The sequence below is a fragment of the Micrasema longulum genome, unplaced genomic scaffold (assembly GCF_059751315.1).
Source record: "Micrasema longulum isolate JH-2025_06_02 unplaced genomic scaffold, ASM5975131v1 h1tg002747l, whole genome shotgun sequence".
Classification (NCBI taxonomy): domain Eukaryota; kingdom Metazoa; phylum Arthropoda; class Insecta; order Trichoptera; family Brachycentridae; genus Micrasema; species Micrasema longulum.
The window spans coordinates 21,539-149,673 of NW_028279876.1; the positions used below are offsets into that span (position 1 = coordinate 21,539).

General features: G+C 32.3%; 4 protein-coding genes and 2 long non-coding RNA genes across 14 annotated transcripts; 4 read left to right on the forward strand and 2 right to left on the reverse strand.

The window, feature by feature from the left end:
* Positions 1-9,004: 9,004 nt before the first annotated feature.
* On the forward strand, positions 9,005-93,398 carry cyr (cypher). Its single transcript, XM_088241095.1, has 6 exons — positions 9,005-9,050; positions 81,285-81,538; positions 84,440-84,743; positions 88,273-88,442; positions 90,214-90,729; positions 92,314-93,398. The coding sequence occupies exons 2-6, from the start codon at positions 81,286-81,288 to the stop codon at positions 92,664-92,666; spliced, it is 1,596 nt and encodes a 531-aa protein (XP_088097221.1). The 5' UTR covers positions 9,005-9,050; position 81,285; the 3' UTR covers positions 92,667-93,398.
* Positions 93,216-98,279, reverse strand: Ykt6 (YKT6 v-SNARE homolog). 2 transcript variants are annotated; one of them, XM_088241099.1, is made up of 2 exons: positions 98,144-98,279; positions 93,216-94,219 (listed from the first exon to the last, which is right to left on the reverse strand). In XM_088241099.1, exon 2 carries the CDS (start codon positions 94,154-94,156, stop codon positions 93,557-93,559), a length of 600 nt encoding a protein of 199 aa, XP_088097225.1. In that variant the 5' UTR covers positions 94,157-94,219; positions 98,144-98,279; the 3' UTR covers positions 93,216-93,556. The 2 variants fall into 2 exon arrangements, with proteins under 2 accessions (XP_088097225.1, XP_088097226.1); XM_088241100.1 differs by having other exon boundaries at positions 98,136-98,279.
* An 8-nt stretch (positions 98,280-98,287) lies between these two features.
* LOC148271652 (uncharacterized) lies at positions 98,288-103,996 on the forward strand. The gene is made up of 4 exons (XR_015825048.1): positions 98,288-98,750; positions 99,266-99,328; positions 99,552-99,641; positions 103,734-103,996. It is a non-coding gene; the product is annotated as an uncharacterized LOC148271652 (long non-coding RNA).
* Positions 103,997-105,982: 1,986 nt separating this feature from the next.
* LOC148271653 (uncharacterized) lies at positions 105,983-108,680 on the forward strand. The gene is made up of 3 exons (XR_015825049.1): positions 105,983-106,149; positions 106,224-106,777; positions 108,484-108,680. It is a non-coding gene; the product is annotated as an uncharacterized LOC148271653 (long non-coding RNA).
* Positions 107,401-116,013, reverse strand: Taf8 (TBP-associated factor 8). 3 transcript variants are annotated; one of them, XR_015825047.1, is made up of 7 exons: positions 115,698-116,013; positions 115,504-115,602; positions 112,601-112,788; positions 111,889-112,039; positions 111,262-111,399; positions 108,452-110,044; positions 107,401-108,082 (listed from the first exon to the last, which is right to left on the reverse strand). XR_015825047.1 is itself a non-coding variant. In XM_088241098.1 (7 exons), exons 1-6 carry the CDS (start codon positions 115,831-115,833, stop codon positions 109,917-109,919), a joined length of 840 nt encoding a protein of 279 aa, XP_088097224.1. In that variant the 5' UTR covers positions 115,834-115,999; the 3' UTR covers positions 107,401-108,625; positions 109,895-109,916. The 3 variants fall into 3 exon arrangements, 2 of the variants coding, with proteins under 2 accessions (XP_088097224.1, XP_088097222.1); XM_088241098.1 differs by having other exon boundaries at positions 107,401-108,625; positions 109,895-110,044; positions 115,698-115,999; XM_088241096.1 differs by having other exon boundaries at positions 107,401-110,044.
* A 5,720-nt stretch (positions 116,014-121,733) lies between these two features.
* On the forward strand, positions 121,734-127,243 carry LOC148271655 (mitochondrial tRNA-specific 2-thiouridylase 1). Of its 6 annotated transcripts, XM_088241112.1 has the most exons (6): positions 121,773-121,832; positions 121,939-121,992; positions 122,077-122,427; positions 123,594-123,820; positions 124,051-124,218; positions 126,876-127,243. In XM_088241112.1, exons 2-6 carry the CDS (start codon positions 121,941-121,943, stop codon positions 127,182-127,184), a joined length of 1,107 nt encoding a protein of 368 aa, XP_088097238.1. In that variant the 5' UTR covers positions 121,773-121,832; positions 121,939-121,940; the 3' UTR covers positions 127,185-127,243. The 6 variants fall into 6 exon arrangements, 5 of the variants coding, with proteins under 5 accessions (XP_088097239.1, XP_088097240.1, XP_088097241.1 ...); XM_088241113.1 differs by lacking the exon at positions 121,939-121,992 and having other exon boundaries at positions 121,734-121,832; XR_015825050.1 differs by having other exon boundaries at positions 121,764-121,992; positions 122,077-122,423.
* Positions 127,244-128,135: the final 892 nt, after the last annotated feature.

The window sequence follows — 128,135 nt, forward strand, 5'->3', positions numbered from 1 at the left end:
ATCTATATTAATTCAAAAGATACAATTTATAAATTTAACTAAACTTAATATAATAGAGAATGGAAATACTTACAAATAACTCAAAGAATCTAATTTGCGTAATTTAACCGCGTTCGCTCTGCTTTCATGCTTTTTTTGGCAATTCCATGTTTTTCTTCCTAATATAAGTGTTGGAACAATTACTCCATTTTGCATTGCCAATCTTGCTTCGATTGACATATTTTTGTTTGCAAAAGTGCGTCGTTCATTTTATTTAAACGTAATTTCAATTTTTCATTGTCGGCGTGGTAATATAAATGATAATCATCGATTAGCTTCCACTGGCGTAAACAGTATTTTATATTTCTTATGTAGGTACAAAAATAATTATTTGAAAATCAACTGTACTTATTTCTTTAACTTTTATACTTTAGAAATTATTTAACATTAATTTTAACGTTGGGTTTCAAAGCACTTTTTCTTTTTTTTAATTGAGTTACATACGGCATTAAATATTAAACATACTCTGACCCGTGCCTAGGACACTTACCTATATACTTTTCTCCACGTGAGAATTTACATAGAAAAGATTATATACAGAGAGATACTTACAAACTTTTAAAATAGTGTTAATAACCACAGTTTTTAATTATATACATAGTATTTCATTTCGACGTGGATCTTTATATTATTTTTATTATAAAACGTACAAAAAATTCAAACATAAACTGAACACTGATTAACCGACAATATTAATGTTTCATGAATTTAATTTCATTTCATTAACCATATATATTTAATACATTGAAATAAAATAAAACCACTTATATTTTTTATAATTTGACAATCGACTAGTTTCGGTAATACTATGCCTTCTTCGGGGTTAATTACAAACTAACATAACATATATAATTTTTTCGCAGTGAAGGTAGAGTGGGCGTGGCTACAGGGGTAGAGAAGAAAGGGGGTTTGTGTGTGGATTTAGGAAAAAGGAACATATTTAAAATGGGACTATTACTAAGATTTATTTGATTATTGATAATATTACAATTTTTATTTACAGCCTTTCTAATCTCCAATATTTCAAAATAATCAAGTGCATATCCTTTTTTGTTTGTATGTAAAATTATGATGCCATCTTCAAAGTTGAATGAGTGACTATTTGTTAGGATATGGTCAGCAAACTCAGAAAAGTTATAGTTTTTAAGACATCTCATATGTTTTTTAAATCTAGTTTTAAAAGTACGTGATGTTTTTCCTATATAAAATGACATGCAGTCATGGCACATCAACTTGTAAATGCCTGATCCATCTAATTTATCAGTTTTTTTTAAAGTGTTTTTTAGTATACTTCCTATATTATTGGTTGTGTAAAATGCCGGTTGTATGTCAACATGTGGTACATAAAAACAAAGTTATTTTATTTTATTTTAATGTATTAAATAATAATGTTCCACAAAGTAAGTACTTTAAACATCAAAAATACAATATATTTATACATATAATGTAAATATATATATATTTTAAATATTTACTCGATAATCTTAAAATTAAAGTCCTGCTAAACTCTAAGCATACGTGAGGAACTTCAGCCCTACGGGAAATCGAATGCAAAAACTATTTTCTTGCGCGAGATAAAAATTTAAGCATTAAATTGTATCGCAAAGTTTCTTGAAAATGTACGAAAAAATAATAAAATAAATTAAAAATAAAAACGCATTTCTTTGAATGACGTCACTGGTTCATATGAATCAACCTATCATATGAGAGCTATGAAAGATTTCCGGTTGCTTGCCGTTTCTAGACCAATGGAAGGATCTGAATAAGAATAAGCGGAAACGAACCTATGACGTCACACGCGGAGTTATTACAGAAATTAAAAAAATTAAAAATCGTAGCTCTAATAATACGATGTATAAAAATTTAAAAAAAAATTTTTTGCTTCATTCAATAGTCTATTAACAAACATTTTTTTTAAAACCACTGAATTTCCTCATTCGTCAGCAGGTTCTTATATTTTTCTTTCAAAGTTTGAAACTTATATAACCTATATGAACAAAAATTATGTTTGAAAATATATTTTTTTTTATGTATAAATTAACGACTATCATCAATTCAAAAAACATGTTTTATATGCCATATTTTTTCATACCAATTTCATTTTAGTAAAATATATGAAAACTTGCCCTGAATACCTATATGTTATTAAAAAGGATGCCTAAACAAATAAACTAGCCAGAAACTAGTGGTCGACTACCAACATAAGCAAAAAAAAAATGAGAAGTACGAAGGCAAAGTAACAAAAAAATAATTTCGTCGCTTTTCAATTTCTGCCGGTACGTGAGTAAATAAATCTTAAATTTCTTGTAAATAAATGTCCACTCGGTCTAAAAGGGTAGTGTTCTTAGCTGTGTATTTTATTTGTAAAAAAAATCGTGCGGCAAAGACAAATGGCCTTAGATTTTTTAAAAGAACCGTGACGTCATGCGCGGCCCAAGACTTAGTAGTGAAACTTTGGTAATGAAGTCTTTGTTAGGTAGTTAGTGCCTAACTTTACCATTTGCGAGAAGACAATAAAGATGGTTCTAAGAGGAAGTTTTCACTTTAGTTTTCATTTTCCGCGCTACTGCATAAGAACTACATGTTACACAGAGGGGCCCATCACATCAGTACCAAATGATGTCTATTTTTTATAAAATATTTATGTCACTATGTCTTTCCGTACATAATGCTGCATGTGCATATCATTGATACATGATTTTTTTGTTAGAACATATTTTTTTTAAATTATATTCTTTTCAAAATAATATCATTAAAACTAGCAGACATTTAGTATTTTTTGTTACTGCAAAACCAATCTGCTAGTTACATTTATATATATATATATATGTAAATATTATACTAATAACATCTATGTATGTTCATTTACTTACATATAACTTTTTTCTACATAATTATTTATACTTATTAACATTATTTTCTATTGAACTATTAGTCAAAAACATATTTTACTATACTGCAACACTAATTGTATTTTAAGAAGGTTTTAATATGTTTACAAAATTCGTTTATACCTTTTTCTTCGTAGATATTCTTTGCCATCTTATTAAAAAGTTTAAAGACCACACTTGTAATTTTTCTGTCCCCGTAATAGTTTTACTGGCGTATATAATAAATATATATTTTTTTTTCAAAATAAAAACCTTTATTAGCATAAATAAACAATACATTCAGTAAAAAAAATGCAACACTTAAGGTTGAACTTGCCAAAAAAGAGCCTTGCTCTTGTGTTTGGCGAGTTTACAAAATAACATAAAAAAGAAAAAAAAATGAAAAACAATAAATAAAAAATTAAACATTTTTAAAAATTGTGAAAACATTACACTGAATTTTTTTTAATTAAAACACAAAATGTAAAAACACAATCTTTTTAAACACAGGCACATATTAAACAAACAATTCAAAATACAATAAATGTTAATTATGTCAAGGAGCTTTTCTTTAATTTATCCTTAAATTTTCTGTAATTTATTTCTTAACGTAGATTTTGTGGTAAATTATTGAAAAGCTTTTGTCCTATATAAGTATAATGATGTTTGGCCGTGGTAGTTTTAATTCTCTGTAGAGCGAGGCATCCTGTTCTTAACCTTCCCGTTATATGGTCCGATGAGAGGCTCTCCTTATGCACCTGGAGCATACAACACTATCCGTAGATATCCTCCACTCTTAAAACATTAAATTCTTTGAACAGTTCGGTAGTTGAGAACAAGGATGGTTTATATAGTATTATTTTAATATTTGTTTTCTGTTGAACTTTTAAGGGTCTAAGATGAGCGTTAGAAGCCCCTCCTCATCCAACTATTGCATATTGAATGATTGACTGTACTAGAGCATAATAATCTGTCTTCAATTGATCCGTCGATAAGATACGTCTAAGTTTTAAAAATATGTGGAAAAATTTTCTTAGTCTTTTACACATTGAATCTATTTGTTCTTTCCATTTAATATTTTGCTCGATTATTATTCGATATATACGCAAGACGCCTGACTCACGCACGGAAGGTTCCGGGTTCGATTCCCGGTGAAAACACAAAAATTAAAATGTGATTTTTCTCAAGCCTGGGTGCTCTGTGATGTAATTCACTACTGTAATTGGGCCTATTGGCCTGTTGTGGTGCAAAAATAAAATAAATACATATATAATAGAATCGCAGCGTATTTTTATCATGTTGGATACATGAAGGTAAAATAATCAGTCTTACGCTTCTTCTTCGCACCTGGATAAAGACTGATCTCGCTTCAGGTCCCCCCAAGGCACAACGAAATATTCTAGTGTAAAAACACATATTAAATAAATAATACATTATTATTTAAAATACAATTTTACCCAAATATTTTAAGTTTTGTTGCCATCCTGAAGCATCCACAGCATACGTCCACCCCCGTACTGTCAAGACGCTCGGCTGCTGCGTCCATTCTCGGACTTCAATATTGATAATAAAATCGAGCCACCTAACCATACCTAACCTCTCAAAACCTAGAAGATTGGCATTTTGAGTATTGGTAAGGTGACAAAAGAGCTGAGTTTTTCTATCTATTGATTGATTTGGTGTTTATTTTGTAGAACTCCATATTTAAACTTATAGTATTAGAAATCAAACACTGATTTGAGTCTACTGAACACTTAATTTTATTTTTGAAAATGCCCTAACAAGGCGAAACAATTGTCACGAAATTTTTGTTTTTATATTTTTTATATTTGTAAAAATAAAATCAAGTGTTCAGTAGACTCAAATCAGTGTTTGATTTCTTATATTATAAGTGTAAAGATAATATCCATCAACGGTGTGAGGACGCAACCTCGTTTCACTCTACGAAATCCGGAAAACCACTTCTTTCCGTCTGCTAGACGCTTTTCCTAAACTTGCGGTTTCTGTGCTGACCACTCGTTGATGTCTTTCAAATTTTCTAGTGCTTAGGTTTTATTTACTTTCCATTCTTTGAAATGACTTTTTAAAGTTATTTATCTTAAGCCCAATCATCCAAAGAAATATTGCAAACTTTATCTATTTTTATTGCTTTTAAACGTAAAAATTTTATATGGAGTGCCGCGTACTGTAGCGCAGCTGTACAATATGTTTCATATAAAACAATAAAAATAATATTTCGTGTTGCCGCGACGCTCCGCGCCGCCCTAGTGCGTTTTGACCTTTAAATTCGCTATTTTCACACAATTGACATAGCTTAGCTGTATACCGTATGGCGGCCTCCGTGGTGCAGTGGTCCAGACGCTTGACTTACACACGAAAAGTTCCGGGTTCGATTCCCGGTGAGAACACAAAAATCAAATTGTGATTTTTCTCAAGCCTGGGTGTTCTGTGATGTAATTCACCACTGTAAATGGGCCTCCTGGCCTGTTGTGGTGCAAAATTAATAAATAAATAAATACTATTATTTGATCTTCTTTGTTATTCTTTGCTACATGTATTTATGTTCTTTGTCAATGTTGTGATTGGCTTAGGCAGTAAATATAATAAATAAGTATGTGGGTTTTCGGACAAGGCACAATGCCCTTGAAAATATACTAAGGTACCTATATTATTTATGTATTATTATTTTTATTACTGCTGATATGTATACATGTTTATGTACTCGTGGAAAATGTGGTAAGCGGTGATGGCGGGGTGGACCGCTAACACTCGGGCGAATATAAAAATATTTTAGTTTATCATTGTGCATTGCCTTTCTCATACCCAACCAATACCATTCCATACACATACAACTTTCATCTATCTTGGTCGGGTTTACCTACATAGAAAGATGCAACATTAGAAAATATACATAGTACTTAGTATTGTACTATTAGAGATAATAGATAAATATTTTTTATAATGTATACGTTGTATATTATACTATTTTCTGCTATGTTCATATTATATTTTTTTAATTCCAAATAAAGATATTATTAAATAAATTTATATGTTTCCAAAATATGTACGAGTAAAAAAATACATAAAATTTGATTATCGTGTAATGGCCACCTGATGTATAACAACAATACCTGTATACCTCATAGTATAACTATTTGTAAGGCATACTAATCACTAATTGCTTTTGCCTGATGAATGGATGCCATACATCAGTAGAGGAAAAGAGTAGCAGAAAGAAACATCATAATTAATAACTTCTTTAGCAATTTGGTGTGTTTGACTTTTGACAGACTGATATTTTTGTATTTGTCTATTTATGAAAAACTTGTACATTTTCGACGCACGAATATCCATTGAAGAGTGTAGTAACTATTAATTATTATTCAATGTAAATTCTTTTTACTGTTTTGTTGCGTGCAGATAAAGACATACGTCACACAGGTACTGAACTATGTCCGAGTATATTGCTTAACGTGTTACTAAACTTGCCACTCTTGTCATCTTTAACTGGCATATTTCACTGCCTATAACGAAAAAATGTAAGAGTTAAATTAAGTCATTAGAAATAGCCATATTTAACAAGAGAACGTCTAGTTATTACACGAGGTGACAAAACACTGAATTAAATTAAAGAAATCCTACGTGTGAAACAACAGTACGCGTCTTTTGTAAAGCGCACTGTACGCTAAGCCTGCATGAAAATCGTCCCTGACACCATTCCTGCTAATTCTTGTGTAAAATGATCTCCTGAATCCAAAAATGACCTCGGTTTTCCTCCACTCACCCACCGTTTTCAATGGGAGCCCTCTTCACTTTTACTTTGAGCCACAACCTGGACTATCAAATGATACGTCCACCGATGATGAAGAAATTTCAGCTTATTCAGTTTTTGGACAAACTCACTTCTATTATTTTTTAAGGCTAAAATAATCCTTGTCAGCCCTCCAAATCAAATTCGTGGTCATAAAATTATAGTCAAAAAGTTTAAAATTTCGGATGTTTCCTCGAAAACAGCAGCCGATGGGGGAAAACGGGGGTTATGTTCGGATTCAGGAAGTAATTTTACATATGAATCTACAGGAATGGTGTCAGGGCTCTAATTATTATTTTTTTGCAGACCAACGTAGCATTAAACAGGTGTGTAGGTTTTCACGGTCACTGTTTTCAATATGTATCTTTTTTGGGTGATCTCGTGTATAAAACGAACAAATTTACATGGGATTATACAAAAAAAATACAAATCAATGCAGCATTTACTTGGAAATAACCGTAAAATGTGTTCTAATTAATCTGCCGAGTCTTTCAGGACGTCCATTTAATGCAGATTTAATTTGCGTCTTTAAAATACTTAATGGTTTGTATGATGTCTCAACTATTTTACTACAAATACCTCTTAATGTTTCTTCACCTTGACTTGGAAATAATCAAATTATGTTCCTCGGTCATTATAAGACTAATTATGGTTTATAGGCACCTCTACCCAAAATGATCAGATGAAAATCAAGAACTGAATTATTTTGATTATAAATTAAATAACTGTTAGACTTACCTATGTTTATGTTGATTGCAGACCCGCCGGTTGGGCCTGGTTGCGTACTGCGAACCAGATTGTTTATAAAATAATTCAACATGACATTAGCAAAAGCATACAATTTATTAGGCAAAGCCATTTTATTGAAAAAAAAAACTTTACTAGTTTGCTAAAAGATATTAATAAAACTCCAAAAATTCCTTATATATATAATTAACTCCTTATATATAAATTAAGATTCCATGATGATTGTTTAATTAATTTATTTGTTTTTTTATATATGTTGATGTACTAACTTTTTAGTTTGTTTTATGAACCACTTTTTATTGGCACAACCGACTAGTTTCGGCAACTACACGTTGCCCTCTTCACTTACCCCTACCCCACCATTAACACAACTACCCCTCCTTTATCCTTATCGACACCCACTTATCTGTTTATTGTTTCTTTTATATACATATGTTAAGTTATTATATAACCTTAAATAGAGCAACGCGTAGTTGCCAAAACTAGTCGGTCGAGTCAATAAAAAGTGGTTCATAAAACATGGTTAATTTATTTGGGAATATATCTTTAATACTTATTTGTCTTTGCTTTTTCTTTTTATTATTGCGTTTCTAGTTTTATGTTACTGCATACGATTGTTTTCGTTATAATTTATGTTTAAAATGGATTTTGTTTGTAAATCTTTTAAAACAAAAAAAATAATCTGAGTCCATCTTCTCTAGTAGAGTTTGTAAACGATAACTGACACCGCTTTGCACATTACATTAATTCATTACAATCTATAGAAAAATACATTGTCCTTCTCCCGCTAGCGATAATTAATTTTTCTGAGTTTCCCTTTCAGGGTTTTTGGTAATACACGAGTACTGAGAATTCTTTATAACTCGTTGGTGCGTAGTAGACTCGAGAGTGGCTCGATGATTTGGGGACCATGTGAGTTGAAGTACTCTCTTATGGTAGAGAGGGTTCAGAATAAATTTCTTCGGTTTCCCTACATAAGAAAGAGCGGATATTATCCATGGCTTTATATCTCTGAGTTCCTCCAGGGTATGCTTGCTTGAAGACCAGAAGGAATGTGTATTGAAGTACGCATTTCTTTCTATTGTTGCCCGCTATTATTGACAACCTTGAAATATAGGCGGAACATTAGTGTTTATGTTCCGGATAGTTACCTTAGACAGCGTCAGCATAGACTGTTTCACATTCCAATATGCAGGACCAACGTGCTAATGGTTATGTCTATTGGAAGGGCTAGCTCTATGTTGAACAATATTACTTTAGACATTGACATTTTTTTAAGGGAGTTTTTCGATACAAAATTCTCTTACTTTTTTAACATATCATTCTGTGTCATTTTTATATATACCTAATTTTACCTTTTCACTTTATTATTTTTATATGTACGAATTAAGATATTTCATTTTGTAATGTACATATATATGAATAAATAAAATTAAAAAATAATTTGTAGTTCTACGCTAATTTAACTACTTAATATGTTGTTAGAAAAGCAAAAGTGATTTATTATCTTTTATTAATTCTGTTTTTTTTTTTTCAGGCAACTGGCTTTGTGAACCAAGGACACATAATACAATCCCAAACTGGTAAGATTATTTATTTTTTTATTCTTTTTATCATATTCATATTTTTTTATTAAATTATTCTACCCTTGACTATTATTTTTTTTAGATCAATTAACAAAAAACACCTTCCCTAAAAAATTAACGAAGCAGTAATAGTACCAATTTTTAATAATACTCAATTAAGAATAATACTCGAAATTACCGTCCCATGTCGATTCTTTTAGAAATGATTTGAGCTCTTGGTTTATGACCACGTAAAATCCAAGATTGTACCTGTAACTGGAGTTCTGTATAGACTTAGGGGTTTACTTCCTAAACCTATTCTACTTTCAATTTATTATGCTTTGATTCACTCACACTTGATTTATCTATCATGTATTTGGGGTTTTGCAACACAAAAACTGATCTCAGAGATCCAGGTTCTCCAAAACAGAGCTTTGAGGAGTATTTTCGGTCTGCCTTGGGATACACATGTAAAAGATATATACAGGCAAACCAAAATACTTCCCTTTAAAGTCATACCTATGCATGATATCACCAGCACCATACTAAACATTTTAAATTTCTCAGCTCTTACAAATTTAAAACACCCCCTTAATAACGAGATACATAGCCACAATACGCGTAGCTCAAGAAATCTACATATACCGAAATTTAATTCAACGAAGTTTGGAAAAAAGTCTTTGGAGAATATCTCTCGAACTCTCTATAACAAGCTACCAAGTAAAATTAAAGAAAACAAAATTCGTAAAGTGCAAAGCGTGGCCCTTAAGAATTTCTTCCTAAACCTTTTTATAGAAAACAAATATAAAGGTTATTTTTGACTGGATATTAATTTGATGTTTTACTGTTTCTATTTATAAGAAATTGTGTTTGTTTTCCTTCTTTTTGATTGCTTGCTTTTTAATGGTTTGTTTTATTTAAGGTTTCTCTATATCTGATGTTTAATGCTTTTTAGCTAGGATGTATGTTTTTTTTATTTTATAATTGCATATTTGTAGGATAAAATAGTATTTTTCTTGTTTGTTCTTCATACTATGTACTTTTTGGTTAGGATGTATATTGTATATTTTATAATTGTATATTGTAGTATAAATTTATTAGTCTATCATATTATGTATTTTGTTATAATTGTTATACATTAAACTGGTCCATTTCTGGTTGATCTTTAAATGATGTACTTTTTGTATAATTGTTAGATTTTTCTTTTAAGGTAAGATGTTTGTTTGTAGTTAGGATGTATATTTTTAATTGTATAATTGTTACACTTTAAACTGGCATATCTCTATTGAAATTAATCTGATCTGGTTGATCTTCAAATTTCTATTTGTATGAACTGGTTTAAGATTAGCCAGAAATGCGATGTCTCTTGTAACTCTTTATATCATGTACTTTATAAAATTGTTATATTTTCCTCAGTCCCGGAATGAGTTCTAATAACTCCTGGGAGTATAATGTATATGCATTGTATGATTATATTAAATAAAAAAAAAAAAAAAAAAAATGATAAAATTTAGTTTTCAGCATGGTTTTCTGAAGAGGCGCTCTGTATTAACCGATACAGTAAATTTCACCGTTTACATTACTTCCCATGTGGATGACAAAATGCAAGTTGACGTCCTAAATTCAACCCAGATATAGTTATTTGCGAAATTTAACGAATTATCTGAAAATTAAAATAAAAAAAAATAATAAAATAATAAAAATAAACCGAATATTGGAACCTTATATATTGAAGACATGAGCTCTTAATAACCTTGAGGTGAACTTACCATTACTCGATTTCCTTTTTCGGGTGTTTCACCTGACTTAAACGACCTGGTTGGCATGAAATATTTATTTGAAAAGGTATTTTTATACTAAAATATTTCAATCTCTGAACTGGCACCTGAAGCGTAAAACTGATCACCTTACTGATGTAGATATCGGCGCCAAATAGTTCAATCAGCCACTCACCTGTGCGGCTAGGATATTTACTAAATGCCGTCTCAATCGAATGGCTAACAGACGCTTAGTCAAAATGTTTAAAGCAGCGTTTAACAAAAGGGCTGAACGTCACATAGCCTCTGTAATGTTTATACCACAATAATAATTGTTTTATCATTTGATTCATGTTGTTATGTGAAGTTAGGTTAGGTTACAATTGATTTGGTCAAATTAATTATAAAGAAAAAAAATATTTTTACTTAATATCCTTAACTCAACTTAAGATAATTTTTTTTGGTTATATTTTAACCGAACCTTCTTCTTCCTCTAGTGCCTTGCCAGGTCCCCCCGACGTTGGCGATCACTACAGTGAAAGCATATGTATCTGTTCTGCTCTACTTTTATATTTCGCAGCTAGGACGACTGCTAATTGATGTACTCGCCGTAGTGGTTCCTGGGAAAAGATGACCAGAGTGGTTTCCCGTTGCATTCTCTGGTGGATTTTTCTGTCGGGGCTACCTTCCCTTAGTTGGTTGGTTTTGGTTTTGAGGCGCCAAAAACTCGCCTTTCATCCTCTTGTTATCTGTTGTGATCACACCGCTATGAGTGTGATCCCATTGCCCAGGTTTCGCGACGTGGACGCTTACGAGTTGGACTTGTCAGTAGTGATGCCGATGGAATGCAACTGGGCGTTTGCAGCATTTTATAGAATCGCATCCTCCAGCAAGATGTAACTCACTGCAACCCTACTTACAGTTCGGACTCCTATCCTAACCTAACTCGTTTGCTTTTGTTTCGGCCGTTTTCAAAGAACAAGTTTTCAACTAGCTTACCTGTTGAACGTTGAGCTATCTTAATTCGTTCAACGAACAGCCTAGTTTCCCTAATAAATGGCTAATTCAACTATTTGGCGGTGACATAGATACCAATGTACGCCATTAGATGCGGGAATGGAATAATGATAAAGTAGCCATCGAGTAGAAAGCACTCGACTAGGATTCTGGTTCTATTTCACTCGCAAAACTGTGTTCCTTATTCCACCCGGACACGAGGAAAACTCAATTACTCGATTCCGAATGTTAAAAGTTAGTTCGAGTAAAGAAGCAATCACACGATCACAATGGCTGGGAACTTTCTTTTTATCCAAAATACTTTTACTATCCGTCGTATGTGAAACTGTGAAGACATTTCTCTATGGAAAAAAGTCACGGTGCAGATAATTATGTTATTTACAGAATGAAAGAGAATAATGCTCAGTTTAAAATGATATCAAGGTAGAGAAAATATTCCGCTAAGTATCTGGATGGCGGTTGCATCACAAAACTTCACACGTTCATTGATTGGCACCACATATTTATGCGAGTAATATGTCCTTAGATAAAAACTATAACCTTACCATATCCTTGTAAATCCTAATTTACAAAATGTAAGTTAACTTCCCGATTTAAATTATATTTGCAAACAACCGATTTCACCTTTAAAATAATAATAACTTAATAAATCAAATTTTCATTTTCATTCGTTTAGCAACACATTCGCGGAAAGCCAGGGCTGTAAAAATCTATGCATTTGTTGTAAAAAATAGCGCTTCTTTTAAAATCTATATTTCCACGCATACCAAACAGATCCCTCATTCTTCAGTTACCATAATATTGCGTTTAAATTTGTTAATATTTTTGAATTTTAGATAAATCGCAGTATTTTATATGTTATCAAAAATAAGAATCAATAATTGAACGTTGTTATGCAGAAAGCAGCCAGCCATAGAAAAGTTAAACTGAGATAATGGCACCTAAATGAAAAGAGTATATTATCAAATCTACACAACAGTTGGAATGTTTTTGACTTTGACAAATGATAAACAATAATGAATCCAGTAGTTTTTTTAGATTACAAACAAGAATCTTATTATGTATTTGACCAGTTTTAATGATTCATAAAGTACCGGCAGGTTTTTATAGTGCTGTGGGTATTTTTTGCAAATTGAAAAATGCCGTTTTTGTAGTCGACACTATTTTCAGAAGGTGATTATTACAGTTTTTTGTACGAATACTGTCTGGCTGTTTTTAGCAGAACAGAGAATTGACATTACAGTACACGATAACATCAATCAAATCAAATATCTCATTTTTCAAAATTGTAGACTGACTGCTTTCTGCATAACTACGTTTAATTAAAGTTACTTTTTATGGTGTTTAGATTCATGTATCTATAGTATTTATTTCGCAGTTCACTTTAGTTTGAATAGATATTATTTTTCTGTTTTAGCATTTTCTCTTTAGTTTTTCAAATTTCTTAGTAAATATAACAATAACCATAGTTTTTCTTGAGTTTAGTTTATTTGAGTCAAATATGTCAGTATGCATATGCAATGAACAAATTTACCAGGAGGGTATATTATAAGTTGTTTACTGATAGCTGTTAACTGTCAAAACTCGGAATACAACTCGGCTAGGTTACGAAATCGTATAAAGATACGAGTAACATTTCCTTATTCTTCTATATAGTACAAGCTCTTAACGAGTTAAATTGTATTTTGTTAATATGATACTAACTTAATTTAACATAAAATCTTGGATTCTCACCTAATTATTTCGATTATAAACGGTTTTCAACGCTATAAAAATTTGAGCAGATCTGTCATAACGATAACGTGGGCGACGCCATTTTAAATGTGCTTTAAACAGTGGAAATACCCCTAGTTAACTTTAACGACAATTTAAATGAGATATACATTTTTTTTGTGAAAATTAGAGATTGTGAAATAGATTTTTAAACTTAAATGCGATTTAGCGGGACCTATAAGCTAATCAGGATTCACAAGGAGATGGTAAAATACCCTCTCAGGCTCAAAGAGGATAATGTAGAAGTTTTTCGTGACATTTTGTAACTATATTCATTTATTTATTTGACAGTTATTGTCTGCATTACTTTGCGAGCTGTTTAACCCATCACGTAATGCGGACTGTAAAAATAAGTTAGAAATTAATGAATAGAAAGCAGATAGCTGCTAAACTGCCGATATGTACAGAAAAATAGATCCATATTATCCGCATTAGTCGTATTCAACAATTGAATTGCCCTAATAATGGGTGAATTCTGACTAGCGTTTGAACGTAGTTATGCAGAAAGCAGCAAGTCCACAATTTTGGAAAAATGAAATATTGGTGTTTTCGGATGCAGTATGGTCAATTATATGTTTTGCTAAAAACAACCAGACCGCTTTCATACAAACAACGGTAATAACCACCTTCTGAATAGTGTCGATAGCAAAAACGACATTTCTAAATTTGCAGAAAACCCCCACAGCGCTAGAAAAATCTGACGGTACTTTAAAAATCATTTAAACCGGTCAAATACATAATTAGATTCTAGTTGATATTGAATATTGAAAACAACTAATTTATTCATTGTTTATCATTTATCAAGGTCAAAAACACTCCAACTGTTGTGTAGATTTGATTATTCACTCTTTTCTTTCTGTATTTTCTGCATAACAACGTTCATTTGTACGGCTTCTGGGTGTGAAAAACAGTGCATGAGATCTCGCTCTATTATAATTATCGGGAACATACAAACTGGCCTCTTTCAGTATATTTGGATTATATATACTTCGGAAAATCAGCTTTTGAAATGTTTCCCAATGATAAATATATAAACTGCATTCATTACATACTATAGCATTTTTTTATACTATCTCAATAAAAAACTAGACGATCGAAATAATGTACCCCGTACGTACTTATATATAACATATACTTCACTCTGTTCTCACCATCTTCTTCCTGGCAACGCTTCCTGGCTTCTTCCGCATTCTTGCACCGAGTACCTACTGCGCACACTCACACTCACGAATCAGAATACTAAACAAGAAATTGGTCATAAATCTCAACAGAATTCTGGGCAAAAAATCTTGTATCAGATTCACTCCTCCCCCTCTCACAAGTAAGTTCTTCTTCATCGTCTTGCTCAATGCTGTGCCTCGAGGTGTCCTCAGGTCTTCATCGGGTGTATGATACGCTTCCATTCCTCCCGATCCTCGGTCAAGTTTGCAGTCTGAAAATAAAGAACGAAATCATACGATTTTAAAACGCTGTTCTTTCAAAATCGAGTGATTGAAAAATAATATAAATGAACATTCATTATCATCATTCTCTTCCCGCACCTAATGGTGCATAGGACACTGCATTGGTACACCAACCGCAGCGAATCTTGATATTTTTTTTGTTACATGAAGGTAAGATAGTCAGTCTTACGCTTCAGGTACTAGTCCAGGGATAATTTTTATAACATTTTTTAATGTATTTTTTTGCACCACAATAGGCCAGGAGACCCAATAACAGTGGTGAATTACAACACAGAACACCCAGGCTTGGGAAAAATCTATTTAATTTTTTGCGTTCTCACCGGGAATCGAACCCGGAACCTTTCGTGCTTAAGTCAAGTGTCTTAACCACTAAAACCACGGAGGCCGCCTTATAATGATGAAGCCGCCTTTGGAAGTGAACATTAGATGTAAATAAATTAAATTATATTTTGACCGGCAGAATTTGCCTCCTGAAATTATTCAGACTAAACTTAGGTAGGTACATTGGTACTCATAGAAATACGGCATACCAAAGTAAAATAGTTTGCAATAATTTAAAGATGCCATGTTTATTGTGACTTAATTTAAAGATGACATAATTTCCACATTACATGAAAAAGTTGGTAGATTAAAAATCTTTATTTTTCGTTTTTTATTTTTAAATACTGATGCAAATGTATAATTTCTATTGTACGTTTTTGACAAAATTTTAATGTTCACATGTGTGAGGGCAGAATCTAAGAAAAAAAATGGATCAACCTTAGGACGTGTTCTCAGATTTAGCATTCACTCGCAACATTTCAACCAATTTTATAATACAAGTCAAAAGCACTACGTGTCGCTTGCGTCTGCCAAAGTAAACTATAAAATTGTAAATAAATAATTCGATTTTTTTTTAAATATTGCGGTTTACTTCAAATGAATTAATTTTTATATTAATTTAATTTCATTTCATTTCATTTTTTTTTTTTTTTCATTTCATTTTTTTTTTTGCACCACAACAGGCCAGGGGGCCCAATTACAGTGGTGAATTACATTACAGAACAACCAGGCTTGAGAAAAATCACATTTTTTTTAATTTTTGTGTTCTCACCGGGAATCGAACCCGGAACCTTCCGTGCGTGAGTCAAGCGTCTTGACCACTACACCACGGAGGCCGCCGAATAACGGAATTACAAATACACGGTAAGTCATAAATCAAAACGCGTGACGTACTCGTTAGGTACTGGTCAAGTTCGCTGCTTTCCTCCGCTGTGATCCTCAACTAAATAGCTCCCGGCCACCAGTTCCGCGATCATTCCGGGAGTCAGATTCCATAGATTTTGTGTCAATTAAAGTCCATTTTCCCTCTTCCTCTAACGCCTGGTTGCCCATTATAATATCTTCGAGAGAGTTGAATGAACCAGGGTCACCTTGAGATCTCCACATTATGGGCCATCTAGAGTCTGAAATTATGTCTTTGTCTACCCTTTGTTCAAGAGCACACTTAATTGTTCATAGATTAAAGCAACAAATAAAATATAAACTGTTATTTTTTTCACCAATATTTTGAGTTTATAAAATATTTTGTAGACTAAATTTAACCCCCTGGGGTGTTATTAAGATTAATATATAATCGCGTACTTATCAATTTTATATCGATCGATAAGGTGGTGGATAGGATTCCTCATTATTATTATTTTTTTAAAACAGATAATTTTTTGTAATCATTGTTTTAAGTCCACTTACATTCACAGCACATTTCCACATACCTACAATACTCACACACCCATACACATATAACACACACCCTCACATAATATATATTTACTCTCCCTCACTAACATGTACAATAATAACACTGATTCACGAAAACAAGTACTTAGCATAAATATTATTATGTTATAAAAAAATTATCCTCATAATTTAATTGAGATATATTTTATATATATATATTTCTTCCAACATAATGAAACCATTGTATACATTCTATAATGTAATTTGTTTTTATGAAAAAAATAAAATAAAATATAAAAAATTTAAAATTTAATTACAACAGCGATAAACACTTTAGAGAAGACGATGCTGAGTACGAAGGTGTAATCATTTATTCAGATGAATCTCACCCGCATCAACAAAGGTTTCAGTTCTTCTTTACCTTCACGAAAACGAACAGATGGCATGATTGAATGTTACGCAGATGTTGAATGTTACGCAGTGTGTAAAGTGGCCACTTAAATCAGGCAATGACAGGTCGTTGTTTTTGTAAATACCCTTCCATTTTCCTTTTCTTAAATAATCTTCTCTGTTGCATATAAATATTTTTTAAAATGTTTTCACTAACTAATTTACTGGTTTTAAAAAACTACATAGTTACTTACAAAATTATATTGTGAATAATAACTTAATATATAAAATAGTAAAAAATTTATTCCAGGATGACATAGCATCGATGCTAATTATCGTTATTAAAGTAGTGAAATATTTATTTATGCTTTATTAAGTTAGTTCATAACATCTTAAGAAGTAATATAAACTTTTAATAATAGTACATTTTTTTATCAAAACTTCTCAAGAATATATTCTTTTAAAATTAATTTTAAATATATTTATTTATTTATTCATGTTTTTTCTCTTACAAACTATAATTAATAATAAAAATAATGTAACCTCACTGGAGTTACCCGTGCCGTGGAGACTAACAATATACTATTTTTCAATATTTTACATTTGAGAACAAACAAAGAAGACTAACTTAATAAATAGAGATAATTAACCAAATATTCTGACAGGTTTCAACACTACGTATTTATGTTTATAATTAATGTATGTACATCTATATTATTTATATTACAAAATGCACAATGAAAATAACAAAAACCTAACATAAGCTACCGTTTTACTGTAATCGATAAAGTGATTCCTGAAGCTGGCACTGATTACACTATGTTTCCAGTATACCTATTTATACCTGTTTATACATTATACGATCACCTGCACGACGACTGCGCACCGCGCACTGCGCACCATAGTCCTCACGCCGCAGTTTGATGTTTGATGTTTGATGGTTTCATTGTCTTGTCGCATAAAGGGGCCTTTACACAACCACATTATCATTGAGATTTGACGAAATAATGAAATTAATGATAAATAATGATTTATTACTGATTTATTTGCATTTATTGCATGCGTTCTTGATTTTCCAAAAATATTTTGGCCTTGAGGACGCTTTCAAAAAAGTATTTGCTAACATGGGAATCAAGAAAAAAGAGACATATTACTTTTAAAGTAAAAGTATTTATCTTTACATAATTAGATACCTTTTTACAAAAGGTGGAACTTTAAAAAAAAAGTAATCCTACTACATTATTTTAGATGAACAGTGATTTTAAAATTTTGTTACTAATTATTAAAAAGAAACATATTACAACAGAGATAAAGAACAATTTAGAAAAGGAAACATGGAAGTTTAGACATCTACAGGGCTTATGATCTGTTATTGGCTGGTTTAAGTGGCCACTTTACACACTGCGTAACACTCACCATTCTGCCCATATTTGAACATCTACATTCCTTCAATTCTTTCATTTGTTGATGTTTATGAAGTCAAAGAGCTGAAACCTTTATTTATGCAGGTGAGATTCATCTGATTAAATTATTTCACCTACATACTAGGCAACGCCTGAAAATTTCTTTTCAATTTCTATATTTCTCCTTGGGCCAGGTGGATTTATCTACAATATTTTGAGTTTGTCCAAATTTTTGTAGCCAAGGACTGGATACAATTCCCTAGGGAGCTGTGATTGCAACAGAGATGAAGAACAATTTAGAGAAGGAGAAGAAATATTTAAAAAGAGCTGACAAAAAAAATCAGAAAACCCATTGAAATAGTGAAAATCATAACTATTCACAGGACCCATGATAAGTGTTTTTTTAATCAGTAAATATATTTATAAAAATGTTTTTTACAAAAACATTTTTTAATACAAAAAACATTTGACACTTTTTTTTTGTTTATTTATGCAAGTTGCGACGAAGACAAACCATTCCTAACAAAACTCTTTTTTTATGTAACTCGTTACCAAAGCTACGACATTATTAATGTTTTCCACTTAATTATTGATTTATGATTATATAATCGGGCCAGGAAGCCCAATCACATTGGTGAATTACAGTACAGAAAACCCAGGCTTGAGAAAAATCACTTTTTTGTGTTCTCACTGGGAATTGAACCTTACCACCTTTAGGTGCGGAAAGGGAATGATGATGATGAAAGTAAGGATAAATATTAGTTTCTATCAGTGTTGCCAATTCAGCGACTTTGTCGCTAGATTAAGTTTTTTTTTAAGCGAGCTGTCAATAGTTAAAGTAAAAATGGAATCACTTGTGATGAAGAAATTTTTCTCCCTAAAATACAGAAAGGAATGGGAAGACAAACATTTCAAGTTTATTCCATTAAAATTAAATATTTTTGTCACTAATATGACATGTAATTACTTATAACAATATGATATTGTGTGACATTACTTACTTTTAACAAAAACAACTTTTGTTTTATTTTACACTGGTATTAAAACATATTATGTATTTATAACTTTTTGATAATGCACAAGGCTATGGAGACGCTCTTTCACTATTTTGCATAATAATAGCGTTCCGTATTTTTTTTTAAATTGGAAAAACAATTTTTTAAAATTTATTTTTTTATTTATAAATTTCAAAAAAGGTACCGTTTTTTTTTAAATTCTATACATATCTACACCCATCTAGTAAATGTTATCACTGTAACTCTCCAAACGAACTCTTGTGCCTTGAGAGTGGCTTACACTGTTGTAGTAGTTGTTTATTTATAAGAGTTTATATAATTTTAAATACGAGTACATAAAAAAAAAAAATTAGGATATATTAAAAAAAAACCGAAAACAATAATACATTCATACTAATTAAAATTTAATGTAGTTTTTACACGTGTTCAAAAAATTTCTTTAGATTTACTTTGAATTTATTTATTGATATATTATTTTTGATAGTTTTTAATTGATTGGGAAGATTATTATAATTTTTTACACCTTTAAAGACAAAGCTATTTTGACCATGACTAGGGTGGAATTTAGGAATTTTAATATTATGTTGGTATCTGAGTGACTTATTCATCTCAAATTCTTTTATTTTTTATAATATAGGGTCTGTTTTTTTTTAATTTAGAGTTATTTATCATAATTAAATATTTTTCTTATTAATATTAAGGTAATAATCATTTACTACTCAATATTTTTTTATCAGTAGCACCGAAAATATTTTTTTTATCGAATTTCCTTTACTTATGACATTACCAACTTTAATCTGTTTAATTTCTATTAAATAAAAACCCAAACATATTTATTTTTTAATTACTAAAACTGCCGCCAAAAAACCTTGCCCCCTCCCCTCCTATCACCAATCCCCCTCCCTGCCTTCGCCACCGCCCCTCCGTCATACATCTTAAGATTTAGCGACTTCTAGCGACTTTTGAACCTCTGTTTAGCGACATTTGCTCGTGACGAGTCGGCAACTCTGGTTTATATACTAATTGTAATATAAGTTAACTTGAGAAATAAATAAAAAAAAACGTCATCTTCTGTACCTACATAATACATTTGAAAAGGTATTTTTTAAAATTGAACTCTGGTGTAGACGCACTATAACAATGGTAAACTCTTCCCACAGCTAGTCTTCACAACGGGAAATGGTAAAACGGTTTAATTATCGCGCTAATAAGCAGGTGCATCAAATTGCAATAGGGAACTAATTAGGTACTAAATCAAATCATTCTTTATTGTATTGTGTACCTACAGTACCTAGCGTAGTGGAGCCTAACTAGAAAACAAGCGTAATTAATTCGTTCATAGTAAATAAGACACATTTCACGCTGTGAAGTTCCAGAATCGATTCCCATTTGGCCCATTTCGTTCGTATCGTCCAAATCCACGGAAGCAATGGGATCTTTTTATGATTTTTTTATTTTTCAACAAGTAAAAAATTACGACTGCAATGGTACTTTTTTATATTTTCTGAGATATGTTATTATTTTGGCTGTGATTTAATATCTTATTTTATTTAAAATTTGATTTGGGGTGCTCGTATCAAATTTTTTTTCGTGCGTCGCGCGTCAAATAAATTTATTAAAAGGTTTATAATACACGCATATTTTGAATTACCAGTTAAACGAAATGTTACGCGCCCTGTGGGACAAACAGCACGGATGACGTTTTGGCACCAAACTTGTAAGCAACGTTTATTAGAAGTGCTGTCGGCGGTCATAACGCGTGACGTCAAAATGACGTGATGCCAACTGAGAGCCGTTTTGTTTGTTCTCATTTTTAGATTCGAAAATTATAATTGAAATCTCGTTTTGAAAACATTGATAGTCATATCATTGGAATCGTAAAATCTGCTCTAAACATAGATTTTATTTTTAACGTTACTTCCGACTTGTGAAAATACCCTTTAAGGGTGGATTCTTGAATTGATATATTATTATTAAGTAATATAGTTACATAATAATATGGTAATGTTTTTTTATCTACTACAATCTTTTTTTTAAATAATTTATTTTGTTAATCATTAAACTGTAATTTATTAAATCCTTACAAAATGTTGTTGAATATTTGTATATAACCATTTACCGACTTTTCTATGTCTAACGGTTTCGAGACGTACCTGTCTCTTTGTCAGGACACCAATTAAACCAACATGCAAAACGGCGGTTATATGCAGTTTAATTCAAACATGTAGTTTAATTGGTGCCCTGACGGAGAGACGTTTACACATCGAAACCGGTAGACACAGAAAATTCGGTAAGTGGTTTTATACAAATATTAAATAACATTTAGTAAAATCTTTGACCACAAAGTTTAAAAATTAATAATATATTAAATCCTTTTTTATTATTTAGAAAGTGTGGATTTTTACGGGTTAAAAACAATAAATAAATTCGTCGGCCTCGTGGTGTAATGGTCAGCGCGTTTGCCTACCAAGCAAGAGGTCTCAGGTTCGATTTCCGACATGGTTAATTTGAAATATTTATTTAAACAGTGTTTTCACACAAGAATATTTAATAGTCCCTGGACTGGTACCTGAAGTGTAAGACTGATCATTTTATCTTTTTGTAACAAAAAAAATATCAAGATACGCTGCGATTGGTGTACGAATGCTGTGCCCTATGCACAAAGGAAATGATGACGATGATGATGAAATACATGAAAAATATTCCGAATTAAAAAAATACCAGTCATTTGATTATTTCTTTCGATTAATCTACCTTATTTTTATTTATGTACTTGTACGCTGATGATCTTAAAATACGAGTATATAATAAAACTGATAAAGTGGAGAATTGTGTTAAATTGCAGACTAATTTGCAAACTTTATTGAGTTGGTGCCATAAAAGCGATATGCAATTGAACATTAAAAAGTGCTACTCTATCAGTTTTACTCGTAAAATTAACCTAATAATTTTTGACTACTCTCTTGGTGACAAACCATTAAGTAGGGTTAACATTATTAAGGATTTCGGGGTTTATTTTGGCACAAAATTAAATTTTAAACATTATATAGATTACATAACTCGTAAGTCACTTAAGCTACTGGGGTTCCTAAAGAGAGTAACCAAACCCTTTAAAAAACCGGAAACTGTCATATGTCTATATGTGAGTTTGATTCGCAGTAATCTTGAGTATGCCTCGTGCGTATGGAGTCCGCAATACCAAAATCATATAAATTCAATAGAATCTGTTCAAAACAAGTTCTTAAAGTACCTTTTGTATAAGTTCCAAATTCCTAACCCACGTTCAAATTCAAATTACGAGCAACTTCTAACTCTTTTTCATTTTAATTCTCTGATAAAACGCCGCGTTGTTTTCGATATAAAATTTCTGTATAAAATATTAAACTACAAAGTAGATACTAACCTCCTTAATAAAATACAAATAAATGCGGGATTGAGAACACTCAGACATCGGGAAATATTTAAACTGCCTCTGTTTTCAAATAATGCTACATACCACACACCTATGGCCCGCATGTGTCGGGAATATAATATATGCCGAAACAATAAAATTGACATTTTTCAAGATACTCTCTCAGCTTTTGCGAATAATCTCTTAGGAATTAATCTTATTCAATAAGTACACACGTACAACTTATTTTTATTGCATTGTATCCTGTATAAAAAAAATAATTAAAAAAATATGTATTACAACTTAATGTATAAATCTATTTTGTGTAATTCTATAATTGAAGATATATATGCATGTAAAATTTTATCGACGAATGCTTTCAAATTGCATGTTTTCTAGTATGTATTTTTGTTGAATTACCTAATAAAATCAAATAAAATAATTATTAAAAATCCTAACTCGTTTACATTACACCATTACCAGTAGCAAATTATGCATGCATAACCGTGACAAACCGCAACCCATTTCTCATTACCGGAATTTACGGGAGATGATTACGATACAGCCTGGTCTAACATATATCATTATACAGCCTAGTCTAACATATAACATATTATGATGTTGCCTCAGGTTGGACAGTTTGATAGCGGGATTGTGACGTCAGTAATGGCAGTCCTTGACCCCCGTGTCAGAGCTGGAATAATGACCTACCGCGGCCGCCATGTAATCTACTGAATAATGGCTTCATATTAAGAGAAGGAGCGCCGGACGGTCTTTATATTATAGTCCCGAGAATCACGAATACGCTAAACATGAACTTTTTAAAAAATAATTTAACCGTCTTTGTATTTTTCTACAGATTTGTTAACACCGGAACCTCTTTTTACGCGGGGACACGTTCCACTCAGTACCAACAAGTACAAGTAGACAATACAAAATTGTTTCGTCCCAGGACTCGACCATTGTCCACGTGAAAGCAGAAAGAGAAAAAATCCCTTTTATTATTTAGTTTTTTTCTTGGTCTTGAGTCTTTATTCAATAAAATATACACACAAACAAAGTATTGAAACATATTTTGTCCCGATAAACTATTTAATTATATTCAAATATTTTTTATAGTGCTACTTTTTACAAGGTAATCTCTTCAAGTCAATTAGAAGGACTACTGAGGCCCTATTTGAAATCTTCTTTATCCCCCAGAGAGTGATTAGTTTCTTGGTTTTTATTTTTTGCATGCGTTTACACTTAGCTTTATGTATCAGGACTACTGAGGCCCTATTTGAAATCTTCTTTATCCCCCAGAGAGTGATTAGTTTCTTGGTTTTTATTTTTTGCATGCGTTTACACTTAGCTTTATGTATCACTTTACGTGAAATCAAACACGATGGTTTTCTTAATTTGTTGCAACAGAGAGGGACAACATTTTTGAGAAGGGCATATGGAAGTCTAGGCATTTACAGAGCTTATGGCCTGTCATTGGCTGGTTTAAGTGGCCACTTTACACGCTGTGTAACATTTACCATTCTGCCTATGTTTGAACATCCACATTTCCTCAACTCTTCCATCTGTTGACTTTTGTGAAGTAAAAGAGCTGAAACCTTTATCATGTGGGTGAGATTCATCCGAACTAAATCACCAAGTGATTTGGTTCAGCCAAGTAAAATTTACTTTTTTCAGTTACACAGTTGTACGTAGGATGTGTCGAAGTGGAGGCGCGATGCAAAATTCTAAATGAGGTTTTACACAATGTTCATGTAGTAATCAGTCATAAGGACTTGTCAAGAGAGGTAACATTATACAATGATAGATAAAGTTAAGGCAATAAAAGGTATCAATGATAGCAGGACACCAAATGCCGAACACTCTTCAAGTAGATCGAAAGGTTTGTTGACGAGTGCCAGCAGTCCGCCTTCTCCTGACGAGTTTTCTGTGGTTTCCTTGTCACTAGAGCAAATGCGGAGAAGCTTTGAAAACAGGCCACAGCCGGAACATCCCATCCGATCCTTACATATTACATATAACCATATTAAATGAATAAAGTTTTTCACTGAAGTAAATTAAATATAACATCCCCGTATATAAATAACAAGGTAAAAAAATGCAACTCTCATAAAAAATATTAAAAAAACAAACAGAAATTCATCTACATATTCTTTCTCCGCCCGATAACGGATGAAATAAAGCTTTGAAATCAAAAAATCAATGCTTTTTTTGTAATAAAAGTACCTAAACATGTATACTTAATTACACCTATCAAAAAATAAGGGTCATACAAAACATATCCATATTTTTCCTTTATCTCACGCTGAGATGGTGTAACAATTTTAATATGTTGGCCCAATTTAGTTAACTTGGTCGGATCTACATACTTGTAGGTCGTCATTAGTATACGAAGCCATTAAATTGGATCGATTTAAATTCTTTAAGAATAATCGATTTTTAGCCATGGATAATGACCCATTTCTGGTATAACGATATACTGAGGTGTTAGCCAGGGGGTCATAGAACCGCCCCCCGCCCTACGAATAATTTAACTGCGGGCCCTCGTAAATAAGGAACAAGATACAAAAATAATTTCTAAAGTATATTTTTCCATTTATTTGTCAATATATGCAATGTGTTTTATACACCCAAAAACAATATTTAGATGTTTATTTAACTTACCACAACAGATAAAGAAATATGGAAGTCTAGGTATTTAAAGCTTATATATTATTATAACCTGTCATTGGCCACTTTACTCACTGTGTTACATTTACCATTCTGCCTATGTTTGGACATCTGTATTTCTTCAATTCTTCATTTTTTTAATTTTATGTTGTGTCTCCATCTCTGTTGTCGTCCGTTAATCTTAATAACTCCCTAGAGGGTAAAATATACTCTTTGTTTACAAACATTTAGACGAACTCTAAATAGTGTAATATTGTTAAAAATACCAAGATTAGATATTTCAACTGAGACGTAGATCTTTTTGAGAAGGAAATACGGAAGTACTTATGTACTTCTTTTTTTTATGGCTATTTCTCCCTTGTTCAATGTCGCCTTTTTTTCTTTCTGTAACTATTGTTATTGTAACTTATGGCATGTCATTGGCTAATTTCAGTGGCCACTAAACACTCACACTTTAACATTTACCATTCTGCCTACGTTTAAAAACCATATTTTTTCAATTTATCCAACTGTAGAAAGTTAAAGAGCTAAAAATCGACAGTTCGAAGAATTGAAGAAATATGGATGTGCACACATAAGCAGAACGATGAATGTTACAATGTGTGTAATTGACCACTAAAACCAGCTAATGACAGCTCACAAGACCTTTAAATGCTTTGATTTCCATATTTCCTTCTCAGAAATCTTCTCCGTCTCTGCTGTAATATGTGAAAAAGTAATTGTTATTCGAGATATTTTATCGTTTGGTATTTTTTTTAAATTTAAATTTCATTGATAAACCCTTACGGGTTACATACATTTAACAAAATATTTTCTCTTTTAAAATTCACATTCTACTGTTAATAATAATATTTTTAACATCTTTTGTAAAGGTTGTCTGAGTGTTTTGTTCAGTTTTGTCTGGTAGTTTATTGTGTAATTTCAGTCCATGGTTTATTAGTCTCGATTGTGATTTTCTCGTTTTAAAAGATTGTATATGATATTTTTCTGATATTCTCGTATTGTGTTCATGTTTACTAGTTTTTTTCAAGTTTTAATTCTTCGTCTACAATTACATCAGTGACTTATTTATGAATAAATTTTGAAGATTCTAGTTTAAAGAGTTCGTTCAAAAAATTCTTTAGTTGCTGTTAGATAGGGTAGGTCTTATACTAAATTTAATATTTTATTTTGCTGTCTTTGTAGTCTGTTTATGTCATTTTGATTTCCTGTTCCCCATAGTAGTTGCATATAACATATTTTAGTTTTTACATAGACTTCATACATTACTTTTAGTTAATCTATCTATCTTAGAGTATTTTATATCAGTTTGTGTTTAAATAAACAATCAAAACGGCGAATAATTGAAAATAAAATACGCCTGAAGAGTTGTTCTTTAATTAAAAGTAAATATTTGCGTTATTGTTTATAATTTTGGACGTGTATTTTCAAAAAAATCGAGATGGTCAGTCAAAATGGCAAATAATTAAAAATCAAAATAATAATACACCTGAAGAGTTCCATAGCTTAATTAAAAGTAAATAATTAGCCAAATTGTTTATAATTATTATGATATATTTTAAAACGCATTGATTTCTTTAGTTTGAATAAAGAAATATCACATTCTACGAATACTGATAAAAATATATGAAATGGATTTAGAAAAATTAAATGTATTTTCAAAATAAATATGGATATTGTGGAGAAATTTTCCCATACATAGCCCTAAATATTAGATTATTAAAAAATCTGTCCATACAAAAACACGACATGTTTGGCCTTGATAATTGTGACGTCAAGATTCGTGACAACGTTCTGTTCAAATTTAAACGGTTGTAAATAAAGTTTAAAATTTAGCCGAATCGTGACGTATAAGGGGCGTGGCCAATCCAATGAACCGTTTTCACGGGAATTAAACAGTAAAAAAAAATTTTTTCACTCGACGGTATTTCATAAACCCTTGTTAATTTAAAATTGTAAAAAAAACGTAAAGTTTCCGCATTTAAAAGAACGGCAAAATAAACTTACATAAGACCCTTCCATTTGCTTTTTATTTTTTCGATAGATTTGATATACTTAAGAGTTGTAACTTGACTAATCACACAGGTTCTATCATTTAAGTACAGGGCAGACATAAAAATACATTCTTAAGTAAAGGGCAGAGATAAATATAGGCTATCGAGTTTGTAACCTGTCAGGTCCTAAGTCGGGAAGATCTACCTTCTGGCGCACATACCCGGTAATTTATTTTAATTTATTACGTACCTAGTATGATTTTGGGAGATTTACGAGCGATGCGTACACACATTTGGAAGTATGTATATTATACTTAAGTTACATAAAATCGTGAAATAAATTTGAGTTAACCCCGTCACGCGATCAATACCCTTTTTAACGTTAACCATTAATTTTACAAGCATACTTAATGCCTAACTCATTTTATTTTATTTTATTCACTAAAAGTATATTCATAAAAACGAGTATATTCATAAATTGTGTATATAATAAAAGAAAAATTTCTGTACGAAAAATTTAATATTTTAATTTAAAAATTATCATTATTTGAAGTATTTTTTTAAGCATATTTAATTTGATATATCTCGAAGTATCTTTATAAAGACTTGATGTATCTTTATAAAATAATTCGTTGTAATGTTGATTCTACATTTTGTTTAGAGAATGTATTCCTTAATGTCCCTAGTCGGATTATCGGAGTGAGTTTTATCTTCCGACCTTCAATAATAATTTGGTACACTTTAATGCATTATCACATATGTTAAGATTATATAATTATGGGGAAAACAATGCTGATATTGATATCTTTGACGAAATATTAAATAATTATAGGAGAACTGTAAAGCAATTCATAAAATCAAAATAGTCCGTTGTGTTAGATAGGTAATATAATTTGTAATAACCTGTTAGTATAATTTATTGATTTATTTATTTTCTTTTATTCAGGAAACAATCAGTATAATTAGATATTTTTATTGTTTACACAGTTAGACTTAACTCTAATGGACCAGTGAAGTTTCCATATTATATTATAATGATATTTAAGGTTTTCAATTAACTATTATTTTTCAGTACAAAAAGAGAAGTAAAAAAACACAAATGAAAGTAGTTTTTTAATCAAACTAAAAAAGTTATTTAAAAGTTTGTACTTGGTATTTACACATGGAAATAATATTAAAAATGAAGTAAAAAAAAAAGTAAAAGTAATTAATAGGTAAGAATTAAAAACATGCTCAGATGCAAAAAAAACATTTTTTAAAAGTAAAAACATACATATTTTAAGGGATTCAAAGAAACGATGAGAATAATCTTTAAATAAAATATATGACAATCATTTAAAATTAATTGAAAAATTATTTTTTTTAAATAGTGACATATTATAGTAATAATACATTATATAGAATAATAATATATTTATGATATCAATAGAATTTAATTAAGCTATTCAGTTGAAAAATACGTATATAAATATAAACTTTTTGAAAACTTATTTGTGCATGTGTGGTTCACATATAACTGATGAACAATATCTAAACATAACAAATAGTGATTATTATACCAATGTCATATTTATGTATTGTTTATTATTTGTGAACCATATAAATAAATTTTAATTAAAACTAAATTACACACACTTTAAGTTTTTAGTTAAACATATTCTTTTCATACAGAAAATTCGATTTTACCATATTTTATAGACAGTAAAGTTAAAGATAACTCAGATACTCAGGGCTCATCGATGTTTCAATTATAAGTTATTTTTAAAAATTATGTAATAATTAAATTGAATGCTGAAAAAAAAAGAAAACAAGTAATAAAAAACTTACTGACTACTAATCAAGACTAACTTACTACTCTTATTGTTAAGTTTCTAAAACGTAATTCGTCAATGTTCAAATGTTAAAAACTATCAAATTATTTCCGACTTAAAATGCATAAATAGAGTCAAGAATTCCAATCGTCTATGCTCTATGCACTCTGTATCTGCTGGATGTGTTTCAATCCAGCTCTATCTTGTAAACAATTTGGAAATGATAATTACAAACACAAACAAATCCATTTTTAAATATTGTAAATGGAAACAAGGTTGCATATTGTCCATGCGCTATGTAGCTGCAAGACGTGTTGGGACATTAATTGTACAGCTCCCTTGAGGTAATTTTCACAAAAATGGCGCTATGTAAATTATCAACAATAATAATAATACAGCAGTCATCATCGTTCGCTTTCCGCACTTATGATGCATAGGATACTACATAAATACACCAACCGCAGTGTATCTTGCGTTTTTGTAACATGAATTTAAGATGATCAGTAGCGCTTCAAAGCTGCGATTGTGAACGGCTTTCTTCACCAGTATATACAGATACGGTATAAACTAATATCGATATTTATGTACGAAAGTGTGTATATTTGTATGAAAATTCAAAGTATCTTCGCCGGTAACCGGTAATATGGGCCCGTGGGTTGTGTTCCAGATTTCGGATCAGGAGGTCTGAGGTTCGAACTCCGATCTATCACAACTCGTTTCTCATTTTCTAACACGTTAACTTACAGTTAAAAGAAAATGCCCCATCGAAGAAAAAAAAAGTTTTTTTTTTAATACGAATTAAATCATTCAATTCTAAAAGCATTAAAAACAGTATTGCTAACGTAATATTCTACATAACGCAGTAGAAGTAGATACATAATGAATTATAAAAATATCTATATTATTTGTTGGTTGGAAGATGTTTTCGTACAATTATGCAAACATAGCAGATTTTTGTCACTTTCAGTGTGTAGATGTGTACCGTGGGGTACAGATGCCCTCGATACTGATCTATGTAATTTCCAAAAACTCAAAAATAGAGGATCAATAGTGTATCTTCGTAATCGCTCGGAAGGATTTATATTCAAATATACCGCCATAGTGGAGATTTGGCTTCCGTATCTTCTATTGTAATCGCTCCCCAGGTGGTAGTCGTTTATTGTAAAAGAGTATTCAGGGATCTTTGTGCGTTGATCAACGTTTTTCGATACAAACAAAATGTATGATCATCCTCTATTATTTAAAAATCAATCTCATTTGTCCAGGGCGCATTTTTACAGGTGTGTTAATCAATAACTGTATCGACATAATTATTTTTAATGGTAATTATCTCACGGGGAGATTTAAGTACTCTTTTGTCGTCCGTGATATATAATCATGTGTAATTTGTTTCTTAAGAATTTCCACGACCCAATAACAGAGCAGATACAACTACCATCAAGTGTAATGGAATTTAATGGGATGGACATTCTTAGTCATGGCTCTAAGATTGAACGGGCATGGACATTTTGTATACCAACATAAATACATGACACAGACATCAAATCAAATAAATCTTTGTTCTTATTTCACCGTCTCTAGGGTCATTAGAAAATAATAACCTTCTGTGGTTTAATTGAATCAAATATAACACGAGTTTTCTAAGAAAGGTCGCCCGACAGTTTGACTTAGAAATGTGTGGACTCCCAAACTGAACCAATGAAATGTTGAAGTTCCATTAATCTGTGTCTGTGCGAATGAAAAATACAGTTATGTGTTGTTTAGTACTAAACAGCATTTATCTATATTATTACTGGCCGATTCCTGACCTTTCAATCACATCCATCCCTTGACCCATCCTTATGGTACCTACCTAACATCTAGATAGAAGATTTCCAAAAATTTAAATTTTGGATTTGGAATATTATAAACAAAATTTTGACATTACAACACATTGCATAAGAATTCTTAGAATCGACGCGCGTCTGTGTGAAAGTTTTTATCGTAAATCATTAAATATCATAATTTTAGTGAACTTTTATTATCCAGTGCACCAATATTGAATAACATCGTCATCGTATCGAAGGTAAGTCCATTCCCGTGCTCCTTTCCTTTATTAAAATACTCCAACTTTGTAAGAAATTAAATGATATTCGTTTCACATTATACCGTGCGCTTTTCGTTAACATTTATTTGAAATAGAACCAGAACCCTGAACGAGTGTTTTAGTGGTCACTATCAGGTAAAATCCGTAAAAAGAAAGTCGAGGAGAGTTAAGTCCGACTTATAATGTAGTGATTGGCGCGTTTATCAACCACGCTAAAGATCCTATGTTCGATTTCTGGCAAGATGGACGTAAAATATTTGTTTTAAATAAAGTTCTAAATTGCAATATTTCATTATTTCTCGACTGGTACCTGAAGTTTAAGACTGATTAATTACCTTACAATCCAGGCACGTTGCAATTGGGGTTGCATAACTGTTTATCTTGCTAACGTTTATAATATATTTACTTTAAAGCGATACTCTTTCTTTGTTTACTTAAAAAAATACATTTAAATCACTTCCAAAGGAAATCTTTATATTATAGTTATGTTGTATATGAGAGGAATCAGGTGAAATTTTTTGACTGTGGCCTGTTTTAGAAGCTTCTACGCATTTACTCCAATGACGAAGAATCCAAAACAAACTCGCCGGGAGATGGCGAGTTTGCTAATAATAGTAATTTTATGTATTCATTCAGATTGTTAAACTATTAAAAAAATATAAACAAATAATTATGCCTTATGCTAATACTAAATGTGAAATCTATAAAACAACTTTGAGTAAATGCTCTGTTACTTTACGCACATGAACATTATTGTCTACCTTCCGTTACAAATACAAGAGTTACTAGATACTCTACCCTGATGCTGCAAAAAAAAAAAAAAGTAATACAACCTTTGGTCAAAGAGGATTGACCTACTACTACTCGGTTAAAGTGTACAATCTACTTCCATTATCCATAAGGAAAATTAGTAAGTACTCAAAATATAAAATTGCTATTAAGAAATGGATAGTGGAGGTGGATTGAGCACGGATTGATGAGTGGATCAAGCCAAGTAGGTAAAATGTGTGTATTATTTATGAAATTCGGTCTAGCGGTCTGTATAAATTGGTTATGTTTTTTTATGATTAGTTTAGTTTTTATTGTTTATTATGTTTATGATAATTAGGTTTAGCAGATTAATTACTTTTTTTATTATTATTATTATTATGTTAAATTTGTTAAATAACTCATTTAAGGCATGTTTCACATGCTGTAAGATGTTTCCCTCGGCACGGGACACCCCAGTGAGGGAATATTATTCTGTATAAAAAAAAAATAATACTAACTTTGTCAAAGTACAAATAATTAAGTAGTACATGCAATAATTTTTTTTAATGACTTTAATTCAGACACATTTTGATGACAATCAAGCAGCCTATATGGAAGTTTATTCTAGAAGGTACATATTTAAAAATGCGAAGCTTACTAGTTCTGGGCTTTTGAGAATCGATTAATCACTAAGATAGACCAAATCTTTTCTTGAGTTAGTACTTATTATTTATGTTTTTGTCCTGGCTTTAATTTAGATAAGTTGTATTTTATTTTAGTTTTACGTGTATATGTTATTAAAAAATGTATACACCGTTGTTAAGTGGACTGAATAAGTCCGTTAATAAATAATTTAATATTTTAAACTACATTACAAGATCGGATACCTTTCGACGAACTTGTAGCGCAGACTATTAAATTAGTTTACATGTCTTCAAAAGTGTATTCATTCCTGTACAAACCTATCATCTACTCTTTTTTTTTAAAGCGATGTTATGTTTCTTAATGCGCCATGTCCTAGAATAACTTACGTTTTTTCGGCTACTGTAATGTAAAAGTAGGGTGTTTTATTAATAAATTTACCTAGATCTTAATAATAATAAGTTATTGCTTTAAATTCTTGTGAGTCTCAAATTGTATGTAACGGGTGTTTTTTTTGCTGTGATCGAAATATCGATTTATAATACCATCTCTTGTCAAACTATAAATTACAGTTTTTTTTTCATTTGTGCTCTGTAACAATACCCTAATAAATCATAGAACGCTTTTTACTCGAACAGCGTTTGGAAATCTAGGAAACTTAGTTTTCAATTCACCAAATGTTTAGGTCTGACTCTTCGAGAAACCACGAATTTACTGGGTGATATTTTTTAGGAATGGTCCTGTGAATTGACCTCCTCGGTTCTGTGATTTAATGCCGTTGGATTATTTCCGATGGGTTTACGTTAATTTCATGCTCTATGGAAACAACACAACAGCGTTTGAAACATTGGAAGCCAATTTAACATTCATTTATTTATTTATATATACGCCCAATGGGCATTTTTATGGACACATTTATACATAGAAAATTATTATAAAAAAAATAGAAAGACTCAATGGTTTATAGTAGACTTTGTGGGAAAAGAAGCGGGAGAGAGGTGTTCATAATTAAATTTGATTCAGTGGTCGTTTGAAAGAAGACAACTTGTTATCAAAGAAATCAAGACTGGTATGTTTGTTGGCAGACCTAAGAATTCTGGGCATAGGGGAATAAAAACCATTGTTAGTTCTATAGTTATCGGTATGAAAGAGTAAGTTTTGTCTGAAGTTTCTAGTTGGGATATTTAATTTTATTGATCTCAGTAGTTCAGGAGCATCAAAGAGTGAGTTGAGAATTTTAAATAGGACTAAAAGGTCGGATTTTTTTCGACATAATTCGACATTCGGATAACGTGCATCATTTTGGAAATAACGCCGGATCAGTTGAAAATGTAGATAAAACTTGACCGACATGTGATACAATGCATTTTATAACTGATAGTCGCGGGGGATGTTTATCAGTGATAGTTTTCAAAAAAATCATTTTTACTTTCGTTCTGCGAACACAATAGGGAAATATCACATGCTACGAATACCGATAAAAATATATTAAATGGGTTGAGAATAAATAATTGTATTTTCAAAATCAATATGAATAATGTGGATAAAATGTTTTCATACATAACTTAACTTAAAATAATAAAAAAATATATCAATAGAAAAATGCGACATGTTTGGTATTGATAATTGTGACGTCAAGATTCGTGACAATGTTTTATTAAAAATTTAACGGTTAGGAACAATTTTAAAAATTAACATGAATCGTGACGTATAAGGGGCGTGGCCAACGCAATGACCATTTTTGCGGGAATTCAAAAATCATATTTTTAATAGTTACATTAAATTAACAATTAGAGTACTTTTTAAGCTACTAACAAGTAGCATAAAGAAATTTACGCGACAGTATTTCATAGACCCTTCTTCTTGCGGTGCCTTGTCAGGTCCCCCCGACATTGGCGATCACTACAACGAAATCATCTCGGTCCTGCGCTACTCCCAGGCCAGGACAACTGTTTGTTGGGTGTACTCGTCATAGTGATTCCTGAGAAAAGATGACCAGAGTGGTTTCCCGTTGCCTTCTTTGCTAGATTTTTCTGTAGAGGTTACCTTCCCTTAGCTGGTTGGTTCTGGTTTGGAGGCGCCAGAAACTCGCCTTTCATCCTCTCGTTATCTGCTGTAATCACACCGTTATGAGTGTGATCCCATTGCCCAGGGTTCACGACGTGGACGCTAACGAGTAGGACTAGTCAGTAGTGTTATTACTTTAAAATTGTTTTTAAAAAGTGATATTTCCCTATTAAAACAATTCATTCTAGTAATCATTATAAATATTAGTATGTTTATTTATTTTACAGAAACAAACAGTCGACAATGATATAATAACATAAAAAAATACGATTTAAAGACAGACCACCGAAGTTTATAAATAAAAAGTATACATATTAAATTGTGGTACAACAAAAGGGTGTGTTTATGTGTATGAGAGTAAGTGTAGAGGTGTGTTTGTGTGTAATTGTGTGGGATTAAGTGTTCAGGTGTGTTTAAGTGAGCGCATCATTAAATAGCAAGTGGGATCGTATTGCAGCCAGAAAGAATAAGTCTTTAATTTATTTTTAAATAAATTGAGGGGCGTGTTAAATATATCAATAGATGAAAAAAAAGCATTATGGTAAGAGCAAGAACGATAGAGGAAAGAGTGTTGTGCATAGTTAGTTCTACAGATTGGCAGATGGAATAAATACTTATTTCAGTTGAAAGTCATGTCACGCTTAAAAAAACACCCGTTGCATACATAAAAACAATCCTAGCAATAAAGCGCTGGGATGAATCCCAATTTTTATGTTCTGATTTGTCTCCATTTCGAGACCTGTATCGAATCAATCTGATCATAAAATACCTTTACATCCGTGCACTTGGGTCACCAATAAATCATTCCGAGAAATCTGAACCAAAGTAACTGGAAATTGAACTATTAACCACGGTTTAACTGACAGTTTAAATCTCTGCAGTGCGCACAGGTTGCAATAAGGTTCAGCGTTGTTTAAATCCAACTAAACGTTATTTATTTAATTCGAAACATGAGCATTCATATTTTTTTTGGATATGTCTACATGTAGCGGCGCAGCGCACGGCTAGGATTACCATTATTGAAATTGTAATTATTTTTTTTTAATAGTTCACAAACAATAAACGATTCCTAAGACATCACACTAATAATCACAATTTGTTACGTTTAGATCATAGAATTAAAAATAGTCCAGAAGGACCGTAGAATCATATTTGAATTCATCAAACTGTATCCAAAAAACCCGCCACTGCCCTACTGACGCCACGGGCATGCGTGAAGTCGCCGCGTAATGTTGCCAGATCCCGAAAAATATAATCATAACACAAATGTAAGATAATTGACTGACATCCCTTCCGATCGTTCACTATTAAAATCTATTTTACAGTCTTTTAGCACCTGGTGCTCATCCAATAATCTACATCTCAACTTAAGTAAATGCAAGGTTGTAAAATTTAGACTGAACTAATGGTTTAGTACCTTAGTTAAGTCTAAATTTCATAAGGCGTAATCGCCCGGTCAAAAAGTAATTATATTTTAGTTACATAAACAAATTATGTACATTTTTTTTATCAGACGAAAGAAGTAGATATAACCAATAGAAATATTGGTTTTATCTACTGTTTATTTACTTTAGGCTTTACTTATAAACTTGGTATAAAGTTACGCCGAGGCATAGTGCTAAATAAATTTTATTTATTTTATTTTAATAGTATAATTATACATTTTAACAATTTTAAAAAAAATAACTTTTTATATTTTTACTAAAACTAAAATCCCACCAAGCCACTTTCTGTAGCTTGTTGGTGAAGATTATATTTAGATTAACTTAATAATATTATTTACATTTATAAAAAAATGAATAAAAGATAAAAATCAACAGCCGGAAATATCAGAATATACATGTATATAGTACAAGTAATAGTATAAAAAAATATTTTTAATTTCATTTACAAGAAAATATATGAAAAATTAAAATTTTTACACATAAGCTACTAATTTATAAAGTTTTGATCGAGTAGCCACTCTCTTATTTTGCTCTTGTTACAATGTGAGTTAATTTAAGTTCTTTCGGCAATAAATAAAAAATGCTAGGTACTAAATATTTGAGAGTTCTATTTCCATAATTATTACATACTTTTGGTACTACCAAACCATCATTATACGTGAAGCGTGTATTATAGTTATGTTTGAGAGGAAACTTGAATGTATTACTTTTAAATTGTTCCAAAATGATGCAAAGCCACATTAGTCCTCGAACAGGCAGAGTTTTGATTGTTTTGTACAGGAGATCATTATTACTCCTTTGTTCGCAAATCTCAGCTGGTACAATTCGCTTAACTATAGAGTACTGTAGATCCTGGATCATTTTAGTCCCCACGACTTTATACTATATCTTATTATTGATTCTACTAAAGAAAAATAAATTATAATTTTAAGAGTGATTTTAGGCAAAATAAAAGATAACTTATAAAAAGTACTTACAAGAGTCCGCAATCGATCACAAAGTTTAAATATATGGACAATCCCATTTAAAATTAAGATCAATAAAAATACCCAAATACTTATACTATGATGGAATTATGGGAATATAATCCTTATTCTACCGCTATAATAAGGATAGTAATTCCATTTTTACTATACCACTATGCCTGAGCTTAGCTTTATACCAGATTTATAAGTAAGGCCCAAATTTTTTCAGTGACGCGATTTAGAAAGAACGGCGTTTTAAAACGGCAACATCGTATGATTTACTTACTTTTGATCAGAATACAGCCTTAACCTTCCTTATTGAGTAGGTGCGGGTTGGTTTGAGCTTAAGATTAGAGGTAAACCATGCACGGAAATAACGCGGATGGAACTCATTAATAGCAGACATTATTGTACACTGTACGGTGAAGTTTATAGGCAGGTTTAATATACGGTACTGTAAGCGTAACGTAAGGTAACGTGACCGTAACTAAACCGCTGTGACACGATCTTAACCGCTCAATTGACAGAAGTCCTATTATTATCCCGCTACCCGCGGACTGAGGACCAGAGTCGGCAGAGGGTAACGAGAAACGAGATTGAAGCAAAAAACACGGACTGTTTCCTAGTGGTTTTTTTACTTACTTATAATGTTGAAAGTAAAGTAGATACTAACCTCCTCAATAAAATACAAATAAATGCGGGATTGAGAACACTCCGACATCGGGACATGTCACTAAACCCCTTACAGGGTACTGCCGATTGAACTTACCCGAACCTTACTAACATGAACCTTTCCGAAACTTCTAGATGTAGGTTCTGCAGTGCAGATGAGGAAACACCTATCCACATTCTATGTGAATAGGATGTTTTACATTGTAAAAGGAGCCTTATTCTCAGGGGAAATTAAAGAGCTCGCCCCCTATCTAATAGCTCGATACTTTACAGATTTGGGCTTGGGTTGGGAGATTTAACAAAATGTAAACTTTTGCCTTTCACACAATAGCGAGGCTCTTTATAGACCTGGGCTTGGAGGGAGGAAGAACTATTTACGGGGACCCGTCACAATAGGTCTTCACAAGTTGCAATGACGTCAGGAGCTTACATAGCACTAACCCCCAGGACTAAGAATAAAAAGAAGTAAAAAATGATTCTATCCCATAATGTGAAGAATGTATCAAAATTACAAAAATATTTTTCTGCCGAATTCTTTCAATAATTTACATTTGTATTTGCTTTCCCCCGGGCAAAAAGCAAACAACTATTCATTGCTTTACAGTTAAATCATCTTTGATATGCTGGTCAGTTCGCACGTATGCTTTTGCTATTTGGGCGCATATTTCCAGTCATAACCACAACAATCCGGATTTCGCGCTTTAGATTTTACATGCATTCTCCCTCCCTACTCCTCGCTATACCGACCCGCTTACGCAATCGTGGCTTTATATCAGAGCTGTTCAACGTGTCACAGCGAGAGCAGTGAGATGTCATATTACATCTTCTCGCAACAGTATTTTATGAAAAAATTTAAGAATTTCACAGAAAACCCGAAACATGATTATCATAAAAACATGTTTTTTTTTAAATCCTTTTTATGGCATTTAAGCTGGAGTATTCCTGAGATCCCACTTTCAGAAACTCGCGGATGTATTTCACGTTGCTCGAAATAGTAAATGTTGATTTTAAATTTGTCTTCAACATAATTTTTCAAGTAGTCTGGTAAATCATTGTAGATTGTAGTGTTTTAGTTAAAGTCCGTATGTCCAAGATGAGTAGCTTGTAACTAAAAACCCCAGATTTGGTAAATTTACTTATTGCTGGGAAAAACTGTTAATTGTGGAATGAGCTTACCATGATAAGTGGATTAGTTTAAGTAAGGTTATATATTACCCAGCAGTAAATAAAGTACTTTGGACTTAATAAAGAGACTGCCGACTTTGTTGAGCGGCGTCTCTGTAGCACGAGCCCGGTATCTTTATGAATGACAAAGACGACGCTCTACAAAGCCGATTAGGCCGGCAGTCTCTTTCTTAAGCCGCTATTGGAACGCTATTGTACTATGCTGTAGAACGAAAAGGCATATCTACAACAGGCGCGTTCCGCCCATACCTATATACTGTGGATGCGGCGCATCCTTTGAATATTCAAAAATAATAATATGTATTTTTTTAATAAAAATTAAAAATTGAAAAAAAAATAATACTCTATAAATATTCCTAAAATTTTCGCAGAAAATCTTCAAGCTCACGCGATTTACAAATTCAACAAATTCGTACAAATTTCCCATATCAATGTACCTTGGTATTGATAGTATTCTTTATATACGTTGAAATCTGGATACTACTCTTCATTTTGAGTCCAGTCCTATAATGAATATTCGAATTTTTGCACACTCGTATTAAGGTGCATAACTCTGTCGTATTGTGTTATGGGACTCGTAGAGATAAGAGCATTCAACTCGTGAAACATAAATAAAAAAAATACTCTAATAACGTGTTGCATAAAGTTTTAAATGGCGTATTATTGTAATTTGGCTAAAATTTAAGAACATCTCGAGTTTTAGGTACTGTCCAAATATTTACAACTTCACCATTAGACGCCCTTACTCCTGTGCTCCATTAATTTACAGAAGATCAACCATCAATTATAATTGTCATAATGAAAAACTTATGTAGCACAATATTCGTAATATAATACCTCAAGCGCACTTTGCAAAGGTGATTCTATCCAATGTAAGAACATGATTATTTTTGTCAGCATCCCTACTGATAATATTCACCGCACGCGCCTGCCTATAAGCGGGAGAAAATTATTACTCTGAGGTTTAGAAATACTCAAAAAATCTTAATTCAAATACTAATTACTGGGTTTTTAAATATTTGTTTACTATGTTTTTTAACATTTTTTACTATGTTAGTCCTTCATTTTTAACAATGTTTTTCCTACATTTTCCTATGTTTTTAATACATTTTTTTGTTTTTGTTTTTCACTTTGTCCACTACCTTTATAATTGTTTCTATATATTGATTACTGTTTTCTATATATTTTTTGACTGTCTTGGAACGGGATAAAAAACCCTATTTCGATAGTCAAAGCAACTTTGTATAAATGATAATTTTGTGTATGTAATATAATATTATAACAAATAAAAATAAATAAATAAATTTAATGGTTTGTTTTTACATTACTGAATGTTTTAAATACCTGGTTCCGGTTCTGTTAAGTCGCTCGGGTTCTTTGTTCCCTATTCCCATGGACAAAATGTACACATTATATTATATATAACGGTTATGCCAGACGAAAGGGTGTTTGATTGAGTATTGTATTCCTGAAATTCTGACTCACGATAAGTTAAAAGCCTCTCTTTGTAACCCCTCGTAATTGAAACGTCTGTTACAGAAATAAAAAATATCGAAGCTTCGAAGATAGATTGTTTACAAAACTCTTGTTCAAAGGGGCAATAAATCTAAATAGATAAAAATAAAACAAAAAGTGCCTAATTTATATTAAATAGCGTAATATCCGAACCTTAGAATTGAAATATTTTAGTAAATAATAAGAATCCATTTTTTTTTATACATAACTATTAATATTACGTACTTACTACATGGGTGTAACACAAGTTGTCTCCTTTTTTTTCCAAATTAGTTTTTTTTTTCAATTTGCCAAATTTTCCAAAAGTGTTTTTTTTAAATTAATTCAGATACATAAAAAAGAAATACACCAAATAAATACAAAAACCTCACCAAGCCACTTTTTGTAGCTTGTTGGTGAAGTTTACCTGGATAAAAATTTATCCGACTTAAAAAGAAATATTTCAACATATTACCAAATTACAACCTGGGATGGAGAATACCTTAAATAAGAAAATAAGGAAGTCTAGGCATTTACAGGGCTTATGACCTGTCATTTGCTGGTTTTAGTGGCTTCTTTACACACAGTGTCACATTCACCATTTTGCCAATGTTTAAACATCCATATTTCTTCAATTCTTCCGTTTGTTGATTTTAGTAAAGTTAAAGAGCTGAAACCTTTATTGTTGTGAAGAGGTTTATCTGACTGAATTAATAAACATACTAGGCAACGCCTGAAATCGGAAACTTGTTTTCAGGCGTTGCCTAGTATGTGAATGTTACACAGTGTGTAAAGTGGCCACTTAAACCAGTCAATGACAGGCATAATCCCTGTAAATTCCTAGGCTTCCATATTCCCTAATTTAAGGTATTCTCTATTCGTGTTGTAATCTGTTAATCTTAATGACTCCCGAGGGGGTGAAATCCAGTCTTTTGTCTACAAACATTTGGACAAACTCAAATATTGTAATAAACAATTATAATCAAAATAATGAGCAGAAGTTAGACCGTATCCGCTCAATAAAAAAAACAAGTTAGATAAACTAATTTATCATGAAAAAACACATTATTTATAGAACATTAATATATAAACTGTTGATTAAGAAGCCAATTTATATATTTTTCTAATTAGATTTATTATTAAATCAAAGGTCAGTAAATTAAATTTAAAATGTAAGGTACAATATAATTCAATGTTCTACTGACATATTTATTACTAATTTTAGGAATCAAATCATTATAAGTAAAGCGAGTGTGGTGATTATGATTACGATAAATTTTAAAAATAAAAGAATGATACTTCATTATTTTGAAAATAAAACTTTGTTATTAGTGTTACTCAATTTTTATTCTTTTACTAGAACACTACTACAGTTTCGGGAGAGCACTCCTTCCTTCGACGGGTGATATAAAACTACATAGTAAACACAGAATATTGTTCACAATGTCATCGAATTTAAACAAATAATAAACAAATCAATCAGTGTAACTTAGAGCAGGGGTGTTTTTTTCCACTTATCTAAGGTGTTAGCATATAAATGGATAGTTATCTAAAGTACAGATATGAAAACATGACTTTTCCTCGTTGATCATTACGTTTTGTTTGTATGAACGCAGTTCAACTACTTTTTTTATCAAAATTAGGCAGCGAAGGGTTGAAATATTTTAAATTATTTTTTTCATACATTTTCGGGAGACTTCGCTGCATAATTATATAATATTGATGTTTTTTGTTGATATTTCTTGATAAAACTCCATAGTTAATGATTATGATAAAATTATAAATGAACTTATCAATGAAACTCCTTGGTTTTGTTTTACTTTTTATTATTTTGACTAACGAGCGCTTTCGCCTAAGCAGGCATCTTCAAGACTGGTGAATTGTTTACAACGTTTACAGCTTTTATACTATTCTTAACATATTTTGGAGATAAGATCTTATAAGTATTTTAATAGGGGACAGAAAACATAAATATTTATAACTAGTTTGTTAAACAGTTCATTTTTAGGAGTTTTTGGACCAAAATTGGGATTAAGCTTTTATTATTTAAAAGGTAGGAAAATAACACATGGCGAAATACAGCAGAGTGGAAATGCACATTTTAACAGATAAAGTTAGCACAAAACTTTGATGATTTTTTGACAGGGAAGTTAACATGCCTATAGATGAATGACGAAATATTTTAAGATACATACTTAGATAATACATTTGTTAATAGAATGAAGATATTCATTTCGATGGTTAATTTTATCTTAAATATATTATTTTAGTATTGAATAATTCAATCAAACAGAGCGTAGTTATATATTAAATTAACGGTTTAAGTATAGGAGATTTTGATAATTCCAATTGCTGGTTAATTATTACTGTATCAAGTTTAATTCTATAAATTTCTAATGATTCTAATTTATCTTTTTTTTTTCCTTTGTTTTCAAAATGTAGTAATTTAATATTGTTTTCGCTGTCAAAAGTATGGTTGAGCGAGTTTAAGTGAGTTGCAAAATTAGATTTGTCATTTTTTAATCTATAGGAGGCAATATTGTACACGTTGTAAACAATTCACCAGTCTTGAAGATGCCTACTTAGGCGAAAGCGCTCGTCGGTCAAAATAATAAAAAGTAAAACTAAACCAAGAAGTTTCATTGATAAGTATAATTAAATGTTTTAGTTTTAAGCGCGCGTAAGAAAACAGTTTTTGTATTCAATTTTCCCGTAGCACTGAACTTCTCCATTATAACTGCATCGTCGGCATACTCAAGATCGTACAGTTTTTAGGATGAGATAAAAAATTGTCGCTTCTTTAGGATGACTTCCTAAGGATGAAGTCCACAGAGGTACTCGGATATAATGAAAGCACCCACCCCTTTCTCGAAACTGTTCATAAAGACTTGTGTCTTTCTTCAGTTTCGCATATTCACTACCAATTTTTCAAAACTAATAAAGTGAATAGTTCATATTCCTTTACAATCAATCCCTGGAAATCAACAAAACAAAGAAGCTTTAAAAGCTTTCATTGTAACCCTCACTAAAGTTTTGTCAATTTGTGGTCAATCAAATACACACAGTCAGTACAACCACCCTTTTATAATTTCCCAGTATGACAGTGAAAGAATACAGTTTTAGTTTCAAATTGAGACCGCGGCCGCATGCTCCAGATCCTGCTTCGGAAAGGAAGAAGAACGTAGTAATACAAACAATGACACAAAACCCAAATACGTATAGGAAACATAAGAATTTGCCGAATACAACATGCACTCAAGAACAGAAGAAAAACCAATACCAAGCCCATAAATACATCAAATTATCAAGACACTACTGGCAAAGTCCTAACACAGATCCTAACATGATCCTTATCGAACTCAGGTGGAATTACATCTCGTCAAAACACTGATCTCTCAAAAAAAAAACCTAATTGTCTCAATACTAACAGTAGGAACAATCCTGTGCAAAGACACTAATCATCCTAACAACCTTTCAGACCTTAGAGCAGACGAGACGGGTCCTTTTTTTATATGGGAGTTGCTTTATTATTTACCTTGCTTATAATATACAAGGTTTATAGTAAAAAAGTGGATTTTACTGCAATTACATTTCTATAAATTTAACTAAACTGTTGAGATCAGGAGTGATATACTTATGTGGGCTAATCAGGAACTTTTCAGCATTTGCTCATGTGGAAACCACTTAAAACTCTTCAGAAGAAGCCGGCCTGCTGGCAGTAGTCAACAGGCCTTCCGTTCCATTAGAGAAGTGTTCAGCATTTGGTTCCCTACTTTGGTTTATTTACCAATTGCCTGCACTATATTGACCATGTATGCTACTACCTCTCGTGTGAGTTCTTTGTTACCTATCACCGATGGGATGTTGCATAAATCTTCACCCAGGCTTTTGCATCGTGCCTCCAGCTGTTATCTTTGAAAGCTGAAAAAGGGACAATGCATCAGACATCTTGAGGAGTTTCATCGTTGTATGGGCAGCTGTCAATCTCGAAGAGTTTGAAGCAATGCAGGTAGCTCATGAACCTACCATGACCCGTCAGCATCTGGGTGAACTCGTAGCCAGAATTCTGCATTCTCCTGAAATCATAGACATGGAAAATGGTAGGAAAAACATTTTAGTTATACTTCCGGTAGTTTTGCTCAAATAACCATCGTTCCAGAGTTGAGGGGTCCTGCTTTTATTTTCCTTTTGGCAAAACTGAGCAGGAAATCGGTGAAATCAGGAGCTGTTTTCTTGAGCGTAGCTACCCGAGCCTTTTCGTCAGCCTTTTTGTTGCCAAGGATTCTAGAGCATGAGTCAGCGTGCGGTTCTCTCGAGTTAGTCTATGATTTCGATTTGTAATACACCACTTCCCATCTATGGGACAAGAGTTCAGTTCAGACAACAGGTACTCGGATACTAAAATTTGTGGAAAAAAACCGTGTACATTATTACCAAGGTCCACGATACATACTGTAACTGCCATGTAAAAAAAAGTTAAAAGGCATTCTCCATTCATATCAAATTGTAGACATTTTTCCGTTATCATTCGGCCAAGTGCAAAGCAGTAAATTCCGCTTGTGTTAGTTCTTGTAAGACGCTGATTAACAGTTCTATATTTACAGTAACATTTCGCTTCAATACCTCTCCAACTATTTAACTCCAGTCGACTACCAACCACTAACACTGACAATGTATAATAACTAGACTTGTGATCACTGACATAAGCGTCTCACAATCTCTGCAAATGGCATATCCGAATTCTCACTCGTTATTTATTAGAAAAATAATGGATTTATTTTAAAATGTATTATTAATTTTACTTGAATACGTGATTTTTTATTAATTTATTTAACATGTTAGACATAATTTAAATTGTACATTGGTGGATTTATTGCCAAATGGCAACTTCTTCCAACCAACTGATGACAATGATTTCACTAAATAAAAGTATTATTTAGTTAATTTAAGTTTTTTTTTAAATTATTTTATTGCTCAAAAAAACAGTTCTCGGTAAGCGCTTAAAATAATAAAAAAAGAAATAATAACCTCCTAATATCATAACATATACATACATTGCTAATAATCATAAATAAATGTAATGTTATCAAAACAAAAAAAATCAACGGTAACGGTACCTAATTACATAGTTTTTTAATCATGAATAATAAATTGTTAAACAGACTTCAATATTGTATTATTAAAATATTTTCCTTGGTGTTGTCATAACGGAGATTTTTTATTTAATGAGCGTTCGCAGAATACAGAATCGATAATTATAATCAATCATTAAATTAGGTGCCCATTTATAAAATTATGTCACACAGTACTTTCTTGTTTGTATTATAATAAGTATACAAACATTACAGTACCTATTGGGCGTTAACATAAGTTGTGTCCATTTTATCCAAATAAAGAGAACAAGAGGACATAACACAAATAAGTTATAATAAATTAGTCAATAATGTCGTTATTTTACAACAACAATTAACTCTTAAAAGACTGTGGTAAATAATCCCTTTGCGCGCGGTGATGTAACATCGTGTTACCACTAGTAAAAGACGGTATATTCTAAAGTTCAGACATTTGAAAAAAAATAAAAACATGGAGACATACTGCTTAATAATTCCTTTTCCATAATTAATGCGAATAAACATATAATTAAGCCCTGTTTTAGCAAAATTAATTAAAAATCACAAATACGCCGCTCTCTATCAAAACAATTATTTACAAAATGGCAAACACAATGAAAAATAACAATATGAAAAGATCAATCACTCTCGCCAAGGAAAATTCAGTTCAAGAAAATACACTAATAAAATGAAAAAAAAACTCTAATATTAACGACTAAAAATAAACTATGCTTAAAACGTCGAAATATAACTTTTTTTATTATTTTAAAGCAATAAGAGGATATGAAATACTGTTAAGTAGAAAAAATTGACTCGCTTATTAGTGCATAAAAAATGTTGTTTAATTTTTAATTTTTAGCTCCCACGAAAACGGTCATTGCATTGGCCACACCCCTAATACGTCACGATTCATGTTAATTTTTAACTTTGTAACCGTTTAAATTTTTCTAGAACCTCGTCACGAATCTTGACGTTATAATTATCAATGTCAAATATGTATGTCTCGTTTTTCTAGGGACTAATTATTTTTAAGTTATGTACAAAAACATTTCTCTAAAATATCCATATTGACTTTAAAAATACAATTAATTTTCTAATTCGGATCTTGTCTTGGGGTAGTAATTTTTTATTTTTTTTTGTCCTAGCTTTTATTTAGTTGTATTTTATTTTATTAGCGCCTGTATTTATTGTAGGAAATAGTATTTAACATCGTAAGAATAGACTGCATAAGTCCGTCAAATAAATAAATCCATTTCATATATTTTTATCGGTATTCGTAGTATGTGATTCCCTCGAGAAATCGATTGTACAACAATATTATTTAATGCGAGGGTCAAAGTGATTGACCTACACGCCATCTTTGTGTGTTAAAGGAACGTTATCTGTGGCTGCTAACAAACTGCTTTACAATATCGCTAAGTCCATCTGACAGGTATTAGTCGGAACTACGAGAGATATTTTTGTTAGGAACCAACTAATCCGGATACCAATGGAGCATGGTATAGCAGTCGGCAACTGCGGTCAAACCCTGTCTTGAAAACAATTTTATTTTTGCGCGTAATTTGGGGGATTTAAATTATTCCTTGAGTGTAGTGGAAGACTTGATTTTAAACGTTTTTTTAAACTTTATTTTGAGCAAATCACAAAAAACTTATACAATACTTAACTTCAACTTTTTTTTTAAACGTCATTTTTTCATTATAATCTGTGAATATTTTATATGTAAGCAGTGATGACATGTATGATTGATTATGTCAAGAAACAGAAGTGAAATGATAAATTTAATTTTATACATTCCAACTTTACAATACTCAAGCAGAAGTTGCCATGTTTGCAATAAACCCGATAATTTAAAAGTCAAGTTCTTACAAATAAAGCCGTATTTTTAACTGACAATGATATAATTATTGTAAAAAATTGTATTCTGAATATGTTTCAATTAATATCTTATTTTAAAGTAGTACTCTCATTTGTTAATATTTTTGGTTTTATCTATTTAACACTCAATAAATATATGTCTTATAAATTGCGCACAAACTGCCCAGTAATAATAGCAAATGTTTGCAGGTTTTTATTAACTCAAATATATATTTTTTAAATCTTGAAATAGGGCACACATAAACATACTCTTATGTGTGCTCTAATAATAACAATATACATATATATATATTTCATTTATAAGCGGTTTAACACATATTTCTTAACCTTCTGTTTGAATTTTGATATTTATTTTAAACTTTATTAAATGCACATTGACTTTTTCTATAGTTTTTATATTTTTATTTAGTTTTATTCCACTTTTATTTATAAATTTTTATTTATGACCTCGGGCCTGGGGGACTTAGCTGTCGATGGAATTATCAACCAGCAGCCCCTGTTATAGTTTTAATTAAATTCAAATACATATAATTCAAATACGTTTTCATTATAAAACTTTATAAAATTACATGATTTATACAAGTTTTTATTATGTACATTCAAACAAAACTTAAACTCATACAAATGTTATTACCTTATAATTAAATGATTTTAATTAAAACTCTTTTATTTCCATAATTATAAAAACCATGATTTACAACCCCTGCTTGCACTTGTATATAACATAGAAATTTGTTTAGTCTCCCACCAGTCTGACGATGTCGGTCACGACGAAACCCGATCACTGGTAAAAATTTATAAATAATAGTGCAATAAAACTATAGAGTATTTTTATTATTATGCTGGGTGTTCTTTAAACCCTGTCACATCTGAAACCACGATGATCAGTATGGGCAAAAAGACATATTAGCATATTTAAAAAAATATTTAGAATGAAGAAAATTTTTTAAATAAAACATTAAAAAAAAAAAAATGTTGCTGACTTCTGCAGGGCAGAAGCGAGAGGGGGGTTGGCCGCACAGTTGACAGTGTATCACACTCCCCCTCCCCCCTCCCTCCTCCTCGTTTCTCCACTGCAGAAGTAAGCAACCAGTTGTTTTATTCGATATTTTATTTTTGTAAATTTTATTCGTTCTTAAAAAAAAAATTTAATGTGCTAATATGTCTTCTTGCTCATAACGATCATCGTGGTTTAGGATGTGACAGGGTTTAAAGAACACCATGTATATTAAATGTGTTGTTTAGTGGGTGAAATGCGCGATAAGACTTTGCTTATGAAGAATCGTGTTCAGTTCTCGGTGGTATAACAATAATTATTATCTTTTTTTTAGGCATGGGTGTTCAGTGCTTTAATTCACTATTGTTATTGAGATTCTTGGCCTGTTAAGCTAATAATAATTGAAAAACAATATGTGTTTTATTTACTATGGGCCTTATTTATAAACTCGGCGTAAAATTACATATTGGTATAATTCGGATGGGAATACCATTTTAATTTTAGCACTATACTTAAGTGTAACTTTACGCCGAGTTTATAAGTAAGGCCCTATGAAAATTAATTATCAATTCCTAATGCTATGTATGTAGTGTTGATTTAGGCAATTATATAACTACTGGCCAGTGCAAGACCGTATTTCTCTGACCACGCGCGAAACTCGGTCATACCGAGGCGTGAGGTGCAAATGGCGGCCAATGGCGGCCAAACCCGTCTTCAGTGGCCCACAAATTATGCGGTCCACGGCTTCCTTCACGTTTGCGTAACCATTACCCAATGCCGGGTCACCACACACCGGAATAATGGGTCACAATCGTGAAAAATGCCGGTTCGTTTCGTAATAGAGATGCTTATCCGAGTATTCGTACGTAACTGTATCCGCCGCGGTCTCGCCAATGGTAGAAGGAAGGAAACATCCCGTTATGCACCGCCATGCTAAACTCTTCGGCCCAGATACGAATCGTGCTCTTGTTATTCTCTATAGAGTACCCACAGTACTAGAGTACTGTCGGGAATTTACTGGACGCTGATGTACGCCTACTCCATACAGTAAAATAATTCAGAATTCCATAGGGATTTACAAAGATTATTACCCGACATTAGCTGGTTTAAGTAACCAGATCCCAGAACACACTATTAAATTATTTATTTTGACTACGACTAGAAAACGTTTTTTTATATTAAAATTAACAGAGGCATTGAGGACATCCGAGAGGTGGCGATGTGTTGGCCTTTATTAATACACCCTCTCCTCCCCTATTAATCTGCATGGTCTTGGTATGATAGTTAACATACTTCTTTAGCTTACAAAGAGTTCCATTGGATTGCAGTTGCAGGTGGATAGTGGGTTTAAGATCCTCTCATAAAAAAACAACTTATATAATATAAGATATGACATATTTCTACATTACTATCGATTGGAGCTTTGAGACTGTTTGAATTTGATTAAATCATCACCGTCTCCGCAAAATCTTTAGCAAAAAACATAAATCAGTGATTTAAAGTAGTATTTGAATAACCACATTTCTAATTTTCTTAGGTAACTGTAATGGCTCAAAATTAGACAGCGGAGAGACTATCACTCCCTCTCACTTCTGTTCACTGTACATATATCTCCATGAAAAATTTCAACGCTTGTCAGTTCGTGGATTACCTCTTCATTCTCATTCTACAACCACCCTCTCAATACCAATCCAAAATTCCCATTTCTTTTCTAACTCGTATGAAATCATCTCTTATCTACTATCAAATATGTTTTAACAGTATCTCTGTGTAAATCACGTCTGAAGAAACATCTCCTTTTTCTTTTTTTTATCTATCCTCCTTTTCTCTTTCCTTTTTTGTAGTTTTTATTCAAATATTATTATGTACCTTTAGTTTTTTTTTCTATCGAATACGAATTGGTTGGTTGGAAGAAATTGCCATCTGGCAATAAGCCCTCCAATGTACAATTTATATAATGTACAAAAAGTGAAATAAATTTTTTAAAAACTGGTATAAAATAATGAATTGCCAGCCTTACGAGTTGCATTATAATTTCGGCGTGTTGTGTTAAATACTTGCGATTTTCGCCTCGCGATTAAATGATATTATCTTTTTAATCAACCAACCGGGACTATTTTTCGAAAGATGTACAGACCTATCTTTTGAGGCAGATAATTACAAAATTAATGTCGTTTTAAGGTTTTGACAGGTATTAAATCTAATGAGGTAAAATATCTAGTATCTAGTAGTAAAATATATAATAAATATCTAGGAGTAAAGTATCTAGTAAAATATTTCGGTAAAATATCACTAAAACGTGAATCAAACACGCACTAGTAGAGTACTACTTATTTGCTTTTAGATTATTAATTCACTATGAATAGTTGTAATAATTATATAAATAAGTGATAGTTGTTGTTTTGTATCCATAACTATGTTAAATCGTAAAGTTATTTCATTAGTATCCTACGGGGTAAGGTTAATATTTTAGACTCCCAAAAACACGAATCAAAGAATAATCTTTATTATAAAGGACTAAAGCCGAAAGAGATTAAAGATGCTGAGTCTATTGCATCGTTTTATGGGATAGCGATGAATTTCGTTAAAAACATACATCCATATAGAGAGTCATCATAAAGAGTCTGCATTTACAAATAAACAAATTGAAATAATTGTTGTATTAGTTAAGTAATTACTAGTTGTATTTTTTAAACAGCTACCTGAATAAATATAATAAATTACATTAAATGTTGAATGTTTTGAAACAGCAAAAGACAAAGGTTCCAGGGAGTTTGATTATGATTAATTAAAAAATATAAACGTACTTTTAAAATATTTTTGATTTTTTTGATGTCTAAAGAACTCACTTAGTGTTACATTATTATATAATATATAAAAATAAAATAAAATCACTTTGTTTTTATGTACCACTTATATTTTTTATAATTTGACAACCAACTAGTTTCGGCAATACAACGCCTTTTTTAGGGTTAATTATAAACTAACATAACACATATAAAATTTTCACAGTGACGGTAGCTACAGGGGTAGAGAAGAAAGGGGGTTTGTATGTGGATTTAAGGAGAGGGAACATATTTAAAATGGGACTATTACTAAGATTTATTTGATTATTAATAATATTTAAATTTTTATATACAGCTTTTCTAATATCCAATATTTAAAAATAATCAATGCATATCCTTTTTTGTTTGAATGTAGAATTTCGATGTCATCTTCAAAGTTGAATGAGTGACTATTTGTTAGGATATGATCAGCAAACTCTTATTGTTTTTAAGACATCTCATATGTTCTTTAACTCTAGTTTTAAAAGTACTTGATGTTTTTCCTATATAAAATGACTTGCGGTCACATCAACTTGTAAATGCCTGATCGATCTAATTTATCAGTTCTTTGTTTAGTGTTTTTTAGTATACTTCCTATATTATTGGTTGTGTAAAATGCTGGTTTTATGTCATCCGGTAAATCTTATTGTATTGTTTATGTATAAAAATATTCTCCACCGTCTATTAATAATTAAATGAATTGATTTTGAATAATTTGTTTTAAAGCTTAAGAAAAGTACGTTCTCGGAATAACCAGTATTCAATTTGATTGTTTACATGTACAATTGTACAGTAGACCAGAAAATATGATCGCACTTATGGTTAATTGAACGCGTGACCAAGTATGCATAATGATACGATAAATATGCGAATATTAATGGCACGAAACCGATTAACAGAGCGGTTATTCAACGCTAGAAAAACGAATGAATGATGTTTGCTTAATGGTCAAGAACCCGCCTATTTAAAAAGTACTATCTCTTATTAAATCGACTAATTTATTGTTCTAACCCGGGATAAGCGAATAATAGCTAAGGGTACGCGAAAAATCTGTTTGAAAAGGGTCATGTACCTTAAAACAATTGGAATAAACATTAGGCAATAAATTGTTTATTTATTTATTTATTAACGGCTGTAGCTAATTTGTACAAATTGAATGAAATACTCGTAGTTAAAAAGTAATAAAATATAAGATTCATATTAAGTTTATAAATCTGACATACATATTGTGATGTACACAAGAGCACATTATGTATGTTATACAGGTTAAAAAAAAGAAAGTAAATTGAGTTTTAAATAAAATAAAATAAATAAACCACTAATTTTTATATATTTTTTACCGACCGGTTTCGTATGCCTTTAAGTATACCAGTTAAGTATACCTTGATAAAGAAGCTTCTATAGCTTTAAAACCGGTCTGCATAAAAAAAAGTGGTTAGAAACAAAGTTGTTTTTATGTATTTCATTATAATGAATAACCACAAAGTTAGTGTTTTAAATATGTGTATAATAAAAAAAATATTTTAAATATTAATTTTTGGTTAATTAATTCATCATCATCACCATTCCCTTTCTGCACCTAATGATGCATAGGACACTGCATTAACATACAAATCGCAGCGTATCTTGATCATGTTTGTTCATGAAGGTAAGATGATCAGTCTTACGTTTCAGGTACCAGTCCGGGGACTAGGAAATATTCTAGTGTAAAAACACGTTTTTAAATTAATATTTCAGTCAACCATGTCGGGAGTCAAACCCGAGACCTCTTGCATGGTAGGCAAATGCGATGACCACCACTACACCACGAGGCAGACTTAATTAATTAATTATTACTAATATTCTGTGTCCGAGCGGATAAACAGACAATTTTAAACTTTTTTTTACCCCTGAAGTACTATTTTGAATCTTTTCACAAAGGTAGAGAGTGGTTAAATTGTGGATTTTTATTTTTTGCATGCGACTACACTTTGCGTATAATTACGTAAACAAACAGTTTCATAATAAATTGATATTTCATAATTTGACATTAAAAAACTGTTTAAAAAACAGAAAAAGTTACGGTTTGATCAATTCAACCAAGTTAAGTGTTTTTGGTGGTCGCAATAATGTTCTAAATGAAAATCATCATTTTTTATTTCACGTATCCGTATTTATTTTTCGTAATTTTACTTTTAATCATCAGTGTAGCCATATATAAAGCAAAGTGTGATCGCATGCAAAAAAATAAAATTCACAAATCAGAATATCACCCCTAGGAGTACAATGTTTTTATTAATAAATAAAAAAAGTTATCATTAATAATTTTCGGGTTTAAAAACGAGAACTTCGACTATGGAAAGGTAAAAGTTCCTAAGCGACATAAATATGGCAACTTTACAGAAAAGCAAATTATTTATTTTTGTGTTTTTTTTTCAATAAAAAATAAAATATCACACTTACCTATTATTTTGGCGTGATTTATATACATAACTTAAAATATGAGATTTTTTATTGATTATGTAAAGTTGAGTACACGTCGCTTAGGAGTTTTCGCCTTTCCTCTGTCGACTTTACAAAACAGACAGCAGTTGACGTCGCGTCACTCACAAATAATTTTGATCGAGAAGTGGAGACGCTTCCAGTTTCCCTGAGAATTTCTGGCATCTCATTTTCAAACCTTTAGCACCAAAGCATAGGATATTTTGAGTTCCAGTCAGTCTCACCTTGGGAAACTTGAAATCGCATCCACTTTTCGTCCTATACTTGAGAAAATGCTTATTATATTTAATACCTTCCAACATGTATCCATCCAGGAAACAGTCCGTATTTTAACTTATAATTAAATTGAAAGTATTTAACAATATCTTGGAGGTCAAAAAGTCTTCGAGGCCACAGTCTCAGGCTGGAGAAAACGAGATTTAATCTAAATCCACGGAAGCATTTCCTGAGCAATAGGGTTGTTGATGGTTGGAATAAGCTGCCACAAGAGCTGATATCAATGTGTAGTCTCAATGGGTTCAAAAATGGACTAGATTTGTTTCGAAAAGGTTAAAGTGCGCCAACAACTAACTTTCTTGTAAATAGATTTAAGCATATCAGCTTTATTTAAGCTGCTCGCTTAAAGTTAATTGTAATAATAATAATTAATTCTTTGAAATTATAGACAAATATTAAATCTAGCTCTCAAGCGGGTTTATTTAGATTTATAACTGCCTCCACCTACCATGGAATCACTTATCTACAATACCGCAGAGTGTGTGCAGACCAACTACTGCTTTACAAAATTATGTCAGGAAAAGTTGACTGTACAGAACTACTTAATTTAATAACAATACATGTGCCAGCCAGGATTTGTAGAGGGTACCACCTGTTTCATGTACCAATAAGTAAAACATCGTATGTTAAAAATGCTTTTTTTCGTAGGACTTTTTCAGTGCACAATACAAAATTTAAAGATATAGATTTTACAAACATCACTCTGTCAGATTTAAAATTTACACTAAAATTTCATTATGTAACTTAATAGATATTATAATAATAAATATGTATATCTCCCTTCCCCTCCTTATCCTCTCTTCAAGCATTCTTGTCCTAATCCCGCCCAATTTACAATAACTTACTGTTCTTAAAAAAATATTTGATAATTGAAAAATATTTACGAGTACATGAAAATAACAGTTTTATATGTATAAACTTATATGTATTTATTTAATATGTAATATATTTTCTTTACTAACTTTGTATACTTTGTGGAAATCTGTTATTAGTTCTGAGTTTATACACTTTATCTGTTTGTTTACTATAAATATGTACCTTTGTAGAATTGTTGATTTTCCAAATAAAATAAAATAGATATTTCAAAACAGATGAAGAACGTTTGGAAGTAAATATCACCCAGGCATGAACTTGAATGATAAATATTTTTCACCTTGAAAAGTAATAATCAAAGGAGGTAATAAATAAACCTTCGATATATTCATAGACGCAATATAACATGAGATAATAATAAATTATTAACGTTTTCAATTTTATTTGAACACGATATGGAAGTCCTTTATTTGTTATGAGTTATAAGTTTACTGGTGTGTTGAAAGAAACCACTGTTCCATTAAAATCACATTAAACACCATAAACAAAGTAACGTCCTGCACCGTTCCCACCATAACATCATATTACAAATTATGTTAACCCATTCAGCATCATGAATCCATAAATTTATTTAATTATTTATTCATTCCAAATTACACTCGTTTAAATATTGATAAACTTATTTTGGCCTTTTGATCTGCGCCCGTGTCAAGTCATAATAATTAACAATAAAAAAATAGATAGTAAAATTAATTCAATTCAATTATAATGACATGTGATGCAATAGAATAACAATCCAAAAACACAAAGTAAAATTAATAAAATTACAAAAAGACCATTTCGAAAAACTAATTCGATATAAATATTAAAATACAAATTTAATCAATTTAGATTTATACATAATCAACTATACGAAATAATAGTATCATTGAAATCAATAGAAAAAAATATATAAAAACATAATTGAAATGATAATTGAGATATGGTTTTTAGAAACTCACTCTAACTATTGTAAGAAATGATAGTAATAATTAATATGATAAATAACAGTGAGTACTTGATCAAATAATACAGAAGTACATAGTGGAAAATTTGAAAATATCAAGATATATGAAAAGCAAATAAAAGTATGGAAGGAAAGCAGATTAGTCAACTTCCGCTAATCTCAAACTTTGAGAAGATAAAATATTAATTAAATAAATAATATTAGTCGAACGCTGTTCAGGGATAATCTCAGATGAATTTTCCAAATGACATCATACGCTTAGGTAAACTATTAACGTCTGCAGCAAAAAGAAAAGTCATTAAACCTTGTGGTTTATATTGCACATCTTCAGGGAAGTTTGTCGGTTCTCATCATATTTTTTAGCTGATTTTGATTTTCTGTGTAGTCGCTGGTTTTTTATTGTGAGGCAAATCAGTTTACATTTTTAGTCCATTGTTTATACGTCGGAGTTGGCTTATTCTTGTTTTTTCTCTTTGTATGTGGTGAAGGGTTCGATTCCTGGTGAGACGACAAAAAATAAATGTGATTTTACTCAAGCCTGGGTGTTCTGTAGTGCAATTTACCATTGTAATTGGGACACTGCCTGTTGGTGCGAAAAAAAAATACAAAATTAAACGGATCCAAAACAAAATATTTTATTCAACGCTGCAAAACAAAAAAAACAGTGTTCACGTATGAATACTAATCAGTATAAAGGTCAGTACATATCGACCCAAGTCTTTTACAACGTTTGAACCTTTCTACTTCGTTGTTTTATATTACTACCCTCGGTTTTACTAGCGTCAAATCCCGGAGCAGTAAGAAAACCGTGGTGTAAGTAAATGAAAGTAAACACAGGAAGAATTCTTACAAAAATGGACCTTTTGAATACACCATTTATTGTGGTCTCCGTCAAATACGACAATATTATAGTATATTTTATTTTGGTAACTGCATTGATATACGTATATGTATATACTTGGTGCAGTACTAAGCATCCGTCTTGTGTTCCATTCAACCTAAGTTCTGAAACCTGACTTGTAGTCAGTAAACGTGAAGCAGCGTAAAAAGTCGCCACGTACAGCTTTGAATTTACAGTTAACTGGTATAGACAGTTATAGCCGTATGCAGAGACAAAATTTAAGGTTGAGGAAAGTACATTCTAATCTCATATGCAGAGAATAACCCGAAAGTGAAGACAATAGAATGTACTTTCCTCACCTCAAGTTTTGTCTCTGCATACGGGTATTAGTCTTTTTTACTCTAATACGCGTTTTGCACTGCAATGTTCACGCGACAACGCTCATTTTTCAGATCGTAATATTTATATTTTGTGGACTACCATGATTATATTTTTTTAAATACAACTTTGTTAAAGGTTCTTTAAACCGTTGATAAATAACTAATACTATAATATAACCCAAAAACTTTTTTTTTATTAAGTGTAAATAAATATTTGAGTTATATAACAATAACAAAGTAAAGGAGTCTAAAGGGTATAGACCGTAAGACCTCCACCCTTGCCTGCCGCCCACACTAGAACAGCGGGAATCCATTACCCACAAGATAGGTTATATTGTTATCCTCGGAACAAAGAACTTTGTTTATTGCTAAAGCTATCGGGGTGTATAATGAGATTATTATGTTTACGACCAAACCCTCGGAATCTATACAACAAATCAAATAATCTACTATTATTGAAAGCTAAATCGTGATCGCGCGAATGGTTGGGATATAAACGTAATTAATTCCTTTGATCGATTCACGTGTACTTAATTTATACTTTTAAATAATTTCCAATTAATTACAACCTGTTATTTGGCACAAGAAGCACGAAAAATTAATTAACAAAATTAAACGCATTATAACAGAAATGGAGAACATCTATACAAGTTTTAACGTTTGCGGACTTGGGACCTTTCATTGACTGTTTTTTTTTTTTATTTAAAATTAATTTATAGCCCCTTACGTATTATTACATTCGTTTTACGATTATTTCTTCTATTCATACTTTGTTGTTGATGATAATATTTTTTACATCTTTTGAAACGGTTGTCTGAGACTTTTGTTCAGTTTTGTCTGGTAGTTTATAATATAATTTCAGTCCCTAGTTTTTTAGTCTTGATTGTTCTTGTCACATTTTTGAATGTTGTATGTGATATTGTTCTGATATTCTTGTATCGCGTCCGTGTTCATTACAATGTTTAGTTATTTGTTTACAATGACAATGTCTATGTGCCCACTCAACGCACTAAGTTATATTCACCATTTTGCGTGTGTTTGAACATGCGTGTTTTAAAGTCTTTTTAGATATTTGTGTATATTAATATGAAAATAACCATATAAATAATTCAGTCGGGTGAATCTCACCCACGTCAATAAATATATCAGCTCTTTCTGAAAAAGCTGCTTTATACCAATTTTCCTAATAATGAGTTATTAACAACTCATTAAAAGTGGGCCGGATATCGAAAGGATTGAATCAATCATAAAAACGCAAATATTCATATTTTTAATTATACAAAAATACAGGAAATGATATTCAGATATGATGTAAACAAAGTTTTTGTAGAAACATCTTTGATAGTGAATGGGAGATGACTCCACAGTCGAACCGTATGGACACTATTATATGAGTTTGTAAAGAAGGAAGAATACGGAAATATCGCTTTTTTTACAATCTTTAATAATTAAGGGTCTTTGAAATACGGTCGAGTAAAATTTTTTTTTTTTACTTGTACTTATTAGAAGCTTAAAACATATTTTTTAATTGCCGCGAAAACGGTTCATTGCATTGGCCGCGCCCCTAATAATTCACGATTCGAATAAATTTTGAACTTTGTGGCCGTTCGTTAACGAAAAGGCAGACTGTAAATGAAAATCGAATTTCATTCAGTTTTGTGATTTGGAAATATTTGAGAAAGGATAGGAATATGGAGTGGATACCTACTTTTAATACACAATCTGAATGTTCTTCAATTTCTGGCACTGGATCACAAAATGAACTATAAAATGAGACAATGTTTTCCACGACGCGCGACGATTCCAACCACTTTTTTATCCCATTTTATGTCAAGTCAAAAATGTTGTATTGTTTTTGTTCTAAATCCGAATCTTCTAATTTTGAATATCTTCTATCTTGATGTTAGGTAGGTACCATAAGGATGGGTCAAAGGAAGGATGGGAATGAAAGGTAATCGGCCAGGAATAGTATCGATAAATGCTGTTATTTACTTAACATACTCTCCCGGCCTTGAAGAACTATGAAAGTTTCTTAAAATTAATGAACAAACAATAAAACGAAACTATCGAGGACCAGTTAATCAAACAACGATACCAATACCTAATAAAATGAAACAATACGAAACACGATATTTTAGATTCCTTGAATTTATTGCAATTTTATTAAGAACAAATTATTGATTTATAGACAATTATGAAATACAATTTAAGTGAAATGTTTTACTATATACACGCTATTATTCAAAAATTTCACGAATAATCACAGGTCCATTAGAACGATTTTTTTTTTAAATTTGTACTTGCAGTTGAATAAAAAACGAAGACACCAAACCATAAGATGTTGAAATTTATTAAACGATGAAAGCTTCTTAATAAAATAACTAATATTAATATTTGAAAGGAACAGCGAACTAACAAGATATTTTTTTCAGTTTCCGTTCAAGTATGCATTCAATCACTTCTGTTACTTTCAGAGGCGAATCCTCCAAAGGCAATGAAACGAATGCTGGATCATGCCACCACAAGACTAATTTAACTAATTGAGGCGGTGACAATCCACGAGAAACAAAATCAGCATTATTTTGTGTTGATTTCACATGAAACGAAACGGCTGATGAACTACTTTTTAAAATTTGTGTAGCTTTATTTGCGACACATGTGTATAAACTATATGATGAAGTACTATAATATTCTTGCTTGAGAATATCTTCACAACGACTTAGTTCAGGATTAACAGAAATCTTACTTGGCGACACCTCTTTAATTTCAAAACTGCGATTAAGGATATCTTCAGCATTTTCTGATAAAGCGATAAAAGAATTTAAAGGAACATACAAAGAATCACAACCAACCTTGCAAATTAAAATCCAGCCGAAAATAGTTTCCATCGCAAATGGCTGATTTGGATTGCCAGAGATTCTTCCTGACTTCAACAATGTGGGAAAAACTCCTGCACCCAACAAAACATCAATCGGACCTGGAATGTTGAATCCAGGGTCCGCTAAATGTAAATTCGAAATGTATTTCCAATTTTGACTAGGAAACTCAATAGTTGGCATGTTATTGCAAAGATCATTTAAAACTATAAATTCATATTCAATAGGAAAATCGGATGAACTAAATGGTCTCAAAAGACATTTGACTTTGCCTGCGGTGGCTCCAGAATTCATTTTACCTTTTTCACTAATAGGTATGTTGCACTTGGTATATTCGAGGCCCAATCGTTCTACACATTTTCGAGTAATAAAATTTCCCTGACTTCCACTATCTAAAAGAATCCTGATTCTACTAGATTTACCAATATGCGTGTTTTTTTAATTGGTGTCCTGACAAAGAGACGGGTACGTCTCGAAACCGGTAGACATAGAAAAGTCGGTAAGTGGTTAGATACAAATATTTAATAACATTTATTAAACTAAGTAAATTGAGGCAGTCGGTAATGCCATTTAAAAACTTAAATAGAAACATTAAGTCAGCAATCTGTCGTCTATTATCCAAATAGTTGATTTTAAAATGTACTCTCGCTTCATTTTAATTATTGAATTGGTAATTATTTCTGTATGATATACATTTTAATAATTTATTTTGGAGTTTTCCTATTTTATATTAGTAACTTTTATAAAATGGGGACCAGATTAAATTCGCATGTTCAAGCCAACTTTTAACAAATGCGTAATACAAAATTTTCTGGGTATTTATATAAATATTTAAACAGTTTAGTGACTCTAGTGACAAAATTAAACATTTTGAATGCATCACCCGTAAAATGCCACACGCAAATGACACACTTTTGTACTTAGTAAATAGTTTTAAACCGCTCTGATGTAAAGTTGAAAAAAATCACATGCGTCATCGTTCTACGGTCAAGACGATATGTTTGGTTGAAGGGAAAATTAGTTACGTATAATGTTATTTTAACATGAATTAAAACAGTGATATAAAAACCATATCATCAGTAGATACCTAACCTGAGCTATTAATTACTGTTTTCTCCTTTAAGATTTCAGAGTCTTCTTGCATCTCTGCACTTGAGATGTTATCACGTTATTTCTGAACAATGGCGATGTTTTGTTACAATAAACCGTATATTTCAAAGTCCGACCACTTGAATGAAATGGAAATCCGCAAATATGTACATGTCACGTACGAGTACATATTCACAAAACACACGCACCTATAAATGTTTTATCGCCAGGCTGACGTAAATGCCGTAAATTTAGATTTTTGCAAAAATCTGTTTTTTTTTTAAGAATTATAGATATTTCAGTCTGTATTGAACCCCGCAGCGCAACATTAATCAATTTTATGTAGGAAATATTCGTTGATATTTTTTATAGTCCTACTTTTTACAAGGTAATTTCTTCAAGTCAATCCGAAGGACTACTGAGGCCCTATTCGGAATCTTCTTTATCCCCCAGAGAGTGATTAGTTTCTTGATTTTTATTTTTTTGCCTGCGTTTACACTTTGCTTCATGTATCACTTTACGTGAAATCAAACACGATGGTTTTCTAAATTTGTTGCAACATAGAGGAAATCATTTTGAAAATGGAATATGTAAGTCTAGGCATTTACAGAGCTTATGACCTGTCATTGGCTGGTTTAAGTGTCTACTTTACACACTGTGTTACATTCAGCATTCTGCCTATGTTTAAACATCCACATTTTCTCAACTCTTCTATCTGTAGACTTTTGTGATGTAAAAGAGCTAAAACCTGAATTATGTAGGTGAAGTTCATCCGGATGAACGAATTTACTAGGCAACGCCTGAAAACATTTCAATTTTGTACCTCTTCTTATACCGGTTAGTTCAATCAACAATGTTTTGATTGTGTCCAAATGTTTGTAGAATGGGTGGATTTTTTCAACAAGATTTAAAAAACTCCATAGAGAGAAAATCCAGCCTGTCTACAAACATTTGGACACATTTAAAACATTGTTGATTATGGATTTCATTTGGAACATTATTGTGACCTTATTTGCTTTTTACCAGATTGTTTTATATACAACCCCCTAAATAATGAAGATGACATATGGTATAAGTTAAAGAGCTGAAACCATTATTTATGCGGGTGAGATTCGTCTGATTGAATTATTTCACCTAGTTCACAAACATCAACGGATTAAAAAATTGAAGGAATATTGATGTTTAAATATAGGCAGAATGGTGAATATTACACAGTGTGTAAAGTGGCCACTTAAACTAGCCAACGACCGGTCATAAGCCCTGTAGATGCCTTCTATGTTCCCTTTCCTAAAATATTATAATATAGTCATAGTTATAAACAATACATAAAGAATAACAACAATTAACAAGACCTTGTACGGGTTTCATAAAGGAATAAAAATATTTAAAAAAAAAAACAAAACGTATAGTTCGCTAGAGGTGAAAGGAAGTGGGATGGGAAAATAGGGAAGGAAGAGAAGAAGCAGAAATAGTAAGTAAACATAAAAAAATGAAAAAAGAAATACAAATGTATATAAATGTACACACGCAACATATTTATTTTATTTATTTATTTGACACTTTATATACATATACAATATATATACATATAAGGGCGGGCATATTGCCTTAAAGCAATTTCTTCCTACCTACCCAAACCGTTCAGTTTGAAAAAATTATAAATACGTGGACATATTGAATCTTACAATTTTATACGAAAAATAAAAGCAAAGATTAACAAAAATAAATATACATTAAAAAAAATTCACACTATACTATGAAGAGGGGAGAGGGGATGAGAAGGAAGGAAGAAGGATAAAGGAACAATTTAAATATTTAGATAGTGACATTTCAATCTTGACTTAAATGTAAATAAAGAAGGGGCGTCTCTAACATTAGTGGGTAGATTATTCCACAATCGAGCGGCTACTACTGTGAAAGAGGAGGCAAGAAAATTAGAGCGATGACAGGATATTAAAAGGGTTCTCTCGTTACTAGAACGAAGAGATAATCCGTGTTGTGAAAGAGGTTGGATGAGTTCTCTCAGGTAAACAGGCGAAGTGGGATTATTTAAAATATTGTGAAGAATTGATAGAATGTGAATGCAAACATACATATACAAACACACACATCCATATATATCAACAGCTCTCTGGGGAGTTGAATCCAGTCCTTGTCTATAAAAGTTTGGACAAACTCAAAATATTGTCGACATACTCGTATATTTTTTTATATCTTCTATAAGTAGCACGATTACCGTTACTCGAAAGTTTTATTGTTACTTTTTCGCAAAAGTCAGCAAGGTGCAATGTCACTGTTATTGTTGAATAGACCGCAGTTGGCAGTTCAATGAACCGAAAAGAACACAAGTAGATTGCAGAAACCACGTGGTGAATGGTAAGGTACATCATCTTGCTTGATTATTCAACCATATTAACCTTGGGGGACACGAAGAGGAAAAAGGGGCAAACATAAATATTGCATTTATTTAATTTAAGAACCAAAATTTATTTACAAGTAATTCAAATAGATCAATTCAAAGAAGGAATCGTGTGTTAGAAATACCACATTGTAAAACGAGGCTTGCACAGAGACATGCATATTTTATAGGCCCAAAAATGTTTAATTCTTTTTTTACTGATAATATTTCATTGATTCCAAACTTTCAAAATTTTAAGGAATATTTTTGGAGTTTTTTTAAATAGTTTATATTTCCTTTTTGAATTACTATATTTAAAAAATACCATATTATCTTTTACAGAATATTTTGTTTTTTCTTTCTTATGCTATACAAAAATGTTATAACTGTCCATTATTTATTATAGGATCAAAAATTCATTAACATTTTCTTTTATACCCAGAACAGGCCATGCCTTTGTGGGATTTTTTGTTTACTTTTAATATGTATTTCATTGGTATGTAATTATGCTTTATTTTTTTAATACTCTGTTTTATTATTATGTTTATTGTAAAAAAACAAAAAAAATAAATTTAAAAAAATTTAAAAAATCTAACACAGAAAATAATAATATTCCTTTTTTTTCATACAATTCGCCACTAGTGGTCAAACCGCTCAACGGCGCCTAAATAAACTATTTTGTTTTTTTTTTTTCATTCAAAATTACACTCGTTTAAATATTAATGAACTTATTAAGGCTTTTTAGGCTGTGCCCGTGTCAAGCCATAATAATTTACAATAAAAAATATATGGTAATATTAATTAGATTAAATTATAATGACATGTGATGCAAAATAATAACAATTCAGAAAAACAAGGTATAAGTAACAAATAATAAAATTCCAAAGAAAACAATGTAAAAAAGTCAGATATAAATATTAAAATATAAATTATACTTATTTAGATTCATACATAATCAAATATACGAAATAATAGTGTCATTGAAATCAACAAAATAGTAGTAAAATATAGCAGTATTGAAAAAAAAACAAAATAATAGTATCATTGAAATCAATACAAAAAGAATATATCATATATAAAAACATAATTGAAATGATAATTGAGATGTGGTTTCTAGAAACTGACTCTATACTATAGTAAGAAATAGGAGTAATAAATACTATTCTTAACAAGAGTATATACTAAATTAAATAAAACATAATGGAAAAACATAAAAATATCAAGACTTATAAAAAGCAAATAAAAGTAAAAGTATGTAAGGAAAGCAGATTTGTCAATTTTTGCTAATTGCTAATCTTGAACATTAAAAAAATTGACGACCTCGTCCCTATCGATGTGCAACAACCAATTGCAAACATTTCTCTTAATTACATTGGCACTTGTGGAGTTCTTTATGGCTGCCGAAAGTTGATTAAAACAAATCGAAGCTATGAAGGTAAAGTTTCTTTGAGCTAGATTTGAGTGAGTGGTAGGGCCAAGGTAATTAATCCTTCCCGCGGATCGCGTCTGAATATTTTGCTATGTCCTGACTTTATCTACAGATTTCCAGAAGTTCACAAGTGCCTCTTTAACAAATAGCTGCCGCACATCTAGAACTTTACAACTTGCATACAGTCATTTTGAAGGATAGCGAAAAGGAATTTTTTTCATTGTTCTACGCACGAGTTTTTGTGCTTTGAAAACAGGGTCCAATACGCTAGCCGCTCTACCCCCCCATCCAATAATTCTATAATAAAATATACAAAAGTAAAAAAAAAATATGTAATTTTTTTTAATTCATGAACGTAGAAAAAATAAAGGTCTTCGTGTAAAAGTACATTGGTGAGGCATTTTATCTTATCTGAACTGCTTCCACACAGAAACGAAGTGACGTTTTTTCTAAAATTATTTTTTATAGAAATGTTAGCGTTCTTGTAATTTACTATATCTACATTGTTACATATTTTTTTAAGCCAGTTTCAAATAATAGTCCTGAATAACAGAGACATCCTGGGAAAAGATGACCAGAGTGGTTTCCCGTTGCTTTCTCTAGTGAATTTTTCTGTCGGGGTTACCTTCCCTTAGCTAGTTGGTTCTGGTTTGTAGGCGCTAGAAACTCGCCTTTTATCCTCTCGTTATCTGCTGTGATCACACCGTTATGAGTGTGATCCTTATTCCATTGGTTCGTGAGGTAGACGCTAACGAGTTGGACTAGTCAGAAGTGTTGCCGGTGGAGTGCAACTGGGCAATCGCAGCATTTAATAGAATCACATCCTCAAGTAAGATGTGATTCACTGCAACCCTACTGACGGTTCAAACCCTAAGTACATTTTTGTAAGCCTAAATTTGTCTGTTTTGAGTTATAACTACATTTATTTCTCTTTCTTAGGAGAACATTTGCTTATCTCAGATATTTTTTTGAGCCCGTTATACTACAAACTCTAGTATTCTTTGAAATCAATTGAGTTAAATATCGAGAAGAACATTCTAGTTATTATAATACTGCAGCTGTATTTCTTACATTTTAACATGCAAATCGTCATGATCGTAGAACAATGACCCATGTGATTTTCTTCAACTCTATATGAGAGCGGTTTAAATTTTAGAGTATAAAAATATATCGTTTGATACTTGGGTTATTTATATGCATATATTTTGTTTTCTTCAAACCTGAAATATATTGTATTCCAACTCAACACAGCTCTTGACCTCGTAGAGTTAGGGATGCGTGATTCTTTTTTATAATATTTGCGTTTGAATAAATAAATAAAAAAGCCTTTATACTCGTATACTCTTTTCATGATCAAATATAAAAAAAGTCTATGTCGTATTTTTCGCACACCCATCATTGTTCACAGTCACGACGAAGTGAGCAAATAACACGAAAAATTTTGGGAATTATAATGTCAATAAATATTAAATTAGGAGCATTATTAAATTTTTTAAAGTTTGTTTTTGCTCCTGCAAAATGACGGTTGTAGACATACCACTGGTTACTTCTGGGCGTATAATCTGTGGATTTTAAAAGTTTTTATTGAAGGTTAAGTTTTTTTATTAAATAACATGTTTGCCTGTGCGCCATTTTGCCCCACCCGTCCTTGTGATATGTTATGCAGCGCTGACTTACCTCGTGCCCTAGAACCCGAACCCGTAACCGACTGCTCCGGGCGTACCGTAATACAACCAACCAGCCGTCCTCTATTCTACGTCACTCGTTTCCTCCAACCAACCAACGCGCAACGGTTTTTTGTATATGTAGGTACTAGATACTACACTCAGACCACAAGAAATTAGCCAAGTACATAAGAAATTAACTGGGTTTTATAATGACCATCCATTTATGGTCAATATCCCCATTTATTTCTTGGACCACAATCCTTCATCAGTCTGCCAAAAAATGTTTATGGCCGATCGCGATCCCGTGAATGTAAGTTGGATTTGTTCTGACGTTTCGTACTATCACAGAAGCCATCTTCAGGGTAAACTTACAGTAACTTAATGTTCTTAAAATTAATATTTAAAAAATCTTTGATTATTGAGTACATGAAAATAACATTTTTACATGTATAAATTGTATGTATTTAATTTATATGTAATATATTTTCTTTACTAACTTTGTATACTATGTGGAAATCTGTTATTAGTTCTGAGTTTATACACTATATCTGTTTGTTTACTAAAAATATGTATGTAGAACTGTTGATTTCCCTTATAAAATAAAATAAATAAATAAACCTTGTGTGAAATGGGTAAACCATATGAAAATTAAATACACAGACACCCGAATACCATGAACTGAGACAACGGGCTTACATTAAATTCAACATGATTCCCGGCACCAAATACGACAAACAACAAAATGACATTGAATGTACCGTACCTACTGTCGACTGCGGCGCGGTACAAACTACTAGTACATAAAAACATATTTGTCTCTAAACAACACATACTTTACCCTGAAGATGGCTCTTGCTACTGTCGACCGAATCCAACCTACATACATGTGATCATCCAATAAAGACTAATTAGTATACGAGTACAATACGCCTCGATAGATATTAACAAAGAAACAGAAAATTTCGTAGATAATATGGAAAGTTTTTAAACTGTCTTTGGCTTTTGTGATGACTTTTCAAAATGAGTAACATTCGCCATTTTGATTAAGTGAAACAGCCAATTACAGGTTTTAAGACCTGTCAATGCTTAAAATTCTAATTTCCTTCCAAAAGAGGTTCACCATATCTGTTGTATATAAAAAGTAGAATAATCTAAGCCCGTATCACAATGGGAAGATAATATAGTTATCTTTGATTGACTCTAGAGTAAAATTGAATTTTCTTTATTAAATATTTTATTATTAATTTTAAGTAAAATGTTCACGTTTCTTAAAATTACAATGGCGATGGTATTATTATTATTTTCTAAGGTTCTCTATGTCTGCCTGGACATGGATTTAATATAGTCAAATTGTAATTATTTGTAGATTCAATATTTTTTCAATATATTATAATATCGGAAGCAAATAGTCAGAGTTCTTGTTGGTTGGCAAATCAAGAATAAAGTTTTTACATGGACACAAACTATTAATTTTGCGATTTAGTACGCTGTTGATTTTAAGTTTTTTTTGCTTTACATAGTACATGATAGTGTTTTAATTTTGCCAATGTTTAATGTAGCAGAAATTCACCGACTGATTTGGTAAATTTTGGAAACAAAAGTAAGATTTTTTTTCAGTAAAAGATACGACCCAGCAATAAAACTAAGTATAAAAATCGCAAAATTGGTCTTTGCCAGTTTTCGTTGTACGCTCACAATGCATTGTTTATTATTTGTTAACCTTAATAATATAATTAAATCAAATAATATCTTATATTCAGTGGATAAAACACGGGAGTCCACTTTTTGCCGTTTTGAAGGTAAAAATGCAGAAATTATCGCAATAAGGTATTTTATACGTGAATAAAACACCGAAGTCCACTTTCGTCACAAAAATGATTTTTTAAGTTAAAATAAAAATCTCAATTAAAAAAGTCAATTAGTTGTATTGAAAAAATATCAGTAGTTCGAAATATGCTATTTTGAATTGTACTATTATTATCAAAATAATAATTATTTTACATTTAAATTATATCGCACAATCACAAAATCTTGTTTCTTAAACCATTCAAAAAATATTCAAAAAAAATCGTAAAGTTCATGTGTTTCCGGTTGAAACTTGAGTTTAAATCCGATCAATATATTAGTATATGTAAAAAACATCACCTATTACCTCTGCAAAAACGTCTTGAAATAGCGGATATAATTTATCTACTAAAAATTGTGCTAAACTAAAAACCAAAGGTGGTTCAATCGACTGTCCTGAACTAGCATGCAAACTTTCTATTAATGTTTCTTCCAAAGCTCTAAGAAATAACCTTCTTCTTCATATACCTCTTGTTTCATCTAATTATAGGCAAAATTCATATTTATTGCGAACTTTCAATAATTTTCATGTAATAACTAAATCACTAAACATAGATTTATTAGCAAATAATCATAATCATAATAATTATAATAAATTGTATCGTAGCATTGGCAAATACGCATTTCATATATACATATTTTTATTTCTTCCTTTTTCGCGATAGTATATGCTTGCTTGTTTATTAATTTAAATTAAATGTGTCTTTCTTGCTTACCGTAACACTTTATTTACTGTGTTTGCTTTACAGAATTTATTTCATAAGCTTTGCATTTTTGTTTATATGCTTACTGTTTTTTCTTACATACCTTTGTTATTATTGTTTTTTTTTTTACTTTGTAAAACTTTTTATTATATCCTTTCTAACTAAATACACATATTTTTTCTGTATTTATTATTTAGTAAGATTTTTTTTTCGTATGTTAGCATGTATTTTATTTTTATTTTTTGTAAATGCCTTTTGGGCGTTAATGAACAAAATAAATAAATAACGACGTACGGCGTTTGCTTTCGAAATAATTCGTAGTATTTTTTATTTTCTTTTGGATTTACATTAAATTACTGTTCATATTATGTTCGAGAACCTTTTTTAAATTACTGTGATGCTACTTGTGAAAACCTGTGATTGGCTTATTTGTCATTTGTTTTGTTTTATATTTAAGATAAATATAGCTGTTGGTTATCTAAATATTTTTTAAATCGTTCGATGTAACTCCCGGGGTTTATTATTTAAGGTGCGGATTATTCAAACGGTATGCTTTCTAAATGGTAGAATTAAAATGAATCTATTTATATTCATAAAAAATATATATTGCGGTTTGTTAACATACAATGTACAGCTCATACAGCGGGGATTAACGAAATCTCTTTACTTTCTTGTATTCAGACTTTCTCACGAGTTTTGCTTAAATTCCACGATTAAAGATTCATAACAAGTGACAGCTAACAACAACCCACCATATATGTCATTAATTTGTCACTATTCATGTCACTGAGCATTACCTATTATGTGTAGGTATCAAATAACAACAAATTTAATTTTACCTCATGTGTAAGTATGATCTCACATAATTCTACATATTAAAAAAAATGTAGTTGTATTTTGCCATAACACGCCTTTGTTATATGATTATTTTTAAAAATTGGGTAAATAAAAAAATTTATAAATATGTTTTTTTTTTAATACCTGTATTTCAAAATACGTAAATGGAAGAGTTGAGGAAATGTGGTGTTAAACATGGGCAGCATGTGAATGTTCCACAGTGTGTAAAATGGTTACCTAAACAATACATCGCATACAAATAATATAATCTCTAGATCCTCAACACAAAGACAACTTAAACAAATACAAAATAATACCAGTTTCGGACAAAGGGAGTTTTAGTTCAGTTAAAATTTATAAGCTACTTCCACTTTCTATCAAAATAATTAGTAACGAGAAAATGTTCAAAAAGGCTATAAAAAATGGAAAGTAGAGCTAGGTAGAAGTGAAATGAATTGTCTCATTCGCCCAAACCAATATTGAATAAACTGCTCCACAAATGTATAGCTTATATTATGTTTTTGTTCTTTCATTTTGCGTTTTGTAATATAAATAATAAAGATGTACATAAATTAATTATAAACATAAATACTTAGTGTTTAAAACTGTCTGAACATTTTGTTAATTATCACTGTTTTTTAAATGAGTCTTCTTTGTTTATTCTCAAATATAAAAATATTTTTAAAAATGTATATTGTTAGGTATCCTCGGCACGGGTACCCCACCAGTGAGGTCACATTATTTTTATTATTAATTATAGTTTATAATGGAAAAAATATGAATAAATAAATAAACCAGCCAATAACAGGCCATAAGCCCTGTAAGGCCTGGACCTTTGCTTTCACATTCAATTTCAATTTCTTTATAAATATTTAAAACATTAACTTCGTGGTCTAATATTTTACTAAATGTTGATATATAAGCACTTACCGACTTTTCTATATCTACCGGTTTCGAGATGTACCCGTCTCTTCGTCAGGACACCAATTAAACCATCACGCAAAGCCCACTTTACGCCTTCACAATAGTCGTTACACAAAAATATAAAAGCAATATATGTGTACAAATATTAAATAATAGTTTTTTTTTTTTTAAGAAAAAAGAAATAGTTGCTTTCTTATGATTTATCCAAATGTTTAATTTTGAGGGCCATTTTCAACGAGTTGTAAATAACTCACTATTAGAAAATGGAAATCAAGATGGGGTACAGTGGGATTCGAACCACAGACCTTTGGTACGTGAGTCCGAGACACTAGCCACAGGATCACAACCCGATTTAGTTCAATTTCTTTATTTATTTATCATACGGCACCAGCACCTATGGTTTTATTTTTACCTTTTGTAGCTGTTGAGTTAAAAACACTCGTCCAGGATTCTGGTTCTATTTCACACACAGAAAAAATATAAATTAGAAATTTAAAGACAAGTAATTACTCAACATCTTTAGTGATTACACAACATTCTATAGACCAGTGTTCTTCAACCTTTTTGAATACGCGACCCTTCTACTAAAACCCGACCATATATTATATTACGTTGAAAGTTCTTTATATATATTGAAATTATCTCATTTGGTTTAAAAGTTGCGATGTTTTCGAAATAGCACAATCTTGTTTCTTCGTTCAATAATACTCGACTCCTGTGTTTATTTAAGGTACACATACCTATCCATCTCATTCACACAATAAAAATGGTATTTTTATTCAATAAAAAAAAGTATAAGCGTCCTTATAATTTACCAAAATAATTCAATTTCCCACGAGTTCTAAATAACTCTATATTAGAACATGGAAACCAAGTTGAAGTTGAGTGGGATTCGAACCTCGTACCTCTGATCGAACCCGATTGAATTTCGCACTCATTCTCACTCATACGTTACGAAGTACAGCCTTTTTAACTGAAATTATTTTATTGGGTTTTAATTTAAGTTGTGTCCTTTTTTCAAATGAAAAGAACAAGAGAACATTCCAGAAAAATACAGCAAATGAATCAACAATGTATTCTTCTTCGTTATTATACGACAAATTATTCAATAATTTATAGCATCTTCACCGTACATGGCGCAAATATTGCCAGAAGCTTTGGCATCTTTTTCCCTCGATTGATTGCAAACAGAAGAACGTGCTGAAAATGCTCACTTTCGTCAACTTGATATTCCATTTCAAAGGCTTGTAATAAAATAAAATAATATAATTATAATAAATAATATAGCACCTTTGTGAAAAGAGTGAATAATCAAATCAACTGTCGGAGTGTTTTTGACTGACAAATGATAAACAATGAATGCAAGAATATACATCTAATGATGTATTTGTCCAGTTTTAATGATTTTTATAGTACTGTAAGATTTTTCAAGTGCTGTGGGTGTTTTCTGCGAATTGAGAAATGCCGTTTTGTGATCGACACTTTTTTTCAGAAAGTGATTATTACAGTTTTTTGTATGAAAGGCTGTTTAAGGCAGAACATAGAATTGACCTTACTAAACCCGATAACACCAATATCTCATATTTTCAAAATTGTGGACTGGCTGCTTTCTGCATAACTACATACATACAATCATTTGGTACTCATTTTTAAATTTGTAAAAAACCCGACACAACTTAGAATAGGACCATTTGAGATTTACTGCGGGGCCTAAAGCTCTTGTTTTTTCCTTTGCCTTGTTTGCGACCGCGACCCTCCAAGCAAGACAGGTTGAAAAACACTGCTACAGACAGAAGACACGTATTGAAATTCCTTTGTCCGTTTTCCTTTGACAGTCCGACAGACTTCCGAAGTTAGTGGGAAGTCGCTTTACAATAAAAAATTGAAAGTGCAATCCAGAATAAAGAAAAGCTGTAAATATACGTAATCTTTACACAGTCAATAACTCAGTTAATTACTGTGGCAATTATCCGCTCATGCGATACACTTGGTGTGTATTATCATCGTTGGAATTAACACTTAATGAAGCAAATGTAAGGAACGGACCTCGGAGTAACAAATTATTCATATTTTTAAAGCTTTAAAAATTTATAAAACGAAATCATCAAATCGCTTTGACAAAAAGATGTAAATCGCCAGAAATAAAACATTTCAATATCATTTCAATCTAAAAATAAACATATCAGTTAGGGCTCTACTTTGGTATAAATTAATTTGTTAGCATGCATCGCACTCCGAGTATAAACACAAACTATTACATTTTTAAAATACCTTGTTTACTAGTATGGAAGGGCTAGATGGTCATAATATTGTTATCAAAATGGCAAAACCACACTGCAATACAGTATACCTAAAATATGTGACAAACAAACAAACAAACAAACAAACAAACAAACAAACAAACAAACAAACAAACAAACAAACAAACAAACAAAATAACAAACAAACAAACAAACAAACAAACAAACAAATAAACAAACAAATAACAAATAAAAACATCTTCTCATACACGCACGCCGATTATTCCTTCTTTTGACATGTCCATCTTCAAGTATTTGATGGACTTGATCGTGCCATGTCTTTCTCGGTCTTCCTCGTTTTCTGCATCCATCTACATTTGCAACATAGATCCTTTTAGCCGTTCTTTCGCTGTCCATGCGTTCTACATGTCCAAACCAACGCAGCACCGCTTTCTTGATTCTGTCAATAATGCATGTCTCAGCCTTACACACTTCACGGATCTCGACATTTGTGCACCATACATCGTTTTACCACACATTCGCCTGAGGGATCGCATTTCGACAGCATTCAACCTACTTTCATCATCATTTTTCCAATTCCATACTTCGCTCCCATACATTAGAGTTGGCACTAAAACTCCGTTGTGAACTGCTAGTTTAGCCTCCTGCGATAAAAATTTGTTTGCCAAAGTAGATTTTGGATGGCGGTCCAAAACCCGTAAGATACAGGCGCCTTCTAGAGTAAAATTACCAAACAATGTTAAGAATAATGAGTTGAATACAGAAGTGAGACGTATGCTCGAGTTAAGGCTGATAGATTTAAAAATACATTATTGATAATATTAATTTTTGATAAAATATGCCATGATATTTAATGTTTTCAAATAAAACCATTGTAAATATTGAAAACATATGTAAGTACCTGCTGACGAATTGCACGCTTGCAATTCAGCGGGACTTTCAATTTTTAGATTATTGTACAAGTATTTTTTAATAAATATGTTTTAAAATTTCAATACGACTCATCACAATCAGCCCATGTTGGTCCAATGGCGGACCAGGGGCGAACCGTGTATAGAAGCGATTATGCGCAGCTTACCATTATATTTGACTAACCATAATAATGTTTTACTGTAACTTTATTTACAGAAAAATAAATAAATAATTACTATTTACTCTAAATCATTTCCACCGTTTGTATTTTTATCCTAATATAAATATTGATAAAGCGCGCCCAGCGCCTTCGGTGAGCCAAGAAACTAGCCGATTATTCCAGCTTATTTTTTCATTCAAATAAGTGTACTATATTTTGAATGTCTTAACCCCAGTGCGAGTTTTTTTTCTAGATTAAACTTGCAGATTACACAAATTATTTGAAGATTCTTGATTTGGAAATCCGTATTTCAAACATTGTTTCTTAAGGGCTATTTTTCTTTGAGATGATACTTTTGACATAAGACCATAATTACTTTCATGCGTCATATTGCAGGACATTTGGCGCTCGACGCGGCCGTTTGTAGCGTTATTAATTTCTAGAACAATTCGGCCAGTTGGCATTTCAATTGAATGACTAATATCGACCGAATTCATAGTACTATTTTTTATAAATTTTTTAATGAGTTATGTATTAAAGTAATGGATAATATACCTATATAATATAATATATCACTAAGTTACATCGTTTGAGTTGTTTTCATGGATGAGAGTTGTTGTATCACATAGAACCACGGGAAAATATCAATTTATAGTATATATTACTTTCATTATCTTCTATGTAGGAACAAATATATGATATTTGTTTATAGCTTACCTGTAAATAAAATTACCATTCGCCACTGTGGCGGACATGGGTATCCCTTTGTCTCCTCCACTTCTAATGGTTCTGCTTGGTCCTCGTTTACCGTCTTCCTGCAAACCTCCGAATATCACCCGATCATCTCATTGGTGGGCGTCCTTGGGGCCTCATAATTCTCGGTCTCCACTAGAGAAAAAGCTTTGTCCTATTATCAGAATTCGAGTGACGTGGCCTGCACATTTCCACTTTAACCAACCGATCCTTTCCACCACATACCATATTTTAGTTTGACTGTGAATCCAATCGTTTCTTGTCTTTTAATACGTGAAGCATAACGCGTTTTTATACTTATCTGGGACTGCTGGGTAGGACATATTAAGTAAATACTCTAGACTCTAGGCAATAGTTTTGGATATGTTCTCATCATCACTGCATGGCAACATCATCTGCATGGCATGTGATGTTAATGACCTTATCTCCCTTAGTAGATTCACTACTTTTTTTTATTCTGAGAAGCGGTTTTTATATTTATTCTGCTTGTGTAAGAAAAGGTTTTTGGCGTAAATATTGTTGTACTATATTTAGTTATAAAGGTGCTAAACTTCCTTTGTTTCTTTGTTGTTCTCAATATGAGTTATTTTTTTAATATAAATATTATTTATGTCCCGAATTGAGTTTTTGTAACTCCTGGGAATGTAATTCAACGTTTTATACTTGTAAAATACTTTGTGTTATATGATTTATAAATAAAATAAAAATATTTTAATAAATATATAAAACAGAACATTGAAATACATCACAGCCATATTAAAAATACATACATATTTTTTGAGAAATGAAAATTGACTAAATATCTACAATATACTATGAAGAGAGGATGGAGTAAAGAGGGAAGGGAAAGGGGAAGAGAAGGGAAAAACTAGAATATACTAAGGAAGTGACGTGTCGTACATGATTTTATTGTAAATAAAGATGGACGTCTCTGATATTAGTGGGTAGATTATTCCATGATCGAACAGCTAATACAGTGAAAGAGGAGGCAAACAAATTAGAGTGGTGAGGGTATTGAAAGGGTTCTCCGTCACTAGAACGAAGACGAATTCCAAGCTGTGATAGAGGTTGGAAGAACTCAGAGTCTTACAAGTCACATACTAAATTATACAATGAATAAAACAAATCAGTGAATTTATAAGCCGTGTAAACAGAAATTACAAAATAAGTTACAAATATTACATAAAAATAAAACAACGACACATTCAGTAGACGGTTTTTTTTTCATTTATTTATGTTTTTTTACCCTCCTGTGGTTATATAATATTCACAAATATTAAAAGGGAGCAAAACAATATTATATCAAACAAAACGAATAGAACAGAAAATTCAAATAAAACCATGGGTATACAAAAAAAGACGATAAAAAGTGGAAAAGAAATCCAGATTTATTTATTTTTGGAATGAATAATTGTAATATTTTTTATGTATTACCGAGTACTTACTTATTAAATAATAAAATAAAAAGACGGGTGTTTATTTATACCTTACAAACATTCATAAATAATTATTTAGCGGATTCAAATGCTTTTCTCTAACTCTTTCAACTTGTGATGATTAACGATCAAAGATTAACTTTGACACTAAATTTATATTTAGGTATCTTTCCATTAACATTAAGGAAAAGTTAATTCCCTTTAAAGCCATGGAATTTTCGAGTAAATAGGTATCTCTATTGAAAATCTAAATGGTTTAGAATTTAAAGCCTTAGAATCCACAATATGAATACCTACAACTATTATGCATGTACGAGTATATATTGGTATTAAAGACTACACTAGTAAAGATAGAGACTAAATTTTAGAAATCTACTCTTTAGTTCACGCATTGAACGAATTTCTTGCTTTGCTGAATTTAATAACATTGTTTTAATAACTTAACTGTTAAATAATATATATTTTATTACGTGAAGTTTGTGACAGAAAATAGCAACACTTTAGGCGAAAGTGCTATTGTAGCAAAAATTAAGAAAATGTTTTTGAATCATAAATATATAATAAGTACATGATGTATGATATTAACCTTTCCCTGCCAAAAACAGGTCATAAGTCATGTAAATGCCCAGACTTCCATTTTCCTGTCTTAAAAATGTTTTCTCTCTCAGTTGTAACAAATTTAAAATATAGATAATGAAAAACGATATCAAACCAATGTCAGATAAATAAATCGTTTGATATTTTGCGAAATGAAAGATTTGGCCCTGGTATAAGGAACAATACAGTCGTTGGGAAACAGAAAATACGAGACAATATGCAGTAGGTACTCATAATAGTATATACAGTCGGTAGTGCACGCTTTCACACGCGATACTATGAAAACCACGCACTTATGGAGGAAAGTAAAAACAAAACTTCGTTTTTAACTGAACCGTGGCGTCATGAGCGCGTTGCGTCTTCACTTTTAGGTGTTTTCTTTTATTTTAGTCTCAAAAAATACAGAGATTATTCACTAAAATTGAGCACAACCTGCTTCATATTTATCTCTACATGGCATTTTTCTTTTTTTTATTAGTTACACAGTAATCTTAAAATTAAAGTTCTGCCGAATGAGGAAGTTCAGAAGGTTTGTTTATTTTTTTTATTTGTTAACAGACTATTAAACTAAGCAAAAATCACATTAAACATTGCCTTACTTCTTCCACCCGACCCAATCAGTACCGAAGTACTAATCTGTTTATATATTTTAGTTTAGTTTATATTTACACCGAATGATGGGTAATTCAGAATACCCGAAACTAGTTGTGTTATAATATATTAAACTCTTCTTCTTTAGCCTTCTGTCCTCCACTGCTGGATATAGGCCTCTTCCATATTCTTCCATTTTTCTCGGTCGATTGCCACTTGCAGCCAAATTTTACCCCCTACAGCAGCTATGTCGTCGGACCATCTTTTTTTAGGTCTTCCAACGCCTCGCTTATTCTCCCAAGGTCTCCATCTTAAAATTTTAGGGGTCCATCTTGTAGGGTCTTGTCTCGCAACATGTCCTGCCCATTGCCACTTCAGTCCTGCGACGCGATCCATAATATCCGTTATTCTGGTTCTGTTTCTAATTTCTTCATTTCTTTTTTTATCTTTTAGGCTTATATCAAGCATGAATCTTTCATTTCTTCGAGTGAGGGCTATAGTCTTTAATGTATATGTAGTCAATGGCAATATACATGATTCGTAAGTTTTCCTTTTCAGACTAAATTAGATTAAACTTGTAGGTGGTAAAAATTACAAAGTGTTTCATTTTAAATAAATATTAAAGTGATAGATTTTTTTTTTAAATATATGTAACGTTTTACAACAGAGATGAAGAACATTTAAGAGAAGGTAATATAGAAGTCTAGACATCTACAGGGCTTACGACCAGTCAATGGCTGGTTTAAGTGGCCACTTTACACACTGTGTAACATTCACCATTCTGCCTATATTTGAACATCTATATTCCTTCAATTCTTTCATCTGTTGATGTTTGTGAAGTTAATAATAATATTTTCAGGCGTTGCCTAGTATGTAGGTGAAATAATTCAATTAGATGAATCTCACCCGCATAAATAAAGGTTTCAGCTCTTTAAGTGTGTAAAGTGGCCACTTAAACCAGCCATTGACAGGTCATAAGCCCTGTAGATGCCTAGACTTCTATATTACATTCTCTTAAATGTTCTTCAGATCTGTTGTAATATGTTAATATAAACAGTTCCCCAGGGAGTTGAATCCAGTTCTAAATATATTTATTTAAAAATCAACATAATTTTACGATATGATTTTTAATTTGTCGTAGAAATAAAATATTAACACTTTGTATCCCGGAGCCGTGTAAACACGTGATTATATAACCACGCGTTGTGTCCCGGTCCCGTGTTTTCACGTGATTTACTAGCTGTCTAAAAAAAGTGCATTTTATTTACATCTAGGGATTTTTAGTGGTACTTTTTCGCTGCTGGTAAAATACGTGAAAACACGGGACCGGGACACAACGCGTGGTTATTATAATCACGCGTTTACACGGCTCCAGGATACAAAGGACAAAAAAGGAGTGAGACCCTGTATATGTGCGAATATTGCATTATGGCTCTCCATAAAGGCCAATGTTGGCAAACTATCATACAAAAATGACTATTTAAATTGTTTCAAACAAATATGATAAGTTTCAATTGATTCAATCCGGTATTTTCATAATTATGACACTTTAAGAAACCCTTCACAAAGCATGAAATTTCACAAAAATAGGCCGGGCACAGGGTAAATTCTATGTGTATTCGGCCGGTGCTCAAAGTGTTAATGAAATTGTTTTTACAATATCTTCCTCAAAAAATTAATTTATAAAATAATACTCTAATTATAATACGAGTAATTTGATCTGACCATGAATTCGCCAAATATAGCTATTGTAGGATTATTACTCCAAGCTACCAAAGCATGGAAATGAATAATGCATTTTCTTTTGTTACGTATTTTCTAAAATTTCATATTTGTATGACTGCTTCATTTATTTATTGCAAGTATCAACGTATGTTTACACAAGGCCAGTAAAAAAACACCAAATTGTATTTTACAAATTTAAGATCTTTGTTTAAACATTTATAAGCAAATTCTGGAATGTTTTTTGGTATGGATATTTCAACAGAAACATTAAGACATAATGCTGAATTTTTCCAATGAGGACGTTCAGTGCTACGGGAAACTGGGTATAAAAAATGTTTTATTAGAACATTTAATTGTGTGGCGAAGTTTCTCGAAAATGTATGAAAAAAAAACAAATTAACTGCTTTGAACCGTCACAGGTTCTTGTAAATAATAACCAATTATATGGTTATTATAGTGTTATGTGTTGCAATGGATTTCCGATTTCCGGGTTTCCATTTTTTTCAACGTTTAGTGTATTTTGAAAGCTAAGAGGTTATACTTTTAAATGTTTACACAACTCACGGACGACGCGACATCAGGGGAGGAGTAATATCAAAATTATAAAAATTTAAAATTATAGGGATGATAATCCGATACATAAAAATATTTTATGAAAAAATTTGAAAAAATCTACTTACAAAGAGTAAAAAAATAATCACTGAACTTCCTCATTGTGTTTGAAAAAAAAAAGAAAGTTTATTAGGCGTCAGTGATCTATACTATACCCTCCCATCTTTAAATTTTCTCAATTTCTATTTTAATATAGTTACATATTATGTAAAAAAAAGCACTAATACCTTCATTAGAACAAATAAAACATTGCGTCATTATTTACCTAGATGAAAACCATACTAATAACTTAATGAATATATGACGCTGAATAATTTTATTATTAATATATTAATGCTATATGTGAAGTCCCTTCTCTGTTAAGATCAATTTCTTTTCATGTTCCCAACCATGTCACCAGAAGTCAAAATCTGCGTTTTATTAAATTTTCCCCAATGTCCAGAATGTGTAGATTAGTCAATTCATCATACTAATTTGAATTCTTTGGGATAGATCTTCCGGCTTTTCGTAGAGCTTTTCGCAATTAAAACAGTGTGGTATGAAAATGGATTAGTATGAAGCTCGAAGTCTTATATGTTTATCGTGTTTTTCAATATATTGTATACCATTATTTTACTGCCTCTGATTGTCTTCGCTACATCGTTTTGTGTTCTTTTTGTTCAGTTTCCTGTCGGTTGTTTACTATTAATGTGGATGAAGAACTGTTGGATTTCCAAATAAAGTCAAATAAATAAAGAAATATGTTTCCTCGTATAACATTTGTAATTGGCTTAGGCCGTATATAAAATAAACAAATATCAAAAGCATTTTAGTAAAGTATTTAACCGCCAAAATAATACTAAATTCATATCTAAAATCTGACCGTGATCACGAAGGTAACAATACGCAATATCGTACCGAGTAGATACAATCAAATATATCAAAAATTTCAAAACAATTTTGTATGCATTCAAATAGAAACTTGGGAAGCAATATTTGGATGGTTTCTTATTAACGGAAACTGACTCACAATCTCCACATTGTTGGTGATTTTGCTTCCGGTAGATTTCACTTCTCGATTAGTGTGGAAGGTTGCATTAACAATAAAAGTGATTTACGGTGCTTTTTGTTTTTGTTTCAAGGATGGTGGAAGCGGTGATGGCTCCAAGATGGTTCTTGCTGATGCTGCTGTTGATCACGATGGAGATTCTGTGCTCCGAAGGCCAGCTGATCTTCCCAGATAGTGTCTCGAGGAAGCCGAGGAAGAATACAAACAAAATTACAGATATAGACACGAGTTGTACCAGGGATTCTCTGGACATCACCGTGAAGATGGAGAGGCCTTTCAAAGGAGTCATCTTCACTAAAGACTTCTCCAGAGAATGCAGGTCACAAGGTTAGAAACTTTTTTGTTATAAAATAAAACGCTTTACAAGTAGATACATAATCAATTAAAGGAATTGTTATTAAAACCCCCCGTGAAACGCATCATTTATTGTTGTAAACGGTACAAGTCTGAGCAGGCAGGCTCGTATTGGATGCACGGTTAGTGAAATATGGAATTGCAGTCAAGAATTTTAATGCCACATTGAACAAGCGCGAGGAATTTTCATGAGAATGTAAGACACCCTGACCAATAAGGACTTCTCCGTAGATTTAAAAATGCGTATTGTCTGATGTTATGTGTTTTCAGTGTTATTATATGGTATGGAAGCCTGCACACTGAATTATGTGACAGAAAATAAAATACAATCTTTTGAATTCTGGATATGAAGAAAAGTGCTCACGATCACTTGGAGCGACAGAGTTCGCAATAAAATTGTTCTAAAACGTATGAAAAGGGATCTCGAGTTACCTAGCAATGTAAAAACTAGGAAGTTACAATGATTCGATCGAGTAATGAGAGGAGAAAAATACCAGCTCTTACAATTAATAATACAGGAAATAATACAAAGCAGAAGAGGACCGAGTCGCGAAGGGTTTCCTGGATCCAAAATTTGAGGCAGTGGTGCGGAAAGAGTGTCACATCACTGTTTAGGGCTGCAGTAAACAAGGTGAAGATAGCTATCATGATCGCCAACCTCCGCAGATAAGCCAAAGAAACATTGCTCTTGCCATCTAACATTTAAGAGAGTATCTATTTATTTTTACAAACAATAATTTAAACAATAGAGGTATCAATTTTTTTTTTAAATTTACACTTTACAACCTTCGGTCCAGGAAAAAAAATGTTTTTTTTTTAAAATACTTATATGCAAGTCGGGAATCAAAACTCGAAATCGCATGTATATTCTGGCTATATTATGTAGCAATAAGTGGTATCCTATGGGGTGAACAGACTCCAATTAAGCAACACACAAATAATATGAACACTCTGACACTCCAAAACTTTTTACTTTCTGTTATTTGTTGTATACACTTTACGCTAAATTTTCGGATTATAATGTTTATGATTTCTTGTTTTTATTTATCTAAGCCGTTGAATAAGTAAATAAGTAAATAAGTAAATAATACCAAAACACTACTTTAAAAAAAACACTAAGAAAATGCATCTTCTTAATATCAAATAAATCGACATCAATGTATAAAATTTGGACTATCTCAACACTAATGAGTCATATTTTAAACGCATGGCATGTGGATTTTTCGTACAAAAAGAATTGGCCGCATAGAATTATGATATACCAGAACCAAGTTTGTATACATCGAACTGTGTCCAAAAGTCCCCCTTCTACCCGACATCCCGCCTGTGCGCATGCGCGAAGTGGCCCCGTAATGTTGCCAGACCGTGAACAATATACACAAATATAAGATTATTTTGTGTAACGTATGTTATATTTTACAACGAAAAATATTATACTGACTGGACTATAAAAATAAACAGGTACTTTTATAAGGCAAGCGTAAAAAAATCATTTAGTAATTAAGTAAATTAATACGGTTTAATATTACACTAAAGCTTATTAATAGAAGCCGGGAAAAAAATTCGACTACCCTGGCAATACTAACAAAATGTCCACGTACTTTTATTTAGCAATCTGACAGATGGTAAAATAATCGAATTCTTAAATAATATTACTTGTCAATTCGCTTCTTACACATGAATTGTGATCCTACCGTATTCACTTTTAATCCTAGCAGTATTTTGATAATTGCAAACGACACAACACGGCGTAGTTGAATTTAAATCGGCTGTTGCGTACTAAACGACGTCTACAGAGTACCTAATGGCCGAAACGTAATACTACTCATTTGTAAGTAGTTTAGTCGGATTCAGTTTGATGCGCGTATGCGGTTTCTGGACTATTCTGATTCAATGATTGGCTGAATCAAATAGAAGCATCTCTTTTTTAATTTAACGGACGTATATCTTATTTATCATTATACGAATTATTAATTGTGAATTCGTTGAAATTCGCCCGCGTGCAGCGGCTTCCAAATCAAAACCCAGTGATTATTGATCATCTACATTTTGTTTCAAGTAGGTATGGGCCACGAGTTGTCGTTGAAAAATCGTCCTGTATTCTGAGGGATATTAAATTATTCTATTTTTTTATTGTGTTATTGTATATTGCTGTCTATTGTGATATTCGTCCACACCCAATGATGTATAAGGCACTGCGCTGGATTATGGCGTGTATTATAGGACATAGGTACACAAAGCTAATTTTTTTTAATTTAAAATTTTCATCGATAAACCTTTACATACATTTAACAAAATATTTTTACTTTTAAAATTCACATTCTACTGTTGATGATAATATTTTAAACATATTTTGTAAAGGTTGTCCGAGTCTTTTGCTTAGTTTTGTCTGGTAGTTTATTGTATAATTTCAGTCCATGGTTTATTAGTCTCGAATGTCCTTGTCTAATCCTTGGCTAATTTGTGAATAAATTTTAAGGATTCTGGTTTAAAGAGTTCAGTTACATTGAATTGCTTAGTTTGTAAAGTTCTTTAGTTGCTGTTAGATAGAGTAGGTTTATATACTAACTTTAATATTTTATTTTGCTGTCTTTGTAGTCTGTTTATGTAATTTTGATTTCATGTTCCACGTAGTAGTTGCATATAACATATTTTAGTTTTTACATAGGCTTTGTACATTAGAATTTTTCCGTTTTTGGAATAAAATTTTTGATTTAGAAAAAAGACTCGATAATGTCGCAACTTTGCTAATTAAAATTTTGAAATGAAATGTCCATGTCAATTGTCTGTCTATTGTTGTCTAATATAAATGTAGTAAAAAATACAACGTAGGTATTATACTGGAATATAAGATAAAAATGTTTCTCTGTCCAGGTAATCTAGATACTTCTGTATCTCTCCACCTTCCTCCTAATGCTTGTGGAGTTCGCGTCAGCACTCTGGTGAGCAACACCACCTTTAACGACGTGGAAGACGCTAGCTCTGGAGGCCTCTTCTACGTCGTGACCCTCGTCATCCAGATGGACCGATTCCTGCAGCAGTCCTCGGACCAGGAGCGACAGGTCAAATGCTGGCTGAAGCCGAGGGCCCTGCAGATACAGAGCTCCATCATCGAGGAAATGCTAGAGAAGAAGCTGAAGGAAATATCTAAAATATCGGGGAAACACGGCAGCAGCAGGTGAATATACAATTTTTGCTGTAATGTTTATTTTGCTTTTTTTTGCATCACAGATCAAATGGCCCAGTGAGGAACTTCAGCCCTACAGGAAATTGGATATAAAAAATGTTTTCTTGAGCGGTAAAAATTGGAGCATTAAATTGTACGGTGAAGTTTCCTGGAAATGTACAAAAAAAATCATTAAAAACGTTTTAATAAAAACGGACTACTTTGAATGACGTCACTAGTTTATGTGAATAAACCTATGATATGAGAACTATGGGAGATTTCCGGTTTGCTTGCCATGGATGGACCAATGGGAAGAACCTAATGAGAATAAGCGGAAAAAAACCTCTGACGTCACACGCGGAGTTATTTCAGAAATACAAAACTTTGAAAAAATCATATCGCTGATAATACAACATAAAAAAATTGGAAAAAAAATTGGCTTAGTTTAAAAGACTATTAACAAATTTAAAAAATTAAAAAAAACACTGAACTTCCTCATTACATTGGTGAATTATAGCACAAAATACCCAGGCTTGAGAAAAATCACAATTCATTTTTGTGTTTTTACCGGGAATCGAACCCGGAACCTTCCGTACGTGGGTCAAGTATCTTAGCTATTACATCATGGAGGTCACCTTATATGTTCTAACTTGTAGATTTTCTATAGAAATATTTACAACAATAACAAACCATTACGTCGATCCTCCGTAGGGGTAGAAGCTTGCAGGAATACCACCACACCACTGTCTTACATACGGACCATGCTTTTTGTACATCCGTAAACGAATGGTAATCGTTCTGATTTTTGACTTGTATATTTTCAAGTATTTATTGAATTTAATTAACTACATTTGTCTACATAATCCGTTTTACTCTCTACCTTTCTCTTTTCTGCAGCCGCCGACTCTCGCAAAGCTATTTTTGGCCGTTCTTTCGCCACCCGTTCGCTCTACATATCCAAACCAACCTAGCACCCTTAAAAAAAATAATTATTATCGACTCGGCCTTTTTTTCCTAAAAAAATAACCCACTAAGCTTCTATTTTAGAAGCTCATCAGCAGATGGGAAAAGGGGGATATGGAAGGAAGTTACGAAAAATGCACTATAACACTTTACGAAATCGAGAAAAATACATCTTGGATTTTTTCTTGTAACCGCGACGCCAGATTCCCAGTTGACCGTTTATCCAACTGCACCACGACGCGTGTCTATTTGCATTCTGCACTAAATGTTTAGTCATTTGAAACTTGAAGCGCCCCCAAGGGCATTCAGTGCAATGCACCTTTTAATAGGCAATCTGAGCAACAAGTTGTCAAAATGTCACAAAGCTACTCGAGCTTTGGACCCGTATATCGCTAGCACAGTAACAGTGAGATCAACCCGAAACTTCCGATTTTGAGAAACATGTGCAAATATGTTTTTTTTTTAACAAAATGGCTTTGCATAATAAATTGTATGCTTTTGCCAATGTCATGTTGAATTATTTTATAAACAAACCGGTTCACAGTATGCAACCAGGCCCAACCGTCGGGTCTACAAGCAACATAAACATAGACAAGTCTAACAGCTTCGAGAAAGTTCTCTCATTTCTCGTTTCAAAACTAAAAAGGAGAATCCCTCCACCAAACGGTCAACCCTCCACCCATACTCATGCTACTGTCACCGATCCAACAACAGGCCCCAGTCGAGCACTACAAATCGATTCCGTTATTTTAAAAAAATTAAGCAAAAATATGGATTCCTGCTCGATAAGATGAGTTGGATATTAGTAGGAAGAGAAATTAGTGGGGCCAAAGTCTTGAAAACGGTTGGCATTTGGTCATTTATTGGGCAAACAAAGAATAAGTGGTTGAGATCTTCTTCTTCAAAATGACAATCGCAAATGGGGGAGTCAAAGACACCAATTCTCGCAAGGTGACTCCTCGTACAGCAATGCCCTATCCTCATTCGACAAATGGTAGATGTATCTTTTTTGTTCAGGAAAATTTTCTTGAACCAAAGACGTAATATGCAGATATTTATTTATTTTTTATTTATTTATTAATTTCATTATACATACATTTGTTAAGGACAGAGACACAGTTTATAGCGACACAATCAGGAACGACCCATGTCTGTGAACTTGCTCCGACTCGCAAGAAAGTCCGTGTTGAGTCGGGGCACTTGTAATGCATTCATAACCATACATTCACACACATATATACATATATATTCGCACATACATATTTGATTTATATTTTATACATGCATATACATACATATTAAGTTTAAGTTTAAGTTTATACACATCATTGATACTTTATACATTACTACATTTTACATTTATAAATACATATTAATCAATCAAATATGTTAATAAACTAATTAAATGTTTTCAAATAATAAAATTAGATTGTTAACCTGTGTGAAAATATAGTATTCAAAATCTAATCTAAAAAAATGAATTCCGTCAGACCCTTCGCGCACCTCAAAGTCCAATTATCTGAAAATAGGTTCTTCAGAGATATCTCACGGTTACTTTGGGCTAGCAATATGTTTAATGGGAAGTTAACATTTATCTAAAATTTTACATAGTAAAATTAAGTTTTCAGTTAAAAAATAAAACATTTATATTTTTAAAAGAGACCTTTCATTATATACCTTTACTAGCAGTCTAGACACGTATTACAATGGGAAGTTAATAATTGTCTTCAACTTTATTAACACTCAATTAAATTTCCTATATGAAAAACAGTTAGGCTACATTTTTTTCCAAACATGTTCAATAACAGGTTACCGATAAAGATACTTTAAATTTTAATACAAACATTCACATTTTCGTACATAAATATCAATTTTATTTTGTACTGTCTCGATATGTACCGATGAAGACAGCATTTGTAAATGACCCACTGATCCTCGATTACAATGAGAAGTTAACAAAGTTATCTTCAATTTTCTATAAAATAAAACCAAATTTTCTTGTGAAAGTGAGTATACTTTTATGACTTTTTATTTAAGACATTTTCGATTACATGTTACCGATTTTGCTTTATAGACAATTAAAGATAACTCTGTTTATTTCCCATTGTAATACGAGCCCTGATTGCAAAACGTGGTTCAAGTGACAAATAAAATTAACTTTTTGCTAAATAGTCGAACAGCAATGAAAAAAAAAAGTTCAGATTGTGGAATGAAATACAGTAAAACTCAGACTATCCCGATTAATGGATGTCAGATTTTATTGTTTTTGAAATAATACAGAGAATTATAATCACTTTAAAATCTTGCATTAACACAATTAAATTTAAATCAAAAACTTCTCCCTTATTTCCTGATGGATATTTAGCAATACGGACTGAAGTTCGGATAAACGGAGTTCCACTATATTTAAATTACGTTTGTCGGACAATCTTTTGTTCGCAATATTACTACTCGCAATCGGATAATTTGAGGAGTTTATTATAGAGTCTATAATTTTGAAGAGTTTACACTTGAATCCTGCCCCATCATAAGATCCTCTATAATCAATATATTATGCATGCAATTTTATTTCTTTTAGATCTGGGAGAATGGGAAGTGAATGGAAGGACATATCCGAGGAACAACAAGCGTCTATAATGGAGAAAGCGAGAGCATGGATGGAAATATTACCTTCCAATGGCAATGTCGAAGCCACCACAGTAGAAGTTGGGGAACCTACGATGCTTATCATCAAATCCACTCTTCCAGGTAAATAAAAGCAGCTTCCGCGAATTGTGAATATGATTCTAGACCCCTGATCAAACAAATTACAAAGGTTTTTTAATATGCTCCACCCCTGACCTATTTCAGAGTGGATGTGAAAAACTTTACGAACCTTATTTTTCGACGTAGTGTCCCTTAGCTTGTATGGACTTCTTGCAGCGATGCTCTAACATTTCTATGGCTTCCTGGTAGAACATTTGTTTGAACCCTGCCAACCACTCATCTACACACCACATGACCTCATTGTGGTCCAAAAATTTATTTCCATGCTCCTTTCCTTGAGTTTTGGGAATAACCAGTAATCACCGGGGGCAAGAGCAGGTGAATACGGGGGTTTTCAACCAATTCACACCCAGCTTCGTGAATAGCAACCATTGACACTAACGCCGTGTGTGCTGGATTGTGAGGGGTGGTGTGAAGATGATTGGTTATCAGGGGTCGGGCAAATCTACCAGGAAGCTATAGAAATTTCGAAGTATCGCTGGAAAAAGTGCATACAAGTCTTGAGGGACTACATACAAAAATAAGGCCCAAAAAGTTTTCCTCATCCACTTTCAAATAGGGCACGGAATATAGATATAGATATATGACGACCCTAGTATCAAAGTCAGACAAACTAAAGATTCGTATCAAAAATGGACATTTACTCACCATCAGTGCATGAAAAATGGACATTCCATGCATTGGTCCGAAAGTGTTATGACGGCTGATTTTTCGTATTCTTTTGAAAATTCAAAAGCAACCGCCGAAGTGAGAGTGTCTTTGTCATTTTTAGAGTTTAGAGAGTGATACTATGTAGTAGAAGTATAAAATAAAAATGTGTGTCTGTACACTGAACAATAAACCCCTTTTTTCTTGTTTTATTTTTTTACCATAGGGTTTTAAAAACGGACAATTGCATGTTGGTTTCAAAAACAGACAAAGGCATTTTCAAATTGTGTTTTTATATTGAAATAATACTTATCTTAGATATTTGAAATGCAAAAAATTCATCTCTACCCCTTTGTTTATGGAGGTATAAAAATATATTAAATATTGGTTTCTTGTTTATCCCAAACAGAAAATTTTATCTAATGAAAATGGCTATTGTCCCACTTTGACATAAATATGTACATGTATCAATGTCAAAATAATCCATATGTCTGTAAAATTTTTGCATAATGTACGACTTTCCTATAATAATGATGTAGCATTTATTTTGACTTATGAAATACTTAAATAATATAATATGTATTTTTAATAATATAATACATATTTTTAATAATATAATATATATTTTTAATAACATAATATTTATTTTAAATTCAGCATATCGTGGGGTAATTGCTACAACTAGATAACTTCAAAATCAGCATTTGCGAATTACTGACTATTATAAACTATTTTTTCATCTTTCTCCTAGAATACTACAAATAAGCAAATCGTGATACATTAAAATCATATTATGGTGATTTGAATGTATGACTTGTCTCTTTGTAGCATTCATGGAGGATAAAACATCTGCTTTTAGTGGGTAACTCATAAATGTTGATTTTTAAGTTACCTAGTTGTAATAATTACCGCGCGATATTATATTGTAATTACTCTTAATATTTAAGTCAGGGTGAGTTTATAGTCATAAACCATACACTGTTCCCAAATATAGTGTTATTTGCGTTATTTATTTGGCTTAAATATTTTTTTAAAAATTAAATTATTCAATTCATTATTGTATTACTATGTAAATAAATGCTAAAAATATGATCCTATGTTTTAGCCGGTGTCGGGCTCCGAATAACAGATTGCTTAGCTCACGATGGACTGGGTGAATCATCGCAGACACTCCTCGATGACAGAGGATGTCCAGTGGATGAACTTATTTTTCCCAAAATGAGAATGTACAATCACAAGCCCATCCTACATCCAGAAACAAGAAAATCCAACAGAAAACTAACCACAGCTACTAGTGAAGAATTGGTGCAGTATAAAGATGGAGACAATGTGTTTAAGTACATTATGTCATACCAACACGCTAGCACAATATTCTCTGCATTCAAGTTCCCTGATAGGGCAAGATTACATTTGACTTGCGGGTTGGTACTATGTAAGGGAAATTGCCCTAGAATAGACTGCAAAGAGAGTGAGATGCTTCCTAAATCTAAAGATTCCCTTTCAAGAAGAGTAAGGCTAGATAAAGACGCCGATGGAACTGTTATAGATCGCCTTCAAGTCTACAACAGTATAGAAGTTGTAGCTCCAAATATTGAATTAGAAGATGATGCATCCATACGAGGTAACAACACTGTACATTTAATTCTCTAGTTAATCACACATGTGTATATGGTTGGAATAAATCTTGTTGATTGAATTTCTAATATTGCAAACCTAGTACTGCTACTACTACTACCATCTTGCCATTTCCCCGTAGGGGTAGGCAGAGAGAATGGACTACTACACACATCCTGGCATACATTCCTAGCTTCTTCCACATTCATTCATTTAGTCATACAAGCCCTTCGGTTCTGCCTGCTTTTGACATGACCAGACTTAAGATTTTGGTTTATCTGATCGTGCTTCGTCTTCCTTGGTCGTCATCCCATGTTACCGTTCATTCTCACCATATATACCTGTTTTACTATTCTTTCGTCATCCATTCATTCTACATGACCAAACCATCTCAGTGACCCTTTCTTAATCCTATCAATTATATCCGTCTCAGATTTACACTCTCACCCGATTTCACAATTTGTAACTCTATAACCCATTGGTTTCCCACACATTTGTCTAAGAGATCGCATTTTGACCGCATTCACTCCGCTTTCATCCTTCCTCTGCCAGTTCCATATTTCACTTCTATACATAAGTGTTAGAACTAAAACTCTGTTGTACACTGCCAGTTTAACTTCGATTGACATGTTTTTATTAGCAATTACTGTGCTTATTGGGCCATTCATTTTGTTGCCCGCATTCACATCCCTTTCAACATCTTTTTCTACTCTTCCATCTCTTGTCCTAGATACACAAATTCTTCTACTTGTTCAAAACATTTGTTGTTTACATTTATTACGCAATCAGTAACCTCACCTCCCCTTTCAAATACCATCACTTTTGACTTACTATCGTTCATCACCAATTCGTTCTCCAGGCATACATCATTCATTCTAGACTATTTGTTACAAATCCTCCTTGCTCCTTGCTAAAAGAACTGAATCATCAGCATACAACAAACAGTTTACTGCAAAAATATTTTTTTTTTCTCCAATACTCATACATTCTATCTCTTTCATACAGTTGTCCATGTATAGATTTAAGAACCGTGGTAAAATTACACATCCCCGTTACTCACCTTTTAAGATCACAAACCACGATGTGAATCCCTTAATAACTCTTATACATCCTGAACTCTCCTCATAGAGAGATGATACAGCTCGTATAAGTTTATTGTTTACTCCATACTTTTCCAACATGGGACTTGTCTGGCATTTAAAAGTTAAAAGTATCTTGAACTATGTAGTGTGTAATTTTTACTTTCATTAGCTCGTTACATAGTCTTTATTATTTTATCAATATGAATTTAATGTTTGTTTGGATATAAGAATATTATTTGCATTAATCAAACCATTTAACATTAGCATATGTCAAGATAGTTCTACTGTAAACAAACAGTAATTAATAAATGAATGATTGATAAACTCACTGTCATTCTAAACATTAGCCAGTTATTATCAAAACTTGATTTGCATCATTTTCTCTTTCAACATGGTATAACCCCAAACCAAAATAAAATCTTGAATTTCGTAATTGAATGATAATAATATTACGTATTTAATATTTACAATATCAACTGAATAGATATAATAAATTAGTATTTTTCCAGGTTCCCGACACACTTTAAATGGCAGTGATTTGGAAAACTTTCTCACATCTATTCCGGGCGATAAAACAGTATGCATGTCTCCGAGCAAGATGGCGCTATCGTTCTGTGTCCTGGGCTTAGTATTTTTATCAGCTTTGGTCGTAGCCTTTATTTCTCTGATAAGGGCGAGAAGAAAATATGGCGCAGATAGGTGCGGCGGTCCCCTAAGCTTCTATGCCGGAAGTAAGAGCATATTCTCCGGGTCCGGCAGCTCAAACTCTGGATTCAGCGGAAGTAAATTGTTACTGACAGACAGCCCGTATTTAGATCACCAATCTACTAGCAGTAATTGGCCATATGGTCGCGTTCTTTAGTACAATTTATTTAAGACTTTTGCTTTAAAAGCATAAAACTTATTTAAGTTATCATTTTTAAATATTTATTATCTGTTAAGTTTAATTCGAAGATGCTGATAGATAAATTTGGATACACAAACAAAATGATTTGAATGTACATTTCACGTACAGTGAAACAGAATAATTAAAATACAGTAAGGATAGTTTCTAATTTAATGCTTTATTCTTTTACATGATAATTATTTTGAACTAATCATGCAAAGCAAAATTACATAGGTATTCAAAACTGTACAAAATTATTCTAAAAGCACTTCATTCTGCTTTTTAATTGTCAATTTTTCATACATAGGAAACAAAATTAATGCATCTTCTTTAATTATTATAATTTGTCACTAACGGTGTATCCATTAATTGGCATCTTCGAAAAATATAGGTAGATTCCTTAAAAATGTGATAAAAAGTAAAAGCGAAGCAAAATGTGCCTTGCTGGGAATGGTGGCGGGGGTGAAGGGACTGGGAACAGTAAATAGATTAAGGAGAGTGATAAGAGTGAAATAAACTTGGCTAGTTTCCAATAAATTATATTTATATTATAATATTATGTACATGACAAACATCACGCTGTCATTTACAACATCAACAAGAGTAAATGTACAATGTTATTTATTTATTATAAACAAGCATTTTAAAAATGTGATATATTTTAAGCAATTACATACTTGGGATAATTATACGATATACTTATAAAAATGTTTAAATTTATTTAACACCATCTCACCCTAAAATTACATCAAATTTCATATTTGAAGAAAACACAGACCACACGTAACATCATTCTTATGAGTAATATACTTGGCGTAACGGAAAGTAACATTGTAAATAGCGCAAAAATCCCACGTTGAACACAATCAACCAAAATTACAACAACTGTTGGTTTTGCGCGCAGTCTTATAGAACGCTTTACTGTTCGTGGAAAGTTCATCAGATTTAGCAACCAGCTCGTCTAATTTCTCTCCGCGATCCAACACGGCTTTGATTGTGTTGTGAAGAATGATCTTGGTTTCGTCGAGGTCATCTTGCATTTTGGTCAAGGCGTCTGCTTCCCGCGGGTTCTGGTATTTGGAAAGGTAGGCTGGTAAATGCGGATAATCCACTGTGGATTCATTTCCCGCAGGCCAAGCGCTCGCTGGGATTTTGGCAGAGAACTCGTCCAAAACTTTAGTGAGAAGAGTGTGTGACACTCGACTTGGGTACTCTTGATCTGTGATCAGCACTCCGGCCAAATTATCTCCTCTTACGTAAACTTGACACATGTACTCCCCTTCCGTTACTGACTGCCTCGAAGCTGTCTGGGTCCTCTCCACAATAGTTTTACTAATGAAGGTCATGAACTCTTGAACGGAGCCCCTTTGGAAAAAGCTGAAACTTCTCAGATCGTAGGAAGCCTTGAGGATTGTGGCATTGTTAACACCTTTGTAAAGGACAACCAAAGCATAAAGTTTCACCATGGTGAGAGAATGATATTGAAATCTTGAGGTGAAATTTAGGACACTTTCGCATCAAAGGGAAATCTGAAATAAATATTGTTTTGATTGAGAATTAATTTCAAGAAATTAGTTATTTTATATCCTTAGGTCAGTGCCAAAATCACAAATCTGCAATACATCACATTGAGTTATTGAAATTTACAATTAAAACTACTGAACCAACTTCATAATACATTCTAATAAGACCACAATAATTATGTCTAACAAGACTGCAATAATAATTTATTCACAATTTTGTAACTACAGTATTTACTTATTTAATGTCTGGCAAACGCAATAATCAGTACCCTATGAGACCGACTAATCTCCTTTTACAGGATTTTTACCTAAGAGTACTCGCTAAATTTAAATAATGATTTTGATAAAATTATCATTAAAATCTCTTTGGCTAAGTTTTAATATATTATTTGAATCGGGTTGTGGTCCCGTGGTTAGTGTTGCGGACTCACGTATCAGAGGTCCGAGGCTCGAACCCCACTCTATACCAACTTGATTTCCATTTTCTAATAGTGATTACTTACAACTTGTTGAAAATGGTCACCAAAATTGAAATATTTGGGTAAATTATAAGAACGCTTATATTTCTTTATTTTAAAAAAATAATATATTAACCGAGGCGTTCTTATTGATATTTTTATTAAAGTTATTAACTATGGAGTTTTATTTAAAAAAACCAAAAATATAAATAATAACAAATTTAAATAGGCACTAACGAATCCAATAAATGTCAATCCACTATAATTTTACCGTGCCGTTTAGATTAAGATGATATGTCTGAAATAGGCTATACTCTGTTAGGTATCACGCGGCTGGTTTGTTTATTTGGAAATTCTTGTAATAATGAACAGACTTTACTAACTTTCGTGGTATATTAAAAATTAGACAAATACTTTAAATTATTTAACTACATATTAGTTCGTATCACAAAGTTACTGGTGGATTTTGAAAGCTGGCGCGTTCGCAATTCTTACACAAACGCTTTGTGTAATATCTTTGAATAAGCTCATGGTATGACATCGCACGGCATACGCATTATGAAAATAATCTGTCTCTCTCGCGCACAGACGCGCTTATGTGCGTGACATAAACAACTATTGCTTTGTTAGTTGCTACTGATATGGTAGCAAAATATACACTGGATGCTTCTGCGTTCGTCTGAATTTTGCTGCGATTCCTAATAGTAAAAATTTAATAATCTGTTTTAACGAGTATGTATTAAGCTATAGATTAAAAACATTGGTTTATAAATATATATTTTTATTTAATAAAATCATGTATAGGTCGATTATCTAGTGCTGGCGCTTTCGCAAAACTTACACAAAAACATTTCTAATGTACAGAATATTGATTTTAAAAATCTTGATATTATATTAAATGTTTTTAAAAATATCTTTTGGGCTAGAGCGAAAAAAAAATCACTTTACGAAAATGTCATAAATTTATTTATTTTTAAACAAGCATGTTTTTTTATTTAATATTTTGTGTTCATTTTAATATTTATTAACTCAGTGTAATTAAAATGCGTTATATTTGAGAAAATGTATGTACACACTTATTGATAAACAATAAAGATAGTACATTTGGTTAAAATTTAACATAACCTTTTTTTAAATCAACACCTGTAGATTTTAAATGCGTTTGTGTGAGTTTTGCGAACGCGCCAGCTTTAGTTAATATTAATTTTATCAATATATTTTAACATTCTTCTTATCCGTTTCATAAATTAATAATAATAATAAATTTCGTCAATTTTTTTATAGTGCCGTTTTCGTGAGTAATCATTTCAAGAGCGCTGTACATTATACTTAATAAAAATTTAAAAAAATAAGGTCTATCTACAGGCTAACTCTTAACTACTTTTTACTAACAGACAAAATTTGCATCTCATGTAATACACATAATGTGGAGCTTCTAAATATTACATCTAAAAAGTAGCACTTTTCAAGTCAGGAAACGATTTCACAAATAAATAAGTTTTTTTCTGAAAAGGGATTCTGTTGCGCAATTTCAAACTTCTGGAGGGAAAGCATTCCACGCTAAAGGTCAAAGGTTAGTTAATGATTCTGAGAGAAAATAGAAACAAGGTTATGGTGGTGTGGGAATAAAAACATCGACCTCTTATCTAAAGTTCACAACTGATTTCATTTTTATTGATATAAAAATAATGACAAAAATGTATAAGATGAAACTTCTTGGTTTAGTTTTACTTTTTATTTTTTGACCAACGAGCTATGTAAACTTAAACTATGTAAACTTACTGTAAGAGGTATGTAAACTTATTAACTCTGTCTTAACTAATTATGAATTTTAAATGTTTCGTCATTTATCTTTAGGTATGTAAACTTATTAACTAAATGTTATTATGTAAACTCTCCTTTACTTAAACCTTTAATTTAATATAGCTCCGTTTGATTTAATTATTTACTACTAAAATTATGTAATGAAATTATCTGTATTAACTAAGTATGAATCTTAAAATGTTTCATTTATAGGTATGTAAACTTCCCTGTCAAAAAACCAAAGTATTTTCCAACTTTATCTGTTAAAATGTAGATTCCCCACACTGTTGTATTTCGCCATGTGTTCTCTTCCCACATTTTAAATAATAAAACTTAATCCCTTTCGGTCCAAAAACTCCCAAAAATGAATTGTATAGCAAACTAGTTGTAAATATTTATGTTTTCTGTCCCCTGTTAAAATATTGTTCTATCTTATCTCCAAAATATGTTAAGAATAGTATAAAAGCTGTAAACGTTGTAAACAAATCACCAGTCTTGAAGATGCCTACTTAGGCGAAAGCGCTCGTTGGTCAAAAAATAAAAAGTAAAACTAAACCAAGAAGTTTCATTGATAAGTTTATTTATAAATTTTATCATTATCATTAACTATGGAGTTTTATCAAGAAATATCAACAAAAAACATCAATATTATTAGTATAAGATGAAATAGAAAATCATTTTATGCATTGACATTATGTCTATACATTGTATTTGTGTGTTCGTGAAGGTAAGGTGATTAGTTTTACGCATCAGGTGCCAGTCCAGGATCAATAAAATTTTGCAGCGTAGAGCAACCAATAGAATCAATATTTCAAGTCCACTCTACCAGGAATCAAACATCAAGCGTGGTAAATAAATGAGCCAACCACTACAGTGCAAGGCGGACGTATGTCTACTGGATTTCCAGGTTCAGGATTTTTAACCGAGAGTAGCCATCCAGTGGTAAGAACTCACCTAGGATTCTGGTTCTATTTCACAAACAGGACTGTACTTTTTGGATATTTTTTAAATTTAGTGTATTATCAACAGATATACCTAAATACTTTATTTTATCAACTTGTTTAATCAGTTCCTAATTTATTAAGGTTTACATGTCGCAATCATCAGAAAAAAATCAATGATAATAAAAAGATGAAACATATGTTCAGGCATATCTAGATATGTTTATGTATATAAATGTCTGGATTATTTCTATTTAGTATTAAATACAATGAGAAAATTATGTTATCGAATGCACAAGAATATAGTGAAAATGCGAGCAGTGCAGAAGATAAACTTTCTATTAGTGAAATATACACAAAAGACTGTTGAAACTAAATGTATCTGTTTCTCAATAACTATTTATTACAAAGTGAAACCTGAAGTCTCATTTAACCCAGATATATTCATTTATAATGTTACTTAGTCGCAAGTTATAATTGAACTACAATAATATGAAGATAAATTAAGAGAAGAATATTTTTTTAATGGTCCAAAATACCATTGAGAACTTCATACATGGAAACTAATATTATTTAGCCAACATTAAGATGCTACCCTTACATAAAACACAGGAAATACAGCAGTTTATTCGTTAAAATTAATTACTATGGTAAATTACACGTATATAATAATCTGAATCAAAAAAAGAAACTACTATAAGAAACGTATTCTAAACATACAAGCTTACTTCTCAAGACGATTCCATTGGGTTTGTAATTAGATTGGCCACATCTTCAATATCTCTTCAAATCATAAATCAATACAAAATCACTCGTATCATTTAGAAAAGTTAAAGGAGATTCTTCGACTAAAACCAAACCCTTGACACAACCAGGCAGTTTTCAGCCAATACAAGACTTTCTAGTCATTCTTCCGATGTCGCACAAGCCACTTGCTAGTAAATCAATACAGTTTGTGGCGCAACTGTCGGCGGCGTGCGCCCAGCCACGCCGTGCCGGCCGGCGTCCTTCTAGACGAACCGCCAATTTATCCGTTTCCATTCGAAATCGCTGTCACACTGCTCTCTGTGTTTTTGCACTTTTTCTTCGAAATACCGAGTTGTTGCGTACCGAATCGTAATTCTACGAAAAAACTACATCGTTTTCCGAAACGATATCCACATTTATTTAAAGAACGGATCAATCGTGTTCAAAGTCCCAAATTTATGAATTTATCCGATGACAAGATTAATCGACGTTGTTTTGTATGCATTAAACACTTCAACGCATTCAACTTTAGCCAATACAATGACATCCAGCTTTTATTGTGCTCTGTGCCTACCATTGGATTGCCAGGTAAATTACATGATATTTCATACATAATTATTTCAAGAATTTGTCTCATGTTGCACCATTATTCGTCCCGTTTGCCTGCCCTGCAAATTTATAACTCATAGGGAAAGCATACTTTTATTAATCTGGACCCATTTTACAATTAAAGTTATTAGTATTTCTGCAAGAAAAATATATGTACGACTTAGGTTAGCTTTCCACTGTAATTGCACCTTATTTATCTGTCTTGTGTCTATACAATTGCAAGTCTGCTTTTGGAATGTGGTGTTTGTGATTTGTCTTACAGTTTTGCTATATCGTTCCATATTTTTTGTCTCAATCGGAGTTTATATTGTTTTTACAGTTGATTAATCGGGTTATAATGTATGTACAAAGTTGGCGTAGTGCCTTTTCCTGCAACTTCCGACATTTTTATTTGGTCATTATTTACAAACAATTACTAGGGTGGCATGGTGTGTATACAATTGTAAGGATGTGTTTTTGAAATGTGGTGTTGGTAATTTGTATTTTTTTTACAGGGTTTAACAAGTCACCATCCAAAGAAAATAGTTTTCATTATTTACTTGGTGAACAGAGTTCGGGTATGTATTTCTATAATTTTCACATTTCCTTACACCCCTTCTTTCAGACTTATGTTCTATCTCAGTTATTATATTATCGTTAATGCTTTCTACACGTCCTAACCATCTCAGCTTATTTTTTTCTATTCGTTCAAGCCTTACTCGATCTTTCAAGGTTTTTCCTGAAATTCTTGCATTATGTTATCTGGTATGATGTTCATTTTATTTTTATTGTGAATTACAGTCGGCGTAGCTGTTACTGAAGAACTCCCCTGTGCACTCCCGGAAGGCGTTGCCAGTTGCAGTGGTACGACTTTCATCCAACCTATTTCTGGTTTGTAGTAATATTTTTTTATTTTTGTAATAAAAATTTACAGACATACATATTTATATATAAGAGAAAGAGAAACATCTTTGTTTCTTTGTTAAAAAGAAAAAAATAAGAAAAAATACATATAAATTCAGGAGAGTTCAGCGTGTGTAAGAGTTAATGGGAGATTTACATCTTGGTTTGCGATCTCAAAAGGCATGAAACAGGGATGTGTAATGTCACTATGGTTGTTTAATCTATACATGGACAACTGTATGAAAGAGATAGAATGTATGGGTATTGGAGCAAAAACTGATAATTTTTCAGTCAGCTGCTTGTTGTATGTTGATGATGCAGTTCTGTTAGCAAGCAGCAACGAGGATTTGCAACAAATAGTCTCTAGAATGTATGATGTATGCCTGGAGAGCCAATTGGCGATGAACCAAACTAAGTCAAAAGTGATGATATTTGAACGTAGTTATACAGAAAGCAGCCAGCCATAGAAAAGTGAAACTGAGATAATAGCCATTTTGTGAAAAGGGTGAATTATAAAATCTACACAACAGTTGGAATGTTTTTGACTAACAAATGATAACAATGAATACATAAGTTTTTTTAAATATTACAAACAAGAATCTTATTATGTATTTGACAAGTTTAAATGATTTTTATAGTACCATAAGATTTTTCTAGTTTTGTGGGTGTTTTCTGCAAATTTACAAATGCCGTTTTTGTGATCGACAAAGACTACAGCGTCTGAGCGTGGGCCATTCCTTTTTTAATTATTAAAAAGTTTATAGCACATTTATATCGTATGACATGACCATGAAAGTGACCCTCTCAGTTGAAACAAATTTCTGACCCATAATTTTCTCCAGCAAATCGGCATATTAAAGCTGTTTGTATTTTCGAAGAACTTAAAATGTATACATACAGTTACTTGTCCGACTCATTGACACATTGTCACATATTACTAATTAATAATGTTTTTAGATATCAACGCTGATGACATATCAGGCCCACTGCGTATTTCTGGTCTGAGTGCACTCCAGCAGAGTAATGTAGTCCAGTAGTCAATGTTAATATTTAGATTTTTCAATCACTTATATGATATTTGAGGAAAATAATTGTATTCTGTGCTTTCCCCGCTATTATGCCCGACCCAGTGATTACGAAAATATTGATGTCCTTCGTTGAATAACTAATTGAATATTTTAACTTTAATATAATAACTCCTATCTAGTGAGGTCCCAATATCACCGGAAAACCCCTTAATTAAGAATATAAACAAATAAGTAAAGAGCCATAAAACATAAAAATAATTTACCATGGAACCTAATGTTTGTCAATTAGGATGTTTGAATATTAAAAAAATAATTTGTTAATTTATTATAATGGGTACCCACAGTAATGGGAAATTAAAATGTTTTAGCTGTTCATTAGGTGTTAATTATTACTCTACAAAAAAAACGTAATTATTATTATACAAACTCTATTCTACAAACTATTCTACAAACAAAACGTAATTGTGGTAAATGAGGTATATCAGCTCGATATTGATCCAAGAATACTTCAGAAAAAGTTTCTTCGATTTCTTCCTTAAGAGTCATATAAACTATCATCACATCACTTAGAAGTTGATCGTTATTGTCTAATTCACTTTCGGAATAGGTTGAGCTGCTAAGTCTCCAAGTTTCTCGGTGAGGTACTATTATTTCTATATCACTTTCACTATCCGTTATCATTTTGAATGATATATTTTGTAAATTTATTCACAATAAAAAGGACGCTTTGCAGAGTTAAATTGTTTGTTAGAGTAACAAAGTAAGATTAAATATATACATATATAAATGTAAAAAATATGTAATTTACCACAGCTGTTTGTAATTTCGGCAACTGTTGTCTATCTCGCTCAATCCATTATGCGTGAACTAGCTATTAGTGAAACGGAATATTTTTCTTGGAAGAAATATCAATTTGTGAGACAGTTGCACAAAAACTTTTTTTATTTTTTATTATATTATTACAACTACCAAGAAATAACATAACTTCTTAGTACATTTACCAGTTATCTTTAAGTTTCAATCTAAATAACTCCCTACAAACATTTGGACATACTCTTAAAATATTGTTGATTAAAAAACTTGCATAAAAAAATTAAAGTGTTTTTAGGCATTACCTAGGAGGTGAAATAATTTATCTAGATGAAACTCACCGACATCAATAAAGGTTTGATGCCGCCCGTCAATTAAAAAATGCGTTTGTAGTGTCTAGAGGCGATTATTGTAATGGTATCTATGCAGGTCTACCAATGAACAAAATGACTCGCCTACAATCTGTATTGAATACCGCAGCGAGACTTATTTTCGGAATCTCTAAGTTCAGTCATATCACTCCACTACTTCAGGAACTACACTGGCTACGTTTTCCACAGAGGGTGGAATACAAACTCTGTTGGCTTATGTATATGTCACTGCACAACTCTGCTGTAAATAAAATAAATATCCTGAAACAGGAAACCCGTGAATTGTACCTTCGGGGTGGTACTGAATATAAAGTTCACGGGTTTGAAATTGAAGGCCATGAAATCGTACAAATGTTTGATGTGCCACATCTTTTGAAGGGATTTAGAAATAATATGCTAGTAAAAGATGTACATTTTATTCAAAATTCTGTATCAAAAATAGCAAAGTGGTCCCATATTGTACAATCATACACATACGATCAAGCAAGAGGGGAAGACTTTTTCCAAATGCACAAATTAACAGATTGTCATATTTTCCCTGATAAACTTAGAAAAATGAAGGTCAAGGTTGGTGTTCAGCAGGACAGTAGGAACTACCATGAAATCTTTGGCAGATACTGTGGATGATATTGACGATGGGGCATCGCAGACTGCTGATCTTGTCTTATTTATAAATAAACTTATCGACAGTTTAAATGGCAGTTCTCTCAATGCTGATAGTATTATTTGTAAATACCGTTGTGGAGTCAGATTAACATCTCCCTACTGGAAATTTTGGCAGGAAGCTATTTCCATCTTAAAATCAGTAAAATTTGTAGATTCCTAAAACCAAAAAATATCAATACCACCTACAGTGCGTAACTGGATTACAACTCTGGAAGCAATATCATATTTGAGTAATAAATTACTTACATGTTATAAATTTACTTTTGTGCTTCCACGTAACCTTAACCAAGACCCCATTGAAAACTTTTTTGGCATGGTAAGAAGTCAGGGTGCACGTAACATTAACCCCTCTAGTTCAAATTTTAAAGATGCTTTTAAGTCGCTTCTCATATCAAACTTATCTCATACTCGCTCCATTGGAGCAAATTGTGAAAATGATGACGGTGAAATTTTAGATTCATTAAAACTTTTTTTAACATCGGACATCGAAGTCACTCCTTACCAACAAGTTCTTCAAGACAGAAAAGTAGTCAATATGTTGCGGTTTGTAAATATATAGCTGGTTATGTGGCAAAACGGGCTCTATCTAAATTTGGATCTTGTTGTGAATGTAGACTGGATCTTAAATCTAAAATACAGTTACCGGGGCATAGTTTAATAACTTCTAGGGCATGTGGTCCAAATACTTTAATCCACCCAACAATCAAAATCCATAAAGTTTTTAATACCATTGTCAATCACTGCAAAAATAATTTACCGATTATTTGCCATAAGTTTCATGTTATGTCGAGTTTGAAGGAAATAGTACTATCTAAATTAAATCCAGCATGTTTATCTTGTCCAGCACATAGAGGCCATCTTTTTGATTTTATTGTTAACTTAGTATTACGATTATGTATTTTTTCTTGGTGTAAACAAATGAACTTTCTATTAACTGGGCGAAAAAAATTAGAGTCTTGCATTGTTGATCCTCTCAAATTACAAGCTAGAAAGTCTTATAATAAAAGACTTAAGAATAAGAAGCGCAGACAATAAAGTAGATACATGCATACCCTTTTCTTCTTACCTGCCATATAAGCACTTCATTTCATTACTTAATAAGCTTATAAGTGCTTCCTTCTTGTTTTATTCCTAAGCAGCAGCCTAGAAATGTCAATGTGAAATAAAATAAATTATCCACCATTAATAATATTCTTTTGTTTCAGAATGGTGATTGTTGATGCCATGGCTCTTAATCTGCACGAAGAAAATATTTTTCATCCAGGAATAGCAGGGATCCAATGCTGATCACAATGCTGCACAATTTTTAAATAATACTCAATTGTTATTTTTGATAATCCAATATACTAACCACACATGTATATAATATTATTTTACAAGTGTCAGTTTTCTTTCTCGATTCTTTCTGACGTATATAATAGAATCGAGCGATTTATTTTAACAGTAAAATAAAACTATTAAAAATGTTTTTAAAAATTTTTATTTATGTATTCCTATTCCATAATAAATTTAATGTGCAATATCAATATAAAATTGTTTTTTTAAATACAGGACAGAAAAATTAAATTGCGTGCTAATACTTGTATTTAATTAAGCAATTTTGTATTGATATTGTACAATAAATATCAATATACGATGCAACGCAGTGATTTGAATTTTCGCGCCATCGTCAAAGCTTCTTGTATGCCACACTAGACAGCGCTGCGATCGACGCCCAAAGTGCTTAGATATAGTACCATAGTTTCCTATCTAAAGATATCTGTAATCTGTGGACACAACTCAACAAATCACGCAATACGCAGACAAAACATGACTAATGACAGTAGCATAGACAATTATATTAGTGAGTGCAGAGATAATGTAGAACTATAACTAGTTGTGATGTGAATCGATATTATAAAAGTATCGAGCATATAGAATCAACCCCAAACACTACATACGGGCAACAGAATCGTAAAAAAATATCATTCGGTGTTAAGGGAAATGGGATAAAAAAAAAATTTACGCGCGGTGACGTCACTAGTTCTTCCGAATTATCCAATAATATAGTGTTATGATGGATTCCCTGTTCACGGGAAGCCAATTCACCAATCATCAGAACTTGCGACGTCACACGTTGAGAAATATAAAATTACAAAACTTTATAAAATCATAGCGCTGATAATACGACAAAAAATATATTTTAAAAATATTTTTGACCATTCAAACTAATTATTTGAATGGACAACAATCCTATATCTCTAATTGTGCAATATTTTTTTGTATGTTAATTGTGATGTGTATATTTGGGATACTTCCGTAAAATCATACTTTTCTAAAATCTTGCAAAAAAATATTAAAAATCGGTGATGGGGAGAATCAAAAACGCCTATCCAATGTATACGGATGCTAATAATGCAATCTGACACATCCTGACCACAGGTTTCGGCCGAGATGAAGTTTCGGTCAATTTTTGTCCGAAACCGAAACCACAACTGAAATTCATTTTACTAGCCAAAATTTATTTTGTTGGCCGAAATCCGTTTTACCAAAACTTCGGTAGGTCACTATTTCTTCGTCTTCTTAGTTTTTTTGGCTTTTTTCACCCCTAACCGGGGTGTTCTAGCCAGTGTCAAGTTTGAGATTGCCTTATTTAAATATTTACACATGTGTTAGTACTATACATACAAGTTAGTGGGTTAGTATTTATATTACATACACATAATATATAACTTATTTACAACTTAATACCATTTATAACTACATATTTACATAAAATTTTAAATATATGTTTATTGGGTGGGGACAAAAGAGCTAAAATATTAGTAGGGAATGGGACGCTGATTTTGGAGAGGTCAGATAGTAACTCAGGATAATCATTTATGGGGCATCCAAAGAAAATATGATTTAAATCTTCCTCTTCAAGCTGACATTCCCACATGGCAGAGTCCCTGACATGGATTCTAAACAAATGAGAACTATTCATTCTGCATATAGAAGATCTTTCAAATTTGTTCAGAATCACTTTGGAGAACCAAGGCTTTTCTGTTACATTTGGTTTCAATTGGAAAAGGTGTCTTTCTTTGGCTTGGGAGGAGGCTACCCAATATTCTTGCCATGTGCGAAGTTGCTTCTCCTTTGTCATACAGGTCACTGTTTAAAATAAGTTATTTCACAGGTTACCAACGAAGATACTTATAAAAGTTGTATTCAAATATACGCAATTTTGTTAAAAAAAACCGATCTTACTTTAAAAACAATAACAGTAAGTTTGTTAACTTCCCATATAATATAAGATAATATAATACGGGCCCTGAACAGGAATATATTTGGAGATGAGTCCGCCTAGCTAGCATGTTTGCCTTCCATGCTTCAAGTCCCGAGTTCAATTCCTGGCAGGGTGAATACATTATTGGGTTTCAGTGTGTTTTTGCTGTTGTTTTAAACTGCAGTATTTTACTGTCTCTGGACTGTTACCTAAAACACAAGACTGTTAAGCTTACTTTCATGTTAATACGCTGATCATTATTATATATGTACCAATGCTGTATTTTGCGTACTAATGCAGTGTCCTGAGCATCAGGTGCGGGGTTAAGGTATGATGAAGAAATCATAAACAAAACGACAAATCATTCCAAAATGGTAATCATTATTACTCTTCATTATGTTTTCATAAATTGAAAATGATGGTAGTCAAATTCTTTTTACTGTTTCAGAGTTTACTTTGTGGAATAACAATTTAAATAAAACACTTTGTACATACGTATATATACCTGTATACCACAAACGAGTTTAATATTAGTTTCAGGTGTTCCATATTGCCCGTTAGTTAGTATTTACACCTGAATATGGGTAATTTGGAATACCTGAAACTAGTTGTGTTCAAATATTTAATTTATGTGTGGTATATAGTGCTTCATATCAAATATATATGTAATCAAATTCTGTGTTCTGAATTAGTGTGCATGCACACTACAACCTACCATTACGAAAGAGAATACGTCCATACATCCAAAGGTTGGAAATGCAAAGAATATAACCTCATTAATAGTTGAGCATTCGCAGCACGTGACCAAGCCATGTCCACCGCGGCACCTTCAAGACGCATGCTGTGGATGCCTCGGGAGAGCCTTAACCCAAGTTGCTTCTTCTGCACACTAGAGAGCATTCAGAATTACACTGTTGTTGGCATCTGGTGATGTCCACGTGCTCCAGTTAGGAGGGGATGTGGAAAAAAAAAAAAGAGTAGAGCAGGGATCTCCAAATTATGGTAATTTTTCTCATTGTAAATGCTCAAGAAGGGTTCTAATGAAAATTCTTTATTTCTAAACATTGGTTATGAATGAGGAAGTTGTGTGTTTTTTTTTTATTTGTTAATAGACTGTTGAACTAAGCCAAAAAAAAATTTTCCTAATTTTTATACATCGTATTATCAGCGCTATGATTTTTTTAAGGTTTTGTGTTTCTGAAATACCTCCGCGTGTGACGTCAGAGATTCTCTTCCGCTTATTCTCGATCAGTTCTGCCATTAGTCCATTGACGGCAAGCTAACCAGAAATCTTCCATAACTCTCTTACCAACCAGTGGCGTTGTTCAGAGTAGTTCGTTTTTATTAAAATATTTTTTATGTACATTTTCAGGAAACTTTGCCATACAATTTAATGCTCAAATTTTTACTGCGCGCAATAAAACATTTATTGTATCCAATTTCTCCTAGGGTTGGAGTTCCTCATTATTTTCCTAAACCACCTGTTTCAATGCAGCTCTTTCAAATGCCCTGACTTAACATAGATTTTCTACCGAGTCGGGGCAGGTTCACAGGCATTGGTCGTTCCTGGTTGTGTCATTATAATCTGTGTCTCTGTAATCAACTAATGTATTAAAAAACAATGATTCGTAAGAAAATACTTTTATTAATTAATTTGTACACACATATTTCTTTTATTCTATCTATTACAGTATAAGTAAAAAATAAAACTTAACATCCTTGAAGAAAATAAGTGTAATAGCATTTAAATTTATTTTTGGACCCAAGCTCGACAGGTTCTTAGTTTAAAACTGCCATAATGGAAAAACCAAAATACAGTATTTAGCATTAGATACTTATTTACTTAGATTCTGTACTCTCTACCTCAAAAGCCTTCTCTGAGGTCCGGACACCTGGCCAAAATAAAATTTAAAATTTATCGAATTCTATCTAAAATTATTTTCTAAAACGCATTTTTGTCCCGGTCTATAATAAGTGGTTAATAACACAATATGAACCTACATATCAATGGTCATAAGAGACAGTTTGACAAACTAAAGGACATGCTCACTGTCATGAAGACCGCCAACAACTCCACGGAGGGGGCCTTAAACAGCACTGAGCCGCAGGTGGAGGCCTCCAGCGCAATTCACCAGACACCAGAGGACAATGTGGATCGTGACCTGGTGTCGGAATTGCGTACCTGGGGGCGTGCCACAGATGGTGTCAACATGTCAACCGCAGTAGCTACTTTCCCTCGACGGGGGGGCCGTCGCAAGAGCCGACATCGAGCCGTGGGCGGGTGAAATCGCCATTGCGCACGACGTGCTGAAAGACAGCGCTAATCGTAACCTAGCACTCATTCTCATTTTATATACTAGTTCCAATCCGATTTTCAGTCAAGATTCCTTCTTGGTTAAGAAGTTTTAAAGTTAGTCAAAGCTTTATACGAGACGTTTAACGTTTATATTTTTCTCTCAAAATAAACTGACAAAATTCATAATAAAATGAACATCAGAGATAAATAAATTATTGGTAGAAATGGGTCCAAATCAGTAAAAGGATGAGTTTGAATGTATTTTGTTTATAAATTACTTAATATTTATATCATAACTTATGTTTAATGAATGTTACAATTTTTTGAAGTTATATTGTACAAAGTGAAGAATGTTTTTTGTTTATAATTTGTAGATTTACCATTTGATACAGATTTCACTTATTTATTGCAGATGTCAACAGTATTAGTATAAGTGTTCCGTGGACTTCGCATGTTCATCTATCTACACATTCTCACACAATAATTGTGTGCTTTTTGAATTAGAGAACAGCCCAGAAGTCACCTTGATGCCAGAAGAAGAATCTCTTGAAAAGCTTAAACAAGACAAATAAAAAAAACGTTACTTTGCTCGTATCTGCCAACCTCTGCACAGACAAGAGTGGGTGACGGCAGGAAAAAATAAATACTCACTGATATAATCAAAATATTCTGAGAGACAGACCCCATAGATCTCCCTAAATTTGCGGTTTTAAATATAAATTTGATTGTATTGATTTCACAACACTGCTGAAAGAATTACTGTCACTAAAGTCAGAAATGCAAAAGATGAAGATGGAAGCAAGATCGTTCGCAATGATGTTCTGAATAAAAATCATCATCAATGTTTTGAGTATGTCCAAATACTTCTTGTAGACAGGCTGGATTTCTTTAAATTTGGAGTTATTTAAATCTAAAGCCTGGACTTCCATATTCCCTTCTCAAAATCTCTGTTGCAACAAATTTAGATCTAAATAACTACTTAGGGAGGAAATCCAGCCTGTCTACAAGCATTTGTACATACTCAAAACATTGTTGATTAAACTAATTGGTATAAGAAGTGTGAAAATTAGAAAATTATTTTCAGGTATCGCCTAGTGGGTGAATTGGTTCAGCCGGATAAAGCCCCCCCACATGACGGTTTCAGCTCTTTTACGTCATCAGGTGGAAGAGTTGAGGAAATATGGAGGTTTAAACATAGGCAAAATGGTGAATGTTACACAGTTTAAACTTATAATATAAGAAATCAAACACTGATTTGCGTCTACTGAACACTTTTACTTACGTACCTTATAACTATATAAGGACATTCAATCCATCTAATCTACACATTCATTCGAAAATGCCCTAACAAGGCGAAACAATTGTCACGAAATTTTTGTTTTATATTTGTAAAAATAAAATAAAGTGTTCAGTAGACTCAAATCAGTGTTTGCTTTCTTATATTATAAGTTCAAATATGGAGTTCTACAAAATAAACACCAAATCAATCTATAATGTTAAACAGTGTGTAAAAATACCACTTAAATCAGCCAACGATAGGTCATAAGCCCTGTAAATGCCTGGACTTCCATATCCCCTTCTCAAAATGTTTTCCCTTTTTGCTGCAAAAAATTTAGAAAATCATCATGTTTGGTTTCACTTGTTCGTATTTATTTGATATTTAATCATCAGTGTGGCCATAGAAGCAAGGTGTAGTCGCATGCAAAAATTCCCCGAATTTATTTCTTCTCCCACCCCGCGAGAGCCAATCCTGCTTTTATTAGGACAAAATTTTTATTCCAGCAATGTCAAATTTTAACCTAAGGATGATTTACGTGTTTCACCATTTGAAGGATGTATATATTCTCACGAAGACTTCTGCGTATGTTTTAAATATGGATTGTCAATATGGGCAGGACTCTGTCCTCCACCTTGTTCCTGACTTCCTTCTCCATCACCATCGACGACATCACCTTCACCATCAGACAGGGGTTCTAAAACAAAGAGAGCAAATAAAATAAACTGAAAAGACATTTTGTAGAATGATAGGTTTGAAGGGTCAACAGATTTTTTAGTCATTCCAGTTCAAAAACCTAACTTCGTATAGGTCAACCATTACAACGATTTTGTTATAATGGTTTGCTTGCATCTGCAAGAAAAGCAATTTGGCTGATGGAGTTTCAAATGGGTAAAATATGCCTATATTTCATGGAGTAATTAATTACTACAACTAGGTAACTTCAAAATCAGCATTTTCGAGTTACTACTACAGAACTAATAACACATATTTGTATCTTCATCCATGAATGCTATAAATAAGCAAGTCTTGATTCATTAAAATCATATTAAAATGGTTGAATGCATGACTTGTCTATTTGTAGCATTCATAGAGGGATAAAAAAATGCATTTTTAGTGAGTAACTCACAAATGCTATTTTGAAGTAACCTAGTTGTAGTAATTACCCCGCGACATATAGTTAAACAACATAATTAATTACTTATTATGCGAGTTTTATTATCAATAACTTTATTTAGATACTAATTATGTAGATATTACTACGTACTTCTTACTTTCTTTTTGTTTATTGAAATTTTAATTTGATTTACGTTCAATGAGAAACAAGTCCCAGCTTCATGAGAAGTCCCGTGTTGAGTTGAGACGAATACACTTAAACAATTCTGCCCTATTAGCATATAGGAGCATCTAGGCGTAAAATGTTGCCACCATAAAAAATAAATTTAGTTATTATTATTTCTATCTGTTTTACTATCTTCCTGAGTGTACGTATCGAGACGTTAAAGAAGCCGTCTTTGTAATGGCTCGGTAGATAAATACAGACGATCGTTAACCATACCATCTTGGTAATTGTCAAGTCATAAAAATCATGTTCAAGTGGAGCATTTTTTGCTTGTATTGGGGTTTGTTGGAGTTTATAATCACTTTGAAGCGGGCACTTTTTTATCACAAAAGCTTATTTAAAATATAAATGAGAACTTTTAAAAATTTTAAGTAAGAAAGGAATGCTGACTAAATTTTCGGGGTCATTCATTGGTCGGATAAGATTGAGATGACAAGTTGGTAGAACGTAGCGAGGTAGATAGAGATAGTACAGAAGTTAAGTGTACCGTCTTTATATGTACATATAGCGTTCATAATCGTGGCACATAGCGGATTTTATAACTTCACATGACTCAAATAAAACTTTTATACCTTTTTTCTCAGTTGCCGGCAAATCTTCAGTTCTATTTGCAACTTGAAAATGATATTCTAATTCTTCAAAGTCAAAAACTTGGTCAGTCGGTAGAAGGCATGGCAGGTAGGCAGGAAATATTGGTTTGCAAGCAATCACTAAAAATATACAAAATACATGAGACACCTATTTTAAATACATAAGTGAAATAATATCACCGTCTAGTGGTTAAGATTTGAAAAATCAATGTAGTTACTAGATGATTTAGACAAGCGTGACTTTTTATGGTACACCCTTAGAGTAATAACCTAATAGAATAGCCCATATGGAGAAAAACCATTCTGATTATTGACCACTGACTTAGCAACATATTACAGCAATACAATGGGCCGTAGGTACTTTGGTTGATAATTGCGAGCACAAACCAAAACTGTTCATTTCATGTTTGTTGTTAAACTAAAACCGATCCAAAAATTTAGAATGCTTTTGTTCTATGCAATATAGCTTAAGGGCTTCTCTAAAAAACTATTACTCTTAGGGTACACCTGACTCTCAAAGATACAAATTTATTAACAAAATAAAGCCTAAAATGTCATACCATAAAATAAAAAGTTCTCGATATTACAATGTAAAGAATTTCGACTTACGTGGAAACATTTGGTTATCATCTGAATTGAACAAACTATGAGTTTCACCAGTTTTTGCCAAGAATCTTGTCAGTGCTCTCTCAATGTCTCTCTTCTGATTTGCTGCTTTTTCTCTGATTGCTTCATATTCAGTTACCGGTTGTTTGTGTGTCTGTGGAAATAATCAGTTAAGTGTTAGTCAGTGTCCTGGCGTATGAAGAATGTGGTTCTGTGTGTGAAATAGATCCAATACCCTGGAAGAGTGCTTTCGACTCGATGGCTATAAGGTAAAAATTCTGAAACAGGAAAATGAGTGAGGATAAGTTGGCCACGTAGAGTAGTGGTTGGCACATTCGAGTACAATGCTTAAGGTCCCGGGTCCGATTCCTGGCAGGGTCAACATGAAATGTTTGTTTTACAGGTGGTTTAACACTAAAACTTAACACTGGATTGGAAACTGGATTGGAACCTGAGGCGAAATAATGATCACCTTACCTTCATATAACCTCTGATCAAAGAACACTGCATTTGGGTTTCTAATATAGTGCCCAATGCACCACTTCTGGTGTAACAGGGGTATGATGAAACAGTATATGTATATACATGTGATAAATTTTTGTTTTCAAATACCTGTTCCAAAATGTTGTCTTTTGCTTAATGTAACATAGCATTATAGCACTGTTTCAAGAAGAATTTTTTAGCGCAGTCATAAATATTTATAAAATGGAATTACCGGAGTTCTAATGTACGCGTGTGGGTCAGGCAGGGGCGGTAGGTGTGGGGGGATGTGTGCGGAGGGGCGGGCCCTCTGCCCTGCAGACAGCATGGCAGGGGTACGCGGGGCCACAGCAGCCGCAGGAGCCCCTATAACGTGCCGGTTTGGTCGAGCCGCGTAGCTCTCCAATCCTTCGAGACGAAACCCTTACAAATAAAATACAATATTACAATTTAATTTAATTAGTTATATTTAAGAACATTTTTCAAAATTTAGAAGCATTTAAAAAATAACACTGACAGCCAGTGTTGAAGCTATGATAGAGTTACACAGAAATATTTATATCTCATTACAATTGAACGTAGTTATATAGAAAGCGAAAGTGAAACTGAGATAATAGCACCTTTGTGAAACAGGTGAGTAATTGAATCTACACAACAGTTAGAATGTTTTGTACTTTGACAAATGATGAATCATGCATGCATTCATTTTTTTTATAATACAAAAAGAATTTAATTATGTATATGACCAGATTTAATGTTTTTTTAAAGCCTGGCTAACCACACAACCTAAGATGTGCATTTTGTAGCAAACAGCCAGCCCTAGTAAAACTCTGATGTGTGTTATGTCACTATGTATTGATCATATTATTTTACATTTATCAGTACTTAATTGTAAAGAATCACTTAATTAATTTTTTATAAGAACTTCAAAAGTAATTCAATTATGTTTTAAAGGGATTTTGGTGATTTTTTAAAGTCTGGCTGGCAACAAAACCTAAAATATGCATTTTGCAGAAAACAGCCAGATCTAATAGTAAATCAAACCTAAGCATTGTAATGTCTTGGATCCCTATCCATTGTGGTATTCCCGGTAACGAAAAAGTGGACACGTTAGGAAAGGAGGCGGTCCACTCCGGGGATCCTGCCTATAGTAATTTATTACCACTGGGTGATCTCCTCGTTATGACCAAAGAGAAGCAACTTCGCACATGGCAAGAATATTGGGTAGCCTCCTCCTAAGCCAAGGGTAGACGTCGTAACAGAAAAGCCTTGGTTTTCCAAAGTGATTCTGGACAAGTTTGAACCATACTTCATATGCAGAATGCGCATTGGGCACTGCTGCAACGGTTCTCACCTGTTCAGAATCCATGTCCGGGACTCTGCCATTTGTGAATGTCAGCTTGAGGAGGAAGATTTAAAGCATGTTTTTTTTGGATGCTTCATAAATTACTGTTATCCTGATTTCCTATCCGACCTCTCTGATATTAATATCCCACTCCCCATTCATATTCTAACTCTCCTGTCCCCACCAAATAAACATGTATTTACAATTCTATGTAAATATCTAGTTATAAATGGTGTTAAGATGTAAATATGTTATATATTATGGACTATTCTTAATTCTATGACATTATGTAAAGTTTTAAAAATATACATATATAGTTTTGTTCCACTTTTATTTATAAATTTTTCAAATACATTTTTATTATAAAACTTCATAAAATTATATTATTTACACCAGTTTTTATTATGTACATTCAAACAAAACTTGAACTCATACAATTGTTATTACCTTATACTTAAATGATTTTAATTTAAACTCTTTTATTTCCATAATTATATAAAATCATAATTTACAACCCCTGCTTGCACTTGTATATAACATAGAAATTTGTTTAGTCTCTTACCAGTCTGACGATGTCGGTCACGATGAAACCCGGTCACTGGTAAAAAATTATAAACAAGAGTGGAATAAAACTATACACATATTTTTATTATTATAATTTATTTATTTATTTATTTATTTAAATCTTAAAGTAGGGCACACATATCATACATATTGTTATGTGTGTTCTAATAATAACATTGAAAATATATTTAATTTATAAATTGTTTATCACATATGTCTTGACCATTATTTTAAATTTTGATATGTTTTTTTCTTCATAAATATTTTTTTCCATTTCGTAATACTTTTTAATTGCTTTAAATAAAATTGAATTTTGTGACTTTGCCTTTTTCCTAAATGGAAGTCTAATTTTGTTCTTTTCTCTAGTATTGTGATCGTGTTCATGCTGGTTCCGATCAATTTTTTTCCAAAATTCTGTTTTTTTATTAGAGTTTATAATTTTATGAACAAATATCATTGTATTGTAAAATATTCTTTGTTTATATGTTAATAATTTCATTTCATTTACCATCGACTTTACCCTCGTATATCTGTTTTTTTTCAAAATGATTCTAAAGGCTTTATTCAAATGCAGTTCCACCAAGAAATGTCAGTAGAAAAACTCAATCCACTAACTCACTAACTTATATGTATTGCTAACACATGTGTAAATATCTAAATAAACGTAAACACTAAATCTCGACACTGGTGAGAACACCCAAGTTGGGATGTGAAAAGGCAACAAAAAACGAAGAAGAATAATCAAACCTCATACAAACTCAGAATGTATGAGGCAACATTCATTTTCCCGACATTTTGACATCGTGGAATTTTCAGAAGGTGATTATTACAGTTTTTTGTATGAAAGCGGTTTGTCTGTTTTAAGCAGAACATAGAATTGACATTCCTGAAATTGATAACACCAAAACTTCATTTATTTGAAATTGTGGACTAGCTGCTGCGTAACTACTCGTCAAGCAATATATCACAAAATTTATAATCTTGAAAGCAATCTAATTCATTTTGATGAGTTTTCTTTACAATATTTTGCATAACCAGATTGTCTGCTCGGTAATTATCGAAGAAAAAAGTATACAGGGAACCCGTTTACAGAACCTGTCGCCCTGTAATTTTTCATGTACTTCCAATTTACTAAGAACTAAATGAAAAGTAGCGTTCATAGAAGAATTTCGAGTGCTTACAATTTACAAGCCAAAGTGTAGGTGTAGATAAGTGTTCAAATAACTTACCCATGCTAATAAGGGCCATTATGACGTCTCCGATAACAGGTTCAGAGCGGCCGGCGACTTCATAATAGCTCTTTGTTGAATTACCGGCTTCGATAAGAACTAAAACGTTTGATGTAAGTATAACGTTAGTTTTATTTAAAGATGTACAATAACACATAAAAAAATAATATATATATATATATTAGTGCACTCACAAGATTGAAGCATTTCGGACAAAGTTTCCAAAGCCTGTTTATCAGCAGCATCAAAACCAACTTCTAAGAGAATAGCAGACACTGCAACGTTCAAAATTTTTCGACGTGCATTTTGATTGCAATCCACTTTTTCCATTGTTAAGCGTGAAAGAAATAACCTGTTCAAGATTGAAGTAGTCAAGTATAACCTCCCAATAGTAAAATAACATAAAACATTATACTGAAAGTATGAAAGAATATTATGAAGACTTAGACGACAATTTAAAATACTGTCAACTTTTCACTGACGATAATTGACAACTGACAACTGAGCCATAGATTATATGGCGGAGTGTTTGGCATCTGGTTTGGCGTAGACCGTAGGGGATTGTCTATGACTAACAGTGGTGGCGGTCGTTTTTGTTTGTCTTAGATAATAATTATTGTGTTTTTTCCTTAAAAAGTCGAAATAATTCACTAATTGGGTTAAAAAAAGAGTGGTGTACATACAATTTTATCTATTATTAAGTGTTTTCAGTAGTTTGTGTTTGTTTTCGTTCTCTGTCCCGAAACCTAATAACCAGGTAACAATTATTTTTTCCATACACGTGTAGCCAAATTTTTTTTTGGTTTTTACAACTTGTTTTGTACTTTTCTTTTTTTTATTTGTTATAAATGAACGATAAAGAGAAACCTCCGGATCCACCGGATGGATCTCAATTAGATTCGTCGTGCGGTACAATGGACACTGTTCCAGATCCCGCAGAATTTGTTACAATAAGGCCTAAATCAAAAAAACTCAAACTTATAAATTCGGAGAGGAAATCGAGTTCTGAGTCAGACCGCCCCCTCCCACACAAAACACCTAGCCCCCGACCCTCAGCTTCTACAAACCCAGGTACTCCAGAGGTCACAAACACTTTATCGCCTATTACCACACCTACCAAAGTCCAATCCCGCATGTACAATGGAATGGATCGTGCTCCATTTATCGTACATGTAACAAAAGTACAAGTAGACGGCGTCACCCAAACCAACTTGTACGATATTGACTTCGGTCGATTTCTTCATAGAAACAATATTCGGACTGCCTGGAACGGAATCAAGTCCGTCGGCCGTAACCGTATTTCTGTGGAGTTTAAGACGGCAAACGAAGCCAATACGTTTGTAAAATCAGAAATAGCTAAAAAAGATAATTATAACGTTTTCATTCCGACTTTCCTAGTAACTAAACAAGGTGTTACCAAAGGCATCCCTTCGCACTGGTCTGAACAGGACATTGTGGAGAATGCCGAGGTACCTCATGGATTCGGAAAAGTAATCAAGGCTCGACGACTGAATTACAGATCGAGTAATGGTGACGTAGTCGAATGGAAACCCTCCCGCACGGTGGTTTTGACCTTCGACTCAAAATCTCTACCTTCCCACATTTCCATCTTCAATGTGTCCCTCTCCGTAGAACTCTACGTATTTCCGACTATTCAGTGTTTTAAATGCTGTAAGTACGGACATACAAAGACTGTCTGTAGATCTCTTGTGCGCTGTTACAAGTGTGGCTCCTCACACAATGGGGAATCCTGCACGGTGGCGGCAGAAGATATAAAATGCCTCAATTGTTCTGGTAACCACTCTGCCACCAGCAAGCTGTGCCCTGAGCTTAAAAGGCAACAAAACATAAAACACACGATGGCTGACAGAAACATTTCATATATTGAAGCTTCTAAAATGTTCGGAAAAGCGACGATTTCCTATGCAGAAATCGTCTCTAAAACGACAAAACCGAATGTCAATGTTGTTATGCCCGCGCCCTCCGCGCCAATATCCTACAAAAAATCAGTAGAGAGGAAGTCGAGGTCAAAAAAACTACCTTCCAAACCTAATGTTCCTCATCATGACCCTTCACTTCTGTATTTCCCGAATGGACAACTTCCATCTGGTTCTAATGGGAATGCTTTTCCTAGCACAGTCCCAACATCGAACAATACAATTATATCTACCATATTGAGTATTCTAGTATCGATCCTTCAAAACAATCCACAAATACCGTCCAACGTCGCCCATCAACTTCTAAATATAACATCCCTACTTAACCACCACCATGGCTCCTCAGATGAGGATTCTGCAGTGGAACAGCCATAGCATTTTAAATAAAAAAGAAGATCTCTTGCATACATTGCAAGAAGAATCTATTTCAATTGCGGCCATTTCGGAGACGTGGATGGTCCCGGGATCTACTATTAGATTCCGGGGATTCCACTGTCTGCGAGATGATCGTGAGGATGGGAAGGGTGGCTCTGCCCTCCTCATCAAAAACTCCCTTCCTTTTATCCCTATTAATGTCAAGACTGATGGCTGTCCTTTCCAAGTGACAGCTGCAAAGGTTAATGACTTGACCATCCTTTCCATGTATATCTCCCCAACCAACAAACCCTCAAAATCGATACTTTTATCTTTGTTCCAAAAATTGACCCCTCCGTTCCTTATCCTTGGTGACTTTAATGCTCACCATGCCCTGTGGGGTGCTCCGACATGCGACAGGTTGGGAAGAGATATTGTTGATCTCTTGGATGATCTGAATATGTGTGTCCTTAATGATGGCTCCGCGACGCGCCTTCAGCTTCCAAATCAGCGACCCAGTGCAGTGGATCTCACCATCTCCAGCGCTGCAATGGCACCATCTGTGCAATGGTCAATTAAGGATGACACTATTGGTAGTGATCATTACCCTATAGTAGTCAACCTCATATCCAGTCATAGATATTGCCAAAGTGGCCTATCCCCTGGGGGAAGACGAAGACCGAGATACATTACAGAAAGAGTTAAATGGAGATACTTCTCTGACGACATTGAACTTAAAGTGAACGAGCTGCCCACCCCTACGAAAGAGAATGTAGTGAAGTGCTATGAAGCATTGTCATCATGCATCGTCGAAGCAGCAGAAAAACATGTCCCTGTAAAGGAGAAAGGCAATAGAAGTAAACCCCCCCCTGCCCCATGGTGGGATAGCGAATGTTCGGAGGCAGTTTTGAAAAGGAAAAAGCAAGCTAAAGTTTACTCCTTAAACATGAGCCTAGAAAACCTGTTGAGTTTTAAACAGGTTGAAGCTAAAACAAAACGCCTCTTAAGAGACAAGAAACGACAAGGATGGAAAAACTTCTGTTGCTCTTTATCACGAGACGTGCCTATATCAACTGTTTGGAGCATGATACGCCGATTTAGAGGTTCTTTCACTCCACCAGTGAGACGTCCTGAGACCCTTGGGTGGGTTGAGGAGTTCGCCAACAAATTAGCCCCGCAGACCGCAAATAACTGGAATGAGTCTCCCTATTGGTACCAGTTTACAAATAGAAGCTGGTTAGATCATAGCTTCAGTTTAGATGAACTGAAGACTATTCTGACCCGGCTCACAGACTCAGCTCCAGGGATTGACGGTATACTGTATAGTTTTATCCAACATAACAGTGATCCTACCCTCTCCTACATTCTATCATTGATCAACATGATCTTTGAATCAGGAAACATCCCCCCTTCATGGAAAACCCAATCCATTATCCCTATCCTTAAACCCAACAAAGACCCAAACTTTGGGTCTTCCTACCGCCCCATAGCCCTCTCCTCCACACTGTTGAAAGTGGCGGAACATATGGTGAGACAACGCTTGGACTGGTTTGTGGAGAGCTCGAAAACTCTCCCCGAGTCTCAATTTGGATTCAGGAAAAGAAAGAGCACTATTGAAAGCGTGTCGGTTCTGACATCTGATATCAGAGCCGCTCTTACTAAGAAAGAATTTCTTATAGGTGTCTGTCTGGACATAAGTGGTGCATATGACAATGTTATTATCCATATTCTAGAAGCTAAAATGCTACGAATTGGAATCCCGCGAAAACTCACTTCCTTTATAGCAAATTTGATTCTCTCCAGAAAGGTAGAAATCAGTGTTCGCGGTCATGCTGTGGTGGAGAGAGAGTTGAGCAAGGGACTACCTCAGGGTTCTGTCCTGAGCCCGATTCTCTTCAATATCTATACGCATGACATAAGCGGAATTGTTCCCTCAGAGACAAGTTTGCTTCAATACGCGGACGACTTCTTCATGTATACATATGGGAAGGACCCAAATAATCTAGAAAATACTCTAAATTTAGGTATGAGAAACATCAGGAATTGGTTAGTGGAACATGGCTTGGATCTATCGACTGGTAAAAGTAATGCCATAACCTTTTGTAGACAGCGAAAAATCCCAACCATAAAAATTCAACACGGAGATGAGATAGTACCTTTTACGTCCCAGATTAAGTTCCTGGGAGTAATTCTGGACACTCATCTTACATGGAACTCATACATTAATCATATAGTAAACAAGTGTCAAGCCGGATTGAATACGTTAAGAGCAGTCTCGCGAGTATGGTGGGGGAGCCACCCTTTTATACAGAGACTTTTTTATACTGCGTATATCCGGAGCCATCTAGATTATGCCTCGTTCCTTTTAGAACCTTGTTCAAAAAAGAATCTCCAAAGACTTGACCGGATCCAATCCCAAAGTCTGAGACTAGTCGTCGGAGCCATGAAGTCATCTCCAATAAACGCTTTACAAGTAGAAGCTTGTGATCCCCCACTTGGTATGAGAAGACAATACTTGGCGGATAGATTTCTTCTAAAATGCTCTGTCCAAAAAAACAACCTGCTCCTCAAAAAGGTACAATTTCTCTCTGACTGCGTGACATCCTCATCTTTTTGGTTTCATAAACCACCCCCTTTACTAGTCAACAGTTTTCATTTTTACAAATCTTTCGAATCTAACATTTATCCTAAAGACCTTCTTCCCCTTTATCGTTTCCCATTTAAAACTTCTATTTATGCCCCAAGTATTGAACTCACATTCGGAGTCGAAAGCCACCTACAGCCCCGGTGTACATTCAACCGTATTCGGTCGTCAAGATGGATAGGTTGGAAAATTATCTACACTGATGGATCTCGGTCAGATTCGGCAACCCATACGGGTGCGGCTATATATTGTGAAGACAACAACTTTCAAAGATTGTACAAATTGCACAAGAATGCATCTGTATTTACCGCAGAATGTATCGCAATCCGAGAAGCTGTCAAATACGCCTTAAGCTCACAATATAGCAAGTTCCTAATCCTGTCGGATTCCTTGAGTGCCTTACAAAAAATCAAATCCCCTCCATCCTTTTATCCCGAGGACGAGCTCTGCGTGGAAACTCGATTTCTTCTTTTTATATCAGAGGCATCCAATAAGAGTATTGTTATGTCCTGGATCCCTAGCCATTGTGGTATTCCCGGTAACGAAAAAGTGGACGCGTTAGCAAAGGAGGCGGTCCACTCCGGGGATCCTGCCTATAGTAATTTACTACCACTAGGTGATCTCCTTGTTATGACGAAGGAGAAGCAACTTCGCACATGGCAAGAATATTGGGTAGCTTCTTCCCAAGCCAAGGGTAAACATCTTTTCCAACTGAAACCAAATGTTACAGAAAAGCCTTGGTTTTCCAAAGTGATTCTGAACAAGTTTGAGACATCCTCCATATGCAGAATGCGCATTGGGCACTGCTGCAATGGTTCTCACCTGTTCAGAATCCATGTCCGGGACTCTGCCATTTGCGAATGTCAGCTAGATGAGGAAGATTTAAACCATATTTTTTTTGGATGCCCCATAAATGATTGTTATCCTGATTTCCTATCCGACCTCTCTGATATTAATATCCCATTCCCTATTCATATTCTAACTCTCCTGTCCCCACCCAATAAACGTGTATTTAAAATCCTATGTAAATATCTAGTTGTAAATGGTGTAAAGCTGTAAATATGTTTTATTATTATATGTTTATATTATATTAAATACTAACATACTAACTTGTACATATTATATTACTAACACATGTGTATATATGTAAAAAAAAAAAAAAACTACTCGACACTGGCCAGAACACCCAAGTTGAGATGTGAAAAGGCCATGAAAAAAACGAAGAAGAAGGCGTAGACCGTAGACTAAATTGACACAATCATAGCAAATAGCAATATATATATGTAATGGCAATGTGTTATATTTCTACATTGTCTCTGGATACCAAAGTCAGATTAAATGTCAATTTGTCGTGACTGATTGTTTGGTTGGGGATAACCTCAAATTCGAAATTGGTACATTATGCATTATTTATTCCAGACTTTAGATAGTCTTATATCATAATTGCTCATTCATACTATAAAAAATATAACATGAATAAATTCAGAAAAATTGCATTAGGTATGTCCGGAGGAGTGGATAGTGCGGTAGCGGCTTTTTTGTTAAAATCCAAAGGTTAATTTTAATATATTGTTTTAATACTTCTCTATAGAATAAGTTTTAGTGAAACTAACATTGTAGTTAACTAATAATTCACAGGTTTTGATGTCCATGCTGTATTCATGAAAAACTGGGATTCTATAGACGAAATGGGGGTATGTACGACAGAAAAAGATTTCGAAGATGCTAAAATTGTGTGTAAAATATTAGATCTTCCCCTTACTCAAGTTAACTTTGTGAAGCAGTATTGGAATGAGGTATTTACCAATTTGGTAAAGGATTATGAACTCGGGCTTACACCGAATCCAGATATTCTGTGCAATAGAAAAGTGAAGTTTAAGTGCTTTTATGATTATTGCTTCAACACACTTCAAGCCGACGCTATAGCAACAGGACACTACGCCAATACGACATTTGGACCTTATTTAGAAGATTATAAAGAAGGTGTAAGTGAGTACAGTATGCCATATATTCAATTGCATGTTTTTAAACACCCTAACTCATTTACCATGGCATTTACTAAAAATAACAAAAACTGTGTATCATGGGGCATCGATCTATTAATACACATATACGCCTGTAGAGTAAAATGTTCAAACAAGTTGTTACATGAAAATGTACCTATAGTTACCGAGTTAGTTTTTTTATGGCCCATTTTCGGAATATAAAAAAGTTTTTATATAAATGTTTCATAAGAACATTATATTTTTATGGATCCCAATCAAATTCTTTTAATTTATACCCATTTATTCGTTTTTACTAGATTTCGGGAAACGCTAAAATAATATTAACTCACATTTATTATATTTTTAAATCGTATTTCTACCAATGCATCCTTGTTAAAATGAAGAGCATTCAGTTTTGTGGCGCTAGGCGTAGTTTGACTTTTAAAGTAAATAATACTTGTATTTGAACATGAATTATTTTAAGATTTGTTATTCACTTCCCTTCACAAATACTTCCCAATGAAAAGTTATACCATTCTTTTTGCAATATTTATCCAAACAGTTTTTACGCGTTTTCACGACACAAGTAAGCATTTTGGTTTAGATTATAAAAGTCAAGCTCGCATCACACCCAGCTGGCAGTCAAAGAACAACTTACACCTTGGGCATCATTGAGCGTTTAGGTATCAGTCATTGGCTGATTCAGAAAAACTAATGACGTCGTCCAAAGTAGTTCTGTTTTATAAATATTGTTTTTATAACTTTTTTCATACATTTTCAAGAAACTTCACAGTACAATTTAATACTTAAATTTTTGCCGCACGTAAAAAAACATTTTTTATATCTAATTTCCCATAGCACTGAACTTCCTCATGCAGTAGTGAATTGAAATGATGCAGAAAACACCCACGTTATGTCTTAACCAGAGCTGGACCTACCACAGGTTCAATTGGCACAAATAATTAAACACTCCGCTTGCAGGGGTGGGAGAATAATATGCTCGTATCAATATTTTGTGTATTCCCGTACCTTTTAAGTAAGTGACAGGGCGCTAGCACCCCTTAGATCCGGGGCTGGTCTTACCTATCACACCATGGGGGTTTTCCTATTGAATTACTTTAACAATAGTTTTAAAAATAATTGTTTATAAAATTATAAATTTATTTTCAGATGTGAAATTACTCCGTCCATTCGATAAATTTAAAGACCAAACATTTTTCCTGTCGCAAGTAGAACAAGAACCATTACGCAAAACAATGTTTCCTCTGGCAACCCTAACTAAATCTTCTGTAAGAAATATTGCCAAAAAACATGGTTTGTTAAATGTTGCAACAAAGAAAGATAGCACTGGGATATGTTTTGTAGGTCACCGAACTTTTAAAAACTTCATATCAGAGGTATAATTATTTGTTTCTTTATTTTACATGCTACAATTAAATAAAAAAATATGGTGACTTTGTAGGCAGAACTGGAACTATACTTTATACATAAAGAAAAATAAAAATACTTAAATAGTTTTGAAAATAATTGATAATTTTAATTTATGTACCGAAATACCTTAAAGAAATAGGATTAGATTGTTGGAGATTTTCTATTAATGCTTTTTTTTACCTATTATTTTTTTCAGTATGTCATTTCTAAGCCAGGAGTTTTTATTGACTTTATGACGGGAAAAAAAGTTGGCGAACACAATGGCTTTCACCAATGGACTTTGGGTCAGCGTTGTAGATTAGGTGGTTTCTCCAAACCATATTTTGTGTTGAAAAAAAACAAAATAGATAATTCTATTTATGTCGTAAGTATTCAATTTTTTTTATCTAGTGTTAACTCTTGTGTGGCTATGATGTAACTTGAATCTACATAGAATACGAGGCTTGACATACCTCTCTTATTTTTTTTAATGATGAAGTCGCATTTTTTGTAATTTCCAAATGAATATTTCCAAATATTTTTTATTATGAATATTTTTTCAAATAATTTTCTAATGAATAGAACTCAAAAAAATATACATAGTGAATATTTCCACACTGGATTTGTAAACTGATACTCTGAATATTCCCTGGTGGTGCAAACCTTAAGCAAAGAGTCAGAATGTCAGTTATATAACAGTACCCCTAGCGACAGAATAAGGAAGTTTAGTGCTACGTGAAATTGCATATAATTTATTTTTTCTATACGCAGTAAAAATTAGAGCTTTACATTGCATGGCAAAGTTTCTCAAAAACATTAAAAAAAAAAAAAAAAACTAACTACTTTGAACTTCGTCACAAGTTCTTAAGAATCAATATATGATAGAGTGATGCGATAAATTTCTGGCTTCCAGAAAGCCAACTCATCAATCAGCAGAACTCTCCGACTAAAACTTGTGATGTCAGAGGTCGAGTGATTAAGAAATCATAGGGTTTATAATACGATACATAAAAATAGTTAAAAATAATTTTTGGCTTAGTTTGATAGTCTATGTCTTCTGCCTGCTACCGCTGACGTGCTGAACATTATAGATTAAAAGTACTGAACATTGAGTGGATTCATTAAACATTATTTTTTTAATCATTTCATTAATCAATAGGCAGGTAAAAATCTGAATCAGTACAGCATGAGGTCAACTAATCTCCACTCAATTTCTTTTAGCAAAATTTTCACCCGCGAGTAGAAACTGAGTAAATGAAACCAAAATGGAAAATAATAAATATGTGTCACCCACCCTAATTTTACCAGACCGAGTGAATTTGCACGATACGTGTGAACGGGCCCGTATATGACTCAATAAATTATTTTAAGACTATTAATATTATAGATATTTTAATTCCCATTATATTTTATTAATGCAAAGAATATTACCACTAAATTATGATAATAAGGGGGCAGCCCCAGTGGTGGAATGACTTTGAAGCTTACGTCACACATGAAAGGTTCCGGGTTCAATTCCCGGTAAGATCACAAAAATTCATTCAAACCAATTTTTTTAATGAGTAATTTGTTTATTGGCTAAAAAAACATTGCTTTTTGTATAAGCAAAACCGATAGGAAGACACGCAGTCTTTAAAACTGTTTTTTGGGGAAAGAAGTGCTTTTAATATTTTTTCTCAAGCCTGTGTGCTATAATTTACCACTTGAAATAGCTTGTTGTGTTGCAAAAAATATATTCCCTTTTTGTTCAAGATAGCAATATTTGTAGTTATCAGTTATTAATTTATTTTTTACTTTGGAATAAGCTACCTCTTCATATAAAGTTCATATAAACCTTCATATAAACTTTATAAACCTTCCTTAATCATATAAAAAAAACGCCTGAAACATTAATAACTTCCCTTTAATTTTTTTTTTTCCTGGATCCTCTTTCTGTCTCTTCCCAAACTCATTACTTCATCCCACATTTCTCATTATATAATATGTATTTTTATTATTATGGATAACTTATATAGCGCCATTTTTGTAATATTCTGATTCTATAGAAAATACATTTGGTTGAAGCTTTTAAATTTGTAATTTATTTTGTTATCACATGCTACGGATTTATTCAAATGATTTAAAGAACAAGTGGGTTTTAAGTTTTTTCCAAAACATCACTTCACTCTCACAGTCTCGCACCTCTGCTGGGAGAGCATTCCATGCCATAGGGCCTGCGACCGCAATGTGTGTTCACTGAATTTGGTGCGCTGTTTGCGCATAGAGGTATAATAACTTTTTCTCTCGCTGTAGACATAGCTGATCTAAGCGTTAGACGCCTGTCAGCTAGTTCATCTGGAATTTTCCATATTTATCCAAATTTTATTTGGAATTGAATCAAATAACGACTCAAAACTGTATTGTATAATGAAAAGCCTACTATTGAGCTACTTGGAAAAAACATTACGATCGTAGACTCAATGGTTTGGCTACACTTGGGACATCCAGCCTATGATTGGATTTTTTACTAAAATTTCTTAAAAATCCAAATAACCTTTAAACAACTGAATGTCACAGAACATACATGGGGGTTAAATCGATAGGCATTGAAATCTCCCATCGCTCTGCCACCAATGATCCACCCTCCCAGTTTCAGGCTGTATATAAATTATATTATAAATTAAATTTAAGCCTGTTTAACATTTTTTTAATTTTTGGCAATAATTTTTTGGATGTATATCATAGAATATTTTTTCTCCATATGGGTGATTCTATTAGCCATAGGTGTGTTATTGCTCTAAAGTTTTGTCTTAAATAAGTTGAATTTAATATATTCATATTAAATAACCAAAATATTATCATTAGCAATAAATAGAATATGAAATTAAAAAAAGAAAAATTGTTTTGTTAAATGAAATTATTATTTTGTCAATTATTTTCTTAATGTAATCCATAAGGGTTTCTAAATATATGAATTTAAAATAAAAAATTTAAAAAACCTTCCCGGTTGTAAATATTATATTTTTTTACTTCGAAATATTTTAATGTTTCTCTTTATTTCAGATTAGTGGCACTAATCACCCATCACTTAAAACCAAAATGATTATGACAGACAATGCAAATTGGATATATGGGGAACCCGAATCATTAAAAAATAATGGTGTTTTCAAATGTTATTTTAGATTTCAACATACGAAACCATTTGTGGACTGTTCCATCATGAAAATCAATAATGGATTACTTTTAGTGTTACATAAAGAACTTAGGGCCATTACAGAAGGGCAGTATGCCATTTTTTATAGCGATTGTGAATGTTATGGAAGTGCTCGGATTATTGACAAAGGTCCGAGTTTATATTTTACAAATGATTAGATATAAGCATTTATTGTTGGTCTCTTTTGTTACTTATTAATAAAAACTTAATCATTACTATATCATTGTTTTAAATTATTTATTTACTTTACTAGTACTCTGTCTCACTCAATGAGTTGGAGCTTTGAGTATGAGTCATCCCAGAATGTCATTTCACTTTATATTTGAACGAACAAATATTTTTATTTGTAGTACAGTTTTTTTTACGTATATATAATAATAAATAAAATAATTAAAAATCAATCAAATCATACAACGAAAAATAACAAATAATTAAATAGTCATTACAGAGTGAGATCATATAATATTTTTTTGTATAAGAGGAACCAAGACCGTGAGGAAACAAGTTTTGAATTTCAAAAAAGAGTGAGTGTCCCGAACAGATGGTTACTATAGCCGTGCCACCAGTTCAAATCCCGGCTAAAACGGTTTTAAATATTTACCCGCTCGCTTTAAACTCTGCATGCATTTATATTCAACTTATTTGTTTCATAGTTCCATCTTTCTTTTACACAGAAAACCTATCTTTTGATCAATTTTTCATTGATTGCCCGATGTCAAGCAATTCCTTTTTCTGTTCAAAGTGCCAGACCTTGGAATAAGCTAACCTATGGACATAAAAAATGCGCCTTCTTTAATCACTTTTACGAAACCACTGAAACATTTTTATTATATACTTAAAACCTTAACTTCCCTTCATTTTTTATAACTTTTATTTCGTGTCTCTTTTATAATCTAATATTTTAATGTACACAACTAAAAAATTAGTATATATACGCTCTATCTATATATCTATTAAAAAACTGTTTTAATTCGAAAAGATGTACAATTTTTTATAGAATAGTACAAATGTCAACCGATTTTCACCAGTCGGTTTTTGATTGGCTGGAAGATATTGCTTTTGGCAATAAGTCCGCCAAAGTACGCATATTTTTTACGAATAAACAAATC

What these genes read in the sequence shown, in the direction of transcription:
- cyr (XM_088241095.1), top strand. Translation starts at nt 81,286, where the DNA reads ATGGTGGAAGCGGTGATGGCTCCAAGATGGTTCTTGCTGATGCTGCTG. An exon ending in GGGAAACACGGCAGCAGCAG is followed by an intron (nt 84,744 to 88,272) that starts GTGAATATACAA and finishes TATTTCTTTTAG; the next exon opens with ATCTGGGAGAATGGGAAGTG. An exon ending in CATCAAATCCACTCTTCCAG is followed by an intron (nt 88,443 to 90,213) that starts GTAAATAAAAGC and finishes CCTATGTTTTAG; the next exon opens with CCGGTGTCGGGCTCCGAATA.
- Ykt6 (XM_088241099.1), bottom strand. Translation starts at nt 94,156, where the DNA reads ATGGTGAAACTTTATGCTTTGGTTGTCCTTTACAAAGGTGTTAACAAT.
- Taf8 (XM_088241096.1), bottom strand. Translation starts at nt 115,833, where the DNA reads ATGGAAAAAGTGGATTGCAATCAAAATGCACGTCGAAAAATTTTGAAC. An exon ending in AATGGCCCTTATTAGCATGG is followed by an intron (nt 112,789 to 115,503) that starts GTAAGTTATTTG and finishes TTTATTTGTAAG; the next exon opens with GGTTTCGTCTCGAAGGATTG. An exon ending in ACGCGTACATTAGAACTCCG is followed by an intron (nt 112,040 to 112,600) that starts GTAATTCCATTT and finishes TTATTTCCACAG; the next exon opens with ACACACAAACAACCGGTAAC.
- LOC148271655 (XM_088241111.1), top strand. Translation starts at nt 121,911, where the DNA reads ATGAATAAATTCAGAAAAATTGCATTAGGTATGTCCGGAGGAGTGGAT. An exon ending in AGATTATAAAGAAGGTGTAA is followed by an intron (nt 122,428 to 123,593) that starts GTGAGTACAGTA and finishes ATTTATTTTCAG; the next exon opens with ATGTGAAATTACTCCGTCCA. An exon ending in TTAAAAACTTCATATCAGAG is followed by an intron (nt 123,821 to 124,050) that starts GTATAATTATTT and finishes TATTTTTTTCAG; the next exon opens with TATGTCATTTCTAAGCCAGG.